The 103,557-nt window shown below is 32.8% G+C and overlaps 4 protein-coding genes across 4 annotated transcripts in view; 3 read left to right on the top strand and 1 right to left on the bottom strand.

The window, feature by feature from the left end:
- Positions 1-3,255: 3,255 nt before the first annotated feature.
- Positions 3,256-10,061, top strand: LOC106715149 (ornithine decarboxylase antizyme). The gene is given in 8 exon segments (XM_045682437.1): positions 3,256-3,353; positions 5,105-5,206; positions 5,489-5,495; positions 5,497-5,593; positions 5,918-6,042; positions 6,921-7,016; positions 8,063-8,175; positions 8,917-10,061. Coding segments are annotated over 8 exon segments (717 nt in total). The 5' UTR covers positions 3,256-3,333; the 3' UTR covers positions 9,074-10,061.
- Positions 10,062-12,527: 2,466 nt separating this feature from the next.
- LOC106715245 (dihydrofolate reductase) lies at positions 12,528-15,229 on the bottom strand. The gene is made up of 4 exons (XM_014508486.2): positions 14,972-15,229; positions 14,514-14,685; positions 13,180-13,290; positions 12,528-12,832 (listed from the first exon to the last, which is right to left on the bottom strand). Exons 1-4 carry the CDS (start codon positions 15,055-15,057, stop codon positions 12,644-12,646), a joined length of 558 nt encoding a protein of 185 aa, XP_014363972.1. The 5' UTR covers positions 15,058-15,229; the 3' UTR covers positions 12,528-12,643.
- A 4,166-nt stretch (positions 15,230-19,395) lies between these two features.
- On the top strand, positions 19,396-86,185 carry LOC106715311 (diacylglycerol kinase 1). The gene is made up of 24 exons (XM_045682465.1): positions 19,396-19,488; positions 53,285-53,372; positions 54,722-54,789; positions 78,362-78,435; positions 78,647-78,758; positions 78,977-79,091; positions 79,267-79,434; positions 79,846-79,968; positions 80,100-80,224; positions 80,378-80,454; positions 80,568-80,728; positions 80,873-80,983; positions 81,088-81,179; positions 81,250-81,390; positions 81,622-81,874; positions 81,990-82,076; positions 82,251-82,341; positions 82,541-82,643; positions 83,106-83,192; positions 83,442-83,597; positions 83,805-83,949; positions 85,021-85,089; positions 85,437-85,549; positions 85,909-86,185. Exons 2-24 carry the CDS (start codon positions 53,291-53,293, stop codon positions 85,999-86,001), a joined length of 2,646 nt encoding a protein of 881 aa, XP_045538421.1. The 5' UTR covers positions 19,396-19,488; positions 53,285-53,290; the 3' UTR covers positions 86,002-86,185.
- A 15,511-nt stretch (positions 86,186-101,696) lies between these two features.
- Positions 101,697-103,557, top strand: part of LOC106715251 (cuticle protein 1) — a 2,282-nt gene continuing 421 nt past the window's right edge. Inside the window, exons 1-2 of the mRNA XM_014508492.2 lie at positions 101,697-101,781; positions 103,388-103,557. The exon at positions 103,388-103,557 is cut by the window's right edge and continues 12 nt beyond it. Coding sequence (XP_014363978.2) covers positions 101,722-101,781; positions 103,388-103,557 — 230 coding nt within the window. The 5' untranslated portion in view covers positions 101,697-101,721. The remainder of the gene's footprint in view (positions 101,782-103,387) is intronic.

The raw sequence follows: 103,557 nt of genomic DNA, 5'->3' as shown, positions 1-103,557 counted from the left end.
TTTAAAAATAAAATGTAAACATTTTTCTTGCCAATACGCCAACACACGTGACACTTTGTTTATTTGGGTTCTCGTGTGTAACCTTTGCAGAATTGTATTTATTTTATACTTTAGTTTACTATATATTTGTACACTATAAGTTTTCCTTGAAATAAAACACTTGTATAATAAAGGTTAAGCCTAGTTCACTTGCCAGTTCTCTAGTAAGGATACTAGAATCACATCTCTGGTTTAAAATTCAACTAACTTTATAAGACTAAATATTTATAAATTCCAGGCTCCTCTAGTCACACACGCAGTGGGTTTCCATTGACAATGCTGTTTCAAACAGCATTGTCAATGGAAACTCTTTATCATTCTTTATTTAAATTCACGCCACTTCTGTAGCTTTCTGAGACATCACACACCTTTTACACGCATTTGGTTTCCTAGGAGACGGTACGACGTAAAATATTTTTTGCTGGTACCCACTGTTTTTTTATAATTTTTTATTTTGATCATGAACAAAATGCGACACTGTAACATAGGGCTTTTTATACACGTAATTTAATGAGTAGGTAATGTGTTAAGTTAGTATTTTGTGTTAATATTTAACTTTGAAGATACTATAGACATAATTATGTTCGATTTTATTAATAAGCCCTATTACAAAAAATATTTGAAAAACGATAAAAATGTACTGTTATGTATTAACTTTCCATTTCACATTCAGTTATACCTATTTGTCCTTCAAATAACATTAGGTCTAGCACACATCGAGTATTGCGGCGTAGTTGTTTTAAAAATAAGTTGCTCTAGCTGACGATGTAGTCGTTCGTTCGGACATAAATTGATGTTGCACGTCTCAATACCTATTCATTGATATAGAGTGCACATCAAGGTCAAAAGACTGTCCGGCCAACTTGGATCAAATGTTTGATGTCTACTCGTTTAGGGTAAATATTGGATCAAACATTGGTTAATAATTCTACAACCAATGATTCGTAAGTTAACCTTCGATAAAGCGCGCAATGAGACGGTATATTAGTTGTTCTAGAGAAAGTTTCGTTTGTTTATGATTTTAGCACCTAACATCAACTATAAGGTGGTAATTTTAAAGACACATAGCGACAACAATTTTCTTCGACAATGATACAATGTATGGCGCATTGCATTGCCAAAAAGACACAATTACATGCACTAGTTTAACATCATGATAAATTGCACAAGTACCTACGTGCTTATCGGTTCTTACTGCATACTTCAATTGGCACTATACATCAGTAATTCGTATTATTATTAACATTATCTCTAATTTTGACATTGAAAAGTTTATGTGTCTTTTGTCCTTTCAACATTATTTGACCATTCATATTGGTCACCATATTTTTAACCATAATTTTTTGTATGTCAACTTGTCAGCTTGAACATTACCTCGTATTTGTCGTTGAACGATTAAAAGATAGTAATATAAAATGGGAGCGTCGGTGGCTCACGGGTTAAGCACTTGACTTGCAATCTGCAGGTCCTGGGTTTGAATCCCGCCATGTACCAATGTGTTTTTCGATTTACATATGTACATTTATCCGACGTTCTTACGGTGAAGAAAAACATCGTGATGCAACCTGCACATATCACTCGTCAAAAAGTCTCTGATTCAAGCCATATCAGGGGATCTCGGAAAAAAAAAAACTGCACATATCTGAGAAGAAATTCAATGATATGTGTGAAGTCAACCCGCTCTGGGCCAGCGAGGGTGGCTATGGCCTAGTCACCCCTAACTTGGGGCAGGTTCCGAGCTCCTCAGTGGGGACGTATAGAGCTGATGATGTCAATATAAAATGTGTATGGTATACTGAATGGTTATAATTTATTTATTTCTAATACATGGTTCTATTGTACCGATGATAATGTATAACGATAATATTTATTTGAGAGAGTGAAGAATCTATTTCAGTCTACAATTTCTATTCAAAAGCAAATAAAGCTTTTGCCAACTTCGAGAAGTATTGACGCAAGTTTGTTCATGAAAATGTATATCTTAATATAGCTTGTTACGCACTGGTTTGTTAAAAGTTTCCAATTTTCTTTAGAAATTCGAAGTTTACAAACTCGTTTGGCAATCCATTAATTGGTTGGATCAGTTGATAGAAAAACGTGACGTACCTAAATTTGTTGTATTGTAACTTGTAGTGTGCACAGGACTTGGGAAAATAGCTTCAAAAAGGATTATTTAATGTCCTTCAAATATCCTTCCATAATTTTGTTGTAACTAATAATAAACTAAAATATTCATCCAGTTGGCTATGGTAACAAGTTTTCATTATGTTGTTACATCTAGTGACGTAGATTTAATATATATCTACCTACATTATATCACAATTGCTTTTGGCAATGCTCGGTAAACAAATATATTTTCCATAGTTTGATTATCATGACCATTAATGAATATGGGGCATAAATAAATTTACTATTTAATACTGCCTCTTTTTATATGTTCACATTTCACCTTGAAGAAAGTCAAAACAATGCGATGAAATGTAAACAGATGACTGAAAACAACACATCTTATCTTTACAGTGGGTTTAATTACTAGGAAATTCAAATTTATCTTTTACTTAATATGATATTGTGGCAAAGGTGCGTTTACAATAGTGCAATTTTTTTTATTATAATTTTTTTTATTCATAAAGACTTGGAAGTCTAATTTTCAAAAATGTTTTGACATTTTTGACCCGATTGAATTTTACGTATTTTATACATGTTTTTGGAGAAATTAAGAAAAATACAGTAAAACAAATAGTTTCACATTGTCTTTAACTTCCCATTTATCTACTTTTGCTTCAGTAATTCCAAAGTAAAAAAAGGAAAACAAATTTATTTTAAATGTTTTTATTTCTTAAATTGGGTACACGTAAATATATCTAGAAACAATTATCCTCGTCCTAAAATTTATATTGATCAAAAAACACGGTCGGTGTATAATGTCTTTTACGTTGTTTCAATTTATATCTATTTTTATATTTGGCAAAGCTCTCTCATAATTTCGTACAGGGTATGTTTATCCCGCTTTCTATCAGTTCCCAATAGAATTTCCTATAAAACGGACGCCTTTAAAAGAGAAAAACAAACATTTTATTTAAATTTTACCATAATATGCTGTATACGGCATACAGCATAAGAATAATTTACAGAAAAATTCCCTCAAAGAATCGATTTAAAGAATTATAACGTAATTATTGTATAGACAAGTACTTTACATTCCAGTGTTGTGATATTACATTTATTTAAAATTAACAAAGAATTTTCTTTGTTTCTTTTAATTTTAGTACTAATTTTTTTTCGTCGTCAACGATGGTCGTGAAACTATACTGGTAAGAGTAATTTCATTATTACCAAACAATTGACGTCAAATATTTACGAGTAACTTAAATATTTTTAATTTATTTTTTATTTCCCGAAACTCCTTCCACATTATATAGTACCATAGCAATAGCTTAGTTCCCATTTCCACAGAAGCGACTAGCCACGAAACTTATTCTATTTCTGTGGCTCTTGACTTAACTGTGCTGATAAACATGTTAGTTTTTTCTCATACTGCGGCCGGGTCAGTGGAAATGGTCATAATGAATGAACATTGCTCATAATATAGTACCCATAATTGATGCCTAAGTTTGATGACAACAGATTGATTACTGAAAAAGGCTATGATGATAGTGGCTGCGGTACAAATAGTTTTGTCAAGTAGACGTACAAAAAATGCTATCAATTTAGGTGAACAAATGTAATGTGTGTGTTTAACAGGTGTAATTTTCAAAATTCGCTCTCTGTTTTTATTAATAAAATGAGAGAAATTACTGGTTATGTGCATGCGTTTCGACAATGGAAAATTACAATAAACCGACTATCAACTTTATTACAGTCACGTGAACTAAATAGTCTCACCACAGTTTGTTTATAATTCTTATCATTGTATTACTAGAGATTTGAAAGATATTTTCCACGTATGCAGCATTTCGTTGTTTATCTTTTGATATAAACTGTGAATCTTATTTGTCAATGTGATAAGATTTGATGCTGAAAATGTTATACAAATAGTTATTCTTCCCCGCACATTATAAGTACTTCTCATGTTTAATATTTCTTTAGCAAATTTTTCCAAGTAGTTTTACAAAACATGACCGCATTTTATAGCATCATGTTTTGGCATCTTAACGTGGCAGAAATAAACTTTATTTAATCATTTGTTATCACTGTAAATAATGCTTATATTTAACCCAATTAAGGTAGATATTTTTGAATTGCAATGCACAAAAAAAAAATCTTAAAACGTAGTAAAACTATAATTCCTTCTAGAAGAATTAGAAGACTACAACATTGTCTAGAGCTAGAATCTAGGTTCTAGGCTGTCACAACTCTACTGTCCTACATTACTGTTCTTGTCAAAAACAAAAGATACGTTGAAAGTTACAAATACGTGTCAGTTAACATCATACACCGATGTCCATGATGGAAAATTTCCATACATCGTAACCAGGTCACTTGATATACTTGTAGGTATTTATTGTTCAACATTGACAATTCTTCAGATATACTACCTCATCGATTTCATTCACAGTTCAAAACTTTACTCATTAAATAATTATTTTTACGTCAAGTTTGTACAGTTTTCGACTTCGATAATATTATCTTCATTTACCAATCGTATTTTGTTTTATAAGTATGCGTTAATTCAAATATTTAGCAATCAATTAAGTCTAATTAAGAAATATCACAACGCATCATTAAAAAAAATCGTCATCAAAAAAATAATTGAAAAATTTGTCCATTAATGTATCGCTAAATATTATTGGGCCCTGACTTTATGGTCGTTATAAAGTCAAGGATAACGTGAACATCATAAAATAACTTCGCACATATAATACGCTTTATTCTATCTTTAGCCTTTATTACTTTTGTTACAAAAGTTCTATGACGTCATCAACTCTCACTGATCCATCGTGGTTAACTAAGGCCTAGTCACGTAAGGCCTATGAGACCCTTAGTGACAATATACGAGCTAACCACGACGATTCTGACCTAAATAACGTTACCGTGAGTTAAAATTTATATTGTGATGTTGCAGTGGTGACTGCGCGTCCCTGAGCGTTGCAGGCAGCAAGCGCTCGGCTTTGTCGGCTTCCGACGCCGAGTGTTTTTCGCTGTGCCTGGGCGCCGGGCCTCTGTGGTGAGTTTACATTACACTTATTGTTTACAGAGTCTGTACACCATTTGAAAAACTGGCCCTTAATAAGGAGCGACTTAGGAACTTAGGAATGACACATGTAGAGTGGCAAAACCGAAAGTAGAACTTAATTTTTTTAGGGATCCCGTAAAGTAGATGGTGAAAACAGATATTACACCCTTGTCACTAAGTCAACCCGTCGCGCTAGTCTTGGGGCCTAAAATTTATATCAATCGTCTTTTGCAGAATATTGGATAATTAATAATATAAAAAAAATGTGTGCAGGTGGTCCTGATGTCCCTGCTCATGGCTCGGCACCGCCCGGAGGGGTGAGCAGCGGGGCTTCGAGCCCCGCGACCCCATCCACCCCCACTCACGACGACAACAACCGTAAGTATTCATACTGTGCAGTTTATTTTTATAAATCAATAATAGGATACAAATTCCGCCACATTATAGATACTCTGACATTAGGATACGACAACAACATTGAATACTAGTTTATGATTCCTTGGGGTAAAGTAGGGTACTCCTACTTTATTTAGTAAAGATCTCAGAATTCTTCTGCTTTATCTAGTCAACATTTTGCTTTTAATTGATTCAATTTTGTTACTTGTTCGTTTTTAACTTATTTAAAAACCTTGTTATAAATGTGTTGTATTCTAAATTAGTGCATATATTTTTGTGCAGCGTTTAAATGGTCTGTAACGTCAGGTGACTTGTTGAGCGCCTTGCTATGGGCGAGCGCGAGCTCGTTGGCGGGCAGCGCGGAGAGCCTGGCCGAGCCCGGCTCGCCGCCGCACAACCATCCCGCGCTGCAGCCGGAGCGACGTGAAGCGGTCAGTATGCGCATAAATACCTCCTCGCACTAAACCCCCCTACGAATATTTCATATTACTCTAATGAAAAAATAGTATCTACTCCCAATCCGGTAATAATAACGAAGTAACAGCCCGAGCCGAGGCTCCTGAGGGAGCCCTAAAAAAAAAAACAGTATCTACTCATGACTGGTTAGTAAAAACCTTTCAATTCTCATCTCTCCTTATACTTCTTTATAATCGAATCTCATATTCCCTCTAAAATGATAGGAATGCATTTGTTACTTTTTAGCAGTATGTGTAACACATTCTTTGAATTTACAATTCTATTGTATTTTTTATCACTTACATTGAAAATACAATGAATAATGATCATTGTGTTATATAGAGTAGATGTGAGCTACAAAGACAAGTCAAGACGTATTTAACCTCTCTTATCATCATATTGATATCATGGCTTAAAATAACCATCTTGTTATATACGACCCAATTTTATACTACATGTAAATAGCGTGATCTAGTATTCTAGGTTAATATTATGTAACTGGAAAATTGTGCACACTATCATTTTATAAACAGTTTGACGCGCCATTTTGTTATTTTATTATTTGTAATGAAATTATAAACTGACAAAGTTCAAAAACACGTGGTAAGATTCTTACCTTTTTTGCTATTATTAACTTAAACAAAAAAGAAAAAAATTGCTGACATCCTTTGAAACAATATTCATATATCTTGGTGGTAATAAAGATAAAGATTTGAGTGTTTTATAGTGGGTTTCTGAGACCGAAATCCCCGTTCAAAACACATTGTTATCTCTGTTTTGTCAAAGATAATGACAGGGATGACGATATGTTTTCGATGTGGTTTCGGAAACCAATGGTCATATTGTATTACAGGTTATAAGCAAGATACTGGAGCGTAAAGATCGTCAGCCAGTGAAGATTGAGTTCAAGATTTTCCTCACTGAGAACACTGTCACTCGCTGGGAAGCCGTAAGTTAACTTATTAAAGCAAATTTTACAGATTTGACAGATTATAAATAATTTTGATTATTTCACAAAGAGCCATACGATTGAAAACATTGAATACCATTTTACATTTTTACAAATTAATTTCTAAGCAATTTTGAGCCAATGTTTAGATGGATGGATGGATTTTTGTTTGAAGGCATCTCCGGAACGACTCAACGAATCTTGATTAAATTTGGCACAGATGTAGAACATAGTCTGGAAGAACACATAGGCTACTAGTTAATTTCTTTTTTATTACGCGCGGACGGAGTCGTGGGCGACAGCTAGTTGATAAATAAAACAGCAAATGACACACACCACATACGAAGTTTTAACACAATGATAGAAATAAAAGAAAATCACGTAGTGCAGAAAAATTATCTCACATTTTGCATAACTATTGTAATAATTTCATAAATTCATACATATTGTTAACATCCTGTACTTGTTGTTTTCAAACACAAGCTTGCTATCGGTCAATTGGTAATTAATAATGAGGTTAGTGACTTATCGAGTGACGTCACTATTGCATACAACTGGCTTCTAATCAATTTATATTATGAAAAAGTTAAAATGTACTCTTATATTTTAAGTACACAAGTAGTAGTAGTAAAATTTTATAATTGGACTTCCTAAGGTAAAAAGAATGAATTTAAAATTCAAACTTAATCCGGTTTGCTTTGTATTATAAAACTAGCTGTCCCCCGCAACTTCGGCCGCGCGGAATTAAAATATAACTTTATTATTAACCTATGTGTTCTTCCAGACTATGTTCTACATCTATGCCAAATTTAATCAAGATCTGTTGAGCCGTTCCGGAGACACTTTCAAACAAACATCCATCGATTCTAATATTCGCATTTATAATATAAGTAAGATTAATTATGCAAGAAATAAAACAGGATTAACTGAAAAAAAAAATAACCTATTCATATTCTCGTTAATACTTTGTAGTCTAATATCGATAAATTCATTATTTTTCACATAATTGATGTACAAAGTAATAAATTAGTATTTTTCCTTTCCAGGTGGTGCAAGGCAACACCATCTACTTGCGTATGCCGACAGTACTGCAGTCCGGTAGTAAGGAGAGCTTCATGCTACTCCTGGACTTCGCAGAGGAACGACTTGGTTGTAATAAGTTAGTATTTAGTTTAACTAAATGTTAAATTGATATATTAAATTTTCACTGCTGCAGTACAGATCTTCACTAAGTGACTGTTTAATATGCTAAATGTATACTAAGGAACATCTTCAGTGACCAGTCAATAACTGAGTACAATTAACTTATTAAAGCATATCTAAGGGTCCGTTCACACAGAACAAGGTGAAGGGATTTTTATTAATAATAATAGTATAAAACAAAGTCGCTTTCGCTGTATGTCCGTATGTATGCTTAGATCTTTAAAACTACGCAACGGATTTTGACGCGGTTTTTTTTAATAGATAGAGTGATTCTTAAGGAAGGTTTGTATGTATAATAAATGCATAATATAGTAGAGAAACACTGATAAATTTAAAGGTTTCTAATGTGAACGTTGTGTATAAGGACATTCTGTAGTAGGTATATTTTGCATTGCACCCATGCGAAGCCGGGGCGGGTCGCTAGTTAATAATAAAATTGAGCTTTATTATTATTATTTTTCACGTCTTACTTTATTAAGAAGCAAGCATAATCTTTTTGTACCAAGTCACCAAGTACCTTTGATTATTGCCCAGTTTGACGCGCGATGCTTGCCGTCACGTTCTGTGTGAACGGACCCTTAGTTTCAAAAATTTGTATAATTTCTTATGATATTGTTACATATTTCTGTTGAGAGGTGTACAAGTATATATGAAATAGGGAATTATTGATGTAATAAATGTTTTATTTTTCTTTCAGCTGCATCATCTGCGTACTGAAGTCTCGGCCTGACAGAGCGACAGTCCTCCGCACGTTCATGTTTATGGGCTTCCAGCTGCTTCCCCCCACCTCGCCCCTCATGCCGCAAGAGATCAACAACCCCGACTATGTCTTCCTGCACTACAACATGCAATAGACTCCCTCACTCAACGCTCTAGCACCGCTTCCCTTTACAAGTACATTAACACTTCTTGGTCATAGAGTAGTTTGCGGCAGTTTGATCTTTGACAAGTGACAGCAAGTATTATATACCATAGAGTAGTTATGTTCAATTTAATTGATGTTTGACAACCTTTTGATCAAATGTTTGGCACATATATTAAATGTTATGTTCTATTCGTAACACCATATAAGATCAACAATGAGATTTTAAAGAAATATTTGAATCAAATGTTTGACAGACTAGTTGGATTCATATCCTAATGGTATTACACTTTATTCAGTATTCGAAGAGCTGTCACATGGCCGTGGGGAAATTTAAAAGAGCACTTTTAATTGTAAAGTATTGCTTCGCGCTTGCTTTAGTGGTTTCGGTAAAGTTTCAACAAGTCTCCTAGCGTTTAGATGTTTAGTATGTATTCCTATTATGTAGATTTATTGCTTATAGATTTCCTTTAAAGGCATTGAGCTAAATTATAGAAATTTGTCACAGTTAGATCACCATTCTCGTAGTATTTGCTTTAAATTTAGAATCGCAAATGTTCATCTTTCATTGTCTTAAAGGAATCGAATAGCTTTTTAGTTTTAGTTTTTTTTTTTATTATTTCTTTCTACAAATTCAGCTTTGAATCGCTTTCGACCTATGAATACGTTAAAATCAAAACTGTTTTGTAGAAAATTAATTTTAATCTTTATTAATTATTATATTTAAAGCATATATGTCGTCGTGTAATATTCACCCACTCCGGGGTAGAGCCAAAATAAAAAAAATTACAAAAAAAAATTAAAAAATAAAAAATCCAAAAAAAATAGTTTGTTATATTTCTATCTCCACTTTTATTCTCTGCTTGTGTACGTGCACACGAATCTTTTGATAATATTGAATAACTAATATCTCAAAACTAAAATGTCATAACAACGCTATGGTTCATTAACTAAAGATTGACTTTTAATTACTTATCTAATAAACCAAATATAAATAACCAAGGCCTTTTAACCTCAGTGACCATATAACAATCATAAAACTATGATGAAATGGTTTGAAAACTTTTGAGGTTAAACATTGACGGTTAACTATAAAGTTGTGTTGTCTTGAGTGTGTACGTACAAAACCTCTTGTTTTTCCCAAATTATAAAATTCCTTTTAAATTTACATTTCTTTACGCCTATACATTAACGAATTGTAACTTAAGGATAGCATCGTTAGTGCATAAGCGCCTAAATTCTATTTGAAAAAAAAATATAGCATCTAAGAGGTTTCAAGTTTTTTCCTTAATTTAGTATTCCTATACTATAAGACATTCTAATTAATGCCATCGTACAAAAAATATAATTGTAGAGTCAGCTTTACGCGTAAATTACAAACATAAGATAAAAATCAGCAAAATGTTGCCACATTAGATTCAATAAATTAAAATATTCGGTGCAAATTAAATTATTCAAACTTTCGTGAGACATTATCACTAACTTATATAGAAACGGCTAAAACACTCACGTATATATATCCGGTGTCGTCACCGACTAGTTTCGAACCCTTCGGGGGCCCTTCATCAGGGTGAGTGGGATTGGAATTATCGCTCACTGAGTGAGCGACGGGCCGCGTCCGCGAAATAATACCAATCCCACTCATCCTGATGAAGGGCCCCCGAAGGGTTCGAAACTAGTCGGTGACGACACCGGATATATATACGTGAGTGTTTTGGCCGTTTCTATATTCGGTGCAAAATAAATGGCATAAATTCGGATGTCCTTGCAATTATTAGTGTGGGCAACTCCGCTCTTTTAGCATTAAGGATTACTTTGCAGCGCTCCTAATTTACTTTGGTTCAGTATTTTGTGGAGTATTATTAACAACTTTTTGACTTTACTTAGGAGCGCTGTTACTAGTATAAGTTTACTTTAATGGAAAATCAATTAAAATTTATCTTAACCATTGAGGGTTTTATTTTAAATCCTAACACAATAAGGAAACTACATTTTGTATATTACATTCAAATTTCTAGGTCTTATAAAAAATTAGGAAACAACGTCCAGCAGTCAGCAGTGGATAATCTATTTTATTAACTATCTTACTAATATTATAAATGCGAATGTTTAGATGGATGGATGTTTGTTTGAAGGTATCTCCGGAATGGCTCAATAAATCTTGATGACATTTAGCACAGATGTAGAACATAGTCTACTTATTAAGTTTTTTTTTTTTAATTCCGCGCCAACCGAGTCGCGGGCTACAGCTAATAAACTTATAAAGTCTAGTCTATCCATTACTATTTTCAGGTAGATCATGACTTTAATTTTTAAAGTCGTGATCCTATCTTGGGGCTCCTTGAGAAAGCCTGTTTGCTAGGAAAATTACAAGTCAGTTTTAAAGGATAAAAAAAAAACAATTAAATGATTTATTACAACGCTTTTATATTCCTTTAACAATTATAAAATTTGGTTTTACACATTGTAACTTTAGTTCAAACATAATTGCTAGCGATTACTACCAGGTTAAAAAAGAAAGTTAAAAATATTTAAAAAATTACATAACTTTGAAAATGTCACATATTTGTGAATGATATTTTTTTGTTTCATTCTTCACTTACAATAATTACAATGGAAAATTAGTTTTGGAAAATTATTATTTTTACATATAACATTAATATTTTTACATATAAATGTAAGCCTATTAAAAATGACCTACTTTGGGGACTAATAGTGGATAGTCAGTTACTATCAATATACATTATCTGATACAGCAAGAAATATTCAAAGTGAATAAAATACACATATCTTATAATTTGACTAGACCTATTCGAGACTGGGTAAAACTGGGAATGTTTATAATTACCTTAATAAAAAAAAATTAAGATAATAGTAGCAAATTGTGATGGTTAAGAAGCTAAGAGGTCTTCAGCATTAATAATATGAATTAGAAGAGGGTGAAAAAAAAAATCACATCAACAAAAATTACTTTCGAAAGTTCTCATTCAACATATCTGAACCAATTGATTAATCTTTAAATTATAACAAAACTATTGAAATGTTAAAAAAAAAGATCAATCTATTCCATGTTATACAAATAATGTAAGACAATTTACAACTTAAAAATAGTTATTTTTTATTTAAGTTTTATCATTTAAATTCAATTTAACAATAAATTCAAGAAAATTGTCATGGCCAAATGCAAATTGTTCCCATGATACAAGCTCTGGTATCAAAAAAGCATTTTTTTTTATATCATAAGGTGGCACACAAGCAAGCGTCCACCGGAATTCACCTAAAAAGGGAAGCAACTGCTACCCTTAAACATCAGCAATTGCAGATGCCCTGCCTTCCTTTAATCTACAGAGATGGGGATGCACAGAAAGATATTATTTCCCCTTCCGATGCATCCCTTCCTCTGTCAAATCCCATAAAAAAATGTATGCCTAATTTTTTCCTCATTCCCTTCCCATCTTTTCCTTAAGAAAAAAAAATTAGGCATAATCTTTGTCTCTTATTTAAATATTACCCCTAAAATATAGTAGAACTAAGAACCTTGGTACGTATGAGCTGAAGATAATTATAGTTTTCTATACACACGGAAGAAGTAGCTTATATCACCTTCTAGCTGCCTTTCCCCAGGTATTTCTTCTTCGTCAACCAAGTGGAATTGCTGCTTGTCTATGTTTGGAAAGAATGCATCACAGTCAAATGACCTTTGTATCTCTGTCAGATAAATCTTGCCACAGTTCTCATGTTCCATTGCTGCCTGAAATCAAAACAACTTGGGAATGCACATAGACATGATTGATTCTTTAAAAATATAGCAATTCTGCACATTTTTTGAGCACTTCAGGGTAATCAGCAATAGCTCATTGATTGACCTTCCATACCACTTATTTATAAGTGCTTTCTATGTATGAAAATTACCTATGAAAGATTTAGTATTTAAATCACAATTTGATTAGTAACAATGTTATAAGTGGGTATGATAATGGCCACACTAATAAATGCCAGGCAAACATCTAGTTATTTTGGTGTTGTGTCGGATGACTTAAGAGTTGGTTGAACCTCTGCTCATTTGCTCCCTTCCATAAAAATAGGATCTATTATTACCTTATAAATAGATGATCCACCAATAACCCATGTTGATTCTATATCTTCTCTACCCTCAATATATTTGACAGCTTCATCCAAACTCGGAACCACAATCACACCCTCTGGTACCTAAATATAGAATTGAATTAAAGTAATTTGATATATATCTATCAAGTAATTATTTTCATCGAACGCGATCTTAAAAATATCGGCATTAAGAGCTGGACGCAAACAGCTCAAAGTAGACCAGTGTGGAGGAATTTACTGGACCAGGCCCAGGCCCACCCGCGGCTGTAGCGCCTCAGATGATGAGATGAATTATTTTCATAGTTGGTTATTTAACCCTTTAACCGCCAGAGTCGGATTAATCCGACCAATGTTATCGTGTCCATTTCGCCTAGGTCGTATATATCCGACAAAATAGCTGTGTTTGTTTTTAGTGGCTTTTCCGACTCGTCATGTTTTATATTGCCTTAAACATGTTATTATATGAAGATTTAATACATAAAGCAATCATTTGTAATGTCGTACACTTTTGGTTCGTACTAAAAAGCCATATTAAGAAGTAAGAAGTTCGGTGAAATAACTGATAATATTCTCTTGTAATTTCATTAGTGCCAAACGCCCGCGTCGGAGAAATCCGACACTAGTGTTGGGACATTATTCAAAGAGTAACATGTAAAAAAAAATGTACATCAAAGCAGTTCTCTTAATATTGACTTATTCAGAGAACAACAAATAAATTAATTACTAATAAATATTTATTTACAATAGTTCTACATAGTTTTATTGAATTCTTCTGAAAATAAGCAAATAAGTTGTCAAATGTCGACAACTGCAGGCTGATTAGGAAATAAACGTACGACTGAATTATTATGTAAGTTTGTTATTGTATATATTTGTTATTGGGAAATTAAAAGAAGATTTCTGGACTGATTTTATATTGAGAATTAATAAATCATTAACAATATTTAATGGCTTTGCATTCAATTCTTTCTACTACCAAAAGTAAAAAAAATGTTGCCCTGGATTTAAGCACAGATTTATAATTAACATCGCGCTGCAACAAATTTCGATATTATTTATCGATATTTTAATAGGTAAACTACATACAACCCTCTTTGTAGTAGGTATTTTTTTCTGTTGTATCGAGCTGGGCGCTGGGGGCACGGCAGCTGATAAAATGCCAAGCGGTTAAAGGGTTAAAGAATTTAAATGAAATGATACCTCACACTTAGGTCATGTTTAAAATATAGCAGGATAAAATGGAATTGATATACATACAAACCCAAACTTTTAAAGACACTAGAAAAACATTAACTCTCCTGAGTCAGTTGGGTGAAAAAAATTACCTTTGCCTTCACTTCGTCTATATGGTGTGTCATAACAATATTAACTCTGTTATTTAAGGGTCTATATTTATCTGGAATGCAATCCCATGTTATCCTTCCCATTATAACAGCATTAAGTTTACTTTCATCTTTTACTTTCGTAGTCATTGTGGTAAAGTAAGCCATTTCCTTTCTGAAATTACAAAACTACCATGTTAATTATGCGACATAAAAATAAGGAGAAGGGGAAAGTCTGATAATTCAAAACCGTGAATTTTTTTTGAAACAATCTAAAAAATACAAGAAAGAAGAACAAAGCTTCAAAGAAAATTAAAAGTTTAGAGACGATTATCTCAATCAAGTTTTAACGCATTGAATAACTCAAAGAATACATTTCAGTTTCAGTTTCGTATAATATCCTTAAATTATTTATCAATAGTAGTTATTTCATTTAGTGTAAACATTATAATAAAGCTTACTTGAGTTTCCACGGCAAAGTTCCGTTAACTCCAATGCCCATATTTTCGCAGGCCGCTGCTATGAGGTTTAATTTGACCTTTGACATTCTGCTATTAAATATAGATTTAATGTATCAAAAATTCAGTTCATACAGATGGTATTCCTCTGTTGCAGTAATAATTATTTGTATTTTTAAATTAATAAATAAATTCAATTTAAACGCGCTTCAGCTTTCAGCGTTAACCAAAACTTTGACATTGACTAAAGAGTATAATGTAGATTGTAGACATTGACAAAGATAGGGATGGGTGTTGATTGAACGAACGAGTTGCACCAACCGTTGATGCCTCTGCAACGTGTGTACCGTTGACCGTTTTTCATTCAACTACATATTTGAATTTATCCAGAATTTACAAAAGTAAATTCTTAACTATGTTTTACTTTTCGCCGACGCACACAGCTCAGTTTTTCTATTTTATGTGGGCAGAATTGTCTTTTGTAAGGTAACAGTAAAAACATCAATCAGTGTGTCAAAGGCTAGAAGATAATTCCGTGAACTTTAAACTTTAATTTTCACTTACAAGTGTAACATGAGGACATAAATGTTGCGGGAATTTTACTTCCAACAACTGCGTTCGTTTTCGTTGTGTAAGATCTTTCAACACATAAATGATGAGAAATTAATATTTTGAAAAAATTCGCTTCTGTGCCGGTTTCGGGTCTTTGTGGAATGTATGATTAATTAGCTGACAAAATCAACTAGTGTGTCGACTCGTTGAAAAAAGCAAATTAGTCGTTTTTTTTTTTGTTGAAGCTTAAACCCTCAACGACGCATCCGTACATCACAATGACACCTTGTAAAAATTGACAATGAGAGTTAAGAATTGATAAGGACAGATAAAAAACCTCCAACATACAAAAAAAACTTGATCTTGTACAAACATAATATTATTATGTAACTGTCTCAATTATTGCTATAATACAATTGCGTAATTAATTGGGTTTGTTTTTCTACATATTTCCGTATTATTAACTTTGTCTTTAATAACGCTTTGCTTATCTTGCTTTTTCCGTTAACCGTGAGTTTCCATTGCCGAAACAAACACCTATATGAAAACGTATTGTTCTCCCGGATTTTACAAAAAGAATGAGAGGGATGTCAAAATAACCCAGCTTATATCTCTTTAGTATTAATTTGCGAGAGAGGTGCAGGTAAAAACTTTTGTTTGGACCGTTAGGTTCTTTCGTTGTAGCGCTATCGAAATTTGCCCCTTCTACTTCGAATTTAATTAATATTACGAGCGTATTTTTTTTACATATTCGATCTCAGGACAACTGAGACTATTTAAACCTGATCAATCAGTAGGTGATAATATTAATTACTTGAGTACTTTATGTTGATCTTAAGCAGTTTTACAGGCGCATTTTTAAATATGGTCCATATCTCAAAATTATAAGCTAACTCTAAGAACGTTTTAACAATTGAGGTAAAAAGACAAATGAATAAAAAACAACATTAAATGCATGTTACACTGCTATTAAGATTCGTATGTAGTATATATAGCTAAAATATAATTGTGTGGGCGTACTGACGACATAGGGTAATCATGTATAAAAGCTTAAGTTGATTATTTTTGATATCGACAACACGTTGAAATAATTCGATTACCTTGTAAAACTTATGGACTTAGTTATCTTCTAATCCATTAGACTCGAGCGGTAATCGTTGCCGTGGGGAGTTGTTTCACGAAACTAATTTTATTAAAATATGCAAAATTGTGTCTCCAATTCTCTACATACATAAATGTATTGAAATATTAGGTCCCTACATATGAAATTGGCGTTTTTCATACTGGCCACTTTAATCACGAATTTCTCCTCTTTGGTAAGGAATTCCAAACTCAAATTTGTACAGCTATAGACTCATGTATTTGTGGTTCGATGAACGTCATTCATTTGTTTTTTTTCTTCTGTTTTTTTCTGTTTGCGTCAATCATTTTACGAAATGGAAAACTTAAAATATCGCATTATTTATGAGTACGAGTTCCACTGTGGCACTAGTGCTGCGGAAACGACTCGAAGGATGAATGATGTGTATGGCGGTCGTGTTGCAAAAGAAAACACAGTTCGTTTTTGGTTCCAACGTTTTCGTTCTGGAAATTTCGATCTGCAGAACAAGCCCCGTGGACGGCCTGAGACTCAAGTTGATAATGAAGAGTTGAAGGCTATTGTGGAAGCGGATCCATCGCAAACCACGTTCGAGTTAGCTGCAGGCTGCGATGTTAGTGATAAAACTGTTTTAATTCACTTGAAGCAAATTGGGAAGATTAAAAAGCTTGAAAGGTGGGTACCTCACGAATTGACTGAAGCAAACCGGCAAACACGCGTCGACTGTTGCGTTACATTACTAAACCGGCACAATAATGAAGGTATTTTAAACCGAATCATTATCTGTGATGAAAATGGGTTCTTTACGATAATCGGAAGCGCTCAGCGCAATGGTTGGATCCTGGCCAGCCAGCCAAATCCTGCCCCGAGCGAAAATTAACCCCAAAAAAGTTACTTGTAAGCGTTTGGTGGACTAGTGCCGGTATTGTTCATTACAGTTTTCTCAAATCTGGCCAGACTATTACGGCTGATGTCTATTGTCAGCAATTGCAAACCATGATGGAAAAGCTAGCGGCTAAACAACCTAGGCTGGTCAATCGCTCCACGCCACTGCTGCTTCACGACAACGCTAGACCACACACTGCGCAACAGACGGCTACTAAATTAGAAGAGCTTCAATTGGAAAGTCTAAGACATCCTCCGTACTCCCCGGACCTTGCTCCAACAGATTACCATTTTTTTCGAAATTTGGATAACTTCTTGCAAGGGAAAAAATTCAACTCCGATGGGGCAGTCCAAATAGCCTTCAAAGATTTTATTGATTCCCGTCCGACTGGTTTTTTTAGTAAAGGGATCAATGAACTACCTATGAGATGGCAAAAGTGCATAGAAAATAATGGTTCATACTTTGATTAATTAAATATATTATATTAAAAAATATTCGACTTTTCGTTCCTCCCATACAAAACGCCAATTTCATATGTAAGGACCTAATATATAAAACTTTTGATTACTTGAACTAGGTAATTAGCCATTTTTGAAATTGAAAAATGCTGACTTGACGGCTTTTTATTTGCATTTATTCTGAGGAAATTTATATGAAAATAAATTTGTAATATTTTTGGGGCATGTATATATCTGTTTGTATTTCTGTCCCATTGTTGCACTTCAGCATGGCTTTAATACTGAGCATGCGGTTCAATGCGTGGTGTTGCCCAAAAATAATTCAATCTCCTTACCCAGTTGTACTTTCATTTTTTGAAGCCTCCTGGAAAATATTTAAACAGTAAGCTTATAAATCAAATGTAGGTTTGCATCAACAAACTTGTAAAAAGAAGTTCATAAAATAAACGTAACAAACTAACACAAAGCTTTTTAATAAGCAATTAGTATTCATGAATGGCCAACATAAATTAGAGGGGTTATTGTTGAAGTATTGATTTTATTACTCTCGCATTTTATATCGGCGGAGAGAAAAGGGAATAATAAAAGATTTTATTAAGCCGTCCGCCACTGTCGTGCAATAAAATTCCCTAACACAATGCCTATCGTAAATTGTTTTAATGACCAGTAGGAAACCTACACCGTCCATCTTTAATGCGTCATTAACCGATAAAGAAAGCACACAGCCATATGGTGCATGATGCTCAACGATAAAGCAACCAATAACTAAGTGAATAGCCCAGTTTTATCAAAATAAACTGTGTTTTTGCTGCATGCTAATTGCAGAATAAAATATACAAAAACAACTTAATTAGGTGTCACACATTACCTTTTTAATGTATTCACTTCCCGCCAAAATTAGCATTCAAATGTTTTTTATCCTTAACTGTCAAATGTACTTTCCATTTTGGAATAACGAGAAAGTAATTCGATATTTTTTGAGGGATGTTTTTCATTTTTTGTGAGCGGCCAGGATAAGAAGGGGGAAAGAGATAGAACAACAGCAAAGCTTTTTATTAAAGCGAGACAAATAACGTTGTGTACATCTCGTATAGATTTGCCAAAAGCTGTACGATATGATGTGGTCTTCAGCTTCAGTTTTCAGAAAGCGGGTCTGAGCGATGGACGTTTCTCGAACGCCGGTGCCGGAAAATTTTCGATAATTTTCATTTGTGATTATATTTAACAAGACACTGTGCTCAAAACTAGTGTAATATTTGATTTTATGTTTATATTCTTGTTTTTTTAATGTGTTTTTAAATATGGAAAATGTAGAAATTATGTTATGAAAGTTAATTTATATCTAAACTGTTTAAATTACCCACATTTAAAATTCATATACTTGGTTTAATTTCTGTAGTTTGTGTTTTTGTTTACTTGTTGTTATGTTTTTTCTGTGAGTAATTTAAAAAATATAAAACTAGTAACTTAACAAAACAATGAAGGGTAAACGATTTTATTTTTGACTTTGAAGAAGTAAAACTAGGTAAGTTACTTTAAGTTCAAATTTTGTCTTGCCATTTTTTTTTTATTTGTGGTATGGTAAATCACAAAATGTCAAGTTAATTATGCGTATAAAATTTCTAATTTGTTTATATATTTGTTATTTTAATTTGCACTTTGTTTTTGCACGTGGTGTGATATCAGTAACTGTGATACTCGTATTATTTGCCGAGGGTTACTTGCGATAACACCAACAAGCCACATGCTCAGATTTTCAGCACAGAAACAAGACGTAACTTATAGTTTTATTTATTTTCCTCCTTGAATACATGTAGGGTTGTCTCTACAAGCTATTATCTACTATTAAGTTTATAACATTAATTTGAGATTTTTATATTTAACACGTAGTTAATTTCACAGCATACGTAAAATTATTTATAAAAAAAAAATGGAATTAAATTGTATTTTTATCAAGCAAATAAAAAAAATGTATTCGAGTACAATTTTTACCTTATTCTTAAATGTGACATTATAAATAGAAAAAACATAATGAAAAAAGAAACATTCTACGAATAAAAATAATAGAAAACATAACAATCCTGACATTGGGTTAATGCAAATCTTAATACAAAAAAATATGTATTCCGTCCGCGTTTCTAAAAGAATACCTTGAACTAAATTAGGATGTAAAAGAATCAATAAGTTGTTCACAAACATTTCCCTACAGCAATATTTTATAGAATCCATCTTCTATTCGGAAAATACGCAATTTTTGCTTGGTTTACTGAAATTAAAAAGTTCTTAAAGATATTTGATTTTCACGATGTTTAGTTTTTAAGAAAAACCAAGAACTTTAGGGCTACGTTTTGCTCGTGTAAACTCTACAACCACAAAAAAACTATTACTGTAATGTTTTATATTTTTTTTGTAAATGACAACCCTAATTACTTCATAATCTGCAACTTTGCGGTTGGATTATAATAATTGTTTTGACGTGTTATTTGTTTTAGTTCATGTAGTTTTGAACAGAAGCATTATTGTAAAGATCGTGCTAGGGCATGCGGTTAAGAATAAATATAATGTTAGTACGTGCGTAAGCATGTAAAAATAACAAATAGATTGACCGGCTATCTTTTTAATTTTAAATATTGTTTCTTAGTAACGCACTGATGCTTTAAATAAATAAATTATTTCATAATTTATTCAAAGGCGTAGAATAATATCAACAACTATCGGTTTACCACAATTAAAGCGTAAATGGTTCAGAGATATGCACTTGACTTGCAAACAGCAGGTCTTGGTTCGATCCAATGTTTTTTTCAATATTCGTGTTTCATATGTGAAGTTAACCAATCCGCACTGGACCAGCGAGGTTGACTTACGCCTAACTTAGGATAGGCAACAAATCCCTGTGGGAACATAATATATGAGTTCACGACGACGACATTTCTTTTACTACAAATTTATATCTTTGTTAGAATTTCTAGAATTCTCTGATAAAATATAGTTATTACCGTATAATTGCTCCGTTGCTTTTAATAAATGGTTGCATGAATTGCTGTAACAACTAGTTAAGACGTTAGGACGTTTCTTAAACATTAAGTCGACGATGCGGAAACAATAACCAATGGCAGCTTTTAAATGAGTATTAAAAAAAAAGATCGGTCGGTGGTACACGATTAGTTGCTTTTTACTATTATGTCGTTGAGAATTAACTTACTGCTATCTAATTGGAGGAAGGGGCGGAGTTTGTCTTGTTGCAAGGATTAAGGCAATTTTTCTGTTAGTGGAATACCGCGAAGGGCAGTGACTGTACCCACTTACTGATGCTACCTTTGCGTTTCGTTCAATTTATTAAGTGTATCGAGTTTCTTTTTTTCCTCGTATTTTCCGTCTTGCATTTTATTTCCTATTTTGTCTAAAAAAACACCTGGTTTTGTCACTAACAACATATATATGTGAAGTTATATTTAATACTTTGCTGTCTCCAGTAGTGCCTTTATAGATGAATGTATGCTTACAAAGAGTTTAAAAGATGTGAATAAATTTAGAAGATACGTCCTAAATACAACGTTGTTAATATTGCCGTGGATTTAATTGTCGAAAAACCTACGTATAATTTGTTATCTCTGTCTTTTGACTGAGAATGAAAGAGATGATCATACGTTGTTGTGCACATGTTTACGACAGTGGTAATTAGTCAATATACAATGTTCAAACTGATCTATTCATTCAATTCTTGGTAATATAGCTTTGCAACACCCTTGGTGGTTATTTTAATAATGAAGTGAGCTGAAGCTTGTAATGGACGTTCATTATGCACATTAGCAATGCAAACGGGTGCGGTCGGTGAGGCGTACGGGGCCTTTGATAGGTAATGTATCAGAGGTACAGCAAGAGAGAAGTTACCAAAGTAAAGTCACCTTATATCGTATACATAATGCAAACTTACTATTAGGGACTAAAGACTTAACTTCCTACCGCAAGTCGTATTACGATACGACTTGCAAATTATGAGCTTTGAGGTTGGTATCCTATTTAACCTATCAGATAAAAACAAACTAGGCAGAATACCAATGGGTAGATTATACCTAAGTTCAGTTAAAGATAAAGCTGATATACGAGTAATCCTTTTCCTTTAACACAACGTAATTATAATGTCAGTCTTTTTTGTATGATTTGAAAGCATGAAAGCGATGATTGTCTTTAACGTAACTTATAAGAAAAAAATATTGAACTAATTATAAAACCACAGCATCCCAAGATACATTGACTTTATTCTGCTTTTATCAGAAGAAAATTTATAGTTGAAATCGGACGGTAATGGATCTAAAGATGTTAAACATCTCAGCCTCCTAACCACGATCACTGTAAAGTATTAGAAACGTTAATATAATTTATATTGTTAAAATAAAATAGCCATAAAATTGGTCAATTCGTTTTATTTCAACATCTGTTAAATATTAGTACAGCGATTTTTAAACTCCGCGTTGTGTTCGGGTTCGGAAAAACAACGGGCGAATTTTTAAATTGACGATAACTAACACTCATGTGAAAATCAATAGAAAGTAAGAGATTGTTTTTTTGCTTTTGGTGAAATAAGTAAGAAAGAATTTTGGAACAAAATCATACGATCCCTTCGAAGCTCTTTAAACAAACGAGTTAATTTATATTTATAATCTTATCCTACTTCTTACTAATATTATAAATGCGAAAGTTTAGATGGATGTTTGTTTGAAGATATCTCCGGAACTGCTCAGATAAAATTTGGCACTGATGTACTCGTAGAGCATAGTCTGGAAGAACACATAGGCTACTTAGTACGTTTTTTTTAATTCCTCGTGGACGGAGTCGACAGTCGAGTCGACGAGGGTGACAGCTAGTAATTTATACAGAAGGACGATTTGTTTGTTTGCATTGAAAAGGCTTCGAAACCGAAACCGATTTGAAAATTCTTTCACTGTTGGAAAGCTACACTATCCCCAGGTGACATACGAGGACCAAGTCGCGGGCAACAACTATATCAATATATTATGTTTTTATAAAAATGTACGACAGTGGAAAGTCACGGTAAAAGTATCAGGCTTTAAAAATAACTTTTAAAATTGGACATTGCTCGAACTCAATACATAAAAGTAGCGATCAGTTTTCTTTATTCATTAGTCTGTGAAAAGCAATAACAACCGTCTCTTTGAACGATTGAATAGAACGCTTTGGAATTAGAAACGACTGCCGATTCCTTATTGACGTCGGCTCTAATTAATATTCAGAGCATTCATCTCATTTTGTCTCCTACTGAATTTATATTAAAAACTATGCTCGAATATTGAATAATGTAGTTTATTTATTAAGTAAATAAGATGCTTTGAATGGGAAAGAAAATTTGTCGATTTTAGATTAGTTTGTAACTCGCTCGAGTATTGCTAATGTATGAAAAATTATTTTTAGTCTTTTTTTATGGAATAATATGTCTTAGCACTTGATCATTAAATTATAAATAGCGTTCAATAAGAAATAATGTTCGTGTTCGGATAAATATAGTAGATAGTTGATCATGTAGGACGTGTTAAAATCATGTGTCGTGTTCGTCAATTTTTAATCAATTTTATACAATCAAGTGGTTTCCAGTCAAGTTATAGTGAAACAAATTTAAAATAAAATATCACCCGTGTTAAATATTTTCACCTTTAAAGCAGATTCAATTATAAAATGAAGCGTAATTTTTAATTATTAATTACCAGTTTCACGGCACTTTATTAGTATGATGTGTTGATACAAACATGATCATTTATCTGTTTATCAGTACTTCTCCATGAGTGTTATTAAACCCCACATTACAGTGCGATTCCACTGGCGAAGCAGATACAAAAACATTGTTATCTCTGTTTTTTCAAGGAGAATGACAGAGATGGCAATATGTTTTTGTGCAAGTGGAAACACACGTTTACTTAATCGTCTGGAACTAATCAGCACTTGTATTAGTATCTTTATTCCTATACTCGTATTTGTGCATCATACATAAATATTATAAACATTTTAACGCTCTTTATGTTTATGTAGCCAGAGCATAGATTAGCATATTTAAGGTAAATATAATTTAATATACGATTATTAATTTGCTGGCAGTGTATGTTAACTCGATTAAATAATGATAATCTGTTAATTGATGCAGAAATAATTAATAATATAAACATTACCTTGCAGAAATGTTTCATAATGAGTGAGCGTTAAGCAACTTCAAAGGTTTTATTATTTCCCTCCTTTTGAACGTATTTAATATCAATCATTTTTAATATTGGTAATTAGGTACTTTTTTTCTGAAGACTTATGCTTAATACTAACACGGTGAATATGAGTGCTTACGTAAAATCAATGATTTTCGAGGTATTTATCTGCAGAAAGCAGGCAGTTACCGCAACAATCGTGATTCATGCAGTGAGTAAAGCAATTTCGAGGTTCCCCGCCCGGACAAGCTATGCTACGACCGACTGTGGTTGTTGAACGACTGCATTCACAACCGCCATGTTGCAAAAATTTCGGACAACGTTGTATCTGGCTGAAATCATCTGAATCAATTCAATGGAGTTCTTGGAGACAGTGGAGAATAATACTAAACTAGTTACGACTTTGGTGAGAGAACAGCGAAGATATCATACATATATAAAATCAGAATATTGTACATAATATACTATGGCGTGATCAATACGTGAATTGAAAGAAGTGAGATTTTGCCTTTGGTGTCGTAAAATGAAATTAGATTTCTCTCAAAACTACTTCCGTTGCAAAACTTTTGTTCACGAAAAACTCTATTAAGTAAATTGCATCTAACTTTATGCAAATGTTTACTTAGATTAAAAATTGTAGGAAAAAAAGAATTCTCTTGCCATTTCAAGATAATTAAATTTTAACAGAAATAGTTATTTTTTATTGCATAAGAAATTCAGCCAATTATTTACACAATTGAGGAATATTATTTGAAATTACCTTTTCTCTTAGGATGTTCCAATTAGTAAGTAGTAGTTAGTAGAGGTTTTGTAATAATCATCTCCCTATCCTTATCCCTCTTACTTAAGGTCGACGCATCAAGTTTTGTTCCCCAAATCAATCTATTATTATCCGTCAGTTTCAGTCGTCACTCCACAATTTCACCCCCTTTAATGCAATCCATCCATCTCTTCCTAATCCTAAATCTCTACAATTAACGAAAAGTTAAATGTTAAATAATTTTGTCTGTCTGCTTTTCCTCGTTTGTTCCGGGTAATCTCTGGAATGGATGAACCGATTTAGGCGGCACTTTCTCTGGAATGTAGTTGATGTATGCGGGAAATAATAAGGCTACTTTTTATTTTGCACTGGCGGATTAGCAAGCAACCGCTAGTTGGTTTATAATATAAAGTAAAATTCGTCCCATATTTGAATCATGTAGAGAGAAATAATAAGATATTCATGTAACCTTGCTAGTGTAGGTCGCGCTTATCGCACTGTTGACAAATGACTTCATAATTTGTAATAATTTCAACCGTGAATTTTCATTGAATAAATATACATAAAAAATATTGTTATTATTACACTAAGGGTCTTCTTGGCCACTTAGCTACTGGTCTAGAGCCTAAACGACTAAATCGATTTTGACGAGTGAGGTGTCATTCCATTCCTAATATTCCCCGGAGTGATTAGTGAAAAATGAGTTCTAATCTCACTTGCCAAAACTTCTTTCATCCGTTAATCATATTTTTCGTCGTATATTCAGTAGAAAAGTTACATTTAACAGAATTTACGATTTTTTTTATTTAAACGAATTAAAAAAATCGTTTCCCAATGCTGCCAATAGATGGCGCGTATCTTTTTAATCACGTTAGGTTATTTTTAAACGGTTTTAATTTTACTTATTGCATTGTGGAAATCAAATATGGGTAACATATGTTGTAGCTCTCAAAATTAATACTACAATTGGAATGTATCTATAAAAAAATATCTAGCCATTGCGTTCGACCGAGAATAATGACAGCATTTGACATGAAACATTTATTTAAATGACACATTTAATTAAATTGAGTCTCAAATTTTTTATTATAATATTAACAATTTAAGAACTAAATCAATACTGCTTTCAAATTACACTGTAAATTTTGAGGTTAATGCTATCTATTACAATACGATAAATAATTACACTGCTAACTTTCGCTTGACGGAATTCATAATAACCCAAAGAGTGTCTATTGACAATTCTAATAATTCACCTTTGTGAATTCAAGTCGTGAGAATTCATCAAAATTATGTAAATGAACCAAGGCATAATCTCAAAGCCGACAGAAGAGCTGTCTGTCAGGCAGCTAAATATGTATACGTAACAGGTGGCAACTGATAATTCCCGCAGGATGTCATTCCAGAATTTATTGTAACTTGGATTGGTTTAGATGTTTTCGAAGTTATGTGAAAATAATTAATATCTTTCTGTATTAAAAATGAATGACTAAAAATTTATAGCTCTGCTTGTTATATACATTTTTAATTGACAATTAAATAGGCACACACAGATGTTCTGTTCGGCTTTAGAGACCTGATTATGGTGATCGGGTATTGGTCTTTTCTGTTTAGTGATAATTAATATATTTAAAATTCTGCCGACCGCATTTCCATGACTCATAGAAACTCATGAGCGTAACCATTTTGTTACATATCTAATGAGACAGACTAAACTCTAACTTGACAAACAGCTGTCTGTAATAAAATACAAAATCATGCAAATAGAAAAATAAACTTTTCTTGTTTTGCTATGTTATTTCTGTAACATCTTTTTTATTTCGGAACTTACTGAAAAAAAGTTGAATGGCCTTGATTTTGAAATAAGAAATATGGGCAACAGCTGGAAGAACTTCCAGGAAAAATGAATAATCGGTCAACAATTCAAAACAAAATACATGATGTATTAACAACTCTAGCTATTGTTCAACTATCTATTGACAAGAGCAGTTACTTAAACATTAAGTTGGAGTATGTACATATATGTTTTTACACATTAACTCGTTAATTAACGAAGTTAACATTTTGCTTAATGGATTACCTTTTGAGTTAACTTCAAAATAGTGTTACCTTTCTTTAAACTCTACTTCCTTTAATTTAGTCTGTTAATCGTTACATTAGAAACTTATACTTTACTAGCAGTCGTCCACCATTTTAGATGAAATGATTTACCCTAAGCACAGTAATCTAGACTGTGATCTATATCTGTTCCAAATTTCATATATACTTGTTAAGCTGTTGTGGAGTTACATGGTACTAAACATTTATTTTTTACATCCATCCAAACTTGCGTATTATAATATATACTAAGAAATCTTTATATGAGTATACTAAGTTATTTTACTCCAAAACAAAAGTCTTCATTGTTTTGGTAAAGTTTATTCGTCACTTGACTTCAAGCATCAATTAGTATTTATAATTGAATAAACGTGAATACACAGTTTGAGAGTCGTTTAAGTTAAAGCTCTTTAGCGATCTGAAGAAGATCTTGAGCATTTTGTACTTCATTTGTCTGTTTTCATTTGAATTTTATTGCAGACTTTATTAATGAAAAAAGTGAAAAACGTGTTTATTTTTGTGTTTTAAGATACAAGCTTAGTTTCTATGAATTTAGATTATCACTCAATGATCTAATCAAATATCAAACGAATGAAATGTAATTTCAGTATTATGAAAAAGAAAATATTAGAGAATCTTTTCAAATATTATTTTAATGTTTCCAGATTATTTGGAGCCTTCTTAGAAGTGTTTCGCAATTTCATTTCTTCTAAAAGCTTTTATCTATATAACACTAGATGTCGCCCGCGACTCCGTCCGCGTGGAATCAAAACAAACGTAATAAGTAGCCTATGTGTTCTTCCTGACTATGATCTACATCTTTGCCAAATTTCATCAAGATCCGTCGAGTATTCAGGAGATACCTTCAAACAAACATCCATACATCTAAACATTCGCAATTATAATAATAAGTATGATATGTTATAATTCTATCGAAAAAATCTATGTTATGTAATTTTTTTATTGCAAATTTAAACCTGCTTTAAAACCATTGTCTCGATAATATTCTATGTTAAATTCACCTTTTGTTCCGAGCTTGAAAGTCGACACTACTAGACATCGCTGGGAATGGTTAAATTGTAAATTCTCTTTGAATCGGGCACAAAGACAATCGAGAGACTTGCTGTTTCACAAATTGATTCCGCCGCTTTTGTAAGACGAGCATACATAAATGATTGAAATGCTTTCATATAGGTATTTCAACGTGATTAATTTTTAAAGATGAAATAAAAATTTGAAACGTTTCATGCTTATGAATTTTAAACAAAAAAATTTGATTGTTTTTATAAGTTTATTTGCTTAATAACTAGTTAAGAATTTGAGTACTCAGTTCAATTAAGTTCTTATCTATATATACTAATATTATGAAGAGGTAATTTTTGATTGTTTCTAATGATTAGGCTCCAAAACTACTGAACCGATTTGAAAAATTCTACCACTGTTTGGAAGCTGTACTATTCCCGGGATGAAATATGCTATAATTATTACTAGATTTTCCTTAATTCAGTGCGGACGAAGTCGTGAGCTATTCTTGTATAATGTTAGAGCAGGTGGTTATTTTTTAAATTATGTCGTCCTTAGCACTTTAGCTTAATATGAGAAATGAAATAATCAACCGATCATCGTACTACAGTGAATGCTGAGAAAAAAAAAAGACGAGGTAGAAGTTAAAAAGAAGTTGTGAATTGCAGATGAAAATTATCAAGATAAGGAGGAGTTTGTATAGGTAGAAAAATAAATGTTTTCCTTGTGAAATAAATTGTATCAAAGAACTCGGCAATGTTTACGTACGCACTCAGCACTTTTAATCAGGTATAGGACTATTTCTGGAACCACCAATCGTTCTTTTTACGACTCCATCGTATTATATCCGAGCCTTCTACATAGTCACATATCGTAGTCGACTCTATTTATTATATTTGGTTTATAATTATTTTATGAAATATATTTTTCAAATGTTGGTACAATCTTTTCAGAAATGTTGGAATTGATTTTGTTATAAACAAATTCAATGATAAATCTTATATATATAAAAGAAAGTCGTGTTAGTTACACTATTTATAACTCAAGAACGGCTGAATCGATTTGACTGAAAATTGGTGGGCAGGTAGCTTAGAACCAGGAAACGGACATAGGAGAATTTTTACCCCGTTTTCTATCTTTTATTCCGCGCGGACGGAGTCGCGGGTAAAAGCTAGTATTTTATATTTTAATAAAAATCTTACTAGTAATTATAAATACGAATGTTTAGATAGATGGACAGATGTAGAACATATTCTGGAAGAACACATAGGCTGCTTATTACGTTTATTTTTAATTCCTTACGGACGGAGTCGCGGGCGAAAGCTAGTTAGTACATAAAGCCGTTATGCTTATAAACAAGTTGCGTACGTCACAACAATCATAAACATGTCGGCTTTCACGACTGTCACTATAAATTACAGATCAAATGCTTGGGATAACTTCTGAAATTGCTTATCTACAAATCTTACTTCTTAGTAATATTATAAATGCGAATGTTTGGATGGATGGATGTTTGTTTGAAGATATCTCCAGAACGGCTCAACGGATCGTAATGAAATTTGGAAAGTTTGTAAAACATAGTCTGGAAGAACACATAGGCTACTTGTGAAGTATTTTTTTAAAACCTCGCAGACAGAGTCGCGGGCGACAGTTAGTAATGATATATGTATAAAAACGATGCAGTTCATTTTATAAGCGAACTGAAAATTTAATTTTTATTACATTTTCTGTACTCTTATAAACAAACATCCATCCATCTAAACATTCGCATTTATTATATTAGTAAGATTTAGTATCTGTTGTCCTACATCTAATAAAATTTAGAGATTCATTATACATGAATATAGTAATTAGAATGTAATATAGTTTGCTCAATTTTTATGGTTAAATCTGTCTAGACAGTATAATACTCTTTTGTGAATAATGCTTTTAGCGAAGTTTAAATGGAACGCAAATACCTTTTTTTGTCTTTTGTTATTTATTCATGTCTTGAATAAATCGTAGTTTTTTATTCTACAAGAAGAAAAGCTGGAATTTTCAGACAAGTTGATACGTTTGACATTTCTCTACAGCCAAATGACGGATTATTATTTCTTGTGCAAAATCGTTTAAATTTCGATTATTTCTTTGAAAAAAAAGGAAGTTGTATTGTTTTAAAGCAATTAAAATTCACTTTAACATCGTAAATAAAGACAAAGATTTAAAAAAAAGATAAACTTTTATGTAATATCTTTAGGTAGTTGAATGCATATGCAGATGCAGATTTTAAACTTTATATTTTATGTCATGCAAAATATTTAAATTTAGAATATCTATTTCCAAATTAGATATTTTCCGTCGCCGAGGTAAATGGGCACATAAAAGTGCAATTAACAATTTTGTTGGCCCACACAGTGGTGATAAAACTCGGCTTACGTAGACTGCATCTAAGGTGAATTGTCATTGACTTAGCAGCACTTAATAAACAATTTTATCTTACTAATTATAAATGTTGTACTTGTGTTACTAATCATAATTTGTTTTATTGTGTTGTCTTACTAATTATAATTTGTTTTATTTATAGTCTGGAAGAACACATTGGCAACTAATTATTTACCTTTAATTGGGCGACAGGTAGTTTGTAATAAACCGTCTCACAGATATCTGACATAACCCGACGTGTTACAGATGTTTCGTCAACCACTTTCGTAAAAGAACGATAAAGAAAACAGTGATAAAAAAGAAGGTGTCCAAATAGTAACCTAAACATATTTTAAGTAATAACTCAGGTATATCAAGGTAGTCATGATGCTTGGTTTATCTTAATTTATCATTAGAACAATACAACCAGCATCAGCAACATCTGTTACTTGTTTGGGCTAACGTTTTAAGTATGCAGCCATAAGTAAAATGTGTATTATTTTTAGGTTTAGAAAACTACTTACACATAAACGTTGTGAAAACAATTTTGATTTTACATTTTACGTGTTTGTCAAGTTATTTCATATTGTTTGACGTTTTTGTCTATATAAAAATGTTTGATAAATAAATATCTTGATTAAGCAAATTTGACAAAAAAAATCATTCACTGAGCTCTATGAAAGAAAACCTAAAGTAACAACTTTATTTAGCCGTTGATAAGGAACCCTAAAAAGTTATCTCTGGTAAGTTTCGTATTATCAGATGCCACGTCGAAAATACCCCGGCTGTCTGGCGTGTTTACTTGCGCGGATCTCGTTCGAATCGATACAACGGGCTAATTCGGGAGCGTCCGACACTCCTGTTTTACTACGATCCAATAGTAACGTAAGGAGAATGTGTGCTAAAATGTTTCAAGCACTCAACGAGTTAGTAATTTACATGTTAGGCTTTTAACCCAATTGTTTTAGTTTATTACGCTACTTTCTATAAAAAATATACCTTAGCTGTTTCTTTATTCGTAATATATGGTCAAACCAATATAATAATTGTTTCCAAAGGGATGGGAAGGATAATTTGACGTCATATCTGTCCCTTTTTTAACCGATTAGATGTGACTTTTACGCTACCTACCCTTTAAGAGTAAAACAGTGAATGGTTTTAAATAAAAACCTAATTGTAGCTGATCTATGTGTTCGTCAGAACTATCTAAGTAAAAATTTTTGTGTTCGATTTGTATAGTTGAGTTTATATGTAGTAGACATGATTGCATTTATGATTCATGTTACTGACGTGTGTACACTATTACAAGTACGTACACTCAAGTGCACGCAAAACGGGTTCACGTAATACAAAACAGACTGTGGGCGAACTCAATTATAAGATGGACGGCTTGGTAAAAATACAACACTTTCATTATATCGCACTGGATATGACGCAAAATGTTGAAATTTGATATGAATTCGTACAGAGTGCACAAAAATGAAAATGAAGAAAAACACTACGTTATTTTATTAACCAAGTAATATTGTGTAATTTTATCAAAGACGCGACATCACGGGGTCGCTGCGGCGAGACCTTTCACACAATGTAACAAGTAATAATATTAACGGAACGTTTTTTTGCCAGCTGCCGGAGTTATTCAGGACGGAGTTGAATACAAAATTTTCTTTGTATTTCGGTAGAGGTAGGTCTAGTAAAAATAACACACGCAGAACAGTTACGACTTAAGGCCTTCAAGATTACAGCTTACACCTCCCTTAAAGGCAGGCAAAGACTTTTTTTTGGGTGAATTTCCGAAAAAGTGGTTGAGAAGAGGGCGATGAAATGGCGAATAATATCTAGATTGGTTTGGAAAACGAAAATCTTTTGGTTTGAAATTCTGTTGTGCTGACTTCAGGTACAAATCATTAAGATTATTCTATATTTCAGAGGTGATAATTTTTAAAGAACACATAATTAACTCGTATATATCGTATATTATCAAATCAGAAAAATATCGTTACAATCTCGCAAGCTCAAGTACTTTTTATATTACAAGATGGCAAACAAAATTATCGCTGACCATAGACGTCCGCAATTGCAGAGGCGACTTTTAATCGATGCATAGATAGAGGATGTTTCCTCCTCCGTCTCTCTAGTTGTAATTCCAAAAATGACGTATATCTCATTAACACTACGTTTTGAATCTGTTTAAAATTCAATCAAGTAATGCACATGCAGTAGTTCATTGGAAATTGGGTCACTTATTTAATTCATAGTAACTTGAGCCTGATAACGGCTCGACGACGCCGTCGCCGGAGCCTCTATCTCGCCTGTAATGGAGGCCCCATGTTAATTAATGCCTTCACTTAGAAGTGGAAACTAAGTTGCACCATGATTTATTACTCGTTTATTATCCTTTTTAAATTATAACATATGTTTATAGTTTCTCGTTTATTACATTAATCAATAGATTTTTTTCTTATACAAAATTACTCACAACTTTCTAGGATTAATTTAAATTAAAAAAAATTGTCTTCCAATTGATTTAAAATTAACTTGATCAATTAAAAAGTTTGTTAAAAAATCATGTATATAGATAGAAAAAAGAAATTAGATAATTTTTTTTTTCAGCTTCGGTAAGTAGTTTTAAAGTTTTTAAAATAAATGTTTCCCTTATAACACATGTTAGAATATTGTACAAGTATATCTAAAAATTAAATAAACAATTTTGAGTTTCGTCGGTGTTCATGTGCGAAGATGAATGACTAGACCGTGACAAAGAAAGCTCGTGGAGCGGAAGTGAGTGACAGTTTCTGAAGGTACGACGTAAAGGCGCACTTACATATATCAACATTAGCGACTTTTAAAATATACGCATCGAACGGCCTTACGTTTATTTATTGAATAGAGTTGAGCATCCAAAAATATTTTGGTAACCGGTAATTCGGTCTAGAATTATTGTTAATGTATGAGGTGTTTTTTTATTCACTTTCTTACAGCATCGGTAGCTCAGGGGTTAAGCACTTAACTTATAATCAGAAGGTACTGGGTTCGAATCCCGCTATGTACCGAGGGCTAGTCATATCCCTTATTTAAGGTAGACGCTGAGCCCCTCAGTAGTGATGTATAGTAAGATGACGATGATTCATTATGCCTATATCACACAGCTACTAAAAAACCAAATCATTGAAAATTGGGTTCTTACAGTTCTGGTTAAATTTTGCGGCAGTGTGACTGTGCAGTTGGGCTTATTCGTTCTTGAAATTAACAATTGCTTTTATTTGCCTATGTACTCTAGTAATGATGCTACTTGATAATTCATTTTAATAATAAAGTCTTCGTCATACAAAATATGAAAGAGGTATAACAAGAAGGGCACTGGTACCGTCTAGTTCAGTTCGTTGTTTGATGTAAGTTGGCAATCTACCAGCCGTATGTACTACATAAAGATGGATTACGCCATTCAACAAATGGAGCACGATCTTGTATTATTTATACAGATATCATTTTTATTCGACAAAATAACGAAAAAACATACATAGAAATGAAAGGAATTTTCTACAGCAATTCAGAAGTCTGTTCAATCATAGTTATGTAGAAAAGCATTCACCTCTAACCGTGCGTTTCTGAGACTAAAAGCTTTGTATAAAACATATATTTATCTCTGACATTATCTTTGACAAATTAAAGATAACAATATGTTTTAAGTAGATATTTTGGTCTCGGAAACCTACGGTTAATTAGTAGTTCTGAGTTATGGCCGAACTAAGCTTTTTACCGTGGGTTTCTCAGACTAAAATCTTCGTTTAAAACATATTGTTATCTCTGTTTTGTCAAAGATAAAGACAGGAATGGCAATATCTTTTCTACAGAGATTTTGGTCTCATAACACAATGGCTACACATGTGCCTGAGTGTAATATGTGATATTTGTTTCAATATATAGATCGATATTATTAGTAATATGGGAAGTATACTAACCACAGTATTATTCCGTTGTTCGCCACGTAAGCGTAGCTGCCCACATAATGCCTATGGACCCAAACTTGTACTTCAACATCATTATTTTCAAGTATATCACCAAAATAAATAGCCAATTATTTAAGGAAAAACCCGACCCTCATTTGATACATTAGGGCTATTATCAAAAGGCTCAACAACGATAATTTTATCGAAGCCTTAACTCAAACAAATGCTTATCAATGACGTCATAACGTCTACTCTGGTGAGTGTTCGTGACCCAAATGTTTGTAATCTGCTCTATGACGTCACGGATGCTGCCAATACATTTTGAACTCTAGTGCTGGTGTCAAATGAACTCAATTTAACTTGCAGGCTTAGATTTACAATCGATTACGCTCTTTTCACGATGACGTACTGACAGAACTGAGCGAGGATGACGTCAAAAAGATTTTATACATAACTACAGTATTTTTTCGAAAACTACGAAAGCAATGGTAGGAAATGGTGACTTCGCATATACGTTTAGAGACAAATTGCAATATTATGTTTTCATATGAATATGTCGGTAGAGGAAACCAACATTGACCCGTCTTAGTGTCCCTGCTACATAATGTGCTTATGAGGCTATAAAAGGTCAGGCGACCGGAATTATAAAAACCCTTGTTGTGTTGCGGAAAAATTTTGAACTAATTTCTTTGTCTACATTCTAATGTTATAAAGAATCCGATTAAAGCACCTCCGAGCCAGAGTTTTTATATTCTTGGTTAGGTTATCATACATCGTTAATTTACGAAACTTATGTTTTACTAGCTGTCGTCCGCGACTCCGTCCGCACGGAATTAAAAAAAACTTTATTAGTAGCCTATGTGTTCTTTCAGACTATGCTCTTCATATACCAAATTGCATCAAAATCCGTTGAGTCTTTCCGGAGATACCTTCAGGCAAACATCCATCCATCCAAACTTTCGCATTTATAATATTACTAAGATAACCTACGTTAATGATTAGTCACTCTATAAGACATTGAGGAGAAAATTTCTTGTTAATTCAAATCATAAACATAATGATTTTTTTATAATACATTATCATTTCATAGTACGCAAATACAATAAAATTAGATTTATACGCAATAGTAACGAACACTTATTAAAATTTTGGCATCACATCAAAATCCTAAATAAAAATGTAAATTATAACTACACTAAGAACATCATAGATTTCTGTTTAAAAATGTGAATTCTTATTTTCGGAATTTCGTATTCAATTTGTTACGAACATTCAAATATAGTTTTATTGTCAAAAATAAGTGGGAGAAAACCACTCCAGAGGAATGTTTTTATAATAAATAACTAAGCGTTAATTAGTTTTTTTTAATTAATTAATTACTAGTTAATATAGCATCGAATTAGATCATCACGATAATTGTAAAATACATTTATAAAGAGAGTATTTATGAATATTCCATTCTTAATTCTATTCTAAAATCATTGTTTAATTCGGACTGTTTTCAGGGACACAAAAACAAGCCCAAATTCCTAGAGGGCCACTCAAAGTATTAAACTCGACCCCGGGCGCGGCTAAATTTAGCTGTTACGCGGAACTTCCCCGAGTGGAAAGTAAATGAATTACCTGTGGCCTTTCATTGTACGGTATCTTTCAGTACACGTGATAATGGCGACTATAAATAGCACGTAGAGACGATACGATTCTGTGGAAAGCTTTTATTATAGTAGAGACTTTTAGAGACGCCGAAACTTTATATCGTCGGTTTCATTGTTCCTAAAAATTAACAGATCTTTTAAGACTGTGCAATACCAGAAGATATGAAGCGAGTGATATGAAGCCAGTAATACGAACACTCTAAAAAAATAAATAATCTGTGACCTGACGGAGATTTAACCAAGAAAGAAAATAAAAAAACATTATGTTGAGAATAAAGATCTTAAGTGGGCAATCGTAATTTAGTGAGCAATCTCCGTAAAGTTAGGGTTCCAAAAGAGCTCGGTCAATAATGTTTGTTCGCACGAGGGCAAAAAAATTAACCAGAGCAGCAGACAGTGTCAGTATCGGTGTTAGGGTAGGGCGGCTATCTAGGACGCCTGACAGAAAAAGGCGCTACAGGATTGCGGATTACACAGTTCCTTCAGTTACGTAACAATAAGTAACCCCCAAAGTATGATAAAAATGGATGCGCCGTAGAAATCTCGCCCCAGACGCTGGTAACCGAAAGCCTAAAACCAAATCTGGACAGTACTTCTATTTTTTTGTAATACACGCCCGCCGAGTCAGAACAGTATTATTTTAAAAGTATTACATTATTTAATACTAAGTCCCCGTGTGAAATGGGCATAAAGCTGTGGTTCCGGCAGAGCAGATCCAATAACGATTCATTTCGATTACACTTCGCCAGTAAATAATCCGCGACTGGCGACGTCCGTAACTCCTCTACGTTACAAGAATTTATTACTTGCTAAAGAATTTATTGTAATAATAAATGATGTAGATATATCTAATGTGTGCCAAATATTTAGATTCCATTTAAATAGATGTTAAAAATATTAAATATTTCATATCATTTTTACACGACTGAAAAGTTGGTAATATTTTTTGTTAATTTGTTATTGACTACCTGTAGGACTAGCACGAAAATTTATGGCAATCTCCATCGAATTGTCATCCACAAAATTTGTGCATCTTCTCTATCGGGCGTAAAGTACATCAAAAATCTTGTATTAATTTTGATAAAAATGATGATGACGATACGATGGCGATTGCCACAAATATTCGTGCTAGGCCCAATGTATCTTATCGCTTGACCGATTTTAAACACCGACCTGTCATTCAATTCGTAATATTCACCAGAGTCATGAGCCGCGCGAATTAAAAATAAATTTAGTAGCCTATGTGTTCTACCAGACTATGTTCTACACCTATGCCAAATTTCATCGAGATCCGTTGGGCCGTTCTGAAGATACCTTTAAAAAAACATCCATCCATCGATCCATCTAAACATTCGCATTTATAATATTAGTATGATAATTACCTTTTGCAAAAATTAAATAGACGTTATAAGCTTTGGAACAATGGTGGTGGAACTTAACAAAATTGTAAATTTTATACTATGCTTCAGTGTAAACTATGCTTCAGTTTCTTTTTTATTTTCATTAACTTGTAATTGCTTATTCAAACAGAAGCGCTTTAGGGTGATGTCGAGCGAAGAATGAGGTTATATACTATAAGAGTTGTATGCTTAAAAAGAATTTTATATTACCATTACGAAAAATGTAGGCAAAAGAGAATTCATGAATGTTATTTTCGTCCCTATGGAATATAGTCATTGAAAGCGATGAATGGAATTTTTTAAAAACATTGTGTTGAAAATGAATTCCTCTGTTAATAAGAAACAGAGCTGTTTTGATTTAAATTTTTAAAATACCTTAATTTATAAATACTTTCGGTAATGTTAATAAATTTTCATTTCCTTCCATAAAGATGTAGAAAATTGTTTTTTCTAAGATTTGGAAGCTGAAGTTATTTTTTTTTTGTTGACTACCAATTCGTATGGATATAAAACGTTTGATTTCGTTGTGTTCGATTGCAATATAAGACAGTCAAGTTCTATTTATATAAAATAAAATATTGCATCTCTTAATTTAATTCTGATAACATTAACCCAATACAAAGAGTGAATATTACAACCAATATTTTAACTCAATATCCGTTCAACAATAAGTTGGAAAATAAAAATTAGTTACTCTTTTACGAGGATGTCTGTAATTGAATTTAGAAGCGAACAATATTGAACGCTCGGTATCTTAATTAGAACTGGCAGTAGAGTTGTTTTTTAGTACACTAGTACAATTTAAGAAAAGAAAAATACTTTTATCATCGTAATATTATTAATACTATAATCTCAGTTATCCACCCTCGCAATAGTTTAAAAAAAATTCGGATATATGAAGTTCTCACATCACAATGATAGTTACCGTATTCCTCCGAAACGGCTTGACTGATTTTTATGAAATTTTTATGCATATTCTGTAGGTGTGAGTGACTATATATTTTTCATACTCATAAGTGATAAGGGTTGTCCACCCATAACATTTTTTTAATTTTTTGTACAACAGTTTTCTGCACTAGAAATTCCCTAGAAATAATTTTATGGCAAAACAACGTTTGCCAGGTCAGCTAGTGTTTACATGTACGTATTTATGTAGACATAGATAATAACATTATTGTTTATATCTTTAAGATATGTATATTATTTTTATATACATACTAGCTGTCGCCCGCGACTCCGTCCGCGCGCATTTAAAAAAAAAATGAAAAATAGATTCTCAGACCTACTGAATATGCTCACAAAATTTCATGAGAATCGGTCAAGCCATTTCGGAGGAGTACGGTGACGAAAACTGTGACACGAGAATTTTATATATTAGATTTTTGTTGTTAAAACATTAAATTTAATCTCTGGTACCCGTAGCTTTCAGCTTAGCTTTGTCTATTAATCTGGCTGTCAACTGCAAAACGAATCATTCAAAGAAGATTTGTAATTTAGGTAATTATTGAGTTCAAACAAATTTAATTTATTTAAAACTAGCGACCCGCCCCGGCTTCGCACGGGTGCAATGCAAAATATACCTACTACAGAATAAATGCACAATTTATTTAAGGTACTTAAATGGATAAGGATTAATGCTGTATTGTTTAAAATCACTTCGTAAAAGAATAAAAATGGTTATGCTGGGTTATCCCTAAGAGATAGACATATACCATCGCGGACTTTTTTGTTGAACTTTTTAAGGTGAACAATACTGTAGTACATTATTTTGGTCTATCTCGTAGGGTTCAGCCAGCGTTTGCAATATAAGCGCAAAAACGTGCTTATTTACGACATCACATTAGAAAACTTTAAATTTATCAGTGTTTCTCTACTATATTATGCATTTATTATACATACAAACCTTCCTTAAGAATCACTCTATCTATTAAAAAAAACCGCGTCAAAATCCGTTGCGTAGTTTTAAAGATCTAAGCATACATACGGACATACAGCGAAAGCGACTTTGTTTTATACTATGTATATATTGATATATATTTTAAAATACGCCGCTGTTAAATATAATTTATGTAAAATTTAACACAACCTCACAAAGCTTTCCCGAGCTTCGGATTACTATAAATTATAGCATTGCTGTGATTCTGGGAGCGGCGAAATATTTAACAGACAAAAGATAAGCCCTTTGTAAGTCAATGTGCTCTTATTTAAGGCGGGATTAGCGGACGGTGACTTGGATTTACTGTCTTTCTTGTGATATATAGAAAACATTGATTGTAACAACGTACAAAATTCTTAATCTTCTGGATATTTTCACAGTAATTCTTGGTATAAAAATTCTTAACTTGACGCTTAATTAGTTTTAGCTTTGATTGGAACTTAGATTAGTTTTATTATTTTTATAAGTTTTAATAAAAAGTTATGTCATAGTTTTCTCTCATAGACATCAAACAAAGATAAAGCACGCTTAGATATTCTTAAAAGTACTCGTACTGTATGACTCTCTCTGTCTATTCTGAACAGTTACCATTATTTCAATTCAATGTATACGCTTTGCAGTGAAGAATCAAATCGATCGTCCGCTTGTTATTTTATTCATAAATTTTGTAGCGTTTATCGATCGTCAGCTGACCAAAGCTGTTGTATGCCAACGACGTAACTCTCAACTGACTCAACAAAATAAATATAAATCGCGAAAATTCAACAAAAAACCCATCCAATCATTTTGTAAATGAAATAAGAACAGATCTAATGAATTACTTTATACTAATAAATTCACAGTAAACTTATTTAAATTTTACGTACTTACATTTTCATATTTTACAATTTAGGAATCTATCCTAACCTATATTAAGTTAACATTACAAGTTAAAATTAATGAAAGCCACAAATTGTGTCCAAGTAATTTTATCAATCAACATGTTTAAAGAAAATTTATATAGTTGAAATTTATATTTCATGATTTATTATGTCGTTTTTCATTGTGTATTTTTTACAAAAGGAAACTAGTTAAGAGTTTTTGTCAACCGTTAAAAAAGCAAAATATTTCTACAATTTATGACCACCATCTTTCAACGTCTTTACAAAAAGTGAGGTAATATTTTCTTTTCATAAAAAATCTCTACTTGATAGATGCTGTAGTGATCGTACCCTCATTATTTTACTATCTTACAACTGTGTAAAATGATCTCTTTATATTTTGAACGTAAGAAAGCACATCACACTAAAATTGTCGTTTAGTGCACACCATAATGTATTTTATGTGTAAGTTAGTTGGTATGTTAATAATACGAATATAATGCCACATTGAATTGAAAAAAGTTTTGAAAGATCAATTGAATCCAATTATCAAGAATGTAGAGATGATAAAGAGTGATAGTATCACTGAATCAAGTGTATATCGACGCTGGAAAGCATAAACGCTGTAACCCTTGAAATCGCGAATATGTTTTTCACACGTTAATAATTTCAACCATTATCAAACGATAATGATTTTATTATAGGTTAGCACAAACTACACATCATTGCTAAATACCGCATGATTGTAGGCGTATCAGCTAACGAGTTATGATTTTTTGGCTCTCCTGTAAAGTTCATACTTTCGGCGTTACAGCGTTTATGCTTTCCAGCGTCGATATGATCACTACTAAGCGACATGAGCTTAAAGTATTGTTCTATTCATAACTTACTTTTGTCCGCGACTCTAAATAACTTATTAAAAAAGTATTTAATTTAATTTGCCACCACATTAAGTTTTAAAACCTCATACGCCGACCTCACGTAAGTATGATAAGAGCAGGGAAGAGGAGGTTAGTTTGCATATTCTATTATGACAGTTATATTCAATTCGTATTCTTCCTCGTATGTCGTATTTTTGGTATATTTAAATTATTCACTAGTTATTTGTCATATTTTGTGACTTCCGCTTAAGTTAGGCTTAAGATGAGTAGAAGTTGAGGATTTAAAAATTCTCACGAGAGGACATTTAAATCAATGTCTTTGGCAATTACTATCTATGTATGTATCCACTTAAATTTAAACACAAAACTATGTAAAATAAATATTGATGTAAAGTCTCTGTTTCACATTTATGGCACAAATCGTTAAAACACCCAAACAAACGATTCTAGCATCGACAAACAAGTCGAATTGGAACGATTCAATCGATTTTATAGATCAACTAGCTGTCGGCCACGACTCCGTCCGCGCGCAGTTAAAAAAACTAAATGGGGGGGGGGGGTATAAAAAAAAGATGTTGGCCGATTCTCAGACCTACTGAATATGTTCACAAAATTTCATGAGAATCGGTCAAGCCGTTTCGGAGGAGTACGGTGACGAAAACTGTGACACGAGAATTTTATATATTAGATAAACTTTAAATCTCGAATCGTACATTATCACTACATTAAATTGTTGTCACTAACATGTTCATCATTTAAATTATGAGTTACAGTGATATCTTATTAATAATACCTATATATTCGTAAATGCGAATGTTTAGATAGATGGATGTTTGTTTAATTGTATCTCCGGAACGACTCAACGTATCTTGATGAAATTTGGCACAGATGTAGAAAATTGTCTGGAAGAAAACATAGGCTAATTATTAAGTTTTTTTTTAATTCCGCACGGACGGAACTAACGGAGCTAGTAACGTATAAAATAGTATTAACATAAACTAAACTTGTCATCATAAGTAATTTTAGCAGGGAAGGTTTAGATAAGTGCTACAGCGTAGATGATTTTTTAAAACAAATAAGATTAGATTAGATGATCATATCAAAGGTAACATAAAAACAACAAAAGCAACAGACAATTAACAAAATTTTTAAATCCAGATATTTTACTCTTAATAACTTCTATATATGGAAATGTAAACAAAGTTTATCGTAAGAAAAATAACGATCTAGTGTGTGTTTGAAAGACAGTTTGATAGCGGGCAGTGGCGCGCCTTGACAGTTATTGATGGATATTGCATGTGCATTGGTGTCACTGCTCGCAAAAACTGGGTCACTCATACTAATACTTAGAAATATAAAGCTCTTTTGTGAATTTTATACTTTATCCATGGTTTAAGCGGCATGAAAACGATCAAACTTCTCACGTCAAAAAGTTTGATGGTATAAAAGCATATTACCGCTCAATATCAAGTACAGTATCGTAGTCAATTGCTGTTTGATTCAATGTAAAAAAAACTCCTGACTCGCTCGCATTACATTTTAGCACAATAGTCTTATTGTAAATTTTGCAATTGCGTAATACGAAAACAGATCAGTCTGTCGGTTGTTCTGATTCATAAACGCCGTTGTGTTTATTGATCGGCAGCTGGCAGAGGCCACTTCATTGCCTATCGACGAAGGCGCACTGCACAATTAACTAAATAAATATAAATTATCACAACATTTACACTTCTTCAATGACTGCCAGTCATGAATATAGTTGTTTTTATGATTAAAACATTTGTGTTTTTGATTGAATTCTTTCAAAGTTAAAAAGAGGAAATTGTTTTATGTGATGTATTCGTAGTGGAAATTAACAACTGTTAGGATTAGACATTACTAGATCGCTTTTATGACTGAATTAAGACTGTGTCTAGTACCAATGAAAAAATTATGTGAGTTATCTCTTAAGAATCGAATAAAATAAAATAAATATCGGTCATTTCGTAATAAAATCTTTTATTTTCCCGTAAACACATTGTATTAGCTATTAAACCCACTGAGAATTGAGAGCTCTCAAGGAACCATTAAATGTTCAATATCCGAAGCGATTGTACTCTCTTTCAATAAAGTTTTTCAATCATTTCTTGAGTGCGTTATCTTTGTTACGCTATTTTATTAATACTTTCATAAAACGTAGATTTATTTAAATAATAATTTTATTATTTGGAAACCTGAATAAAATTGGAAATGAGATTCAAATTTTTTATGTCATAAGATGGCAAACAAGCAAGCGGCCATCTGAATTCGCTGAAATAGGGAGGTGTACACTGCCCATGGACTTCGGCAATTGCAGATGCGTTGTCTACCTATAATCGACGGAGGAGGGGACGCGCAGAACGAGGATAATTCCCCTTACTTTAACTCCCTCAAATTCAATTTTCTTTCCCATTCTTTCCTTATAAACAGACTCAACAGACGAAACGGGGAATTGCTTTAACTTTACGATTATCTTCGTGGTCGTGTTATTGCACCGGGTGAGCCGGCCCATTCGTGTAACAGATACTGTTGTTGACGTCTACCACTGTTAAACTTTCTGTGTTGAATGTCTTTGGGTTCCTAGAACTTCTGTTTTTAAATAGTGTCGTATATTAATTTTACAATGCAAATTGAGATATTTAACATTATGTATTTAAGTGGGCCTACCACGAATATTTGTGATAATCGCCATCGTATCGTCATCGTCAATTATATCAAAAATAATATAAGATTTTTGATGCACTTCACGCCCGATAGAGACGCTGTACAAATTTTTATACAAATTTTATCGATTACGATACGAAGGCTATTGTCACAAATATTCGTGCTAGGCCCCCATATACAGAATCGGGATTCATTTTTTAATCACTCGAAAAAAGAGAATTCCTTCTTAACCTGACGAAAATGTAGACGCGTTATTTTTCATTTAAACAAGGGAAAAATGTTTAAGCCCGTGAAATAACTTTCTAACCCTCTTTACTAGGTGTCTTGCAATACTTTTTTTATAAGATGCAGCGACTTCTCCGCTTTATTGCTTTTATTATGCTGTACAACTATGCGACTGAAACATGATAAATTAAGCTTTAGAGTTTCTTTTCGCTTTCCAGCAATCTTTTGGAATTAATTCGTGAAGAAAACTGACTTGGTACAGGATTTATAATGAACAGGCATTAAAATTAATGACTGATTTCACCTTTTAGATACCTTCAAACAAACATCCATCCATCCATACAAACATTCGCATCTATAATAGTAGTAAGATGGGAAAGTATAGATGAATGGATGGATGAATGGATCGCTAAAATTTGGCATAGATTTAGAAAATTGTCTGAAGGAACACATAGGCTTAATTAATTTTTAATTTAATTCCACGTAGACAGAGTCGTGGGCGACAGTCAGTTCTACTATAAAAATAGTTAAGGAGTTTAAAAAAGTAAAACTGTGTACTATTCATTCATTGATTGTACATCCTTGCGTAAGTCACAATCGTTAAGGATTTACGTAACGAAGAAAATGGCAAGAGTCCCGAAATTTGGCTCTCTACCAAGTTAAAAACATTTAACTATTGAGTACTAAAGTCGTAAGTGTCAACTAAAACTTTATAGCTTATCTAAGATAGCAAACCCCTATTTTGAAAACATCTCTACAGAAGACGGAAAATTGTCTGTTTGTTCACCATATACTTACTGAGTAATTTTATATAAAATATTCGATATAAATTCCAAGAAATCTTAAGTAAAATTAGAATTATTGTTTTAATTATTGTGTAATTAAACAATGTTTAAAAAATCATTAACGCGTTTGTGCGTGTCTGTTAATTTTAATTCCTTTACAAAATGTTGAAACAACGTTTCGTCTGACGTTTAATGAGTTGTTGAGGTTTCATCCAGTTGGCATGTTTACAACAAGTCTTATAATTAAACAAATTACGATATAATCTTTGATGATACGGTCATTAACACAAATTATAATGTATTTTTGGAAGCTCCAATAAAGGTTTGAAAACATAACTATAACTTTTTGTGAGAAAACAAGACTCGAGTAAGGAGGTCACCATATTACACAAATGTAGTCTCGTGACAATTATTCTAAAGGAATTCCTGTATTAAGATATTGCTGTTTAAGTATCTAAAAATGTAGATTTAAAAAGGATTACACAAGCAAATATTTTATAATTAACTAACTGTCTCCCGCGACTCTGTCTGCGCGCAGATAAAAAACTTAATAGGGGGATGAAAAATAGATGTTGTCCGATTCTCAGACCTACCCAATATACATACAAAATTTCATGAAAATCGAGAAACCCGTTTCGGAGGACTTTAACCACAAACACCGCGACACGAGAATTTTATATATTAGATTTAGTTTACACTATAAATAAGAAAATATTTAACTTAATTAGTTTGATCGCGAAAATATTGACTTACAAAAGAAAACAAATAAAGCGAAGCAAAAATATAACGCAGAGTTGGTTCCACGTTAATTTGGGATTTACTAGTTATTAACTTAAAATAAATCAATGGCAGGTTTTATATTGAACTTTGAGTTAATCAACATAGCTAAAATAATATACAAGTTCAAATATTACGTAGTTTACGATGGACAGTATAACTAAACTTCGACGAATACTAATTCTACTTTATCCGCCAGTTTGATGGATTATTTGGTATAAAGCCAACATTCGTCAAACGATTTGCGTAAAATCGTGGCTCGATGCGAATTTCCTCGACGCACATAGAGATCAGATTAAAGGCAATCAAGGAATTGAAATTTGATGACAGCCGATTTGATTGCAATCTATGTCAGCGATTCGGATATAGCATACGTAAAATTGTGTTGTAAAACTGTCGGTTTTTACAGCGTTCTGTACAACAACATAATATTGATATCTTTTTTTTTATATTGAATAAGCTAGCGTTTGACCAGGATCCCACCATTAGGTGATGTGGTCTAAAGATAGTACGCGCTAGCTTTGTAAATACCTATTCACTCTACTTTTAAAAGCTCCCACGTCGTACTTGGACGGGAACAACTGACGCCGGCAACTTGTTCCAATCCTTTGCAGTACACAACTTACAACAACTACTTTGTCTATTTTAAGATAAGAGGGAGAACAATATTTTTTTGTGAAGGAGTTACAGCAGTGGAAATCCACGGCATGAGTAACTTTACTCATTGTGATTGTTACCGTCAAAAGAAAAATATTGCAGTACTCAAATCCCACTCATTCTTATTCTAAAAGCTTTTTATTTGAAACATAATTTTAAAAAAAATATTCAAAACTAAGACAAAGAGAACCAAATTAAAAATATACTTTAGCCATTTTAGTTTTCAACGAGTAGGTACCGGAACATGAACGTAGAGTAACTATGTTACGGTTTTATTGCCGTAACATCCACACAAGAACATAATGTTATCTCTGCTTGTTTTAGTAAGAATAAAAGATAAGACAGTATTTTTTTGCTTTGGCTTTTTTCGTTTTTGTGTTTCAGCAGTGGAAACCAAGGGTTCAGTGCCAACGCTCGATGGCTCGGGTCAATACCTTGGATCTATAACCTCACATACTTCCATTATCGTGGTTGACATAACTCTTAAACTTAGAAAATGGCTTTTTTGTAATTTACAAGTGAAGCAATTCTAAGCAAGTAAATTTTATATCAAAACTAGCTGTCGCCCGCGACTCCGTCCGCGCGCAGTTAAAAAAAATGGGGGGGGGGTTATGAAAAATAGATGTTAACCGATTCTCAGACCTACTGAATATGCTCACAATATTTCATGAGAATCGCCGTGAGAGTCAAGCCGTTTCGGAGGAGTACGGTGACGAAAACTGTGACACGAGAATTTTATATATTAGACTAGCTGTTGCTCGCGACTCCGTCCGCGCGCAGTTAAAAAAAAATGGGGGAGGGTTATGAAAAATAGATGTTAGCCAATTCTCAGACCTACTGAATATGCTCACAATATTTCATGAGAATCGCCGTGAGAGTCAAGCCGTTTCGGAGGAGTACGGTGACGAAAACTGTGACACGAGAATTTTATATATTAGACTAGCTGTTGCCCGCGACTCCGTCCGCGCGCAGTTAAAAAAAATGAAAAATAGATGTTGACCGATTCTCAGACCTACTGAATATGCTCACAAAATTTCATGAGAATCGATCAAGTCGTTTTGGAGGAGTACGGTGACGAAAACTGTGACACGAGAATTTTATATATTAGATAGTTATTAATTTATGCATACCGAATTAGAGAACGCATTAAAAATATAACATATGGATTTTAAAACATTATTGTAAGCATTTTCTATTCAAAACTATAAGGAGGAAAGATTTGATTGTTTGTTTGCATTGAATAGGCTCCGAAACTAAAAAAATCCTACTGGACACCAAAAATATTCAGGTTAAAGTAATTGAACTCACTTTAAATGTTGTTGTAAACATATCAATAGTTGCAAAACAGTTACAAATTCGAAAGAGCTTTAAAATCTATATTTCAAATTCACAGAAACTACAAAACTTTAGTATTGTGACGAGCGTTACGAGTTCGCGCGCCAAAATCGTAAATAACGCGGGAAGTCCCAACTGTCGACATAAATATCAGATTAAAATGTCTGTTAAAGACTCGTATAAATTGAATTTCCTATTTTTTTAAATTGAATCAGTAAATTAATATTTTAGTAATGACGCATTACCTAAATAATACATCTTAATTTATACAAGATAAAATTCGATTAACGTGTACATGAAAAATGTATTTTGAAAGCACTCAAATAGTCGTCGTAAAATTTTGAAATTTATTTTAATGTATTACAATTGGCTTTTAGCGATGATTACATTTAAAAGCAATCTTAAAATATAATAAATGCTCATAAAATGGTTACAGATTTTATTTAAATAGCTGCATTAAAATTAAACGACATATCAATAAAAATTATTTCAACTGAGTAAATTGTATAAAGAAAGAATGGAATGCAAATCTTTATTACATTCACTAAAGTTGTTTGACCCTAAGCTAATCTGACGATCGCAGCAACAAAATCTCAACAACATAATCCGAGACCGACGAAGCGATATCTTTTTACGAACAAGCCATCTAGTTTACCGTATCGCAGTTATGTGACTCGGGTCACATTCAACAGCAATTTGAGGGTAGTTTTTATAACAACTTTTGTTGTTTTTCCATTCGTTTCAATTGTTTAATCCACAGAGTAGATAAACTGAAGAGTACAACAGTTCATATAAATAAAAATGAAAATCATTTTTAGGTCGCCATTTTCAATGTATTTTTAAGTATTGATGGATTCCTGGTAGCTAGTGATGGTTTTTTTGTTTTCTACTTGAAGAAGAAGAATTCTACCTGATGAAATTTACATCACAAATATCAGATTAATGTCATTTGACATTTGAAAAATTTGTAACGTGTTGGGATAGAATTAAAAACTTTGTTACAGAATAGATAAAGTTAATTAAAGGTCATTCTTAAAAAAATATAAGACGAAGAACAACAACAATAACGCACGCTCATGTCACCCTTTCGGTCCAAAATGCATGAGTATTGCAGAATAACTAATGGATAGGGCTGCTTTATTGACTTTGTTTATATATAACCAGATATTCACAGCTATGTGACACACTTAGATTCCTGGCAAGTATAGAAACAATACTACTCTCGCAAATGGTTATATTGCGTTATTATTATAAGTTATAGTTCAGTAGTGAGTCTTCACTGAGTTCTAACTAATACATCTGCGATTTCAAGCTCCTTAGGTGCAGCTGTTTTAAGACGAAATCATTTAACAATCGTTTATAACATAACAAAATATATATCAAGAGCATAATTATAGCTTTTATATCGTATACCTAAATACTTTATTATTCCTAAATTGTAATGTTAGATGTAACTATCTTTTGTTATTACGATCACGTACCGCAGCTTGAGTTATCCAATTTGTTGAGGAATTTCCTGCCGCGGCATTACACAATGGCACGTACAATTTTAATCACACGTGTATTAGACTGAAGCGGATATTAAAACATTTTATTTGAACTCAGCACATACTAATAGTACCCTGCCTTCTGGGGTAAAAACAAGGTTACGTGAGACTTGACTCACTAAAACCCTCTCAGTGCCCATCCTGAACTGCAAGTGGTGAGAGTCCCGGTATCTCCAAAGTAACGCACCGGGACTATACTAATTGTAACTACTTTTATAGTTTAAGAGCTAATGAAAGTAACTTTAAAACAGTGTTCAACATTCCGTTCTGTGCTAACCTCCACAGTGGTAGAGTATATAACAGAATTAGCTGCTCAACGAATGGCTCTTTCGACCGATAGAATACCACGACCAAACAGAAGATAGGCGTAAAGTGAAAGCATTTTCGAAATTCGCCTGATGAGTGTGACCGGAGAAATTCTAGTCGTCAAATACTTCAAGCCTTTTGTAATAAGGATGGGATGAGAAGGGGAATGAAATTTAATCCTACTGTTTAAAAAAGTCCGTTAAACTAAATTTGATTCATTACAAAATAAAGTACTTACAAGAGAAGCGTAATTAGTACAGAAGTGTTAACGAGTGGCAATTGTGACGCAACAAAAAGCCTTAACCTTCTTTCATCGTCGCTCACTAAAGAAGGTAGGACGAGAGGTTCATTTTAAGTTAATTACAGTTTTATTAATCACTTGGTATATTACGTTCTTTCGCGTTACTTCATACTTACGTGTTTTACTGCCACATTCAGTTGTTTAATGGTTACTAAGTAAATTTCTTAGTCTGGATTTAGTATTTATCAATATAAGGGATAAAGTTACCCTTTGTTATCACTTAGCAGCTTTGAGTGCATTAGCTAATAGGATATTAATTTTGTTATAACACATTTACTAAAACTTTTATGTTTATTATTGTAATATATTTGATTGGCTTCGCATTTTAGTATCTTGTAAGTTAACAGACATTTTTTTAAACAAAGGACCATAAGCTTTCTTCTAAAAATAATAAGCCGAAGATTTGCGAAGGGAATGACCGCACGCGTGGCCGTCGCGTCCTGAATACATTGTTCTAGGATGTTCTTAAATCTGATTACCATATAACCGGGCTTTAAGCCATATTAATGATATTCTCCGCTCTGCACAACTGCATATATAAAGGAAGTATCTTGTATTAGTCCATTTTATAGACCAACACGTATATCTGAGTCAGTAGGCATATGTCAACATAAACTATGATAGCTCACTAGCGCCCTCCTGTCAATGTCAAAAAAATGTCACAACGTCTTTTTTGTTCTGTAGTTGTCATGTCATGTTTTTTTATAACAAATATAACCGTGATAATAGCGCCTCTTCCATCGAGGCCAGATATCCTATTTTGAGTATACCGTTAGTTTCTACTACTAAAAGATCTGCACTGAGTTTGACAGCTCAATTTTTAGGGAAATTATAAGCTGTTAAATACTTTCATTAGATTTGCGTTTACTACGGATTATTAATAATTTTTTTGGTATTACAGAAGCTCTATATTATGTAGTAAACGTTTCGTAATACGTTACGTCTAATTAAAAAAGTTATAAGCGTCAGGCGACACATTAGAGCGGGCTGGGAATTTAAACCCCAAGGGAGGGTGATCTTTTTATACGTTTTTTTTTGTTTATTTGGTATATGAGTCATAGTAGAGTAAAAAAACAATTTAGTTTTTATAATAACTACTTACTTGCCTATATACTTTTTCTGTTATTTTGATCCTAAACTCTTAAAAATCCAAAACAAAACAAAGTATCCAGTTTCTAAAAACGACAAGCTATCACGAAGAATAAAAGACGGGATCTTCGTTAAAGCAAAAACTTAAAAATATTTTCTCATAAATTTCTCCACATTGTTTTCACAAAGAAGATTAATGGTCGTCGTAATGAAAGTTGATTTAATTTTGTGTTGAAAAACAATAGCTAAACTACATACACATAAAGATAACTAAACTAATTCAATACTAGTAAATCAAAATAGATTTGCAAGATATTTTCAAGTTAAAATTGATGAAAGAGAATTAATCTTACTAATATCATAAATGCGAATATTTGGATGGATGGTTGTTTGTTTGAATGTATCTTCAGAACGGCTCAACAGATCTCGATGAAATTTGGCATAGATGTAGATCATAGTCTGGAAGAACACATAAGCTACTTAGTATTATTTTTTAAATTCCGCGCGGAGTCGCGGGCGATAGCTAGTTGTTTAATAAATATCCAAGTGGCAAGAGGAAATTATTTTTCACTATTTATGTAAACGGCCTATCGAATTTTAAAGAGTAAGGAGTCATTCGATTAGTGTTTTTCATTGGGATCAAAGAGATTCAAATATAATCATACAACAAGCTGACAACCATCCATACGCCCAATTTTGTATTTATAATATTAGCCAGATATTTCTATTTAACAACAGAGGGAGTTTATTAGAATTTTGGGAAATGTTCTATGACATACCAGTACAAGTACACGAGTCAGTTGTCAAACTTGACAATTGAGATAAAACCAGTGGTTTGTGTGTTTGAGCAGAAAAGTTTAGATCAAAAGGTCTTTTTATTCTTAAATATCTTCGGTAGGAATTATCCCAGTGGTACAGTCTATTGGTGAGATTTATAACTTTAGCACGTTAGAACTTGAAGGTTGTTGAAGTCACCGTAAACAGTGAAATGTAATGCGGTGCCCAAATTGTGTTGTAAACAAAATTCTTATTATGTTCCTATTACACGTAGAACGGTATGAAAATTTTACCAATAAAAGACGGTAAAAGTATATCTCCAAGCTAAGTTTCGTGATTCATCGTGAATTTCTGACACCAAAAGCCCAAAGTCAAAATTAGTATGAGATTTATGGTGTATTTTACGTCTGATACTGGCGCAAATTTTGTCGATGACGATACTATAGCTATTGTCACAAATATTCGTGCTAGGCCCACTGTTTTCAGATATCTTGGCGGCTCTTAAATTCGCGAACGAACACAATTTTAGGTACAGCAGAATGCCGCGAAGGGCAGTACGCAGTACCTACGCCGGAGACCTTGCACTGCCAAGATACTTCAAAATAGTAATAACAGTTTACTCTATAGAAATAGGAGTAGACATTTACTTTTGTTATGGAGCTTAGTTTCTGAAATGCAAAGGACAACGTGAACACAATGCTACTCACATGTCCTTAAATAGCCTTTTGTATCACATTTACATGCAAGATAGTTCCATACGACGACACTATGAATAGAATAATGAATTTATTCAGAACTCGCTTTGCATGTTTTTGACGTTGTAATGTTTATGAATCCATTTTAATATAAGATATACATTTATTAACCAACTAGCTGGTACTTACAGTATAGGTCTTTTAATGTATAAATTTTGAGCCATGAACGCAAGAAGTCATACAAACTTTTTGGCATACGTAAATTTGAAATATCAGACAGTTTAAAGCCGATAGTTTGAAATTAAAGGTATCTAAATTCTGTGTTCTACGTCACCAATACAATTTGGTATATCATTGAAGACGTTGAAATTTGTGGTCTATTTGTGTTAGTTTCTCATTTGTCAGGATAACTGAACGGTTGCCATTAAAGTATCGCTTAACACGGACATCATCCATCATTAGACACTGACGTAGTGTTTGATCCGGCATATCACATTTCTTTTATTTTCTGTAATTCTTCAAATCTCCCTCCATAACGACTAAATACGCGCCATAGTACATACGTAAAAAAAATGTTTACAGTCATGTACATACTACATAGAAAAACAGCCGTGAACTTATATTCAGTGCATTTCAATCAAGCTTAGTGTTTCGTATTCTTGCCGCAGTCTTTCTGTAATGTGTATATGATTCAGAAAAAAAATCTATTTGCTTATAATGGACTTCTGTAATCTCTTATACTATTTAAAATATTAAAATTTACAAAGCATGTTGACTTGCAGCATGTAACATAACTCCATCCATGGTACCGTGAGTGCTCCAAATACATCTGAAGTACAATTTTTTTTTTTATTATTTTGCGATCTTTTTTCTGCAAGTTTTCAAAAACATATATGGTGATTTCATACTAGCATGTTGGGATATTCATGCTACGATTGTTTGCTGTAGTGACTTATAATTGTCTTTGGTTGTTACAGAGTGTGATGCCTAACACGGCGGGCAGCGGGTTCCAATGGGACAAGCTCTCGCCCGCCGAGTTCCAGCAGCTGCAAGAGTTAGCCTCATGTGAGTTATACAATTATATAAAATTCTCGTGTTACGGGGTTCGAACTTGAACTCCTCCGAAACGGCTTGACCGATTCTCATGAAATTTTGTGAGTATATTCAGTAGGTCTGAGAATCGGCCAACATCTGTTTTTCATAACCCCCCATTTAGTTTTTTTTTAACTGCGCGCGGACGGAGTCGCGGGCGACAGCTAGTACAATTATATAAATAAGAACGTCCTCAGTGAATAACTTACAGGTAACAGTCTAGGTCTCTTCTAATTAATAAGGTATCAAGGACGTTGTTGTCAAAAGTATTAATAAAAATAACATTGACAATAAAGAATAAGTCTAAAAAGACTTAGTCTTTCTAAATTCTTTATTCAGTCATTCTATTACCTTTTTTTTTTTTTTTTTACCTATGCTAGTGGCTTGAATATTGTATTACAGGTTTGAGATTTTTTTTAACTAATTTGTAAGAACAAACGAAAATTGCTTAGTCTAAATGTAATGTCCTGGTTCTTAATTTTATCTTTAATTTGTTCAATTCGGCGTGTTTTAGTATCCAGGAGAGTACTCTCTTTTCGCAAAAAAAATGCTTAATTCATAAAAAAGTTAATTCACGTTCTTAAGCTCCTTAAATAAAAATGTTTGTCCCGTGCCCCAGTATTTTTCCAAGGAAAGCCACAATCTACATTTATATTAGCCTTCAAACCGCGACCTTTGCATATTAAATATTTTCAACATAAATACTAATCGTCGTCAAAATATTGCATTTGGCAAAAGATCTATCAGAAAGTTATTATGTGTTCCGCTAATTCATATCACCGGTTTATTCAGTCAATATTACCAATATATTAAAGAATATATAAATCTTACTAATATTATAAATGCGAATGTTTAGATGGATGGATGTTTGTTTGAAGGTATCTCCAGAACGACTGTATGGATCCCGCTGAAATTTGGCATAGATATAAAACATAGTCTGGAAGAACATATAGGCTATTAGTTTTTTTTATTCCGTACGGACGGAATCGCGGGCGACAGCTACATAGTTAGCTTAATTAAATGTAGTAATGTACTAAATTATTAATGTACAAAAAATCTCTAGCTAAAGTTTACATTACAATTTAACTTTCATAGTAAATTTTACTAATATTATAAGTGCAAATGTTTAGACGGATGGATGTTTGTTTGAAGGTATCTCCGGAACGGCACAACGGATCTTGATGAAATTCGGCACAGATTTAGAACATAGCCTGGAAGAACAAAAAAGCTACTAATCAAGTTTCATGTTAACTCAGCGCGGAGGGAATCGCGGTCAACAGCTAGTAAATAATTAAACCTAATTGATTTTTTTTAAATTCCAGATTCGACTAAGAAGCTGCAAAATGTTCTCAACGAATTTTGCGAAGTCAAAAAGCAAAGTCCAGATGGGGTAAGTCTGATTCAGAACTTATATCTATTAAATAAAATTATTATGTTAAATGTAATAATAACATTAAATGTAATTAAATGTAACACTTTATGAATCAAACAACCATAATTAATTTGAGTTGTTAAATGAGTGTGACCACTAAAAACATATTAAGTGCACACTCTCGTATATTGAAAGCTATTGAAAAAACTGATTCATTTCCCTTCCATAATATTGCTAAACAACTGTTTAAACTATTCACTTTAGTGAAAATAAAAAAAAAACTATAGAATTGGAAAATGTTGCAAAAGTTTCAAATATTTGAACTTTCATTAACTGGAATAAGATAACAACCCTCAAAATGTTCAAGCGCGGATATGTTTTTTCAATAATTTTATACAAGCGCTCTTTACCTTAATTGCATTTTGTGTCAACGATTTTCTGGTTAGCGATTTTTCTGAACTCATAAATAAATCTAAGGTTGATTCAAAGTCTAGTGATCTCGCCTCTCTCGTGATATGTCCTGAAAGTATTTTTTTTTCTTCTAAGTCAAAGTTCTTACTTAAAAGATGTAAGAGTCTATTTTAAAACAGTTAAGCGTTATCATGTACACTTTTAACTACAAAGTTAGAGAAAGTAATAAATACTTACGACTTTAAAAATTTCAAGACATTCTATTCATCTGTCTGAGTATGATGGAATTTTGAGCAGTTAGTGATTTAGGAATAGATCGTATTTTTTAAAAGTTACACAAATTCTTTGCGTTCGTAAATGCCTTTCGTTGAAGCATTTATGCGGCACCATTGCGGATCGTCGGCCTTAGCATAATATGCTAATGTTTTTTTCTTTAGGAATCTCCACTATTTTTGCCATTACCACTCAGCCTATTCAAAACAAAATTCTAAATTGGTTTTTGTTTTATCATATAAAATTATTCCAGACTATACCAGAAAGATGTTACAAGAAAATAATTTAGACATATGAAAAAAACAGCTAGATACACGGTGCCGGAGGCCTAATTTTAGTCCTCTTTCCCTTGATACCCTTTTCTTATAAGGGAAGAATGAGAAGGGAAAGTGTATTTGATGGAGGATATATTATGGAGGATAGATTGGAGGGGATATATTCTCTTCCTGTGCGTCCCCCCTTCCGTCGGTTAAAGGTACCTGCAATTGGGAGTGTGAAAAAAAATTAATGTTTATTTTTTATATATATTTTAAAAACTTAATTATTAATTTTATCGATGTGTAACGTGAAAAACGAAAAATATTTTTTTTTTCAATTAATTACAAGCGATTTAAAATTAAAATATAGTCACGTGAATGTGAACGATAGCCACAATACTTGTGACGTCATAATGTTTCGCAAATTCATAATGGGTATGTTCCGATATGCACTGCGACCACTGTACAGTGTGACGTCAATTCAGTATACTGTGAAGCCGTCCGTCCCTTTATAGCCAGTTATACTGGTTACGATTTAAAACGGAACGCAATCCCGTTTACTTTCAGCAGCATTTTTTGACACATCATTCAAATGAGTGTGTTCAAGTTTTCTAGTACATTAAAAAAACTGTTTTGGAGTAGTGTCAAATTAAAAATATTTTAATTAATATGAATTGGTACTGCGGCAGTATACTGGCAGTTCATAACAGAACGAATTTTTCTACAGTGATAGCACTGTGCAGTGCTCGCAGTGCATATCGGAACATATCCAAATGCATCGTTTACCGCTATTATACGTCAGCTGTCAAGTTGACAAAAAAACAGTATGAAGTCACATGCGCTCAGATTTGTTCGGGAGTTCTCGGCGCGTCTTCGGTACTGGATTCAAAAATTAATTTTGATTTTGATATAACTTTTTAATTATTGCGAAAAATAAAAAAATAAAAATTGTTTTGCAATAAAACTTATAGATGATCTTTCCATTTTTCAAAGAAAAAAAAAATTCACACACTCAATTGCAGATGCCTATGTGCAGCGGTCGCTTGGCTATATCTCAATAGTTTTTGGTCAGTAAACAATTTATTGCCTACGAATATCTGTGTGTCATCTATCATATTTGACTGCCGCCGTAACAATTGCGTATGAAAGGGATCTCAGCGCCTGTACAATAAAAATGCGAGCTTTAAAAATATTAATTAATATTTATTTTAAAATTGAACAAAAAATGACATGCATGTAAATTAAATTTTATTAGGCAAGTGTTGCAATAACAAAAAAGAATAAATAAAAAATATCTTCTAGCCAGGTTGCCATTTCAATATTTAAATGTTTAATATTTATTAAACATAATTGGGCCCGGCAACAAATTAAACAATATAATAAGAGTAAACTCTTTTCTTTAACTTTAGAACTAAACTAAAATTACCTATACATAGGTTTAACTTAACATTAACATACAATTAATAAGAGTGTTACAAGCACCTTTAAAGGTTTTAGCATTGTCACAATAAATGATTGTGGGTAAACCACGCCTAGCTATAAATCTTTTCAGACATGCCAAGAAAGCCTCTGTAGTCAAATCGGTGACTACTTCAGCATGTATAGCCTTGGTCATAAAACACACAAAAAGTGCAATATAAGCTTTTGATTGCAATGGCTTCCGGATTCTCGCAACCTTTATGCTAAATGGGCCACAAAAGTCAACACCCACTGTCTGAAATGGTCTTTGAGGAGTGATGCGTTCACTCGGTAGAGAGCCCATTAGCTGCTTCGCAGCTACAGCTTTTAGACGAAAGCACTTAATACACTTGTGGACAACTTTTTTTACCTCACGAATACCACTTACTAAATAAAACCTTTGGGATAGAGAACTGAGAACTAATTTAGCTCCAGCATGAAGCAGACGGAGATGCTCTCGCTCTATAATCAACCTAGTAAGATGAGTCGATTTGGGAATTATAGCAGGATGTATTTTTTCATAAGGCAGGTTAGCTGCATTTTGAAGCCTTCCCCCCACACGGAGGACATTGTTACTGTCCAAGAATGGATGCAAATTGACTAGACTCGACTTAATAGTCTTACCCTGAACAACAGCATTAACTTCATTAGAAAGACAGTGATACTGAGTGACAGAAATGATGGTCATTAAAGAGTCATTCAGCTCACTGGGGGACAAGTGGCCTGTAGACTTATTGTTTTTATTTCGACAATTATGCACAAATCTTTTAAGAAGAGCAACAATGCGTTGTAGCTTGCTCAAGTTTGAATATTTTTCAATCAAGGCAAGATCTGGAGCGTCAGTAGTGCAAACATTAGCAGTCACTATTTCTTCTTGGGTTGTAAGAAAAGGATGCAAGATATCTGCCGATGCAGGAATGTGCACGAAATCTTTATTAACCAAAATAGCTGGACCGTGCCACCACAATTTGTTTAATTTGAGCTTTTGAGGGTCAGTACCTCTTGACAGAAGATCGGCGGGATTACTTTCAGATCTAACATGTGACCATTGCACATTATTTGTCAATTCTTTGATTTGCTTAATCCGTCTTGAAACGTAGAGATCTTTAATGGTTTTTTGAGACTGTAACCACATAAGGACGATTTGTGAGTCACTATAAAGGTACACTTTAAATGAAGGGAGTTGATTTTTTAATTTTTCTTCAACCCTGTGTACAAGTTGCGACATGAGCAAGACACTATTGAGCTCAAGTTTAGGCATTGTTAAGGATTTATTTAAAGGCGCAACACGCGATTTTGAACACAGCAGGTTAGATTGTACGTTTCCATGTTGGTCAAAAACCCTTAAATATAGACAACAACCAAACGCCTTTATAGAGGCATCTGCATATCCTATTAGCTCTACCAATAGTAAATTCTTGCTAATTATAGCCCTAGGTACAGTAAGCGTTTCCATTAATTTTAAATTCATAAGGAATTTATTCCAAACATTAATTTGTGCTTGGGGCAATATAGTATCCCAATCTATTTTCATGGACCACAATTCTTGCATGAAAATTTTTGCAATAACTATTATAGGACCAATCAGCCCTAATGGATCAAACATTTTTCCTATGAAACTTAAAATGCTCCTCTTTGTTTGAATATTTTTAGTATCAATGTTGGGAATGGTAAAAGTAAATATATCAGGGAGAACATCATATTTCAATCCTAATGATTTAATAATGTTACTTTTATCCATCTCAAGTGATTCAAAATATTTCTGTTCTGTTGGAACATCGCTTAGAACTTCTGGTACATTTGAACACCATTTGTGCAGAGTGAATCCCCCCTTACCCAACAGCTCTACCAGTTCAGTCTTTAATTTAATTAGCTGCTCTATACTATTCGCCCCCATTAGTACATCATCCACATAAGTGTTACAATACATTGCCTGTGATGCAAGTGGGTAAGTATCTTTATAGTCTTCTGCTAATTTTATAAGACATCTAGTAGCCAAATAGGTAGAAGATTTCAAACCATAGGTGACAGTCTGTAGCTGCAAGCAAAGAATGGGCTTTAAAGGATCATCTCGCCAGAGAATATTTTGAAGAGATCTATGATGCTCATTAATGTAAACGGTTCTAAACATTTTTGTCATGTCACAAATTAGTGTATAGATGTAGGTTCTGAAAAGTACAAGGATATCAAACAATTCACTCTGAACAACAGGTCCATTTAACATAACGTCATTGAGAGATATTTTATTTTTTGATTTCCCACTACCATTAAATACTACACGAATTTTTGTAGTTTTACTATTTTCGTTGAATACTGCATGGTGAGCTAAAAAGTATACTGGACCATTCTGTATATCATATTCACCTACATCAACTATCTTGGCATGCCCTAAAGCAATATATTCATCAATGAACCTTTTATATAATTGAAGATACATGGAACACTTTTTAAACCTTTTTTCCAGTGCAAGAAATCTTTGTAAGGCGATTGAGAAAGAATCCCCGAGGTGTAACTGATCTAAACTTGTAACAAGTGGCATATCAACATAGAATTTGTTTTCTTCTAGTTTAACAGATGAAAGAAAAATATTTTCTGCTTTTTGTTTTTCTGTGTTTTCAATAAGTGATACCTCTGGGACTTTCTCATTCAACCAAAATTGTTGCATAATGTTTTCAAGTTTTTCAGTATTACAAAAAGCAAAATTTGACACTAAAGTTTCATTTTTATTCAATGAGTTACTAGGGACAGTGCCTCCCACGATATATCCAAAGAGTGTATTTTGTAAGACAGGACCATTTAGCAATTTAATATGACCATTCAAAAGAATGTTAAAATATACATCAGCTCCTAAAAGTAATGAAATCTCGTCAGGTACATTAAAATTATCATCAGACAAAAATACATTCTTTGGTAATTTGTACTGCTGTATATCAATTTCTTGTTGAGGCAACTGTGTAGTTATAGAATCCACTACATGACATTTAATGTGGAGTTGCACACCTTGCACTGGAGAATAAATATTAAGTTTTACATAATTATTTATGTTGTTACATTTATTACCAATACCAATAATATTGGTGGCTTGATAAAAAAGTTTCAAGGATAACCTTGCCATTAAAGATTTTGTTATAAATGAGGCTTGGCTACCAGTATCTAATAGAGCCCTCACAAATAGGTAATGTCCCCTAGCATCATAGACTTTAACCTTCACAGTAGGCAGTAACACTTGATTAGAGGAACTATTTGTGTGAAGAACAACATTTTGCTCTGGATCTCCTTTACTATCATCCTCATGGAGAAGGGTATTGTGGTCTTTTTTACAACTTTTACATTTAAAGTGAAACCTGCAGCGTCCCTTGTGATCGTTGAGACAAGTCGAACACAAAGTTCGATCTTGCACAAAATTAAGACGATCACTAGTAGGAGCTAACTTAAAGCGCGGGCATTCAAAAAGTAAGTGACCAACTCCTTCACAAAAATTACAATTTCTTTTAATTGTATTTTTATTATTAGTAGCAACATTGCTGACCCTAAAGACTTTTTTGGAGGTGTTTTCATGAGATGCCCTTTCTCCGCTATCCTCTAGAGCAGTAGCACGTTTCTCCAAAAAAGTAATGAACTCAGCAATTGTTGGTAAAGATTCATTATTGCGTTCTAATTGAAACGCTCTGTTGGTATATTGATCCAACTTCTTACTCAAAATAGATAAAAGCAACATATGCCATTGATCTACTGGTTGTTTTAAATTTCTAAGAGCATGAAGCTGCTGTTGAACATCAGAAACAAATGTTCTAATTGCGGCCGCAGTACCCCTCTGCATGGTTGGCAATTCTAAGATCACATTAATATGATTTGCAATCAACCTAGCTTTATTATCAAACCTCCTTCTTAATAGCTCCAGAGATTCTTCATAAGACTCATTAATAAGAGGCAAATTAACAATGATTGCCAATGCATCATCACTGACATATTTTCTCAAGTAAAATAGTTTTTGAACATTGGACAAGGACTTATCCTTATCAATAACTGCAGTAAATAAATCCATGAAAGGAGCATATTTTGTATAATCTTTTCCTGAGAAAATTGGAAGTTCAATATTTGGTAATCGGCAATTGGTTACATTTGAGCATCCTGATTTACTAGAATCGGTCAAGGTTTTAAGACTTTCATTTAGCTTAGATAATATAAAATAATATTTTTCTTCTACAAGATCTATGTTTTCCTTATCATTTGCATCTAACATCAGGATGTCCAATTGTATTCTTTCGTATTCATGCATAGTAGCGACTAACTTATCTTTACGAGTTTGAAGGATCTCCAGAGAAGAGGTTAAATGTTTTTGATCATTTATAAAAGTTTCAATGCGAGTAATAGTACCTTTAAGCAGTCCACGATGAATTATTAATTTTTTCAAGTCTTCAGCCATGTTTAACGACTGAACCGTACACTTTTAAAGAACTCTTGAAACACTATATATATTGTAACCGCACTTTATTACACTTTTATTCATCAAACAAACTTTCACTTTGAAGAAAATCAAAACCAACGAATTCCCGTTTGTTTACAAAACAATTGTTGACAGCTGACAGATATGTACGTCCGCCAACCTTACGACAGCATTCCGCATCATAGATGTCGACACTCTGAGGCTGACAATTGTGCCAACATTGCGGTAACAACCCACGCCGCGCGCCTTGTTCAAACTGGTTCGAATTGGATATAAAAAGATGGAATTTTATTTGCAGCTAATAGCAATTATTTTCTTCAATATTCGCATGGACATTATATTTTTATATGCAATCTTGATGTTCTTCGAGTCCACGAGGCGAGAAACCATAAGTTCCTCGCAATTTTCTATTGCGAACTTGGCGGGCCACAAACGTACCGGAGGCCGGTATATAGTTCACAAGCACCGCAAAAAACAATTTTGCACTAAAACTTTCACTGGTTTAAATCGAAGGACCACTAGCTCGCATGTACAATAAAAATGCGAGCTTTAAAAATATTAATTAATATTTATTTTAAAATTGAACAAAAAATGACATGCATGTAAATTAAATTTTATTAGGCAAGTGTTGCAATAACAAAAAAGAATAAATAAAAAATATCTTCTAGCCAGGTTGCCATTTCAATATTTAAATGTTTAATATTTATTAAACAGCGCCAAAAAAATGACGAAAATCAAATAAGCACAGTATACTACGGTTTGTAGGCCAGTGCATGTTTAAAGGTAAGTGATCAGAGCAGATAAATCAGTAACATATTAACGTGGCAGTGAAATGACACCGTTAGTGACGCTATTACTCACTTAAATCACCTCGCACGAGCAATACTCGCACCCTCGGGGCCCAATCACCGCAATGCCGCGTCACCCTAGCAAATTGACGGTTATATTTCACTATATAGTTATCATCAAAATACGACACGTTTAATAATTACTAGGTCACTATAATTCATGTATTGACTGGCAAATAATTAAAAGAAAACACTAAGCTCAACTGACATTATCATTACGACACTCACAAGAATACGAATTGAAAGAAACCTCTAATAAAAATTCACTAAACAACGTCGCAATTGACAGTCATACAAACATGTTTACATACCTACGGACTCACGAAAAATATCACTATGCTCTTACTGAAGTGAGTAGTAAGGGACCCATACAAAGCTTGTCTGGAACATTATGTAAGTAGAAACCAGGTATAAGTCCTAACATAAATTAATCATTCAAGTATCACTTAAACGAAACAAATTAAAAAGATAAAAGCAATTAGAAGTAAAAATAAACGTTGAATTTGATAAACAAGGATAAGGTCAACAACATCGCAGTACAGATGTGATGTAAGGAGGTTGCATATTTTATGGCAGACGAAGGTTTTATTGCAAAGATTACGGACAAGGATAATGTGTCACTGGGATTGAGGCTTAATCTTTAATCTTTTGGCGTCATGCTGATAGCTACCAACATCACTGAAATGTCTCATGCAAAATATTTTTAACTGTACAAAGTATTAACCAAATCTAGATGGTATTTTGTGAGCATCTCTATCATTTGTAAAAAAAATGTTACGATTATTTTTCAAATAAGATGTCCGAAAAAAGACTTGTACAAAGATATACATACCATTCTGGACGTAAAACCGAGTAATACTGAGTTTTTAAAGAAACTAATGATTTTAAAAAATATTCATTGATTTTGTTTATGTTGTAAAAGTCCATAAAAAGTTTTTTTAAGTCGCACGCTGGTACAAACATTCACAAAAGACGTCACAAATATTATTCAAGGAGATGTTTGTGACCAATAAACCTATTATACTTACAAAGCGAAATGAGTGATTTCAAAATGAAATCGTCAACGAAGGATAATCAACCTTAACTATAACGAGATTGGTTTGAATTTTCTTTCTATCCATTGAATCTACTGATTGCATATGACGTCACACAAAATATAGGACGGAAGATATGACGTCAGACATTGCGTACTACAGGTTTAAAATATTCACGAAAACATTTTAAACTTTCAGTTTTTAATCTCTATTACTTGAATTATAAGAAGAAAACTATAACCATAAAATAATTTATGTTGACAACTTCACTGTAATTTTATATTGAAGAAGCAAGGAAAATTTAAGCCGAAAATGTGAATGATATTGTAAATTAGGATACAAAATTAAATCATTTTCAGAGTTACGAATACACGAAGAAAGAAATATAAAAAAATCAAATCAAAACAAAGAAAGATTGAATTTACAATAATAAGTGTAGAGTATTTTATAACTTATTCTTTATTTTTTACTACGCAAATAGAAACAGACCTGATACAAAGGAAATAAACAGTTATAACCTTTGTATTGTTAGAATCCGGGTAGTGGAAATAGAACAAATTCTATTTGTGGAAATCAATGAAAACTTTTTGGCAACGATTCAATCTGAACGTGAAATACTGAATGGCTTGTAGTATTGTCACTACTATGCGGTCAAATAAATCTTCATTCAAAGTTATGATGTGACCTTATCATTCGACTAGTCATGACGAATAACAAAAATTATTATTTTAAGTGTTCCTTAAAATTTTTGATAATTTCAGAGTTTTTTTTTTACTAGATGACTTTTAACTGATTTGAAAAACTCTAGAATCAATGGAGCCTATACTACTCAGTGATAAAGTTGCTTTCTAAACGCAAAAGATTTTTTAAATTCGTTTCAGTACTTTTTGAGTTTAACCGTTACATACAAAATACATAAATGCTATCTTCCTTGGCTAGAATTACAGCGTGTCTCTAAAGCTACTTAAAGCAATTACATTTACTTTTATGAAATCTTACTTAAATTGGTTTTACTTTTGTACTCTTATGTCATATCTTAACAGCCTATAATGCAATAGTAATACATAAGTAAATATTGATATTTTCGCGAGTAAATAAAATACAACTTATGTTATTTGTAACGTAAGTTTCGAGCACACTGGTCCTAAACAAACATGGCTTTGAAAAAGAAATACACATTTTCCGTCTCATTCTACAAACATATTGTCATATTAGTAGAACAATGAATATTTGCCAAATATTGGTTGGAAGTATAGTAAGAAGTTATGTTGGCTTAGTAAAGTTTTTAATTTTAAATTGTTTTTTTTTTATAAGGCCAGTGATAAATATTAAAAAAGATATACGTTGCGATATAATTTAAATTTTTTAAACATAATCGTTGAAGTATATTGTAAGTCTAAAGGCTGTTGTAATGAATTACGCCTTTAATGAAATACTAATTAAATGAATATAATTCAATATAATATAATTTTATACGTACATAGACACTACATAGATAAAGCTTTATTTCACAAGAACGTAAATATAAAAATATTTTATCACATTTCTTCTTTTCCAAGAAGGCCGTCTGAACGGAATGTTGGTACAGGAATTTAATATAAGGAAGGAAATGAAAATTCACTTCAATAAGTAAATAGATTCGCATTTATTTATTCAATGCCTTTCCTTTGTTTTGTCGGAAAAAACCTTTGGTGATCAAACAATTTAAAAATAATTATTTAAGTAAATGGAATTTACTCTTCAAATTTCTTGCTCTTTAAAGATACCTTTATAGCTAAAATTAGCCTCTGGCCGTCGCTTTGTTAGTTAAGTATGTAAACTAACGGCCATTCATCCATACATACTCGCAAAAATCCTAATAATCGGGGAAAAATAGCTTGAACTTAAAAGATTCCTATTATGTATATATGTATATTTTTTTTTATTTTCGGATTTGTTAATATGGAGCAGGTTTGTGAACATTCGACTTAAACGTTACGATTTTTGTTTGTTCTCTTATAGCACTTCAAATTTTTTTTTCACTAAGTTATTCTACACCGTTTACAAGAACTATAATCAATTAAATTCAAAGCAATTAGTTACTTAGGCGAGTCTTATCTGACCTAAATATGCAAGTCACGTTTTCTATCAACAGAACCAAGTGGCGGCCGTAGATTGACGAAGTTAGAGAACAATGCTAAGTTAAGACAACCACGACAACGACAAACTTCCTCGAACATATCATTTATATAAAATAGACCGAATTTTGAGGAGTATAAGAGTTATTTTTACCGTCAGCTAAAATTATTTTGACTTCTTGATTATGACATTATACTTTGACCTGAATTATAATTTATTTTCTCAAAGTATATAAACTTTTATCTAGAAAATTGATGATACAAATAATTTTCTAAATAAAAGTTCACCCTTCACGTTCCATCTCCCGAAATGGTGAAAAGTGGATTGCAGAGGTTCAATTGGCCACACCAAATGGAGATCCGTGATCTGGGTATCCTGGGTTACAGGCGTGATTTGTGTTGATGATACAAGCAACGATGTTCAGTGGCTAATTCTTCATGAAATCTCTAGTTCAAATCCTGATTAGAACTAAAGAATAATTCGTTTATTGACGCATAGTCAAGCATGACCATTGACACCATCCACATAGGTGTGTGTGTGTTACATGCGCCCCAATCTTCTATACTTTCTGCCACAGATCACGTATGCCCTACATATTTTTCTTGTTGCTATGCAATCTTCCAGTAGGTACTAAGCGCAGGCTCTACTCTAGCCATGGTCGTTGATACGAACACTCTGTATGAAAAATACCGTCATCTTTCACGAAACAGAGATAATAGTATGTTTTAAATTGGGATTTTGGTCAAAGAAACCCACGGTGAATCATTTAAAAAATAAATTGTTCAAAGTATTTTTATGACTTCTTTAAGAAGAAGTAAATTTTCTACTTCAATACGTGAGAATTTTTCATTTTCCATTCCAACATTCATTTCCTTAAGTTTATTAACTTTGAGTCTGTAAGAGAGAACAAAACAAAGTTACAAAGTTCCATTTCTGACTTTTATCGCGAGGTTGCTCTTTTTAATTTGATCTGTAGTTTCCGATTTTAACTAACGGGTATGATCATTCTTCTGGACAAAATAGAAATGTTTTTTTACGTGATCAGACTCCAAAACATGTCACGTCTTGACTTAAATTCGTTGTTATTAAAAACAAAAAAAATCTAAATTCTTATAACTTTATCGTAAATCACGCCGTTGAGAAATAAATAATTTGTAAGTAATTTTATTACTGTATTTTAATATTTTAATTAAAGGTTCTTTTCCAACTCAACATTTTTCCTATTCATCCTTAACTCAATCAATAAAGTCAAAGTTTATATTTACTGCGTCACCGTCGTATCTTTATGACGTCATACGTCGCCGCTGTTTCTATATCGCTTACTATTAAGTGTAATCGACATCATAATATTTTACGCAACAATTCGTAGGGTCAGGGAAATGGTGATGACGTCATAACAAGTACGTCGACCTTTGGTAAGCTTACACGAGCTAGATTACGTCGAAATGTTATTTGCTAACATTAAAAATCGTAGGCACTGTTCACATAAAGTTAAGTAAGCAGGCTCATTGTAAAGCTATTGTGAAAATTAAATCAATCAGGGGTTTTTTTAGACTCCGTCATGCTACACGCATTGTTCGTAATCTTTTTAATTGATTTAAAAAATATTTCATATCTGTAATTACTATCTAGTATATATAAACATTTTATTTTACAGTAAATTGGATAAAATTCAAAGAAAGAAAATTATGAAGTCAACTTAATTATTTGACATATAAGCGGTCGGCGGCGACATCAAAGGCGCGCCTAAGCCTACGGAGGCTTCTGAGGCCTCGCTCGCCTTATCGCTTCGTTAGACTACTAATTATGTTACAGCCTTACTATGTTACTGTCAGTGGTTACTGAATGTTGTAAATGAAATACCAAGCCTGGACTATGAATACATTACTAATTCTTATAAACGTATATACCTATAATATTATTATTGTTGCCCATATATATATTATTATTGCCCAGCATTGGGCGTAATGGGGTTGCATATATATATATAGAAAGATAAAGAGGAACGACCTAATTGTTAGTTTGTTAATTTGCTCAGTGCGATAGGATAAAAACTGCTGAAACAATTTGAAAAAATCCTTTCACTGTTGGAAAACTACACTAATCCCGGGGTGACAGAGGCTTTATTTGTTACTAAGATTTTATTTAATTCCGCGCGGACGAAGTTGCGTGCAACTGCTAGTATTATATAAAATTTTGTACTGCGTCATAAAAATCTGAACTGACGCTCCCAGAATCTTTGAGTGGCCACTAACGGGGACTCCCTCAGCGTATATTCAACATAGTTACAGTTAACTAATCTATATATATAAAAGAAAGTCGTGTTAGTTACACTATTTATTATAACTCAAGAACGGCTGAATCGATTTGACTGAAAATTGGTGGGCAGGTAGCTTAGAACCAGGAATAGGACATAGGATAATTTTACCCCGTTTTCTATTTTTTATTCCGCGCGGACGAAGTCGCGGGTAAAAGCTAGTGTTTAATAAAATATTAAATAACTCTGATCAAGTCAGTTAGCTCAGTTGTAAATGTTAAATTTTACTTGCATTTATCTTTCGATGTCAAATGAAAGAAGTTAATTTAAAACTCATTACTCAAGCTAGCTTCGGTTATACTAAAATTACAGAAAGTTTATAAACGAATCGTACACCAAACAAAACAATTCTGACGGAAGTCCATTTGGTAAAAGTAAACAACGCTTTCTCCAATGTGAAATGTAATCTAGGTACATTTACTTAAAGTTTGTTCCCCTTAATTCATTATGTTATTTCTTTGGCCTATTTTGACGTCAAATTGAAGCAATGCAAATAAGATCTTTGTAGAACTTCATAACAAGTAAAACTTTTATATTAAAAGTATAAGACATTTAACGAATAATGTATACCGTCATAGAAATAAAAACAATGAAGTTTTTAAAAAATCATCATCATCAACCTGCCCTTATCCCTATGGAGGGTCGGCACAGTATGTATTACTACTCCATACATCTCTATCAGCCGTCATATCTGAATTTACCCCCTTCTTACGCATATCCTCTTTCACACAATTTATCCATACTTTCTTTGGTCTTCCTGTACCTTTATAGCTATCCACATTCAATCTCATTACTTTAAAAAAAAATCTAAAACAAAACATACTCGGAAAATTAAATTATAACTTGAAAATATGTATGAATACTTTTTTATTAGGTGGATTTGCGTTATGACATGTCGAATTAGGGACTTAGGGACCTTCAAGAAGCAAGCATACCATTTCCTTTAAAGCCGGCAACACATATGCAGTTCCTCTGGTGTTGCGGATGTCCATGGGTGTCGTTGATCACCTCGGTGTTTCTGGCCGCTCCTTTGCTCGCTTCTCTTATAAAAAAATAAAATTTAAAGAAATCTTTGAGTAATTTGCTTTACGAACGTGTAAATACGTATTTTCCCAAACATTCAGTTTAAAAAAAAAGATAGATTAACTTATTTTGATCTACAGGAAGGAAGTAATAAAAAGAGACAAAAAACGATATTATCAATTTACATTCTGACGTAGGCGCTTTTTTCGTTTATTATAAAAGATCGGCGCCATTATATTTTACTTGCCTACGCAAGATCCGGAGAAAGCTTTCTTGACGTCATTCTAATATCATCAAATAAAAACGACCTTAATACCTTTTTCATCTACGCATTTGTACCCAATAGCACATTTCGCACCCTGAATAATGTCCATAAAAAAATTAAAATTAAAATAAATTATTGTCACGCATTACAAAAAAAAAGTTAGTTGTTGCTAATTAATGCAAAAGTTCAAGCTAATAGTTAAATAATTTTAACCCCAAAAAGAAAAACGACAATTAATATTTTAAAAAAATAGGAATACCGCGTATTTTTAACATACAAAGTATAACAATAGCCATAGTTTTAAATATTTTTTATTATTCCTCAATTTAATAACTAAGTACCAAGAGATAAGTACATGCACATAGGTAAAAATTCAAATAAAATGCTTGAACTTAGTATAAATGATAGCAAGTTAACGTAGTCTTAAAATTTGCCGCAACACGTACGCCAGGGGCCGAGGAAAAAGTTTATTCATTAGGAAGTGTAGCGGCGCGGAAGTAATCATGTAACGTGAATGACTCTCCTGAAGTTAATGATGCCTGCTTTTGATACTTCGTTTAACGTTTTAGTGCGGCCTATATCACATTAGTATAATCTAATGAGTTAAATCGGCACATAACTATGTTATTTGTATGTTATACCATCGCCCGCGACTCTGTTTGCACGGCTTTAAAATATTTAATAAATAGCCTATCTGTTCTTCCAGACTATGTTCTACATCTATGCTTCATTTTATCAAGATCCGTTGAGCCATTCCAGAAATACCTTCAAATATCCATCCATCCATCTAAACATTCGCATTTATAACATTAGTAAAATATTAGTAAGATTATGTTTTATATGGATCCCAAAGGTTTTCTTTTTTATACTACTGGATGGATGGATGGATGGATGGAAGGATGGATGTTTAATTGTCTCTCCGGAACAGCTCAACGGATCTCGATGAAATTTGGCACAGATGTAGAACATAATAGTCTGGAAGAACACACAGGCTACTCTTAAGTTTTTTTTTAATTCCGCGTGGACGGAGTCACAGGCGACAGCGTGTAAGTAATCGTAAAATCCCACAATGTTACTTTTAAATTAAAAGTTAATATAGTATATCTTAAAAAAAATTAAGAAGATTTTGGTTTTTTATCAATTTACCAATTTTTGCTGGCCTTGTTAAATAATAATGTTACGTAATACAAATGCCAATTAATAATTTTTATCTAAACTATAAAAATATAACGTCATATAAAATAACAAGAAATAAATCTTCTACTCCAATCCGCAATTGCACAATACTAATCATTGCGGCGCTTAAAATAGCCAACTTGAAGGCAACGTACCGCAATGAAGAGGATCCTAACTGACGCTTTGCAGGATTACTAACTAACGCCTTTGATGTCGGCATTGCGAGTTTAGCTCTAGGTATAAATAAACCACTAACATGCCTCTAACTATGTTTCTAACTAACTTGATGTAACCTAGAGATCGTCTCTTCTTAATTTAGCTTTCTAATTTCGATTCAGTGACCATTATTTCATTTTTTTTTGTTATTTTAAAATAGCTTTTTCAAAATTGGTACGTAATGAAAACACTTTCTATAATAAACCTCGGTTTTGTCAAACAGAATGACAGGATGACGATATGTTTTATACAGAGATTGTGGTCTCAGAAACCAACGTTTAGTCGCTCATATTTTTACTCAATATTCAATATTTTTACTCTCTTAACAAAAAATACATACAGTAAAGGTATAAAATATTACATTGATACCTTTCACCCGCTCTTACTGCCAAACTTATAGCAAAGTCCCATAAAAGTGTAGGTGAAACTTTACATGTAAATTGTCCTTTGCATTTGCGAATTCAACTCGTACGTGCCACACAAATATTATACAGATGGAGTTTTTACGTTTCAGATGAAATACATTTTTGCTTATAAGCCATTCCCTGCGGTTGAACTTACTGTGATCGTTACTGTAGACAAAAAAAAACATTCTTTCTTTCAAGGAAATATATTGTAAAATTATAAGTAATACTCTTAATAATTTTTCTTCCTATAATATCTATGTGAGCCGTGGGCTGCGTGACTCATAGCACGCAGTTCGTAACGCTGATCGTTACTCTATACAGGTACAAATTAAGCTGAGCTGCGAGCCGGTTCACTGATCTGCTTAACATATGTAAACCGTAAAGCTGAACTGCAAATCATCAATTTCAGTTGGGGTTACCCATGACTACATAAAATTATTACGAATTTTTATGAAACAGATAATATTTTAACGAGATTATAAAATTCTTTGAGGAAAATACGGAAAGCAGTACTTGTGTCTTTATGTGGAACTTTACGAGCTTCAGTAACACGATGTTCAGGCTTTTATTAAAATATTTTATCATTGCTCATTTAAGTCTCTAATATAAAAAATATCTTTAAACTCTCTCTGAAATATTTAGTAGGACTATTTCTTATACATCTTACTAATATTAGTTTGAAGCTATCTCCGGAACGGCTCAACGGATCGTAATGAAATTTGCTATATAGATGTGGAGCATAGTCTAGAAGAACACATAGGCTAACAATTTTTTTTAATTCCGCGCGGAGGGAGTCGCGGGCGACAGCTAGTGATGAAATATATTGAATTTTAGCGTCGAAAGCAAGCAATTGTGTAGTTTTATGAGCGAATATGTTCAATATAACATCCTTGTATACGTACAGAGTAGTTAAAGTCTTTTTTTTTCTGTAATACGAGCATTACACAAAAAATGTGATGAATGCGAACGTTTGGATGTACGGATGGATGGATGGACGTTTGTTAGAATGTATCTGCAGAACGGCTCAACGAATCTCGATGAAATTTGACATAGACGTAGAAAATAGCCTGAAAGAACACATAGGCTACTGATGAAGTTTTTTTTTAAATTCCGAGCGGACAGAGTCGCGGGCGACAAATAATTTAGAACTAAAATCAACCGTAATCATTGGCTACAATTAATAAATGCAGTAAAATACGTCTTAGTTATTTTCGTTTCAGTAAAAATCCATCATAAACTAAAGTATCTAAATATGTTTTAGATATATGTATGCGTGCCCTTTAAAAATATGCTCTCTCTCTCTCTGTATGCAGATCTATATTTGAATTGCAAATGCTGCTCCATTTCATTTCATCCCTCCCCGGAGTGACGGTATGCAATCGAACGGACCAAGTTTGTGATTGCCTTTCAAAGAGAGCCTCTTGTTTAGTCTCATTTCAATGCTTAGACAACTTTGACAAATTAATAAATGCACTTTTAATTGTTATGGAAGCTCAAAGTTTAAATATAAACAAATATTCATCGTAACAAAACAGATAAATCTATAAAATCAATGTTTTTGTTCAACGAAACCTGCACTGATTTAGACTCGAAAATGGTACGAGGTTATACTCCACTTTAGATTTGTTAGCGTGCAGTAAGCCTTGCTGTTGAAAGGTTCGCTGTAACAAAAAAATCCACGCTAGGTTGATATAAAAATTGAGTTCACTTTAGTTCCGGCTCGCTTTCATAGAAGTGTGTAAAAGGAATATTTTGGATAAAAGGTTTTAAACAAAAGGAACATAGCAAATAAAAGCTCGTGCGTTAAAGGGTAACCGTTAATATAAATCCAGTGTTCGGAATTTTGATTACAACCGAAACACATCAACGTCCTCGTACATTCCATTTAAAATGTATGTAATTATTTAAACACGTAAAATGTTATTTCTCCGAATGTGAGAACAGGAAAGGGATGTGTTTGTAGACTGTTAATTACTTTTCTAAATTATATACGACGTTAAACCATAAACTTGAGATGAATTGTAAGCTCAGTATCGTGTGTTTATTAATTTACTTTCTTGATGTACAAACTTGTTACCGTTTTCACTACCGAAACACTTGCACAAAAACATCTTGTTATCCCTATTTTATTCAAAGAAAAGAAGAAGAAGAAATATGTGAATTTTGAACAGTTCTGCAATTAATAATAATGTTGAAACTATTTCGTTACAATTTTCGATATTAAAAATCGTTCTTTGGTTCTTTTAAAGAATTTAAAGCATGTTACTGTCTGAATTATGTTCGTAAGGCGTACAAAGTGAACGTTGCTAAAAGCGAAACGTATTCGAGTAACCGTAAAGTTCAAGTAATGGGGATTGGTGACCGTCCTCTTATCTGTTTCCATTAGAGCAAATGTAAACAACGTAATACAGATTTAACTCACTATATTTCCTTATAAAGAATCTTTTAAAGTGTTACAGTCAATTGCACATAATCAAATTGAATTTCAGAGTAGTCAAAACTATAGTAGAGGTAAAAAGCGAATCAATAACACGATCACTCAGAAGACGGAATGTAGTGAAAGTATTTCTGTAGCTATTTCTAAGTCTTCAAACAATAAATTTATTTTTTAGTTTATTCTAATTTCACGCCTTGACTTTATCTAAATGTAGAAACACGAGTGGTGTTACGGAGTTCTAAATCAGTTGGAAAAGCAATCCAAAACTTTTTCTATGCAATTGCACACGACGCGCCGCGCCGAGTTAGATCGGAGCGAGATCGAAACTTATAATTGGATTGTAGTAATGCGTCATCGAATATTGGAAGCATAACAGCAATAATTTATCAACCCCCAACGAAATAGTAAAAAGTACTAAGTATACATAGATACATATATGAACGTAAATAAAAAAAAGTAATGGGATTGAATGTGAATGGCTATAAAGGTAGAGGAAGACCAAAGAAAGTATGGATGGATTGTGTGAAAGAGGATATGCGTAAGAAGGGGGTAAATTCAGATATGACGGCTGATAGAGATGTATGAAGGAGTAGTATATAATGTGCCGAACCTCCATAGGGATAAGGGCGGGTTGGTGATGAGTACATATATGAACGTGCGTCACTTATATGTTTGTACATATATGTAACTTATAGGTAGACTATGATGATTAAAATCTTATGACGGATTCCGAAAGTTATGATAATTCAATTGTTTCTTGTTTGTTATAACGACCGGACCAATTACGACGAATTAGGTGACACTCTCAGTCGGGTTTCTTTGGTTTAATTATAATAACAATTTTGATCGAAAACGTATGTGATAGTGAAATTAAATTTTACTTATTTCACAAAGTGTCGTAAATCATAGAGAATATACTCTCAGTTGAAGATTTATTTATACAAGCATAGTACAATAGATACAATTTTAATTGACATCGAATAAAATGTTCGAATAAACGTTGCAGTACGTATCAATTCTTTTCATTACGTTCGGCAGACGGATCGTGAAAATAAACTATTAATTAACTTAAGTTTTAATTAAACGACACGACTCTGTAATTAAACGCTCTGTTAAAAGATCCATTGCCAATATAGAGTCGAGAGATCGATCAGAATGACCATTCTTCTCTTAATTCCAATAAAGTTTATTTCAAAAAAGACCTAAATTTATACTTATTACTATATTCTATTATATTATAAAATATTTTCAAGTAATTTTGTTTAATATTAGCTAACACGTTTTTAGGTTCTTACTTAATTTGAGATTTGTTTTGCTATTAAAGAAAGCTTTGCTTGTGAAATTTGAGTTAGTAAATTCATAATTTTGTAATTTTTTTTAATGTGTAATTCCGAAATAAAAGAGAGCTAATTTAATCTCAAAATAGAGTTGAGTTAAAATTACATAAATCTCTTTTTTACCATATCTTAATCGCTGTGTAGTCTATGGTTGTTAAAGGCAATATAAATTCATGACCTATCAATACATGTATGATGTTTTACGACCGAAGTTGATACAATGAACACGCATTTCATTTGCAGCCTACTTCGCTATTCATAGTTCGGCGGCTGTTTATTTTATGTTTGTACATAAAATGAAATTTATTTATATACTTACAAATTTATTTACCTATTTACGTTGACAATCACACGGGATAAAACAAACTTTAGTTTCCGTAATAAATTTTCTAATAAAATTGTCGATATAGGCTATAAATAACTAAAGTTAAATAACGTATAATAATCTTAGAATTATAGTATAGTTATAAGGCGAAGAGTTTTGAGTAAATCTATATGTGTATACATTCAATATTTAGTTTTAAAAATACGAGTAACGCGGGCGCTACAGCTAGTATGACATACCTATGTACATGAATAACTATTTCAAAAAATTCTTATTAATGACGTGCATGTTTACGTAAATGTATGAATGTAAAGAAGCGAGTGATGTGTTTCAGGACCGCGCCAAATGGAAGTCCATGGTCTCTGCGTACCCCTACTACATACAAGGGCAAGTGTGTATGAATATTAAATGTATTAAAATATGAAGCAAAGTTTAAATACAATAAAGAAAAATAAAGAAATATCAAGGACATTTTTTGTGCCAGTAATCTTTCGCTGGTATCAATGTACCTTATCGCCGTATATTTTCTTAACGACCAAGATAATTTCACATTATTATAACAATCAACAAACTGGAAACATTTAACGAGCATCTTATAAATATTATCCTATTGCTACTTATTTATTATTACTACAAATCCTGGTCTATTTAATATAAGATGTTATAGAAAATACGATGGAAGTTTTATTAGACAATAATTGAGTTCTCTCAGCGTGTTATCTTATTAAGTTTTCTTTTGTTACTTTATAACGGTGTTATGTTGTATCTTGAACAACACGATACGTAGTAATTATTCAATTAAAAATTATATTTAACACCCACGATATAATAAGTTACATCTGCGAATTCTACTGTTGTTAAGGTAAACTTTTTTTTTGTTATAATTAAATTGAGATTTATCATCAACTTAACTCGATCCCATAAGAGATTATCTCAATTTAAACTTCTATTAAATACATAAGAAGATTTAACTCGCAAGGCCACTTTTGCGATTATATTTCTAACTTTACGTAAATCCACTTTTGAATTTGTTATCTTTGATGTCACTTTTATTCAATTAAAAGTTTTTAAAGTCAATAGAAACGAAAGGGTCCGTGAGCATTGGGCGTAAAACTTTTGACATCTTTGATACAAGGACAGGACAAATCTTTTCAACTCTTAGGGCCCTGTTTTAAGTTTTAATTCTTTTATTCAGGTATATTATCATTTACTTTAAAACAAAAATATCGATACTTCAATTCATTTTCTTTCGATAATAATCGTAGGTCGTAGCAAACCCAAGCACAGAAATGTTTGCTCATAATATTATTTTAGGAGTGTTTACGTCGGTTTAAAGGAAACAAAATCATATTTTTCATTGTCATAGATCGCAAATAAAGAAGTAAAGCTATTGTATAACGCATAAACAAAATTTTGTATTTGAAATAAAAAGTTTTTCGACGGCAACAAATGTATTTTACAAGTTGTGTGAATGTGGTAGTAAATAGTAAAGAAAAGTTGGTCACATGAAGTTAGATATATATATAGTTCCCTACATTTCACAACAGGAAATACCCGATGCCTATGATGAGAAATTATGTTGATAGAACCAATTTTTACTAGATTTTATTAATTAGGTCCTAGATCCGTTAGGCTGTCGCTATTTTTTTGTGTCAAATCAAAATATCGTACTTGTTCTTTTACTACTTTTCATCTCCTTACAAAAATATCATCATCATCATCATCAGCTCACTATACGTCCCCACCGAGGGGCTCGGAGCCTACCCCAAGTTAGGGGTGACTAGGCCATAGTCAACCACGCTGGCCAAGTGCGGGTTGGTTGACTTCACACATATCATTGAATTTCTTCTCAGATATGTGCAGGTTGCATCACGACGTTTTCCTTCACCGTAAGAACGTCGGACAAATGTACATTTGTAAATCGAGAATCGAAAAACACATTGGTACATGGCGGGATTCGAACCCAGGATCTGCAGATTGTAAGTCAAGTGCTTAACCCCTGAGCCACCGACGCTCGTACAAAAATATCGTTAAATACTAATTTACACAAATGTTCGAATATTTGTAAGTCTTAAATATATATCTTGGATAAACATAGTCTTATTTCCAAGGAACGTTGAGAAAGGCTGCTCCTAAAGATCTCGAGCATTGCCATGGTAACGTTACTAAAGCCCCGACCCGGCTAAGTCCATTACAAATAACAGTCTAATCTTACCGTCACAATTTCTGAGACATTGCTGGTATATTGTATTTACCGACAAAATACACTTTATAACTTTCTGGCTACTTGAAATCGACGTATAACGAAAATAAATTTACACTTTAATATTTCCTGTTAAATAGTTGACCTGGTTTCTAAGAGGTCAAAAATAGTTTTGCAGTCAAAAAGTTACGAGATCGTTACGAGTAACTCTTGTACTCGTAACGTAATCTCAGTACCTAGTCGACATTTTAAGGCATCGAGTATTTCTGAACAATTCAGCTGAAGAAATCTATCTATCCACAAGTACCGATAGTAAAGGTGTTGGTTGGTACGAGGGATTTCTTGTTCACGCTTGTCATGGCGTGATTTCCGTTTTCATTAGGCGTTAGCACTCGCAATCAATCATCTTTACTTTTCCTTAACGCGCATTGTTCTCGTCAACTGACGCACGGCGTGTGCTTTATCGGCCGATTTTTTTCATTAGCAGTGTGACCCCGCATACGGGCTAAATAAAAACGGGTAAATAAAAATCTAAAATGGCCGAAGTGTCTCTCGGTGCCTAGCGATCGCGGGAAATCTCAACCGGTGCTAAGCAACGGACACCGACACGTCCTTGAAACATAATTTATTTCCATGAAAAAAATTTCTTCTTTATTTGAATTCTACTTTTATATTTTACATCTGTAATCGTGCTGAGAAAAAAATGTTTTTAGATTATAGTAAATAAGATTTTTCGCTTCTTTGATAGAATCTAACATCAGATTTTCATCGTGTTACTAAGAGTAACAAAAATATTTTTTATTTCTTTTGTAGGATAAGATCTAGTCATCGTCTAGACTAGACTAGACTAGGACAGTCATCGACTTTATATGTGCCTTTTGTTTAAAACATCACCTGCTATACCTAATAAGTATTATTATGACTTCTGTACCATACAGTAGTTTGTATCCAACCTTTCTTCGTTACTTATCAATTTTATGTTAATTATTTGCTAATACAATTCAATTTCTTGATAATGAGCACATTTTCTTGTTACAGGACATCGACTATGAGGGTTTTCGGTGGTTTCTGGATACTTTCCTCGAAGTATCTACGCCTGATGAACTCTCAAGGTTGGTTATTACCGGTCAACATAAATTATATGACTTGAAAAGCTAAGCAAACTTCGTTCTCAAAGGCCATGCTGCCTTCATATAAATAAGTTATTCATTGCCAAAACAGCCGTATTCTCCTTGAAAAAAACTAAGGTATTTTGTACGAGTATTTCGGCAATGTAAAGTATAATAGAAGAATAAGTCAGTAGCGTCTTCATAAACGTTATAGGCACTTATTCCTGTCGTTCGTGCGTCGTGACCGACGGCCGGCGCTGCGGGAGATGGCAGCCGCCAGCTCCACGGCTGCTTGCGCGCCTGTCACTTCGCACGGGGATCACCAGGTATCACTTTCGTGAAACTTTAGCACTGTATGAGTAAAAGGTTTAGTTATTAATTTTTTGTTATGCTTTTCATTGCATAAAAACCCAGGCAATGCTACATACAGGAAATTAGCGTAAACATGTAACCTTTTAGGGGTGGTGAAATAAATAATTATTGGATTAAATGCAGTACTATTCATTTATTATCGGCATTATATTAAAGTGTAATACAACTTCAGGGTAAACTGAGCTTAGCTTCGAAGATCCACGGGCTGGCGGAGCGACTGCAACAGCTAGGCAAGAGCTCCGGAGATTCCGTCGATGGCAGCGAAAAGGGATCTCGCAGTCGTACGGGTATATACAGCTAATCTAATAATATTCAATGAAGCTCTTCCAACTTTCCAATCTTTTATTCTTCCTAACTTTCAAAATCTAATCTTTTAACCTACCAACATTCTAACTTTGCCACATTGCATTCATTTTTTTATAACATAATATAATGGTCTGTTTTTGACTCTATATGTTGCAGGGAGTGTACACCCAATGTTTACAGTGACCACCCACCCGTCGTACTCATCTCATGAGCTATGCTTGGATCGTCGCAACGAGACCAGCCCCAGCCACAGCCAGATGTCGCGCAACTCGAGTCGAAAGAGCAGCAACTCCTTGCGCGTCAACCAGTCCACTAAGATTGAAGGTTAGTGACGGCCGAATCCAATAATCGACAGATTCTAAGGGATCGAAAAATTCGATCCGAAGATATTTTATTTTATAATTTGTATGGGAGTAATACGGGATTGATCGTCATCTAAACGATGAAGTTATTCGATTGCTATTTGATATCTTACACGGGTTAAATTAAAAAAAAAGTCAGTAAAAATACCCTTAGATAAATAGAAATATTTCGGATCGATACATTATGCTTAGGCTTGACAAGTTTATATATGTATGTAATAATTAAGCTTTCAATATTTATTATCTTAAAAACTTTAGCAAAACTGAAGCAAAGCGACTAAATGTTAAAAACATAATTAATGGATGAAACACTAGACACAAAAACTAATTCTATAGGAGCGGCCATTAATCAAGTTTATCCGTTCTTTTTTAGACTTTAAGCACTTGATGCGACGTTCGTCCACTCTGGAAGTTCACACCGCAAGAGTTTCGCTCAAGGACATCGTCTGCTACCTCTCTCTATTGGAAGCCGGCCGACCTGAAGACAAATTAGAATGTTAGTATGAAATATAATGACTAGATTAAAATTCATATACGACCAAATTTCATCAATATTTGTCATTGTAAGTATATATAAGATATCTAAGCACATTTAAAGGGTAGATGTTAAAATAATCTATTTATTAGTTATGTTTCGGCTGTACGACACTGATGGCAACGGAGTGCTGGACACCAACGAAATGGATTGCATCGTCAACCAAATGATGACAGTCGCTGAATACCTCGGATGGGAGACGTCGGAGCTTAGGCCGGTTGGTATTTTCTACTTAAAATATAAAGTATGAGTCAATTTGTACGTTAATTTGATGTGAAATAGTTACTTGAGCAAGCCATTCGTGCTGAGCGAATGCTGCTGCTGACTCTACCTTTGTTGAAATTTACTCATTATTCTAATTTGTTTCTAGATTCTACAAGACATGATGGTGGAGATAGATTACGATGCTGATGGTACAGTTTCGCTGGACGAATGGAAAAGAGGCGGGTAAGAAAACAAAAGATGGGTCATACTTATATAGTCGTCACACCACAAATACGTCATACAATATTGTTATCACAGGTTATATTATATTCAAAGTCTTATATTTCATTTTCCAGTATGACAACTATACCTTTGTTAGTGCTGTTGGGCTTGGACACTAATGTTAAAGAGGACGGGGAACACGCCTGGCGGCTGAAGCACTTCAACCGACCAGCATATTGCAATCTCTGCCTCAACATGCTCGTAGGACTGGGGAAGAAGGGTCTTTGTTGTATATGTAAGTATATCGTCATAACGGATAACTCGACATCAGAAGTCTAAATTCCTTGCGATCTTGCTGCATTATTTAAACTACACCAGATTCACGATTACGTTAAGGGTAACACTGGATCTTGCTATATTACTCTCGAATTTTTCCCAGTCTGCAAATTCACGGTGCACGAGCGATGTGTGCAACGAGCGCCCGCTTCTTGTATAGCTACCTACTCCAAGCGACGAGCTTCTGCAACTCTTGCGCACCACTGGGTTGAAGGTAACTTATATTATTTTAGATTACTTTACAATATAATAAAACACGTTTTATGCCTGTTAGCAAACTATGGGCATCAATCCATAGCGTGTTCTTATTATTTCCAGGTAACTGTCATGGCAAGTGCGCTCGATGTCGGAAAAAGATCAAAGGTTACAACGGAATTACCGGCCTCCACTGTCGCTGGTGCCACATTACTGTGAGTCATCTTAAACTAAACATTTTAGACTCATATCAGAACATTTTATACAATATAATTGTACGTGCAGCTTCACAACCGGTGCGTGGGCAGCGCCGGCGGAGCGTGCTCCCTCGGCCGACACGCGCGACACATTCTGCCTCCCACAGCCATCCGCCCGCTCGTGCTCGACCGCCAGCGATCGTTGCCGCACAAACACAACCACGACCAGGTATACAACAAAACAGACTATCGACATTTAGTTTCTCGTTGTTCACTATTAGTAAGAACTGTCCTCATATTGCGTGAACATTTGGGTTTTAATCAACTTTGATCAACATGATCGCCATCCCATTCCCGCAACCAATCTTCCTTTGTTCGGCACATACTAACATACATATTTCCTCTTCTTTTCGGCGTGACGTTCTACAGATATAAAATGTCATAAATACATTGTTTCCAGCAAACTCTACCAGTTTCGATATCACTGCCACTCTCGATCTCGGCGTCAGCAGAAGAGAAAAAGGAAGAGAAAAAGGAGCCGCGCGCGCCGCCCATATCATTCCAGATCACGCCGCCGGAGGGTTCTTGCCCGCTGCTCGTGTTCATCAACCCCAAGTCGGGCGGGAGACAAGGCTCGCGGGTGCTCAGGAAGCTGCAGTACATCCTCAATCCGCGGCAGGTGCACGACATCGCTAAAGGCGGACCAATGCAAGGTAAGAGTTTGAAACGTTTTTTTCATAAGTTTTATTGGTGTTAAGTTCATAGTTATAAAATCAAAGTAATTTCGTCATATTTAATGTCTAGGAGAATATAATATCTTCTTTGCAGGTCTGCAGATGTTTAAAGACGTAAGAAACTACAGAGTGATTTGCTGCGGTGGAGACGGAACTGTTGGCTGGGTTCTGGAAACTATGGGTAATATTTCTGTGAACAGCAGTACAATATTGAAATTAGTAATTATTTTATATCATACTCCTCATCATATCCAGAAGATCTGCGGAGCGAAGACCTACTGCTTTTGGGTTTGAACATTTCTATTAACGCGGGTTGGAAGTAGTTTATAGAAGCAAATTTATTTATGAATTATAGATAAAGTTCCAATGGAGACGCAGCCTGCTGTTGGTGTCATTCCGCTGGGCACCGGCAACGACTTGGCCAGATGTCTGCGTTGGGGAGGAGGGTAAGCTATCTATGTCACTTCTAACATTTTCTAATGAGAGTTATCAAAAAACTTACACACATATTAATTATGTTAGAGGCAGTTGTTATTTCATGTAATTTATTTAATTAGATAAAAATGTTCTCAATAATTGTTGCGGGCTTTATTGCCTTAACTATTCCAAATTGTATTTCTTTAATTGTAATCTATCTAACTACAGATACGAAGGGGAGTCAATTCACAAGATTCTTGATAAGATCGCGCGCGCGAGCACCGTCATGATGGATCGTTGGCAAATACACGTCGAGAACAGCAACGCAGCCGTAAGTATTTTATCTTGATTTTAATTACTTAAAGATATGTTTTCGTGGGATATTACTGAATTATAACATCTTTTTCAAACCGCGCGCATTGAATTCTGATGGTAATTATTAATGTATTTAATTTTAAAATATTGAATGATCAAAATTTAAAAAACTACTCACAGAAAAATTGGCAATGTTCAATAGATTTTTATTCTACACGACTTAGATGCACGTTCTTTACATATACTCTCCTTTTTTAATCGATCCAAAGAAATCTCGAGCCTGTCCCATAGATGCCTTTGCACCAATACCCTAGACATACTTACTATATACTGTACTGGTCTTAAAGTCTTGTGTACTAGAATATTTTTAACCCTATCTTCGTAGCCATATTATACACTTTTTATTAACTATGCACTTTAATAATTTTGCAGTAGATTTAAGGATATAAAACATTTATGGAATGTTATTAATTTTCACTGTGAACAACTTCAGATGCCGGACTCGGCGCCACATCCTACTACTGTTCCTTACAACATTATTAACAATTACTTCTCCATAGGCGTGGTAAGTTATTAAGTATTTTAATGAAAAACATAAAGAGGCTTTCTTAACAATACACAGTGACTTTACTGAAGATCGCTAGTCCTCTAAAATCACACCTAGTAAGAAGTCCAACCAAATTCAATTATTCTTTTCGCGTTTCAACTACCAGTTCTTTGGTTTTCCACTACCAAAATAATCGAACAAAGAAATATTGTCATCAATCTTATTTTTTTGAGACACACAGAGACAAAAATTTATACTTTGTTGTAGGACGCGGCGATTTGCGTGAAATTCCATACGGAGCGCGAACGCAACCCTGACAAATTTAGTTCTCGCATGAAGAACAAGCTGTGGTACTTCGAGTTCGCCACCTCCGAGCAGTTCGCCGCAAGCTGCAAAAACCTGCACGATCACATCGACCTCGTGGTATAGTCACATTATTTCCTAATATTCTTATTACAAAGATTCTTCTACTTGTAGACTGCAGACCTACTTTATTCACGGCCACTAACAGATCATCATCATCACCGGAATCTATCTTTTTTAGACATAACAGTAGATAATAAAAATGTTGTCATCTAATCTCTCTTGCATTATTAGTACTTTATTTGTATAGCATATACAATGTTGCAGTGCGACGGCATGTCGCTGGAGCTGAGCAAGGGCCCGGCGCTGCAAGGCGTGGCGCTGCTCAACATCCCGTACGCTCACGGCGGCTCCAACCTGTGGGGAGCAAGTGGTGCACACCGCCGAGGACGATTCCCCAACGCGCACCAAGGTACCTTGTCTGTTAGTGAAATTAGCTACGGGGTACAAACGTACTCTGTGTGTTTCTAGTCATATTATAGTGATCTACCACTTTTTATCAACTCTAATCCCCAATAAGTGGTTAGCGATCACAGCAAGAACCTTTTTTATAAGTGCTCTATGTTTTAAGAGTTCTTGCAACATTCAATGTCCAATATTATTTGTTGTTTATTGTTTTACGTTAATCAAATTTATGTGCGCAAATAAATCATAATTTCAATGAGGTGCGACTTGACCTGATAAGTTAGTACCTTCCTCCCGAATCCTGCAACGTCCTGCTACACATAAAATTGTGTTCTGCGCAGCAACTTGCACGAAGTTTAGACCCGCTAAGATATCTGGCAACATTAATCATAAGTTTATGCGTTTCTTAATACAACCTGTTATCACCTGCCACTATCAAAACAATTACCTCAATTTCTTAAGATTTATTGAAGGTTACCAAATTCGAAGTCAAGAACATTTCTAGCGTGATGATTATTATACCGTGACATATAGTGATAATTACGCGCGTTAGTGAAATGTAATTTTAAATGTTGGCAGCCTATTTTCGCCGCAAGGCATTATTACCCGGTGTTACGACCTTGTAATGTGGGCACGGTAACTCGTAAATAGACTAGTTAATGTAAGTGTTTATCTTGAGTAATTAATCAATTATACAACAAGCATAATTTTGATTTAGGAAGTGACATTTTCAATTTGACACAAAATAAATAATAATAAAGGGTTTGTTCTAACATATTATTACTTTTGCCGCCCGCGACTTCGTCCGCGCTAAATTAAAACAAGACTTAATTAGTAACGAATGTGTTCTTCCAAATTCTGTGCTACGTAAAATTTTTACGATATCTTATTAGCCGTACCGAAAATACGTAATCCAAACATCTATCCCATCCATTGATCTAAACTTTCGCATTTCTAATATTAGTAAGATTGTATATTTTATTGACTTAGAGAATTTTTGGGCTTCGCTTTTGAGAGCTGTTCGCCAATTTATTCTGGATATGTGTTACCAAACTTATTTATAATCGTTAACTTCCAGACATTGGCGACAAACTGATAGAAGTCATCGGTTTGGAAAATTGCTTACATATGGGACAAGTACGAACAGGTAAGACTTTATTTATTACTAACAGTTGCTCGCGACTTCATCCGCGCTGAATAAAAAAAATCTTGTAATAAATAAAGCCTATGTCTCCCAGGACTTGTTCAAATCAGTTCAGTAGTTCGGAGCCTATTCAATGATAACAAACAAACAATCAAATCCTCTTAAGGATTCTACATAACATGTTATTATTTATAAAACAGTATAAATAGCATTTGTTTTTGTGACCTTTTACTTTTTAGTATCAAAATAGCTATCTAAAAATATTGTTCTCATTGTATTTTTTGCAAAGACAATAATGTTTGGTACAGGAGGTTTAGCAGCACGCAGTAAAAGTAAAATCAATGTTCCAGGACTCAGGGCTTCAGGTCGTCGGTTGGCACAATGCAGTTCAATAACAATAACCACCAAAAGAACGTTCCCGATGCAAATAGATGGAGAGCCATGGATGCAGCCGCCGTGCAAGGTGACGTCTTTACGTAAAACATACATGCAAACTTATATCGTTAAAAAAATAGAGCTCAAATTGATTATTGCTCCGATACTATTATTTAATACTTCACGAGTATCGCAATGCGCGCTCCATACATACAACATTGAATCGTCGACGCAAGTCAAAGTTTTAAAGATTTACATTACCTTGTCTACGAAGGACCTTAACATTAGATCAACAATACGTTATCGTAGCTCTTAGTATAGATATTTTTAGGCGAAGGGAAAGGAAAATTGAGCTGCGGATCGTCCAATATTAGGTTACTCCGACTAATTGGTATCTACAGTAAGATGTAAGTATGAAAATAATGAAAGAAATAATTTACCTTACAGATTACAATAACGCACAAGAACCAAGTACCAATGCTGATGGGCCCCGCGCCAGAGAAAGGACGCAGCTTCTTCAAATTGTTTGCGCATTGCTAATCGTCAACCCACTCATTCCAACTGTAATTAGTTTTAAACATAGTTAGTAGAAATGTTTTGTTTTTGTACAAAAATGACAGATCTTGTACATAACCTAAAAATGAAAGGCTCATTCGATGGAACACAGTCAATGTAAGAATGTAATAGAATTTATCTATTAAATATTTTGCTTTTAAAATTAGTACTAAAGAAGATTTTATGACGTTTAATCGGCAAACATGTTTGTCGCTTTTTTTTAATTCTTGAAAATCTAACGACCACTTTGCTTTAAGAACACTTATTTGGAGAAGCGAACTGACTTTATAAGTCTTGAAATTAGGACTCAAAATGAAGAATTAAAATGATGACGAATTATGGAATTGTAAAAAAAATATTGTGTAGATATGTTGAACGTAATAATTAACATTGATTAATTTCATATGTGTTATACTATAATTTGTAAATGGTTGTTTTTTAGCTCTGAAAAATTACATGGTACAAAAATTTTGTTAATTTTAACGAGTATTCTATTTAGTAATTTTTTTAAAAAGTAAGCTTGAGTAATATAATTATTTTAAGTATTAATAACGAATGATTTGCTCTATGGACTATTTGGTCACCATTTAATATATTTTGTTCCTGCCAATAGGTTAAACAATTTTGAATACCTTTATGACTATTTATTGAATAATTTAGTTAGTAATTGTATATATTTTTAAATTGCTTGACGTCCTCATTACAAACGGGGGGCCTACCACGAAAACTTGCGAGAAATTATTCCTAACGTTATGAACAAAATTTGTTTGAGATTTATCGTACTTTAAGCCAAAGAGATGGAGCAAGCCCATGGATACAAATTTTGTCGATGACATCACTCATATTTTCCCGAAAATTTTCGTGCTAAGCCCCCTGAATGCATTTTAAAATCGTATCGTACCAAGTGAAGAACGTCCATTTTGCTATTTATTGTATAAATAGATGAGGTAAGAACATTATTTTAAATTGTATTATAGAAAATTCTACGCTTTTGCAACGATTTAAAAAAAAAATTAAAGCTAATTAGACAAATTAGTTATTTTATAATTAAATAATTAGAACGATATTTGTAAATTAAAATTATTGCAATGAATGGATTTGATTATCTATATATTCCAGTGTCTATGGATTTTCTTCTGCTTTATGGGTTAATTGCGGCGTATTTAGTATTTTTAACATTATCTATTTCCTATTTTATAAAGTTCCTTAATACTGCACGTATACGTTGTTTTTTAATGCAAATAAATTTAATTAATCTATTAAATTTTTTAATATTAGCTTTTAACAAAATCTTTTTAAATATAGTTTTAAATTTTTAATTCTTTGTAGATTAAAATTTCGAAGTTATTCATAAGTTGTTCTAAATTTAAAATATTATTGTTAATTAGGTCTAATATTAAAACTTAATAAATGTATGAAAATTTATATACAAATAATTTGAATATTTTAAAGGGTGTTTACTTTTTTTATAAAATTTATTGTTACTAAGTATCTTACAATTAAAAAAACTTATAAGTTCTTTTTTATGAAAAACTCTACCTCTACTACGTCTCTACTGTTCTACTCTAATTATTATTTTTGATCATGGATTAACTCATGAATTTCGGGTTTGCAACTAGTTGAATTACACCAGAGTTATACCGTGCTCCATAATTATAATATCTCAAGAAATTTTTCTCTTCTACTATTCTAATTATTTTTAATTTGTTTATTTGTAAGCAAAAACTTAAATATTATGACGAAAAAAATAAATGTAATTTAAAAATTTCATTAGATGTACACATTTTAATTAGCTTATCTTCTAAAAGCTTTTCGTAATTATATGTGTTGTAATATTAAATGTACTTGTAATTTAAAATGTCTGAATGGATGTCTGTGTTCAAATTACTGTTATCATTTTTATTATATTAATCTAGATGTTAGTGTTAAATTGTTATTGTTTATTTTGAAATAGAAATAGAGAGTCGTTGCGGTGAAACCAATTAAAAAATATGTGCCAGCTTTAATAGTGTTTTAAGAGATAAATTATTATTATTATTAAATATTATTGTATCGAATATATGTGCATTTAAAGTATTCGCAGTTTTATTAACTTCACTAATATATTCTGGGATTTTTGCAAATAAAATTAAGACAAGAGGGACAAAATAAGAGAGAAAAAATAAGGATGGAAAAGGATGCCTGCAACATTACACTCGACTTTCATTCTTGTCCATGACCAAAATAAATCACTTACTTATTCATCTTATACCAGGGATGGCGAACCAATGGTACGCGACACTATATTGATCACGTCACTGAACAGAAAATACATACACTACAAAAAAAAGGTTTGCTATCCCTATCCTATAGCATCAATACCATATAAAACGCATATAGATTTATTAAGAATAAAATTGATCCACGTCTTGAATATACTAGCTCTTAGTCTATATCAATGGGTAATTAGAATACAATAATCATTGTTACGCCTCTGTCATCAAAGCTTGCAGAGCTTGAATTCTTTATACTCTTTGTGTCGCTTCCGACAGGTACTTTAATGGCGGAATTTGAATATGCATTTTTATTTGTTTTTTTTTTTTAATTATTACCGATCGATAATATTGTTATGCTAACAAAATGAAATCTAAATAGTACAACAAACATTGCTTGTCGTAATTTTATAATTTACTAGCTTTTACCCGCGACTCCGTCCGCGCGGAATAAAAAATAGAAAACGGGGTAAAAATTATCCTATATCCGTTTCCTGGTTCTAAGCTACCTGCCCACCAATTTTCAGTCAAATCGATTCAGCCGTTCTTGAGTTATAAATAATGTAACTAACACAACTTTCTTTTATATATATAGTTATATAGATTATGACCTAAAATGTCTTTATAAATGACTTTAATATTACTATGATGTTAAAAATAAAATAAAGTTACAAAGAATGTAGATTCAACATGTTCTTTATTTTCCTTATCGATTCTTAGAAGATTAACTTTAAACTTTAATCCAATTTCAAATTTAATATTCTGTTAAGTACTCAGTCTAGAATATAAATCAATTTCAAACAATTTAATTATATTTTTTCTATCATCTATTCGCAAGTGTTGTAAGGCGTTGTCGGTTCGCATAATGAGCGGCGTAATTGATGAAACTTTGTGGAAACCCAACCCTCAATATCCGTAACCACTAATTGATAATTACTGATGTGTTAATGCATCACTTTCTCATATTTGTAACAATATTAATTATTCTAAAATATACCTTATAATACGTTAAATATTCACACGTTTCAAATACACCTCAATTATCTTGGATCAAAACGTACGTAAAAACATCAGCCTGTTTATATTTGTAAATACACTTTCAGACAACATGAAGCAAATATTACTAACTATGCGCCAATGAATATTGGACTGTTTAACTAGTAGACGGTTTTCTGCTTCCTTGTGCCAATTCCTGTTTTGTTTACCTTCCTAGTACCTTTGTTGAGTTTTCTACCTTATTGTTATAAGAACGCGTACGTTTTAATAACTCTTTGGCGAAGCGGACCAAAATGAGTGTTGGCCTCTAACATAAGAACTCCAACGCATATTTCTCGACGTTTCGTTAAAATGCAAACCATTTATATTTAAAGTAATTAAATGATTTATACGCAAATATATTATAAATCTATTTATGGCACAGGACGGTACAAGCACGACAAATATGCTAATGATCTGCCCTTCCTCCTTTCTATAAACGCCGCTAAGGACAGGAATTTCCTCTTCACTTCTGCCTTCCAAAACAGATGTAACTCCGACTACCATCTAATACGCACTTAATAAGATTCCACTGCATCTATAAAACATAACAGTTAATAACTCACGTCATAATTAGTCTATTTTCAGTTCAAAATACAAACTTACAGTACATGAATATTGTAAGAAATAAAAAAAAACTGTCATCGTAATGTTTCTGAAATAATTGGGCAGATAAAAACAAAGGAACGAGCCTGTCAGACCCATCACAATAAATATCACTCAAAAATAAAGTTAACCTCTTAAAGTGACAGATATACGACGAAATAATTGCAAATATCCATTTTAATAAATCGACCAAATTATTAACCGCCCATTTTTGGGTTAGGCGACAAAAAAGTCGTTCGCAAAACGAACATGGCAACCTTGGCCATCCTTGACATTACGAGGCGCAATGCAGCCGACATTCTGTGCCGACAACTATGTAGATCGACCGGTACAATCATCTTGGGACGGCATACACACAAACAGAAGCAGTCACAGTGAATATATTAAAAAAAAACATAAGCGACGCCGAGTCAAAGCTTGGACATTTTTATATCAGTTATTATTTGACGAAAAACAAATGCATAAAATTAATTTAAATTAGGTTAACTTTAAGTGTAGAATATAAAATAAATAAATGTAACATTAACCCTGTCGTGTTACGTACCCAGCGTTTAGAAAACAAAGAAACTTACTTTATAAATCTAGTAAGTGTTATATAAAACTTTTAAATTAACAAGCTTGAAAAACTAAAACGACCAGAAAGTAACTTTAATTACTACTTTATGACTATGACTAACACAATATGACTATTATTAATAATATTTCATAATATAAAAATACTATACGTAATCATATTTTTTGTAGGATAGTTAAAAATTTTAATCAAGACAATTTTCTCCTCAAAATTAAATAGTAATTTTTGCTTTACACTTTGGTTTTTAAATTGCAGGCAAAGTTTTTAAATGGTTATTTTCAAGGCGCTGTAAATAATTCCGTCGCCGCCGTAACCATAATAATAATGTAGTTAAAAAATTGTTTAACGTTGCATAAAACGCGCCAATTTAGAACGGCACCTGTACATACATTGCGCCTATGTAATCTAGTTGTAAATTAATTTAAATTAACATTTATTACAACTATATTTGTTTATCACTGAAACATAATATTTTAATTTATAAATTAAATGTAATCTTACTAATATTTTAAATGCGAATGATTGGATGTATGGATGGATGGTTGTGTGTTTGAAGGTAACGGCTCAATGGATCTCGATGAAATTTGACATAACCTCATTACGCCATCGTCAAAGCTTCTGTGCACGAATTATACAGTCGTTATCTTGAATTGTATGAAAGACAAGCCTAGTTCAGTCGTTTTGAAGTGACTTGGTACAAAAAATCCAAATATCAACTATCCAAACATTCCCCTTTTAAAACATTAGTTAGATTATACAAGATTTAATTAAAAGAGAGACTTCGTAGATTTTACTCTGTCCACCCCATCCATAATATTACTACGTGAAAGAACTTCTGATGTTCTAGGTATGCAATCAGATATCAAAACTGTACAATTATTAATAAGAAGATACAATCAAGTAACTTTTTCCGCGTGTAAATTACACCTCACGTAAACTTTGACTTTTGAGAGACAGGGACTTGTCAAGCGCGCGCATTCTTCTGTCAAAATAAAAAAGTGATAAATGATAAAAATGAACAATAAAATTATTAAACGCTTGCCCGTGTGCTCGTTTTGTATGCACTCAATATGTGTTCATAAAGAAGTATAAATTTTACATAATTTTGTCACCTTTAGGTCACCCCCGCAAATGGTGGCCGAATTTATTTAGTACAATAATGGCTGCTTGTCTTGTCCGTTTCTCTATAGTCAAAGAACGTAAATATAAACATACAGACGAGTCGTGTAATTATCCACATAGCGTACGCACGTATATTTTAATGAATGTCGTACTTCGTACTCGATACTTGATAACACCATAAAAATATAATGAGACGTTATTTTTATGATCTCCTGTTGAATTTATAAACATTGGTTGATCCATAAATTATCATTGATTTTTAAACAACTTGGCTAACTTATCCTCATATGTGGCTAGAATAGTTGGAAACGCACTTTTATGAAATTGTACCTAATTCTTAATTTGACATTATTATCAAGTGCTAGTAAATGAATGCGAGTGCCGATTATTTTATTTTATTAGCAGACAGTGCAGTAGTTGACTCGCAGCGTAAATTGTAGGCAGTAAGTTTTAATGACTATCCGTTACAAAGAAAACTAACATATTCATATTTCCTGCTCCGGTTATCGACCGCATCTACCTTCTTTTACAACATGTTATTTTTTTAATTTATTACTCCTCTATATCATTGTGTTCACTGATAAGATAAATACTCTTTAATGAATGTAAATTCCATAATGTAAAATGCATCATTTCTCACTGTTATGAAAAAGTTAAATCGTCACAAAATTTTCATGCCACCTCCAAGGTTGTTTATAAAACTTCTAGTTTTTCTGATGAGCTTTAAAGAAGAAAATAATTAAGAAATTAAGCTGAGTACTTTATTATTCACGATTTCTAATTCCAATTACATTTAATCTTAACTTGCAAATTAACTCATCACGTCACAACTTCAATCAATAATATTTACGTACCATTGTGTTACATTTCCTTCCTGCACTATAATTCGTAAATTGGCACTCACTATATTTTGTGCTATAAATCGGGCAAGCATCAGAGAGTACCGCGCCCCGGGCCGGCACGCGGAAGTACCGCGTTTCTACGCACTGCCCGTTCAAGTAATGGACATCGGACGGATAACTTATGGTAATGTCAACACATCGAGTCACGAAAATGGGATGCGCCATCAATTATTTTGCATAGTACATAATAAATACAGCTTATACGCTTCACTGTTCTAAAATGTTTTAAAATAATGAATTCTAATTAGCGCACAATGCATATTTAATCCAAGATTCGAGGTGAAATATACAAGTAAAAAGAACAATAAAAAGTGGTCCATCCACCATCAAAAGATATAAAAAATTTATTAGGCAGAGTTTTTTATTTATTTTTATTTTCTTATTTTTAGAAATCAAATGTGAAAAATATAAGTAGAATAGAAATACTATCAGGCATATTTTTATTATTTATGCCGTACCCATACATACAATTTTTTAAATATAGTATTACAAATTTAAACATTTAAAAAAGTGCCTTGTCCGTTTGAGCAGAGCCATCTTAACGCTGCTTGTATAATAATTTATAAAGATAACTTTTTTGCGATGTACAGAGCAAATAAAGTTAATTTATACAATTTTCTGCATATTGACGGCTGAACTGCTCAATATTATAGTTTTTTACAACCAAACAAAATGTCAAAGGCGTAAACTTTTAATAACTCTATGCAGAATCTCTGATAATTGAATAACAAAATAATGACTGATCTGGTCCATAAAATACTTGTTTTTGTACGTATGTACCCAGGAACAATGAATCTTAAAACATGAATGTTTTCGTTTTCATGTTCCAGTACTGGATAATGCCACGTATTTATTAACGTGGTCAATAGTTAGCACTAGATTTAATTACCTATTTACTCATCCTTTCTAAAGCAAGTCTCATATTTGAGTTCTTAGCGTTGAGTCATAAAATGGAACAAGCATTGTCTGTGAAATAATCATTATAATTATTAATACGTTAAACGAAAACTTTCTGCACTTTTGTAAGGCAAATGTGACAGTTCATAAAGCATACATAAAAATGTTTATGAATTATGGTCGAATTTCAGTTAATGGGTGAACTAATATTATTAATTTGTTAATAAAAACACAAAAACATATGAGAAAGACCACTGTAAGTTAAAGAAGATTTACATATGTGCATAAAAATGCAGTAAAACAGGTGTCATTTTAATAAATCAATAAATTATAAAGATTAACATTTCGGGAAGGGATTGTTGATCTCGATTCGTATTACAGATATCATTTGTTTCCGATTAAGACATATGGAAACGATAAGGAAAACATTAAAATAAATGTACAGAACGCAACAACTACGTGAGAAATAAACACGTTGTATCAACAATTTTTAAAGAAATGAATCGAATAAATTATTATCGATTAATAAGTTTATGAATCGATTTGTGCGCTGTCTCTACCGCGGCGGTGGTGTTGTTACTTGTCATAATCTGATATATGGGGTAAGGGACACGATCAACACTGATCGAGTGTTTCCCCTGGATAAATACCTGTACAAAGACTTATTGTTTTAATTTTTTAAGACAAGTAGGGAATAATAGTTTTTTAGAGGATGACTTTAGTTATATTTTTTATAGATTAATAGATATGTTTTTTTTTATATTAATACAGACTGTGAAATATAAAATTATTAAAGACATCGTCTGAAGTTAAGAACTACATGAAAAAGTTTCTTGCTCGTTTGTTTCTTTAAGATAGAAAAACAACAATCAAACAATTCTTTTTCCACATGATATTGATTTTTATGATTAATCAAATTAAACAAATCTATATACGCGTTAAAAATAAGTCTTACAATGTTTTTCATTAACCAAAATAATTAATAAAGCCTACCTACAGACAAAATAACGAACCAGTTCTTCAAACTTTGCTTTTTTGTTCATTAAACTAGTGACATTACTACGGACCTTGCCTCGTTGCTCTACATTAGTTCTTTTATTTGTATAAACGATACGTTTCTTTGTTTCTGAATGATTTAAAATATTTCAAGATAAAACACTGTAAGTTTTTTCAGTCTTTTTTACATGTACAAGTCACTGATCTGATATAACCTTTTCTTGAAGCAGCCTTGAGTAAATGAGTTCAAAGAAAACAACACTAAAGAAACATCGAATATGTTTTTCGTAAATTATTTGTTTTTAACTTTTAACAATGAAAATATCATGATTTAAGTATTTATGTAAGTATGTATAATGTAATAAGTAGAAACAAAATTTTATTTCTTTTTGGGCAATAATATTGCTAATATCTATTTCAACCGCAATTTCTTGGTATGAACTAGTCATTGTCAATAAACTTATATATAAAAGCATTGTATTGTGCAAATAGTCTGACTGAAGAAACGTGATACTTGCAATAATGAGACATTCGGATTAGGGAATTTTAAATAAATAGTTTAATAATATATAAGATACAATTTATTTAAACGAACTGTGGAAACGAATGTCGACTGCAGAGGAACTTGTATTGTGACATACTTTCATACCTTGCCTTTTTTGACAAAACATAGACAAGAATATGTGCGAAATTAAACTCTTCGGAATACTGTTCTACCCTTCTAACCAACATTATAGTCGTACGAGCATAAGTCAACTGCATGATTATAGGTAAACTTGTTCTTAAATGTAGATCAAGTTCTGTATATTAGTATTTAATTAAGAGTAATTTATTTATTTATGTACAACTGATATAAATGACAAATAATAAAGTACGTAGCAGGTTTACATAATAAAGAGCGATTGTCGGAAATTTTATACATTGAAATAAAAATCTTACATGCCTTATGTATTAGAAACTAGCTTTTACCCTCGACTTCGTCCGCGCGGAATAAAAAAAATGCACACAAGATAAAAAAGTTCCTATGTCCATCTCCTAGTTCTAAGCTACCTCCCCATCAATTTTCAGCTAAATCAGTTCGACCGATCTTGAGTTATAAATAGTGTAACTAACACGACTTTCTTTTATATATATAGATTATGTAAAATTATTTATAGTATTTTTGTAAGCATATCAATTACGAACTCATGAAATTACGTGGTGGGTAAGGGTTCACGACAACATATATACAACCATACCACATAACCATCGTGCCTTTCTCCAAGGCACGTGGTATGCGTAACACATTCCCCTCTTTAAATAAAACCCTGTAATGGATTCGAACCCACGACCTTATATTTGATGTGTGCCCTTTACAATTAGGCTAAAAACAAGACAAGACTCCCGTAGACTCGTTAATCAAACAAGATATTGTTTAGGCTCCAGGAGGTTACAATGTACATACAGCAAATAACATCACTTCTCTTCTATGTAAATTTAGACCAAACGCATTACAAAAGCTTTTATAAACGAACTGTAAATTAAAAATAAAACTAATAGTAATAAATCCCTGTTACATTCCATATGTTAAATGTTAATACTACAATAATATGTGCATTTGCAAAGATCAACATAAATGTTGCAATGTAACAAGAAGTTAAACAACTGGACACTATTTAGCTGTCATTTAAAGAATTTTCGAGATGAAATAGTCATACTTACGAAATAAGAATAAACAAACCAAAAGTTATAATACGTCAGTAACAGACTGTATTTAAAAAAATTGCAATCATCGTAAACCTCACAACACTATTTAACACATTGAATTGTACTATATCAATTTTCCCTTAGTTTTATTTTTTATTTTAAATAGTCACTGTAACAAAAAATGAACAAAGAAATGTTTCGTTCGTTTTCGTTTCGTTGAAAATGAAAAAAGATTGTTATAGATCAAACACTTGTTCAAAAGTTCTATCTTACTAATATTATAAATACGAATTTTTGGATGTATCGATGGATCTTTGTTAGAAGGTACCTGCAGAACGGCTCAACGGATCTCGATGAAATATGGCATAGATGAAGAACATTGTCTCGAAGGGCACATAGGCTACTAATTTTTTGTTTAATTCCGTGCGGACGGAGTCGTAGACGACACCTAGTAATTTATATACTTGTCCTGAAATATTACTGTAACCACCTTAAGGTATCTATTTTAACTTAATATACTAGAATAATAAATTAATAAACTTAATAAAAAGACAATTAATAACATATAAAGTTTAATTAAGTTATTATTCCTTTATAGATAGACGGATATACCAAGATGTTTTAATTTATACTGTACAACGCGTGGACAATTCTATTAATTTAGAAAGAGATATATGTGATTATGTATGAGTTAATAATTTCTAATGTGTTCCTGCATAATAATTGACAATGTTGATAAAGTGGAACACTTATCAAGTACTTGTTTAAGTACAAGTAAAAGAAGGCCGTGTCTGTAATTGCATACGTCTTGTAAGTCAATATAAAGTAAAAAGAAAAATTAAAAAGTAACATAAAGACCAAAAATAATTGAAAAGGAACAATGGCCAATGGCCTAATAACGTGGTCGTAGGTTCAACTCCAGCCATTCGACTGTTACTGTACCGTAGGTCCTAGCAAAAGCCTAGAGTTTAGTTGGAATAGTTATAAGAAAATTATAATTCAAATATTCTGCTAATTCTATTTGTGACAGAAATGTCTCTAAAATCAAATATGGATAGGACTTAGGCATCGAATGATACCTAAAACCAAACAACTTTTTTATCCAAGCAAGTTAAGGATACGGGAGGTCACAGTGATCGTAATTTTCTACTATAAAACAGAATAAGTTGTTATACAAGTGTAAAGGCAATGGAAACTCACAATTAACATATTGAAAAATGTCATTCTGCGTATGATAATTAAAGTATCACTTAGTTAAGAGAATAAAACAAGTATTTATAATTAAATTTTATACTTCTATTTGATTTATTAAAGTAATTTCATTATATGACATTTGTCAAGTGCCCCGATAATTGTCGCTTGACATTAAAAAAATAAATAAACTGCCAGTAACAATTCAAAAATTTAAAGAAACAGGTTCTATTACATTTTTGAAGTAGCAAGGTTACATTACGTAAGTTTTATTCTTAACATCATAATTAAAAACTCGAAGAAAGTTAAGATTGATTGATAATGAGTACGCATTACTTTAAGTGTGCAGCCTCACTACATTTTAGTTTAATATTTATTAATTCAAATAAAGAACAGAAAACTGTGAATAAAACGATTACACAAAAGACGTTATTAAATTCCTTTTAAAAAAATTATTAGTTTTATTTCTAAGTTTTTTCTTTCTTTTCTTTCTATGTCCACTTACAATGAAATGTCGGCACGTCGTTGATCAAGCGGAAAATCAGTAAGTACGCGGTGCCACGGTAAATATTACAGTTGCGCCACATATGTTGTTACTGAAAACCTGTTCATATGTTTTAAGAGCGTTTTCGCAGTGAAATCTTATTTGATGGTGACATATCAAGCACGGAATTCAGAAAAGAATATTGGTTCTGAAAAGAAGCATAATTCTCATGTTATAGTTATGCTTTACTTTTTAAAATAGAAAGAAATTCGGATTTTATTGTACACTATCTGTCTATCGGAGCGACATTAAAAAAAATATTTTTCAGTATCCTATGTGCTCTATAACCGTGCCAAATTTCATCTAGATCCATTGAGCCGTTCTGGAGATACGTCCAAACAAACATCCATCCATCCACGTAAACATTCGCATTTATAATATTAGTAAGATTAGTAAGATTTCAGTATTGATTCTTCGTTTAAAAATAATTTATAACAAATTACTTTTTATCTAACTATTATTGGTACGTATTTTATAAAAAAGGATAAAAAATTATGAAAAATGTTAAAACACTGTGTAAGAGTTTCAATGTAGTGTGGGGCCACACTAACACTAACAGTGATCAAGTTATAGCAGTTACTGCATGCCAGTGTGGTTACTCAATAGTTAGGGGTCATTCATTGCACTCTGCTACAAACTTTTTGAAAGATGATTGTGTCTAGTTTAGACAGTTAAGAGTTTACCTAAAGCTTAACGCACGGAATTTATAGAAGAGTTACGGTCCTCGAACTTCATCAGTGCAAATAAAGAAAGAAGTAGCCTACAATAAGTCTGTTTCGGAGATTAACCGGAACAAACGTAGCTTTACGGACAGATAAAAATAGAACGAACAAACAAAAGCTTTAACAATTGTTTTTTTGCTATCAACAACGCAAAAAAAATTTTTTTTTTCGATGTTACATACAAACACTCCAACTTTATATGTGCAGATTAAATGTCTGTCGCCATCTTATATACATATATATCTCCACCGATACCCGAGCCTACGGTTGTCTAAGACCTAGTCGCCCCTAACTTAGGCCACTAAGCTTGTCTAAACACAACCGGGATACACAAAGATTTAATTTTTTTAACCCCGGTTTAGAGGATCATTCGATCATCTCAACTTATAAACTATCATTGCCTTAACAATGTTGTATTAACAACCGCCTTAGTCATTGTAGAATTTTCCAATATATGTATATTAACTATATCAAGCATAATCTAACATATTTAAAACGTGTTGTTATGCTAATTTAAAATTATAAACAAAATAGCTGTCACAAGCGAATCTGTCCGTGCGGCATTTAAAAAAAAATTAACAAATAGCCTATATGTTCTTCCAAACTATGTTCTAAATCTGTGGTAAATTTCATCAAGAGCCGTTTCAGAGATAGTAAGACATGCATGTAAAAAACTTCCAACTATATAAAACTTAATAAGATTAGGGCTATTAGTCTTATCTTTCAAATAGTATTGTAATTTTGGATTTTTTTTCGTCACATTTTTAGTTAAAATTGAGTGAAATTATATATGGCTAGTGTTATACGCTAACACAAGGAAAAGTTAGTTATCGCAAATATTATATTTAAGTAGGAATTCATATATTTTAGCGTAAAATTTTAAATTCAGAAGTTTATTTGGACTTGTGTATCTTTACTATATCCCATTATAACAATGATCTTGTCCCTCACTAAATACTAATAATAGTACATACTAAATCTATAACGTACATGAATAGTTACATTCAGTATTTAACATAAACGTGTAGTTAATAAAAGTAGAAACTTATAATTGACACAAACTGAATAGTCAAGTAAGCCGTCAGACTAATTGCTTGTCAACCGATTGACTTACTTGCTGCTGAAAAAAATTATATTCCATAAATTTCCATTTACTTAACGTTCTAATAGATTCTTTAATGCATCTTACTAATATTATAAATGCGAATGTTTAGATGGATGGATGGATGGATGTTTGTTTGAAGATATCTCCAGAACAGCTCAACGATCTTGATGCAATTTGGCACAGATATAGAACATAGTTATATAATACTAGCTATCGCCCGCGACTCCGTCCGCGCGTAGTTAAAAAATGGGCGGGGGGTTATGAAAAATAGATGTTGGCCGATTCTCAGACCTACTGAATATGCTCACAAAATTTCATGAGAATCGGTCAAGCCGTTTCGGAGGAGTACGGTGACGAAAACTGTGACACGAGAATTTTATATATTAGATAATCTGGAAGAACACATAGGCTACTTACTTACTTAAGTTTGTTTTTAAATGCCGCACGGACAGAGTCGCGGGTGACAGCTAGTTAAATAATAAATCTAACATTTTATATAATGTTTTACGTGTCTTATAATGTATTTTTCATTCGTGATATTAAAGCTACTGTATTATTCGAAGTTTAATTAGTATTTCTTATCATTATTATTATTGTACTTATGAAGTTACAAAATCTCATTTTAAAAAATAGTATTGTTAATATCTGATGTGTCACTTTGTTATAAGAGAAGAGGTCAAACAAGTGATGAGAACATCGAAGTGATTATTGATGACTATGGACATCCACACCAGTGGACTTGCAGATGTATTGCCGGCCTTTTTTAACTAATCATAAAATAATTTAACTAGTAAAATTACAAAACTATATGCATATAAACATTGTCATTCGACAATGGGACATATATATTAGTGAAATCGTACCTAAGGAAAAATATCTTACCTAATATAGGAACGGCTTAAATACCTACGTACATATGTCCGGTGTCGGCACCGACTAGTTTCGAGCCCATCGGGGGCCCTTCATCAGAGTGTGTGAGACTGGTATTACTTCGCGGACGCGGCCCAACGCTCACTGAAAAATATCTTAACTTGAATAAGACTCATTTTTCAAAAAAATTTTTTGTAAACATTACCGTGGATTTCCACTGCCAAATCACCTGTATTAAAGTCATGATAATGCTTACCCAAATAATAATATGATATGTTTTATATCACTATTGTTACATGTGTGTAATTTGGTGACTACACATAGTTTTAGGCCACTCTTTATGTAACAAAAATTCATCAATATATTAAATTTTTTATTTAATCTACTTATCAAAAAGTAACGATTACTCAAACCACATGATCTAGGTTCTAGGCTAACTAGATCTTAACTAAGGTGTTACATTTCAGAATTTGATTACTCTGAGAACTACGCTCGCGTGAAATTGATATGAGTAGGCATGTCTATTGTAAATTATAATTTTAAGATATAACTCAATTCGATATAATAAAGCTGGGTAAATTTTACTAAAGGCACGAAAACATTCTCTTTATTGTCTATTCTTTCCGACTCTTTACCATAAACTTTACAAAAAGCCATAATTTTCACCTAATTTAAGCACATAACGTGTATAAAAAACATTTCATTTTAATAATAGGATTGTTAACATATTTCAAATGGCAAATAAAAAACAAATGACAACAAAGGTACAATCTTATTTGGACAGCCAGTAGGCAAGACTCATCATCTATTGTCCAAAACACTTCGAAATTGGCCTCCCTTAAAAAGAAAATATCGCCACAAAGATCTGTCTCAGTTCGAATCGAGCATTTTTAAAAGATACAATCCTTTCATATTAATAGCACAAACATGAAATTCCTACCCCCTTACATCGCTATCTGCCGCATATGCTTATAGAGTTTACCATAAATTAATTCTAATTTCATAAACCTTATACAAACAAAATTCTGAAATCAAAATTGTTTCTAATTTAAACTCTATCAGCATACTTTAGGGTTTATATTTATTTGTCAGATGTGAAATATCCTGCTAACCCTGTGTTAGCGTATACGTACGTCAAACTATAGTGGACGTCGAAAAATCCGCTCCAGCGACATAGTATAAAACGGCGGGCGACCGTGCACAATGCATCAGTCTCACTGTCAAGTAGAGAGGATACACACATACAACATGTACGCCAAACTGGTGAGTATTTATACTCATTATAATAAATATCAAGTGTACTAAAGAATAATAATCTGCCCTATATCTTAAAATGGGCTCTGTGACGGTTACGCTGAATTTTTTTAATAAAGTGTATATTATTTTTATTTTACTTTAAAATAAAATAAATACAACTTATTATTCTGTAATTTTTAAAAATAAAAATTTAGTGCTCACTACTATTCGAATAAAGTGTTTGAAATTCTAATATTAGTCTTACTATACAATACATATAAAATAAATTTCGTTGGTACATTTATCTCTCGTGTTTTAGATATTGCATTAAAGTAAAACAAATCATTAAAATAGAGAAAAAATATTGTAAACATTTTTATTAATAACACAGTAAAAATCAAACCCTTAAACCGTACACAGTGTAGTTACACCAGCATATTAAAAATGTACTAACAAAGTCATATCAAATAGCTGGAATGTGAGCTTTAATCTATATATTATAGTTGAATAGATGTATATTTATTACTTAAATGTAATTAAGATGTATCAGATTGAATTGCACATTCCCTCCTAACGCGACTTGCAAATCCTACGCAATATACCGCGCCCACCGCAGCCCTATGTTTAATGCCCACGAAGAAATTTCGTCGACAAGACAAATACATTGTTAAATTGCTAATGCTAATACGTTGTATTATACATTTAAATTTTCATATCATCTACGCCATTATGTGCTATAAAGATTTAAATTACGAACTGTATGCAGTTATAGAGTCCATATCCTTGAGTCATAGTCTCTCTTACGACCATTGAAATTAACGAATTGATTTTTTTTATACTTTTTTCTAAATGTATCTTGTTTGAAATTATACTTTTAAATGAATAATTTTTATAATCGTTTCTTTGGAAAAATATGTAACATATTTACAATTTTTGAATATGATTTTAAGGTAGAAAACCTTGTGAATATAAATTGAATTTATTGCTGAAGGAATTAATTTGATGTACATTCCTTTTGCCATAAATAAAGATCCCGATACATCGATCTTAATAATAAAATAATCGATTCGGTATACACAGATTCCGATACATCGATTTAGTAAGTGTTCTACATCGAATCACTTAAGCAAGTGTCATATTACACGATCAAATTAATTGGTGCATAACCGCCCGAAAATTGCATTGTTAACGGAATTTTTATTTCGGTGCAATAATAGTGTTGGTAATCAACCTATTTGTTATGCCAGGACGCTAATACCCAATTAACGGTTTTTTGTTCACTTTATAAGTCTAGTATGTTCGTAGCCTTTTTGTTCTTATTGTAACAAAATTAAGTACGATAAATAAAAGTAAATTAGAAAAAACAATATTGATAATATTGCGTATGGCTTATGTCTTCCAAAAGATACGACAATTTATTGTTTCTTTTACTCATACTTTATATGGCTTTTGTTATAAGATTTAATACAGTTTTAAAAATGTACTAGAAATAAAATTTATATTTACAATTTTTAACGCAATTAAAGAAATAATTTGACAGTAGTTAATTTAAAAAATATATTTTAACCGTACTTTGACCTAGAAGTATAATCTAGTAGTAAATAGGTTTATGATAATTCATTTTCGTCCCCAGTTCATCCTGTGCGTGTTGGCGGGAGTAGCGCTCGCCCGCGAGTACCCCGCTGGACTGCACCCCGCGGTCTGCCCCAACTACCCCTACTGCGACACCAACACCTTCGCGCGCTTCACCCCCGACGGCATGCCCATCCCCGAATGGGTCTACAACCCATCCATACTGCCTGT

The sequence above is a fragment of the Papilio machaon genome, chromosome 19 (assembly GCF_912999745.1).
Source record: "Papilio machaon chromosome 19, ilPapMach1.1, whole genome shotgun sequence".
Lineage (NCBI taxonomy): Eukaryota > Metazoa > Arthropoda > Insecta > Lepidoptera > Papilionidae > Papilio > Papilio machaon.
Note: the sequence above shows the minus strand (reverse complement) of the source record. Positions and strands in the feature narration are given on the sequence as shown.

Bases quoted from the DNA above. Each gene is read 5' to 3' on its own strand.
- LOC106715245 (XM_014508486.2), bottom strand. From the start codon at position 15,057: ATGTCAAAGGTCAAATTAAACCTCATAGCAGCGGCCTGCGAAAATATG. The intron at 13,291-14,513 runs GTAATTTTTTTC...TTCTATATTTAG, and splicing joins TAGACGAAGTGAAGGCAAAG to GTACCAGAGGGTGTGATTGT. The intron at 12,833-13,179 runs GTAATAATAGAT...TTTTGATTTCAG, and splicing joins GTGGATCATCTATTTATAAG to GCAGCAATGGAACATGAGAA.
- LOC106715311 (XM_045682465.1), top strand. From the start codon at position 53,291: ATGCCTAACACGGCGGGCAGCGGGTTCCAATGGGACAAGCTCTCGCCC. The intron at 82,644-83,105 runs GTAAGTATTTTA...ATTAATTTTCAC, and splicing joins TCGAGAACAGCAACGCAGCC to TGTGAACAACTTCAGATGCC. The intron at 85,550-85,908 runs GTGACGTCTTTA...TTTACCTTACAG, and splicing joins GGATGCAGCCGCCGTGCAAG to ATTACAATAACGCACAAGAA.